General features: G+C 39.4%; 6 protein-coding genes across 8 annotated transcripts; 1 reads left to right on the top strand and 5 right to left on the bottom strand.

Annotated features, from left to right (window-relative positions):
* Nucleotides 1-24,221: 24,221 nt before the first annotated feature.
* On the bottom strand, nucleotides 24,222-41,301 carry si:ch211-266g18.9 (transforming growth factor-beta receptor-associated protein 1). The gene is made up of 12 exons (XM_036594043.1): nucleotides 41,214-41,301; nucleotides 37,567-38,263; nucleotides 35,697-35,891; nucleotides 32,452-32,606; nucleotides 31,831-31,913; nucleotides 30,901-31,245; nucleotides 29,990-30,047; nucleotides 29,753-29,893; nucleotides 27,972-28,112; nucleotides 27,650-27,806; nucleotides 25,791-26,212; nucleotides 24,222-24,868 (listed from the first exon to the last, which is right to left on the bottom strand). The coding sequence occupies exons 2-12, from the start codon at nucleotides 38,249-38,251 to the stop codon at nucleotides 24,722-24,724; spliced, it is 2,529 nt and encodes an 842-aa protein (XP_036449936.1). The 5' UTR covers nucleotides 38,252-38,263; nucleotides 41,214-41,301; the 3' UTR covers nucleotides 24,222-24,721.
* A 2,399-nt stretch (nucleotides 41,302-43,700) lies between these two features.
* On the bottom strand, nucleotides 43,701-50,921 carry fhl5 (four and a half LIM domains 5). 2 transcript variants are annotated; one of them, XM_036593212.1, is made up of 6 exons: nucleotides 50,801-50,921; nucleotides 50,397-50,568; nucleotides 49,037-49,211; nucleotides 47,346-47,515; nucleotides 45,815-46,001; nucleotides 43,701-44,174 (listed from the first exon to the last, which is right to left on the bottom strand). In XM_036593212.1, the coding sequence occupies exons 2-6, from the start codon at nucleotides 50,553-50,555 to the stop codon at nucleotides 44,023-44,025; spliced, it is 843 nt and encodes a 280-aa protein (XP_036449105.1). In that variant the 5' UTR covers nucleotides 50,556-50,568; nucleotides 50,801-50,921; the 3' UTR covers nucleotides 43,701-44,022. The 2 variants fall into 2 exon arrangements, with proteins under 2 accessions (XP_036449105.1, XP_036449104.1); XM_036593211.1 differs by having other exon boundaries at nucleotides 50,397-50,571; nucleotides 50,801-50,919.
* Nucleotides 50,922-63,189: 12,268 nt separating this feature from the next.
* fut9a (fucosyltransferase 9a) lies at nucleotides 63,190-68,021 on the bottom strand. The gene is made up of 3 exons (XM_036594023.1): nucleotides 67,697-68,021; nucleotides 65,690-65,862; nucleotides 63,190-64,800 (listed from the first exon to the last, which is right to left on the bottom strand). Exon 3 carries the CDS (start codon nucleotides 64,790-64,792, stop codon nucleotides 63,713-63,715), a length of 1,080 nt encoding a protein of 359 aa, XP_036449916.1. The 5' UTR covers nucleotides 64,793-64,800; nucleotides 65,690-65,862; nucleotides 67,697-68,021; the 3' UTR covers nucleotides 63,190-63,712.
* A 5,329-nt stretch (nucleotides 68,022-73,350) lies between these two features.
* Nucleotides 73,351-82,885, bottom strand: manea (mannosidase, endo-alpha). 2 transcript variants are annotated; one of them, XM_036593839.1, is made up of 5 exons: nucleotides 82,584-82,885; nucleotides 78,009-78,648; nucleotides 75,967-76,076; nucleotides 75,781-75,857; nucleotides 73,351-74,278 (listed from the first exon to the last, which is right to left on the bottom strand). In XM_036593839.1, the coding sequence occupies exons 2-5, from the start codon at nucleotides 78,541-78,543 to the stop codon at nucleotides 73,642-73,644; spliced, it is 1,359 nt and encodes a 452-aa protein (XP_036449732.1). In that variant the 5' UTR covers nucleotides 78,544-78,648; nucleotides 82,584-82,885; the 3' UTR covers nucleotides 73,351-73,641. The 2 variants fall into 2 exon arrangements, with proteins under 2 accessions (XP_036449732.1, XP_036449731.1); XM_036593838.1 differs by having other exon boundaries at nucleotides 73,365-74,278; nucleotides 78,009-78,651; nucleotides 82,584-82,848.
* A 5,955-nt stretch (nucleotides 82,886-88,840) lies between these two features.
* On the top strand, nucleotides 88,841-131,933 carry bach2a (BTB and CNC homology 1, basic leucine zipper transcription factor 2a). Its single transcript, XM_036593451.1, is given in 6 exon segments — nucleotides 88,841-89,117; nucleotides 114,486-114,741; nucleotides 119,905-121,071; nucleotides 121,073-121,315; nucleotides 128,846-129,052; nucleotides 130,147-131,933. Coding segments are annotated over 5 exon segments (2,253 nt in total). The 5' UTR covers nucleotides 88,841-89,117; nucleotides 114,486-114,498; the 3' UTR covers nucleotides 130,540-131,933.
* Nucleotides 131,934-135,853: 3,920 nt separating this feature from the next.
* On the bottom strand, nucleotides 135,854-137,326 carry gja10a (gap junction protein alpha 10 a). Its single transcript, XM_036593452.1, has one exon. It carries the CDS (start codon nucleotides 137,324-137,326, stop codon nucleotides 135,854-135,856), a length of 1,473 nt encoding a protein of 490 aa, XP_036449345.1.
* Nucleotides 137,327-144,179: the final 6,853 nt, after the last annotated feature.

Raw genomic sequence — 144,179 nt, 5'->3', positions numbered from 1 at the left:
TCACAACACTGAAGTCAGTTTCTTGTTCACCAGCTTCTCATTCAAAGTTTCCCGTTCCACCTTAAATGACGCAGTAGTTACATTCTGGTGAGTCAGGCGCCATTTAAGGCGGAACGGGAAAATTCAAACAAGAAGCTGGCCAATGAGAAGCGACTTCAGCTTCATGAAAAATCAAATGTTGAGAGACATTTTACAAGAAAATATTCTACTTTTGAGGAAAGTTTCCTGCCATAGATGCGAGAAAAGTGGCTATAGCTGAGCTAAAACTTAAAGCTGAGCAAAGTAAGTCTGTGTTTCCATACTAACGCCTGAGCACATACTGAGACATATTTACAGCCAAGATGGTAAAATGGTTATAAACTGTTGTGGCTCCCATGGTGGTTTGAGTTTTGCTGAATGGACAAAATGGCTCTTCTTAACATTTGGGTTGCTGACCCCTGATTTAGACCATGGTATTGTTTCACTTCAGTGTTGAACCTTATATTTGCCTGTAAACAAAGTTTGTAACTGAAATAAAAAGTGTTATATACATAAATATTTAATAGTACTATTTGGCCTCATTCACCACCATAAATGTCTTCTTAAAACCCACTTACGTAATTTTCACAAGATTCTGAGATTCACAATGTTCTTATTTGGGATTTGTTCTTAGGTAAGAACAGAATCTACACATGAACACAAAGGTGAGAACAGTTCTGCGCTTTAAGAACACGTCATGAATCTGACATAGACTTCGTCTTAGGACCTTTCTCAAGAACAAATTTAAGAAAACACTTAGGAAGATATTGATGAATGAGGCCCAATGAATGAGGCAAATAGTATGCACTGCTGGAGCAGTGGCTTCAGGAGTGCACCCTCTAGTGGATGTCTTGGTCTCAAATAAGTACTATGGTTTGGATGCTATAAGACTGGATCTGTCAGAGACATTAACATGGCTTGTATGAAAGACGGTCATGCCCTTATACATCAGACAGTTTTCCAACTAGATGTCCATTTCTTAGTGAATGAAACTGCCCATAACTGTTTAATATACCATATTGCATTTCATCTTTAAATAAAACATATTTGCACTTGCGTATCCCAAGTCAGACGTAACCGAGGCCAATTTATCCAGACAGGTCGATGAAATGTGTACTTGTGGGCTATTACTGACAGTAAAGTGGGGCAGCGCGAGGCTGCTGGAGTCTGGATGTGCAGACGGATCCTCAGCGGAAAAGTCGGAGCTAATCTGAGAGCCTGGCATATGGAGAGCTTGAAGCTGTGAGAGTTTGAGTCATCTCTGTAATTTCACTTTGTGCCAAAGCTGCACTTCGCTAACCACAGCTGAGGACCTGTTTGCCATGCCGATCCACATCGAAGACTTTTCCCTTCCTCCCCACGTAATATTTACAACGTCACTTCCGAAATTTCTCTTTTCTTCAATAGCAGAATGCCGACCAGGCGTTAAATCTCTCTCACCCTTTCTGCATTTGACTCTGCTTTATTGCATGGCTGTCCTATTATTTGCTAAGAGGTCAATCTAGGATCATAACAATGCTTGGAAGCTGCAGCTTCTGCAGTAAACAAATGGTTGATGATTTGTTCAGCTATTGTTTCCTAATGATGTCCCGATCCGACGTATGTTAATGGACCTGGGATCAGCTAAAATAAGCTGGATCCACCTCTAATCCTTTTGCACTTTATTTTCTGCACTTTATTTTCAGAATTTAATTAAGTGAAACTGTTTAAAAGAAGAAAATCAAAACGTTGAGATCCGCAGTTCCTGTGTTTCCACTTTGTATGAACCAGCTGCATTTTGTGTAAACATGGACACATAAAATGTGAGCTTGTGGCTAATATGCTTCAAGTATATTTTCTGCTACTTTCTCAAGCAACATGCTACCAAAACTGTGTGGAAAATGCAATATTTTTCACTCGCGACTGCTCAAAAAACGAAAGTATCTCAGAAACACTCTTTACCGGCCTTACCGGCTGTATCTGGGTTAGGATCAGTGTTTAACAGCATGTTCAAAACTGTGAGAAAGGTGGAGCTTCTCAGAGCAACATGAGCTCTTAACTTATATACAACATACAATGGTTATTTTACCTAAGTAGCTCTAAAAAATTCAAAGAATATCTGTTTCTATGCACTTATTAAAAATGAAGTGATCTCTGCCAGAAAGACTCAGGAGGTGAGAGTGAAGGAGGATGTATTTTTGGTCCAGGTCTTGGAGTCCTGAGGCCGTCGCTGATCCTGCCAGATAGAGATGGCAGGGGCAGAGCCTACCTCCAGACAACCAGACAGGGACCCAATGGCGGTGGTGTGGAGGAAGGAGGGGAACATCGAACTGTAGGCACCTGAAAGCAGCAGAATAGGTACATAAGTTGAGTCATTTTAAAGACAGGTGTAGGCCTGTGATTGGTCCGGAGTAATGAATTAATGAATGACGAACTTTTGCTAAAGCTTCCATTTCACTGCAGCATTTTAAAGTAACTGATCATCAATGCAGCCACTCAAACTGGATCATAATCAACATTAAATACCATATGAAATAGTCAATTGAAAAAAGGATACGTATCAGGCTAGAACAGCTTTCATTAACTTAGCTATTATTCCATTCGGGACGCAGCGGGAGACACAGCATGTCCGAAGTAAGAAATAAATGGAATTATCAAACAAATACACTGAGAATGTAGAATTAATTGCTTGTTTTGCCAACATTTCACTCGCAGTAACGTCTGTTTTGTCATAATAAAAGTCCCTTATAATTCTGTATTAATGTTTAGCAATTTAATGGAACACTATATTTTTAACACTATTTATACTACTACTAATAATAATGATAATAATAATAATAATGTATTTAAAACTCAATCTTGAACAAAACGTAACTCTTTTTCACTGCATTTTTGCAACCATCCCCCATTGGGGAAGACCCCCTGGCTAGTGGACTCCTGGTAATTTAAATTTGAGGACCCTGGTCTCAAATGTCTAATTATGAGCATTCGAAAAAAGAAAAGAAAGAAATTATTTTACTGTAATATTAATTAGCTGAATGGCATATCTTTCCCAAATTATATGGCTATATTATTGGCTATATACATTGGTGGGTATTCAACACTAAAGTACTTGGGTCAGATTGGAGGCCAAAACAACTGGGTTGGGATCATCCTACATCTCTCCCTAGTGTAAGAATTATAGATCAGGCCCTGTATGTTGATACCAGTATAAAGCTTCACTGACAAAAGTGATTAATTGCATTTACTTGATTTAAATGTGCTCATCATTTCCACACAAATAAATTACACCAACACTATTATTGTCAAAAATAAGTGAACTGTAAGACAAACCTGTGTTGATGTGATGTGCATTATTAATGTAGAAATGATCTACACATTTGAATCTGTGAGATGCTTTACTTTTTTCAGTGCACACATGAAAAACCTTCGGTTACCGTTGGTTTCAAGGGATACCTCAGCTATTTGGAGTGATGTGCTTAGAATATCAAAGAAGGCCATTCGTGGCTAAACGGAGCCGCTTTGTGGCAAATGGTGGGTAAATAGAGAAACTCAGGCCATTAACTGGGATATTCTTGCCAGTATGTTATGTTAGTAAGTTATGTTTGGTAGATATTCAACCATCGGTGGTAAATAAAACTGCAGAATTTCTCTGCCACCGCCATTCCGACTTAGAACAGACAATTGCAAACAAATCGCCTTTAAAATATTTTCTCGCTCTGTTTAATTTTCTGCACCTCAAACGTTCACCCTAAAATACAGCCTCATGCTAACAAAGGATTCCTTGTATTTATTCATTCATGAGGCCAAACCAGTGGGCCGAGCTCCAGACAACTTAAACAGCTTTAGATTCCCTTTGGCCTCATGACCACTTACAGGGCAATTCCAGCTAGAGTTAAACCCGGCTCTTGTTTAGGTTACTTCCCAAAACACGTCAGCCACACCGAAACCACAAATCAATCATGTTGCGTATTGTATACATCAGCTTTGGACTCTTCAGTTACCGTATGCTGACATGCAGCTTTATGATATAAATAAACGCTGTGGCCTCAGTGAGGCTGTTTAAATAATGAGGGAAATGAAAGGTTTGTGATGGACCTATAAATAAATGCATTAAAGGAAGTTGTCTGAATATATATAGTTATATATTTTATATTTCTTTTTAATATATTTCTTTTACTCAGGCAGCTGAAGCTATTGGCCGGTATGTGTATACATGCATATAGATAGATAGACAGACAGACAGACAGACAGACAGACAGATAGATAGATAGATAGATAGATAGATAGACAGACAGAGAGACAGACAGACAGACAGAGAGACAGATAGATAGATAGATAGATAGATAGATAGATAGATAGACAGATAGAGAGTAAGACACACAGACAGAAAGACCAGACAGATAGATAGAGAGTAAGACACACAGACAGACAGACCAGACAGATAGATAGATAGATAGATAGATAGATAGATAGATAGATAGATAGACAGACAGACAGACAGACAGATCAATATATATATATATATATATATATATATATATATATATATATATATATATATATAGATAGATAGATAGATAGACAGAAAGACAGATAGAAACAGACAGGCAGACAGGCAGGTAGGTAGGTAGATAGATAGACAGATAGACAGACAGACAGATCTATATATATATATATATATATATATATATATATATATATATATATATATATATATATATATAAAGACAGACAGAAACAGACAGACAGACAGACAGATCAATATATATATATATATATATATATATATATATATATATATATATATATATATATATATATATATATATATATAAAGACAGACAGAAACAGACAGACAGACAGACAGACAGATGTAATACAAATGGCAACCCGTTCCATTTTCCCTTGAACAACAGCAGTCCTAGAAAGCTTATCCTGCCATAAGCGCAGGGTAGAGCTTCCTGGCTTGTGTGCATTGCTTTGCAATGAGCTATTTAAAACTAAACTCAAACATTTCACCCGCTCTGTAGATCTTCATCACCGTTCTACCCCATTTATAGGCCTGCAACTGGTGGTTTGTTCCATTGAAATTAACCAAATTATATTCTTTTAATTTGGAAACCCACTGTAATCTATACGTTCACCCTCCATTATCCCTGAGGTTTCGTGACATTTCTGAAACACCCTTTTGCAAATTAAAGGCCAGAAATGTGCCGGAGCCTTAGATTATGAGCTGTGTGACGTCCGCCCAGTCTTCTACAGCTATCTTAATGTGAGATCAGTGGGCTGAGGATTAGCTTCAGCCTCTGCACTCAGTTTTAGGCAGTTTTTGCGCTGTTGCTGAAACACATTCCTAAAGGAGAATTTCATCCAGTCATGCCTAATTTGTATAAAATTCAGTGGTTCAGGTGTAAACAGAGCCATTCGGAGTTGTTTGATGTGAAATGATCTGTTCTAGAGAAACTTACAGAGTCAGAATTGTTCACAGGGGTGGTGACGGGAACGAGACATCTGCCGAGTTTAATTCAGAAAGTTTTATTATGAGCTGAGGCCTGATGCCTGAGACGTTGTTTTATGGCACAGTGGTTGGTGAAACATCGAAGGTAACACTGCTGCCCGCAGCATGGCTGGGTTTGATGGGGTTCGATTTCGCTGAACAAGCACACACACCACAAGTCCTTGGGCAAAACTCCTAACACGGCCTTCGCCCATTCCTAAAACATGATTAAGTTGTAAGTCACTCTGGATAAGTGTCCCAAATGTCATAAACAATTTTTAGAGATGGTTTTGGCTTACAACATATTTTTAAAAACGCATTCATGGCGGAGGGATGTACTGTAAGGCAAAATAGTCCCCAAAAAAACTTTGTTTTTTCAGATTTACCACTGATTCTCCATCATCAACACTACATATAAAAGTCACCGATCTCTGGCTCATATCACCACCACTGTAAAAAAAATCAGAGTCTGTAAGTTTCTGTAATGTAGGAGGCAATGAGGCTGGATGCCAGTGCGAATAACTTTTAATTTTATCAAATTTAACAGAGTCCAGAAACTGAGTAGCAGTGGTTTGTAGAACAGACAAGTACATGATGAAACAAAACAGAACAAAACTAGAAACAAAACCTATAAGAAGGCCAGTGAAAGCAGGCAACAGCAACAGGGTAACAGACAATGCAAGACAAAGGGACTGAACAAACACTGGGGTATAAATACACTGAGGGGAAACAAGGAGCACCTGGGACTAATGACAGGGTGGGGCTACAGACTACAGACAGGTGGAGCAGATGACAAGGGGGCAAGACCAGGGAGGAGACAGGCCAAAACAACAAAAAAGGTGACCCGGGGAGCGGGAACTCAAACTGCCCGGCCTGCTGCCACATCCTCGGAGACAGACGGGCCTGCTGTGATGTCATCTGCGGCAGAAGGGCCTGCAGCGACGTCCTCAGAGGCAGAGGGGCCTGCAGCGACGTCCTCAGAGGCAGAGGGACCTGCAGTGACATCCTCGGCAGCAGAAGGGCCTGTAGCAACGGCTTCGGTGGAAGGCGGGCCTGCAGCGACATCCTCAGAGGCAGGCCATTGTTTACTAGTGCACCAGAGCACTGAGCGGCACTGTGAGGACATGCACCGGCCCACTGGTGCTTTCCAGAGCACTGGACGGTGCCAGAGGTGCTGTTTAAAGAAAGTCCAGAAAGTTTTCCTCTACCGTGGGGGGATGTGCTTGACCACAACACTTTCAGTGGCGTTTCCGGTGGTGGGAAGAGGCTCCACCATGATGAGAGCACATTAGTCTAAAGAGACAGGATCTTACAGTTTCTCTACGATGAAACATTTCACATGAACTCATGACTATGTTTACATAATAACGATTTATTTATTACGATATTTTGGAAAATGGCTAGACTTTCCCTTTGAAAACAACGATTCTTAAATGGCTCCAGATTTGGTAACTTTACATTATGAGGACACTCTTTAAAAAAATCTTCACACCTTAAAAATGTTTTTTTTTAAAGAATTAACCATTAACAATTTACTTAGGGAACCAAATGTGGCAGCCTTATCTATTTATTTTGCAGAATAAAAGACTCTACACAAAATAAGATAATAATAATAAAATAATTCTCTACTCTATCACAGGGTAAACATAGAGTACATATCATAGAATCACAGACAAAAGCTCAGTCTGATGATGTCAGCTGAGTTCATAAATGAAGTGTGCTAATGAAACAAAAGTGTTCCTTTGTTTCTGCAGTGATATTTTTGAGTTTGAGTAGGAGTTTACACACTGCGACTGTTTCTATGGTTTCTGTGGTTTAATTAAACAGCGTATTAAAGATAGACCTCTCCCATTAATACAGTCTGCCATAGGCTGTGAGCACTGGAATCAAAACCAAATGTTTTATTGCTGCTTTAATCTTAAATCCACCATAAGCAATACAGTGTTCCTAAAAATGTTACTTATAGTCCAGTAAGAGTGACTGAAGAAATACAGCAAATACAAATCTTTTGTTTCTACGCTCAAAAGATGGTTCTTCTTGGGCTCTTTAGTAAAGAAAATGCTTCTATATAGAACCATGAACACTCACGGTTCTCACTTTGCATAATTAAAGGGTTCTTTACATTGTAAAATGGTTCTTCAGATTGATGGAGAACATGCTATAGATGTTTCTATATATAACCCTTTTTGAAAAGGGTTCTATATAGCACCAAAAGGATCTTTTACTGTGACAAATTCAAGCTTGTAACAATAGCAGAGCCCTTTTTGGTGCTATTTAGATCCCTTTTCGAAAAGGTTATATATAGAAACATCTACAGCACATTCTGAAGAACCCTTTCATAATGCAAAGAACCCTTTAATCATGCAAAGAGTTCTCTGAGTGTTCATTTCTATATTTAACCATATTCTTTGCTGAAGAACCCTTGAAGAACCATTCTTTAAGAGTTTAAGAGCATTGTTCCACTGCACGAAATACCAGAACTTACTGCAACTGTGCTTGTTCTATTGGCCATCTGTCTAGTACTGAAGGTTCCAGATTTTTGGTACCTGTTCAAGTTCAAGAGGGTGCTCCTCTCTGTGTTTGGTAACATTTGCAGATGAATCCAATGACAATTTACTGATTTTTTTAGTCTTCCAGGCAACAATAAACTCTGTTATTAGTCCCACAACGGGAAAATTTCACCTCTGCATTTTAACCCATCCGTGCATTGAAACACCACATACACACTAGTGAAGACACACACTAGGGGGCAGTGAGCACACTTGCCTGGAGCGGTGGGCAGCCCTATCTGCAGTGCCCAGGGAGCAGCTGGGGGTTAGATGTCTTGCTCAAGGTCACTTCAGTCATGTACTGTCAGCTCAGGGGATCAAACCAGCAACCTTCTGGATGCAAGGCTGGTTCCCTAAACTCCAGCCCATGACTGCCCACATTATCTACTTTACTATCTGCCAACACTATTAATTCGCCTATAAGAGCACCAGAATGCAAACTATGATGCTGTGTTGTCACACAATGTGACGTAGGGAGACACGAAGAGGCAGGATGCAAGTACAAGTCCTTGGTTTTGTTAAAAATCCATGACACAGTGGTATCCACGAAAGGTGACAAAACAAAGACAGAACACTCTGAACAAAATACTGAAACATAAAGAAAACCAAAGACAGACAGACATGAAGAAAACTAGACAAGAAATAAGAGAAACTAAAACAGAGCCTGAGAGAACAAAACACCAAGCAAACACAAAGCACACAAGCAGGGGTGTAAATACATGTGGAACAGACCAGAAACACCAGGGACTAATGAGAGGGTGGGGCTACAGACAACAGACAGGTGAGACAGATAACAAAAAGGCAGGACTGGGGAGGAGACAAAGACCAAACAACAACAAAAGCGCATGGAACAAGAAAACAAAGGCTGAAACAGAGAAAGATGAGGACAGAACAAGACAGGATGTTACACACAGAATGATAAAATTAGGCTAAAACAGCTTATGAATTAAGTCTGACTAGCATGCCAAGTAGCTAATTAGCCAGATTAGATGCTTTAGAGCAGCATTAGATGACCAAAAACAATTCAATCATTAATCGCTGTTATTATGGTGGTTCCAGCTTTCTCTCAAGCAGGTTTAAAAATGAGCTAGAACCAGAACTGTAAGCTCTGTTGGTTTCCCATTTGGGCAGCGTTGCCAGTTCTCACGGTGTTAGCGCGAGACTCATGATTTTGTGTCTTTTGGTTGTTGTTCAAAATAACCACATTATGCAATGTGATGCTTTCTTAGCTTTCTTTCTTGGTGGGATTTCCAGCGCAATGAGCTGTGACAGGTCAGAGAAGACAGGTCAGTTTTTGAAGAGAACCCCATGCGGTGGTGCTGCACCAGAGGGGGGCACCCAAGAGCGACACATTCCATAGAACCTAAGCCAACCCACGAGCTTTATTCCTGGGGCGAGACTGAGCCTCATCTCACTGAAATAGATCTTGAAGAACAGTGAAAATGATTTTACGCATAAACCAAGAGGGCATTTGTACAGTATGAGGACACACAGGGTCTATCTGTGCACATGCCTGTGTTACAAATAGTTCAAAATCTGTTTTTGCTCTAACTCAGCTCATGATACGCCTGCACTGTGCATTTAGTGTTCTTCATGTCTTGGTTTAGGTTTGTTTGGAGCTGCATGAGAGAAAAATAAAAAAAAAGAACCAATGGGGGTCCCCGAGGACCAGTTTGAGAACAATGGGTCTACATGCTGATGATTATGAGCTGTGGTTCAAATTAGGGGTGGGAATCACAGGACATCTAATGATATGATATGATCATGGAACGTTGCCCACGATAACGATGACATCACGATACTGCGATTCTGTGATACTCAATATATTGCAAGACAATCTTCTATGATACATCACGACATCTGTGTAACTGAAGAAAATAAAATACTCCTAAACAGTCAAATAGCAGGAATTATGTATTTATGAGTGTCAATTTCACAGAATTTGACAAACAATGTTTAACAATGTACAACAAAGCACATAGCTTAGCTTCACGCCTCTTTAACACACATACATTCCAATGTAAACTAGCCATAAACTGCGGTTAAAATATCTAGAACACAACTGTGCCTTGCTAAAATCTTTCCTAAGCGTGTAAACTTACAGAAAAATACATTTCTACAAAAAATATACGTTAATGCAAAAATACACAAAAATAAACATATTTAAAAATACACATTTAAGTGCTTAGCCAACCTGTTTTATGCAAACCTGGGAACATTTCAGAGTAGCTATGCATGTTGGTTGTATTGCCTGTGTGCTTGATTTTAACGAGACGGTTCTTCAGAGTCTCTGTCTATTTCATTTGTCCCTTCAATGCTGTAAACGCTGAAGTGGCCCAGACCTTCGACTTGAAAGTGGACAGTGCCTGTCTGATTGTTTTCCCACCCGTTGTCCGCCTTTCCTCCCCGGTGAGTTTCTTTCTCTTCACCGCAGGTTTACCCTACTCATTTCATTAGTGCCTTAGCGCCACTGTGAGGAGTCATGCTGTAGTGAATCTGATAGGTCCGTTTCGAGCGTTTTCAGTGCATGCATGTTTCAATAAATAAATCGATATTTGGCGCCAGTGTATCGATAATGTATCGCAAAAGAAAGCGATACGATATATCGGCATGCCAATATTTTATCCCACCCCTAGTTCAAATTAGTGTTTTAAGCAGTGCAGCAATGGATACACAGTAACTGTTGTGCTTGCAACAATGTCACTCCATCTACCTGAAAATCTCAATCCAGTCACCTCACCAAAGCTGGCAACTCTGGTTTTTGAACGTGCAGTGGAAAAATGCAGTAACTGTGATTATGCTAATTTATGAAGACAGAAGAGGTGAGAAAGTAGGCCCTTCATAATTGTACAAATGAATTGCCTCTAAATTGGAGCACTTATATGAAGATATTGTTGAAAAATGGATCCCAGGAGTCTAATTGTGCACTTTCACAGCTTCTCAAGCCTAAAATTTATCCAAACAGAAGTTCCCTGAAGATCAGCGTCTCCTGTGGAGAGCAGCGGCGGCGCTGAATTTATAATTACTGCATGTGTGACGTTAAGTTGGTAAGCGTTTGAGTGCAGCTCAGACAGTGCCAAGTCTGTAATCATGAACGTGAACTGCAGATAACTTTAATCCATATTTACTGCCATTGAGGTTAAAGTTGAGAGACTAGCATTAAGCAGGCGAAGAGGCTTCACATCATGATTAAATAGTTTTTCTCAACAGAAAGGGGCTGTGCTGCTAACGGTGAAACTTATCTGAGCTCAGAAGGTCTACATTTAAACACATCTGTGCGAATATGCACAGCTGTAATGTGGAATCACGCGCATATTTGTGCATTTGAAGTTTTTAAAACCCTGCACTTGTTGCTTATGAGCTATTCCGTCTTAAACTGACACTCCTCCAGGGAACCACAAAGTGCCTGTAATATAGCAGAACTAAAGACAGTTGCCACAATGCGGACTTTTGCTGGTCTCATGAGTCAGCAGCAGCGCTTGGAGTCGGTCCCAGAAGGTGGAATGAGGCGTAGTAAAGGAGGGCTAATTTAACTGGGCATGTACTCAGGTCCACAAGTTCAAGGCCCAGCTAGAGAACCGCATCTGATCTCACTCTCAGTATAGTGCACACAGATATTGCTCTCAAATGTTGCATATTTGCTGTTTATGCATTGACAAATCAGCTTGGCTCAATGCAAAATGACCAGAGAAGGACAAAAAGGTGGTCTAATCAAAGCTATAGGGGCCTAGTTCAAATCTGAGGCCTTCTGGTGGCTAAATAGCAGTGGTAGTTTACTATGGACATCAACCAGATCTTATATAGAGCTGTTAGTGCCTACAGTACAGCTCATTAAGATAATAATACTTAAGTAGCAGGTTTCTAGTTGACTTAACGTCAAGTGTAGAACTGCAGTCTGTTCCTAAATCTATATTTACCTTTTCCCTAAATACATTCGCTTGCTCGCTGAGGGGCTACGAACAGTTTGCTCAAACATCCATAATTAAAAAAGGCCCACAACCCTGCCCAGTGTTTTCATTCACCAATTAATTTTGCCCCATTTAGTATGACGAATGGCACAAAAAATAAAGCAGTGCAAGCAAAACACAAAAACATCGCACCTGTTATACAAGGAAAGTCATCCAATCTCCTTCTGCTGTAGGTTAACGATGAATTGGAAGTGCTGCACATTACAGGATAGCATGTCACCCCAATATTCACTTATAGTGCTGTGCACAAGTCACAGACCACATTCATTTATTGGTCAAAACAGCCATCATGTAAGATATAAGATAATCACCTTGCAGAAGGAAGGAGAAGGAAATAAACAGAAGGAAAGAAGGGGAAAAACTGATTAAAAAGCTACAGAGAAAATGTGGTTCCTAACAACCACCTGGAAGACCTGGTAGACACCAAAACTGCCCCCATCAGATAAACAGCACTTAAAGCTTTCATCTCTGAGAGAGAGGAGAAAATCAAGCTGCTTCAGATCTGAAAACATCCACAGGTGTTTCTGTCCATCCTTCCACTGTGAGAAGACGACTCAGCGCTGTGGGTCTGAAAGGATGTGTAGCTGTCAAGAAGAACCTCACTGAGAAAAGGAGACGGACACATCAAACAAAGAAGCTGAACAATGGACTGACCACCCCAGAGTCCAGACCCCAATACCACTGAATGTGTTTGATTACTTCAGAAAATGATCAACCAGCTTCTTAGACTGAACTTTTGAGGTGTCATTTCAGTGTAATTTTCTATTAAATACATGTTTCCTGTCACTGAAAATGAATAGGCTTCACTTCTATTTTGATTGGACACTATATAAATGAAAGGTGGTCTTTGACTTTTGCACAGTACTGTATATTTTACGCTATGTCAAAGCTCCAAATGATTAACTGACAAGCCAGCTCTGTGGTCCTTCTCCAAGACTATGTGAAGGTGATGTCATCAACTTGAGGACATAGACGGCAAGAGACCTCAAGGGCTGTAGGTTTAAAAGTGCTTGTGTATGGGACAGACTTGTGTGATGTGTAGGCTCTGTTGTATCTGGTGAGATGATGGTGTCGTTTGATGCACTTGTTTTTGTTAATGAGCTACTTTGCTTATCTGCAGTGCCTCAATTCTGATTAAATGCCTAACGCAGTTCAATGACAAGTTAAATTAATAAACAAACACATTTTTACTCACATCTTTAAACGGCAAAATGAAATGGACAAACCATAAGCAATAATTTCCGTGCACTTGAAGACCATTGACTCGAAACACACTTACAATAGACGTCAATGAGAAGGAACTGAAGCTTTGTAGTTTGGCAGTTGTACCTGATTTTACCCTGCGGTCACACTGGTAGCGACTTTTTGCCTCTTGTCGGCCAAATCACTGATTGCTCATTGCATGTGGTTGTTTCTGAACTCCAAGTGACCATTGGTTACCATGGTTTCACTGACACCAAGCACAAATCAGATGCGTTCCCGCTGAAATTAAAAATCCAGGTGAGAAATCGCTTATGTGCCTATTTTTGTTTAATCCCTGTGCCTGTGCAGTCGGTTTGTTAGGAAAACTGTATTTGGTCTTTGCAATTACTGTCTATTTGCCGCAAAAGCACCACCATTTCTAGTAGGAACAATTATCTAGGAACCAAAAACAGAGCATACTGTTTCACAGTGGGGGAAATGAAGTGCGTACTAAGCTTCTCAATGTTAAATGCCTATTGGTAATCGCCACGTCGTTTCGCTCCTCATATGCATAAACTTAAACTCCGCTCTGTCGCCAGCTCTCATTAAAAATAAATGACCTCCGGCTGCTTTGTCGCATTGCGTCGCTGCCAGTGTGAGCGAAGGGTTAGCTGTGCTGTCCGTTTTATCTCAGCATGGCCGTCTTTGTGGAGAGATGTGAATAGTTTTCACAGCAGGGGGTCCTCACGCCTCCCCTTTCACCCATCACTGCTCACTAGCAGCTCAATACAGTCACAACATTTCACACACAGAGACAACAATGTTTACAGACTACCAGGCTGAAGTGACGCTGATTCTTTTTTTGTGCTTCAATGTGACCCAGATCTGATGTTTTCAGAGCTGTGTGGAAACACAAATCTGATCCTTCAGATGTCGTAGCCTTTCATATGTGGTCCTAGATTGGATGCATGTTCGATTTGAAGCCATGCAACCTTAATCGGAACATTCAGCTATGAATTCATGTGGTATACGATGCAAAAGCAATGTGTCTGACCCTTTTTCAACTTTGTCTTCTTCTAAAAACTGTCTTGGTGACACTTTATTCTGAGTGGCCCTTTTAGATTAAAGAAACAGCCTCAGACTCAGTAACGTCAAAAAAAACATATGAGGGTTAGGATTAGGTTTATGGCCAGGGTTAGGATTAGGTTTTGGGTTGAGGTTAAGGTTAGGGTTAGGATTAGGGCCAGGGTGAGCATTAGGATTAGGTATTTGGTTTTGGGTTGAGGTTAAGGTTAGGGTTAGGATTAGGGCCAGGGTGAGGGTTAGGATTAGGTTTTTGGTTAAGGTTAAGGTTAGAATTAGGATTAGGGCCAGGGTGAGGATTAGGATTAGGTTTTGGGTTGAGGTTAATGTTAGGGTTGGGATTAGGGCCAGGGTAAGGGTTAGGTTTTGGGTTGAAGTTGGGAAGGTTAGGTTTTGCGTAATGGAAGTAACATATTCACAATAAATCTACTTAATGTTAGTAATGTATCAACAGAACATCTACAAGATGTTTACTTCAGTGTATTCAGATGCTGCACTACTACTGCTCAACTGATCTGCTGTTGATGTGTTACTGATAATCTGTTAAGAGTTTATTAATCAGCTACAAAGGACCACTCCAAATAAAGGGTTACCTTAATCTTTTTATTTTTTAAATTATCTTCATGATGAAGGCTTGTTCTGCTGATTAGTTTGTTTGTTATTAATGACACACTGGTCTTGATTCATTCACATGACATTTTTAACTTGGATGAACGCATGCTCATATTTCAGGATGCAGATTTGTCATGTTAATGACACATTTGAGTCACTTTACCTACATAAATGTGCACCATCAAGCTAGAAATATCGTATCTGGGCAAGAAATTTGATTTGTGAAATGAGGCTTGTAATGTTCAAGTTAATCTGAAAGGAGAAAAACATTTTATTGAATTTTATCACTTAAAAATATGCAAGTAGATGTACTAGAGGGCCTGCAGATCACAGGACAATGGTGAGAAAAAGTCAAATAAGTCATATTAAACATTATTTAATCTGAAGAACAGTTTTCTTCAGTGTTATAAGGGCCCATCTTACAATCATGTAGTACAAAAAAGGGTCAAACTCCTGCTGTTCATTTCCCACAGCAGTAATGAGTAAGAGGAGCAGATATTTGTTGGGTGAGTTGTGTCTGGCCCCACCACTTTTACTCCACATACTCTTGTTTGAGGCGGTGGCTGGTGTTGGGCTGCTGGGTGGGAGCCTGTGGTCTCGGCCTTTTCCCCCAAAGTCTCTCCCTGTCTCTCCCCTGGTGGCGTCTTTCCCAAACCAAAGGTAAAGAAAGCTATGGAAATGACAGTGTTGCTTATAGCAGGCGAAAAATAGATGTTTTGATCATCCTTAGGGCTATTTATTCATATGCCTATTACACTCGGCTATAGCATTAGTTTCTTTAAGGAAACTAGAAATTAAAGAAGGATTCTGTCTTTAAGGCCGCTCCCAGTACCTTACCATTATTGCTAGCCAAGGGTTGCAAATTAGGATTATGCCTGTCTCTCTGCAACCGCTAAGAACCAGAAAAAATGCGTCATAAGAGTCACACTGCAGTCATTTGTGGCTGGTTTTTCTAAAAACATCTGCAGCGCCCTTCGTCTTATAGTTCCTGTGCTAATCCTTATGGAGCTACCTGATGGTGACAGTATTTGTCATGCATTTAAGGTAACTGGCTTAAAATATGTGTGATGTGCAGTTTCTTGATTTCCATAAATGACATCTGGTAAATGCATTTATTTATTATTATTATACAATTGGAAAAACATTGCATTGCTTTATACACCTGGTTTTATGTGCAGTATCTCAGTATGGCATCTCAGTAATACTTCTTTTCACTCAACTCACTAATCCCGTGCACCACACCGTTGGCTGAATTCATCGCTGTGCTCATCCTGCACCTCACTGTGGTCGGCACACGTGTTTGTAAACAGGACTGTTTTCGTTTTGAGATGTTTTCACTTCTTTTTTGACGAAAATAAAAAAGTTTTGAAGTAAACACTCACATCTCAGCTCCTGTCTGTTTTTAAATTTGGAAAAAGCACGAGGAAAGAATGTTCTTGTTTTTCCTCCTTTCCTCTGTCTGTGGTACAGATATTTATAAAAAGGGACCCATGTCTGGTTCTCTACCATAATTTGTTGTGTAACTGTTGATTTTTGCATCCATCCTGCTTCCTCGTGTGTAAAATGACCATCTGTGCAGAGGCCTTTAAAGATCCTGGGCTGCTCTCCAGGGGACAGCAGGCTGCTCATACAGGCGAGTGTCTGACCACACGGCATTGATTCCTCATTCACGTGCCGATGAGGTCCACCTCTCAGGTCAGACTTGGCCGGTTTGATCATATTTTCTAAATCAAAGCCAGTCAGAGATCAGAGAAGAAAGGAAGGTGATGCATTTGATAAGGTGCTACACTTTTTACAAAAGATGGTTCTTCTAAAGTTCTTTAGCAAAGAAAATGGTTCTATATAGAGCCATGAACACTCAAAGAACCCTTTGCATGATTAAAGGGTTCTTTGCGTCATGAAAAGTTTTTTAAGATTGATGGAGAATGTGTTGTAGATGGTTCTATATAGAAGCATTTTAAAAAGTATTCTATATATCTATATATCAGAAGAGGTCTTGTAACTATAGATACAAAAGAACCCTTCATAAAGGTTCTAGGTAAAACTACATACAGCACATTCTCCATCAATCTGAAGAACCATTTCATGATGCAAAGAACCCTTTAATCATGCAAAGGGTTCTTCGAGTGTTCATGGTCATGAACACTCAAAGAACCAGTTGCATGTTTTAAGTGTTTTTCAGCATGATGGGGAATGTGCTGTAGATGGTTCTAAATAGAACCTTTTTGAAAAGTGTTCTATATAGCACCAAAAAGTACTCTTCTGTTATTAAGAAGTAAAGCTTGTAACAATAGAAGAACTCTTTTGGTGCTATAAGAATCATTTTCAAAAAGGTTCTCTGCAGAACCACATACAACACATTCTCAATGAATCTGAAGAACCCTTTCATGATGCAAAGAACCCTTTAATCAACCAAAGCGTTTTTTTGAGTGTTTATGTTTCTATATAGAACCATTTTCTTTACCAAAGAACCCTTGAAGAACCATCTTTTTTAAGTGTGTAGAAAGGGTTCTTTGGAGAGATGCTACAAAAGAACTACTTTTGTTTCCCCAAAGAACTTTCAATGGATGGTTCTTTAACCCCTTTAAAGAGCAGCTATGACATTTCTATATGTTTTGAAGGTCCCTCAGTTGAATTATAATTATTTTTAATAATTGTGTCTGGTGTACAGGATTATTTGATATGAAGAACAGTGCAGCTGTGCTGTTTACACCCCTCATTGCTCACTAGCAGCTCAACACAGAGTCACAACATGTTACACACACAGACAACAATGTCCGAGTTAATCTGATAGCATGGAAAATACTTTATTTCATTATATTAAATGAAAATTCTACCTACTTCTAAACATTTTGCATAATGGAGTGTTTGAGATGTAAGCAGAGTCATTCAGAGTACTTACTCAGTATTTACTACCCAAAACCACCAGTAAACCAACACATGTCTTCTGAGTCTTTCTATGAAATGTTGATGATACTAAAATAGTGGTTAATCTAAACAAACAGTTGTTAGGGCTATTTTGCCATAAAACACCCGACATGTATCTCCCTTCCATGAATGAATTTAAAAATACATATAAGTTTTTCATCCAAAACCCATAAAACAAAGCCTTAGGCATAAGCAGTGTATTAGTAGCTATTTTACTTTTCAGATGTCTGGTTCCTATCACCACTGTGAAAAATTTGAAGGAAATTTTGAAAAATTGGTGTAATTCCCCTTTAGGGATCTGGAGAAGTTGTACTGCAGCTGGCAGGAGCTTTGAAGTAGCTTTTATATAACTATGTGTTTCTTTTCTGTACTTACCCAAAAACTACTGCTGAACATTTGCCGTAGTGGCCAAACTGGCACTTTTCCAAAAATGTTTATTAATAAAAAATAATAATTTATTAATTATTAAATATTTATAGACCACTTTTCACCCTGGTGGCAGCTCAAAGTGCTTCACAGACAGGTGATAAACTTAATAATAATCGATGAAATTACTGTGACTCCAAACTAAATAAGGTATGGAAGTGTTATGGATATGAAGTAATGGTAATAGCATGGTAAAAGAAAACAATAAGCATTCTTTGGGGACTATTTTGCATCACAACACCCTGCATGTGCTTTTCAAAACTATCGTTTACCAATGTCTCAGTCATCAGGCAGTGAATACATTACCATTTCCTATAATAACTTTCTGTGAGGGAGCTTTTAGAGGTGGATGTCTGGTTCCTATCACCGCCACTGTGAACAGTTCTGACTGTAAGTTTCTCTAAAACAGAGCATTTCACGCCAAACCGCTCTGAATGACTTTGATTGCATCTCAACTATTTAATTATGCAGAAATTTTGGGGAAAAAAATGGTAAAATTCCCCTTTAATTAAAAATATGACATTTTTGCAAAAGTGATGTTTGAACCTCCACATAACGTTAAGGTCTACACCAATTAAAGAACCACAGAACTATATGTCTAAGCCAAGAACCATTTAGGAGCATTTCATTTAAAGAGTCTGGAGAGGTTTTTACTGCCGCTGGCAGAAGCTTTGATGTAGCTTGTATGTAAATTGTATGTGTCTTGTTTGGTGCGTTTGTCTTTTTTGTACCTGCTCAGAAACTGCTGTTGCAAATTAGCTGAAATGGCTAAACTGGCACATTTACAGAAATGCTTATTAATGTGCATTTTCCCTGCAAATATATACAACATAAAGTAAAGCAAGCTGAAAATGTTGATATACTGGAAGCTTCAGGAAGCAGTGAGTAGGACAAAATCTCAAAGTGTCAGTGTGAGGCCTTACAAGGCAAGGAAAACACACACAGACTAACACATACTCTCACTAAATAGTGTGCATTGGTGTTTGTGTTGTGTTTCCATGGTCTTCTGTATGAGAGTGTAAATGCTGCTGAGCTCTAACCTAATCCTGATCTTAAAGAGGAATTCGACTGATTGTTCACAATTTCTGCGTAATTAAATCATTACAATGCAAGCAAAGTCATTCAGAGTGGTTTGATTTGAAGTGGTTAATTGTAGGGAAGCTTACAGACTCTGTTACGTTACAGTGGTGCTGATAGGAACCAGGGGGTGCAACACAAAGGCCCAATCCCATTTCACCCCTTGCCCATACCACCTAGCCCTACCCCTCCGTTTTGCGTGTTCACATCTAGGGGTAGGGTGTCCCGATTCTCGTTGAGATAGAGGGGTAGGGCGAAGTGTCAGAGCTACATGGCCCTCCAAACAGGTTTTGCAGAGACTCACTCCAAACAGAGTTATGAGAAAGAAAGAAAAACAGGCAAGATGGAGCACTAGAGACCAAAAAAACCCACAAATGTGAGAATTTTCACCGTTAAAAAAATATGATAACCCCTGTATTATCTTAGTTTAATGTTGTTTCAGTGTATTATGGTCCTTTTATTCATGATAAGCATAAGAAATCACTAGTAGTATGCTGATATCTTGGTAGCTAGCTAGCTGAATTTTTCATTCCACCTTAAATGGTGAGGTGCCAGAATGTAACTGCTGCACCATTTAAGGTGGAATGGGAAAATTCGAACAAGAAGCTGGAGAATATCTGACTTCAGCTTCATATCACTGAAGAATTAGGGGTGGGCGATAATAAATAATTGTCACATCCATCTCTCGCTAAAGGCAATCAAATCAAATCAGATAGCAAATATCCTGTTGCGGCTGTATAACTGTATCACCATAACAATGGAGAGAAGTGATTATACAAACGACAGAAATGTCTCATTACATGAGGAGGACAACAAGCTAAAAGCTAAAGTTTGCAAGGTTGCTAAAGTTGGCTAAGATCTAGATAACCTACCTCAGTTTGGCTTCTTTTCTCTGTCTAAAAGGGTGAAAAACTTGATGTCCATTTTGTGTTAAATAAAGAGAAAATGGTGTTCAATGGCTGAGGTAAGAGTTACAGTAATGCTAGCTTGGTTCTATATATTAGCCCATAGCTCAGTGGCTAGGCTAGCAGTCAGGATTGGTTGACACAACGGCGATTCCAAATAGACCTCGTATATCATTCTGTAGTTGAAGTGGAAGAAAATCACTGCTATCATGCTCTGTTCTACACTATAGGCATCAGAACTGCTGCACCATTTAAGGTGGAATGGGAGATTTAGCTGACTAGCTACTGAGACATCAGCATACTGCTAGCGATTTTTATGCTTGGTATGAAGGACCATAATACATTTAAACAACAATAAAGTCAGATAATACAATGGTGACTGTAATTTTTAATGGACAAAATACCCCCCACTCTTTGAAGGCATATGATTCCCTAAATGTAACTAAAGCCCAGCAATGAGGAGCTGAACTTTACCCTCCTCTGCTGTCACTGCAGACTGGCAGGGTCACCTACAGAGCAGCGCCAGTAGCTGTTAATGAAGTAATGCTCTTTTTATTTGAGGGTCCCAATTTGTAGGGAGCATTTCAACCACTACCCCTTCTAACTCAGTTCCGAGGGGCAAGGTGACACTCAAAAACAAGGGGTAGGGGTAAAAATAAGAAATGGGATTGGGCCAATTATAGCCATTTAATTTACTATACAAAACTATACATGTCTGTTTTTGTCTTACAATGCCCTGTATGTCCCCTCCACCCTGAAAGGATTTAGAAAATATGTTTTAAGTGAAAACCTTCTCAAAACTACATACACATTTGGCATTTGGTAGATGTTTTAATCCAGAGTGACACATTACAGAAATAGTGAATGTAGCATTAGGTGTCTAGCCTAAGGACTGTTATTGGAGTGACACTGTGTGCTTTCCTAGGCAGGAAAAGCAAACTCAAGTCTGCCATACGAACCACTATATCATAAATTAATATCTCAGTGATCAGGCAACATATTCATAACCCTTTCATGCAATAACTTTAGACGTCTGGTTCCTTTCACTACCACTATGAATAATTCTGACTCCTAGAATGGAGCATTTCACATCAAACCACTCTGAATGACTTTGTTTACGTCTTAAAGACTGAATTATGTAGATGTTTGGAAAAATCACACCTTTAAGCTTAACAAGCCTCTTTCACATTTTTTAATAAATGCAGTTTTTGGGGGTGAAAAAGTATTTTTCCTCATAATGGAATGACAAAATGTTCATGTTCATCATCCTGGGGGGATTATGCCCTCAAAAAGAGCTAAATACACACATCCACACACACACACACACACAAAGACACACACACACACACACACACACACACACACACACACATATATATATGTATACTCCAAGTGGCACCTCCTCGCCTCATTTTTCAAAGCCTGTGAGAGCGGAGAAATAAAAACAGCCAAAACATCCCTTATAGTTATCATCAGCCATAACTGCAGAGCTGCGGGAGGAATAGATACGGTCCATATACGAACGGGTGTCCATCCAACTTGGCAAAACAGGCTGTGTTTTAGTTTATTTGGGCCTTCAGTATACTGCCTGTGATGTAGCATTAAATAAAAAACACCAGGGTTGGAATAAAACTGCTTGCATATATTTATATTTGTATTTATATTTATGTACACAAGGCTGTGTTGTGGAATTATTGAGCACGCTCAGTCAGTGGAAAGTTTCGGGAAGCGTGGCAGGACGGCTGCGCTTTAAAGTGCCTACAGCTCAGTCAGCTGAGGTAGCACACAGCAGCTAAGCCTGATTCAGCCAATGTGGCTTTCAGCTGCACTGCTATAAAAGACAGCAGCCTTGACAGTGGCACAGTCTGTGCATCATATATCACGGCACACGAGGGGTGTATTTTTAAAATTGATTTATTTTTCCGCGAACTACACAGTCGGCACTGAAATATTGTTCATGTAAGTTGGCTTGTCTGGTGTTACTGGTGTATAGTCTGGGTCTGCCGGGGTCTAGCCGTGGTGGGACTTCATGCAACCAAAACAGTTCTGTGGGAGCAAATGAGACGCTGAGATGTTTATGCTTCAGTTTATTCACTCACAGTCTCATAAATGTTTATGTGGAAGGACAAAAATGAATAAAAATAAGGCGCGATATGTTCTAGCTAAATACATTATGTATGACTAATAGATGGACAAAAAATTACCAGCAATGATAAAGCAGTAGTTTGGTACAAAATCTAATTTACACGGTTTCCTCCCATTCCTCCAAACATAACTGATCAGCCCAGGCATGCCTGGTGTCTGGAGTCTGCTTCTTTAGTTTTGCACTGGAGCTAAAGGCTAATGTAGCTAACACATGACAGAATCTTACGGCCACCAATGATTATTGTGTACACTAAATGCCTAAATAATCACACTTCCTCAAAAGTTTAAGGTTTAAAATGTGATGTGTCATGCTATGCAGTATTTTTCTGCAGCATTTTATCTCTCAGCTTCTTCGGTTTGACAGTTAATGATTCTATATCATATTCATGTTTTTATCCATGAATGTTCTCTCACTATAATACCCGGCATGCATAGCACAAATATGTCATACAGCCATTCATCCCAGAAGTCATGTCGTCGTTCTGTAGTCTGCATCATGCCCATATTAAGAACTCTAGAGTCTACGCTGGATTTCTCTGTGAGAAAAATGAATGCTGTTTTTAATAAATCACTATTATCACTTACTGTGATAAACAAAAATATTCCAAACCTGGACATTTTTCCTCAGAATGTCATGGATCCTCTGAATTACGAGGTCATTTAAGAGTCAAAATATAGATGTTTCTACATACTTCACAAAAATGCCCCACACAAACCAGCAAGCTTTGTCCAGTGTAGTAGTTAAGTTGCATTGGCAGTAGTAGGGTACATTTAGGCCCAACGCCATTTCTTAATTTTACTCCTACCCCTTATTTTCGAGTGTCACCTTGCCCCTTAGAACAGAGTGACAAGGGGTAATGGTTGAAATCTTCCATATGAAATGGGACCCTCGAATAAAAAGAGCATTACTTCATTAACAGCTACTAGCGCTACGCTGTAGGTGACCCTGCCAGTCTGCAGTGCAGAGGAGGGTAAAGTTCAGCTCCTCACTGCTGGGCTTTAGTTACATTTAGGGAATCATATGCCTTTAAAGGGTGGGGGGGTGTTTTCTCTGTTATAAATTATGATAACCATTGTATTTTCTTAGTTTAATGTTGTTTAAATGTATTAAGGCCCTTTTCTTCATAACAAGCATAAAAATCGCTAGCAGTATGCTGATGTCTCTGCAGCTAGCTAGCTAAATTTCCCATTCCACCTTAAATGGTGCAGCAGTTCTGACGCCTGAGAGGCCAGAATGTAACTGCAGCACCACTTAAGGTGGAATGGGAAATTTAGGTTAGCTGGCTAGCTGCTGAGACATCAGCATACTGCTAGCAATTTTTTAATGCTTGTTATGAAGAAAATACATGTTTCAGTGGAAAAATGTACACCTATAGTGTAGAACAGAGCATGATAGCAGTGATTTTCTTCCACCTTAACTACAGAATGATATACGAGGTCTATTTGGAATCACTGTGGTGTCAACAAATCCTGACTGCTAGCCTAGCCACTGAGCTATGGGCTAATATATAGAACCAAGCTAGCATTACTGTAACTCTTACCTCAATCATCAAAAACAGCCATTTTCTCCTTAACACAAAATGGACACCAAGTTTTTTACCCTTTTAGCCAGAGAAAAGAAGCCAAACTGAGGTAGGTTATCTAGATCTTAGCCAACTTTAGCAACCTTGCAAACATTAGCTTTCAGCTTGTTGTCCTCCTCATGTAATGAGACATTTCTGTTGTTGGTATAATTCATTCACTCCATACAGTTATACTTAACACACACACACACACACACACACACACACACACATATATATATATATATATATATATATATATATATATATATATATATGAAGGATATTTGCTATAGGCTTTCCTTTAAAAGCAGCCCACCTTTAAAAACATTAAAAACGGCCCACCTACCAAGAATCCACCCTAGAGCAGTTGTAGTTTTTCAAAAGTCCATGGTGCATCATCAGAAGGGGGGTTTTCTAGTCTTTAAACTGGAAAATCTCACTCCAGAGAATACTGCAGTTAATCAATGGCTAAATTGTTGTGTCCCTTTAATTAATCTCTAATAGAGTTGCGCATGTGGTTTCTTACGCTGTATAACAGACTGTTATCTACATCGACAAAAGTACATCACATAGCTAAAAACAGTAGCAGCAGGCATCCAAAAGCCTGCATTTATGTTGTTTTGAACATACACATAATAAAAGCCATTTTCCAAGAATCCATAAAAAACAGAACCACCAATCAAAACATTTCCGATTAGCCACTAATATTTAGGATCCACCTTCTTGCTTTGTCCTTTTGAGTTGTATGACTTTTGCTGGCCTTTGTTCAGCCTCTGTTAAGCGCTCAGAGGCTCTTGTCTGCAGTGTAGCAGTGAGTGTGGATGAGCTCCCCAGTAGGCCTGCGCAGAAACTCAGGCCCCATGAGCTGCCGCCGACAAGAGTGACATACACGGCTTCTGTCGAGTTTGACCTTTTCTTGTGTTGCTTCCATCTGTGAAGAAAAGCTATTATTGGTTGTTGCAGAGCGAAATCAAACATGCTGTGGAGCACTGTGATCCATATGAACAGTAAAAACGGGCCTGGTCTTCTTAAACAATCCATCTATCCTACATATTTCTTGCATTTTATTTTTTCCTCTTAAAACCAACTTTCATGTGGTTTCATGTATCAAAAATAGTCATAATTAATGTTTACATGTCCATTTTCCAACCTCTCTTTATACCTTAGGATTAAACAGGCCGTTGCTGTGCCTTTAAGATTAAGATATGCAAATGACCTCTCTTCTGATTGGCCCTGTATTGTGCCTCATTCAAAAAGCAGTCCAGGTCTTTAACTTCAACATGAATGTGCAGCTAAACTGCTGCATATATGTAAATTACATCACAAAAACAATGCAGTTCTTGATACTGTGTCGTTAAGTGTGAAATATGCAAATGACCTCCCTTCTGATTGGCCCTGTATTGTGCCTCATTCAAAAAGCAGTCCCAGCTTTAACTTAAACATGAAATAGTGGGGCTAAACTGCTGTAGGCTGAGTAGGCTCATATGTGAATTTGTGACATCACAAAAAAAAACAATGCAGTTCTTGATACTGTGTCGTTAAGACTGAAATATGCAAATTAACTCTCTTCTGATAGGCAGTCCTTTGCCATGCCCTGTTCAGAAGGCAGTCTGGGCTGAAATGTAGGCTGCTTCAACAGGATTGAGTGGAGCTAAACTGCTGTAAACCTAAATGGGTCATCATAGGTAAATGATATCACAACCATGATGAACTCAAAACAGGCTGTTAATGCAGCTTAGCTGCCAAAATGGACTGAAAAGTGAAGCACATGCTCTGAAACTGCTTATCTAGTGAATCAAACTTAAAAAAAATAAAGTATATTTTGGTTTAGGCTCATTAAAAGGGCTGCTTACCCAGGCATGTTTGTGCCTGAGGTGCTCCACTTTGGCCAGGTTCTTCTCCAGGCCTCTCATCCTCCTCTCATGCACCGTCCCTCTCAGCGACTCACACAGGAAACGCCTCACCAGCTGGAGGGACCAGGAGCTGGGCAGGACTTGCAGCACCCTGACCAGATTAAAAGTCATGGCGTTGTTGTTGAGGAGATCCACCACCGCAGTCACGCTCTGATTGGACTCCAGATAGACCTGGAGAAGGCAGAGGAAGAGCTGCTGGGTGAATTCCCGGCCTTGTCCAGCAGAGGTCCTCCTGCAGTAGTTTTCCGCAGCCTCATGGTCTTTTTCTTGGTTGACTAGAATCTGCAGGGCTGTCCTGTGCTGGCCAGCTCGCCCCAGCAGGATAGCTTTCTCCACATGGAGGGCTGATGACTTTATTTTTGCTGTGTAATTAAAAATTGGGGCAAAACATTAGTTCTTGTCTACTTGGGCTGCATACATTGGGATTTTTTTCAGCAGAGATAATATATAAATTATAGCTTAATACAGGGGTGCACAACTCCAGGTGTCCAGCACAGTTTTGAGGTTTCCCTACTCAAACACACCCATTAAACCTACCAATTAGCAGATGAGTGTAATTAGGTGTAGTTGAGCAGTTAAATCACTAACGTATGCTGGACACCAGCCCTCCAGGACTGGAGTGGTGCACCCTTGGCTTAATATGTATCAATAACAAATATAGATTATTGCTGTTGAAACACAATCTTTCTCTCCAAAAAAGAGAATTTTTATTTTTAATGTAAGTCAATATAAGGAGATTTTTTCCAACTATTTTTGGACCATTTCTATTGGTCCATTAATCATGAAGTGTTCACAGAATGTGAAAAGCAGCTGGTGTTTTCAAAATAATGTAAAAGCAAATAATGAAAAAAATGACAAAAATGAAGATTTTGTCCTGACAACAATGACACTGTGATGCTGGCAAGGAAAAGGCTGAATTAAGACGCATTTTGAAGCAGAAATGCTCTTTGTTTGAGTTGCAAGCACACACTTACAGCTTCAAAAAATTTGACATTAAAAAATTCCTGCATAATTAATTGGTTAAGATGTAAACAGAGTCATTCAGAGTGGTTTGGTGTGAAACGCTCTGTTCTGGGGAAACTTACAGAGTCAGAACTGTTCACAGTGGTGGTGATAGGAACCAGACGTCCACCTCTAAAAGCTCCCTCAGAGAAAGTTACTACATGAAATGGTTAAGAATTCACTGCCTGATGACTGAGACACTGTTTTATAATAGTTTTCAGATAAGATTTTTAAAATTACCTTCATGGTGGAGAGGTAAAGCAGAGCCTTTTAAGGTAAAACAGTGCCCAAAGGTTTACTGATGCTCTCGGATAGTATATAAAAGGCTATATTTGTGTGTCAGTGTCTGATCCCTGGTTCCTATCACCACCACTGTAAAGAAATCCGAGTTTATAAGCTTCTCTAGAACAGAGCAACTCACATCAAACCACTCTGAAGGGCTCTGTTTACATCTAGAGCTCAGGGTCAGAATATACTGCACAGAAGAATGAGTAGCTATATTACAATTTGGCAAAAACAGATGTTGACAATGTTCGTCTTACCTCAAATGTTATTAATGAGCCAAGACATGTTTGATGTCTGAATTAAATTTACTTGGAGCAGAGCAGCATGCATTCCATGCTGGTCTAAGCTGGTCTGGGCTGGTTTATACTGGTCTAGTGCTGATTCAACGTGGCCATACTGGTTGACCAGCATACCAGCATCCAAAACACAACATATGATAGGTTTTGCTGGTGACCAGGCCTGCTGTGCTATGCAGGGAAGTCTAATGTAACTAATGGACATTTTGCCGTTACCTTGTACAGCATCAGTGTTGTAGATGGAGGAGTACCACAGTAACTGCTGCAGTTTTTCTCTCATCTCTGTGTTTACATCACTGTCCTGTGTCCTCTGTGCAGTCTGGAGGATGTGAGTGATGTACATGGTGGCCAGCAGAGTGTGGTGCTTCTCTTCCTGATGAAAGAGTGATGCATCTTCAACTGTTCTGCTTTAATCCGAATGAAATAAAACTGAACTCTGTAGGAGTTAAAGATCGCCGGCCGTGTTGCTGTGTATACTGAGTGGGTTGCTTAAAGCTAGCGCTCGAGCATCCAGCTGTGAGTGAGATGATGAACTAACCTTGCTGTGCAGCTCATGGACCAAATATTCCAAATACAGAGTTGAAGCCGCTGGGTAGTTTGATAAGAATGATAGAACTTCTTCTGGTGCAAATGTGCTTTGGTCGTCTGGGTCTCTTTTGGTAAAAATCAACACCCCAACCTAAAAAAAAACCAGGAACAATGCTGTGTTAATTAATAACACACATTTTGGCCACTCAGTGGAAGTATAAGGTAAGTGTTTCTAATAAAGTGGCCAGGGAAAGTAAGTATAAGGTACGTGTTTCTAATAAAGTGGCCAGTCAGTGGCAGTACAAGATAGGTGTTTTTAATAAAGTGGCCACTGAGTTGAAGTATAAAGAAGATGTTTCTAATAAAGTGGCCAGTGAGTGGAAGAATAAAGGAGGTGTTTTGAATAAAGTGGCCAGTTAATGGAAGTACAAGGTAAGTGTTTCTAGTAAAGTGGCCAGGGAGAGTAAGTATAAGGTACGTGTTTGTAATAAAGTGGCCAGTGAGTGGAAGTATAAAGGAGGTGTTTTCTAATACAGTGGCCAGCAAAGGAGGTGTTTCTAATAAAGTGGCCAGTCAGTGGCAGTACAAGATAGGTGTTTCTAATAAAGTGGCCAGTGAGTTGAAGTATAAAGGAAGTGTTTCTAATAAAGTGGCCAGTCACTGGCAGTATAACATCTGTTCAGGCCAAATCTCCAGCTTCTCTTCGTGTGCACGCATGTCACTCAGGTATCTGGATGGTAGATTACATTGGTGATTTACGTTGTTTCTATTTACACTAAATGGCCAAAACTGTGTGGACACCTGGCCATCATACCTATAGGTGCTTGTTATACATTCAGTTCCAAAAACATAGTCATTAATATGGAGTTTCCCCCCCTTTGCGGCTATAATAGCCTCCACTCTTCTGGGAAAGCTTAGTGGCTCAGTCATGCTGGAACAGGAAAGGCTCTTCACCAAACTGCTGCCACAAAGTTGAAGCATATAATTGTCCAAAATGTCTTTGTTTGCTGTAGCATTAACATCACTCTTCACTGGAACTGAGGGGCCCAAACCCTGAAAAACAGCCCCAGCCCATTATCCCTCCTCCAGCAAACTTTACTGTTGGCACTATGCATTCCAGTAAGTATGATTCCTCAGTCAGACTGCCAGATAGTGAAGCGTGATTCATCACTCCAGAGAACATGTTTTCACTGCTCCAGAGTCCAGTGGCAGTGCTTTACGCCACTCCAGCCAACGCTTGGTATTGCGCATAGTGATCTTAGGCTTGTGTGCAACTGCTCAGCCTTGGAAACTCATTTCATGAAACCCTGTGGCTGAGCTGTTGTTTCTCATAGATGCTTCCATTTTAATAGCACTTACAGTTGGCCATTGTCCATCCTATGACAGTGCCACATTTAAAGTCAGACTGCAAGGCTATGGCTTGATTTCATACACCTGTTAGCAATGAATGTGGCTAAAACAGCTGAACTCAATAATCAAGAGGGGTGTCCAAATACTTTTGGTCATGGAAGCGAATATGAGATGAGAAACTAGCTAAAGGAATCACACATAACAAACTATGTTCCATCAAGAGATACACTGAAGTGTTAAAAATAACACATCTTTTTTTATAAAAAGAGCATAAACAGATTTATCCTTCTTATATAACACCAAGACAACTTTGTCCTCACTTCCCCTTTCTTCTCTGATTGCTCTCCTGAGAGAGGAGAGCGCATGAAAGTAAAGCTGCCGTTATAACTCTGAATGGATTTGCCCTCCGCAGCTGAACTGTGTGTGTGTTAGATCACTTTCCTTCTGGTCCCTTTGAAGAACCCAGTCTATGAATTTCATGATGATGGATTTCTGCTTGAGCTGACAGAGAGTGTTCACGATGTGTGGAAACACACCAGGCCGCAAGTCCACACACACCCCATCCACAATCCGCACCCACGTCTGGAAAAAAATGCATCGGTGTCATATAAAATTTATGATTTTATTTTGTATTTATACACATACCACTATGATTTACTAGATTATTGAAGGAGTGACCTGAATTGCATTGAAATGTTGACCCTGGCTCTGGTAGAGCAATCCCATGGTGAAAAATCTGGAATATGAACACATAAAAGAGGATTTTTTTACTCTTTTTAGTCATAACATATGCTAATTAGCTACTTTATTAGGTCCATCTATTATGTATCCACACTTGTTGGCCATTTTATCAGAAATACCTGCAATAGATGGGCACTTTGTATGTTTACAGTTATAGACTGTAGCTCATCTGTTACAGAATTCATCCTGTCCAAGTCAGTGTTTCAAGTGTCCAGTGAGTGGAAGTATAAAGAAGGTGTTTCTAATAAAATGGCAACTCAAGTAGAAGTGTAAGGTAGATGTTGTTAATAAAATGGCCAGTGAGTGGAAGTATAAGGTAGGTGTTTCTAATAAAGTGGCCAGTAAACAGAAGGATAAGGTAGGTGCTTCTTATAAAATGGCCAGTGAGTGGAAGTATAAAGTAGGTGTTTCTAACAAAGTGGCCAGTGAGTGGAAGTATAAGGTACGTGTTTCTAACAAAGTGGCCAGTGAGTGGAAGTATAAGGTAGGTGTTTCTAATAAAGTGGCCAGTGAGTGGAAGCATAAAGTAGGTGTTTCTAATAAAGTGGCCAGCGAGTGGAAGTATAAAGGAAGTGTTTTTAATAAAGTCGCCAGCCACTGGCAGTATATGGTAGGTGTTTCTAATAAAGTGGCCAATCACTGGCAGTATAAAGGAGGTGTGTTTCCAATTAAATGACCACTCAATGGTTAGGGTAGGTGTTTCCAATAAAGTGGCCAGTGAGCAGAAATATAAAGTCTAATTAAATGTCTAATTAAATGGCCACTCAGTGGAAGTATAGTGCAGGTGTTTCTAATGAAGTGGCTAGTGGGTGCGGTATGACCAGTGAGGTTTCTGCAGTCGTTCTAACCTTTTGTGATGCTCCAACTCTGGCAAGCACACATGGAGTACGCAGTCATTAGGAGACGACACAAGCTGCTCCAGGTTTTCGTCATCGCCCTGCTCTAAATACAGTTTAAGTAGTGCTGTGTCGACATCCTGAGGGCAGATTTGACCCCGGACTGTCCCGCGGGTCTCTCTTAAGAAATGGCTGAGGAAGCTCAGGTACTGTTGAAATGTTGGCCAGTCATCCCTACTTAACCTCCACAGGTCTTTGGCATTGCTTACAGCAGGACGCTGGGATTTAAAGTCTGAACTGATGACAGTCATTGCTGGGTAAACACTGATGATGTCCCTCGGGTCCAGGCCACCTTTACTAAGGAAAAATATTTAACATGTTTAATGGTGAATTCTAAATGTTGAAACCTCTTTAATGGCCCACGTTCTGTACTTTTTTTCCCCCAGGTGTCCACTTATAATATTTGTGTCATTAAGGTACCAAAAACAGCCATAATTCATTTTTTCTTGACTATTTTTCTAGCCTCTCTTTATCCCTTAGGATTAAACAGGCTGCTTTTGTTACTATGTTACTGTTACTTTAAGACTGATATACGTAAATAGGCTCTGTTCTGATTGGCTACCCTGTGTTGTACCTCATTCAGAATGCAGTTCTAGCTGAAACACTCCTTATAACTTCAATGTGAGTGGGCAGGGCTAAACTGCTGTAGGCTGAGTAATTAAATATATGTAAATACATTGTTTTTGTGACATCACAAATACAGTGACAGCTGTTGTACAGCTTAACTTCCATATGTGGACCAGGGAATTAACTGATTTTTAAACCTTATCAATGTTTACATAATACATCAGACGCTTATTAAAAAAAGCATTGAGTTTTCTATTATATGTGCCCTTTAATGTCTTATGTAAAATATTCATTTTCAGATGTCTCAGCACTTACATGAAAAGCTCTTTGGCGTCGAGAAAAGCTTCTCTGTAAAACTTTAACCACCCAGATATGCAGATAATACTCCTGTGCAGGTTCTACAAGAGAAACATTGGAAAGTTTAGGGGAAAAAAATCTAATAATAAATGAAAAAGTTCATATTTTGAACAGAAGTGAACCGCATTAATGAATAAAGCTGTATTTCTTCAGCTCATGTTGTTCACGTTGAACAACATGATTAAAAAATAGTGATGGACGACCAACCGCGAATGAATCTGCCCTGAAATCTTGAGCTGTTACTTTAATGGTGGAATTAAATCTGCGTCTGTTCCCGTATAGCTCCTGCGATGTGTTTATAAGCAGCTCAAAAACCCAGCTGCTTAACCCTGCTGATCTGATGACATCATGACCATTACAGATACCATATACTCTACATGACTATTAATGTTGCTCCTCCAGTGTTTTTAGCCTTTAGCTGCTCATCAATATTAATTAAGTGTCATCTGAAGCCCTATAGGAGGTGATAATTGTGCGAGATATGCGTTCTGGAATGCAGTGGATTATGATTTACTTACATTTCCAAAGAGGATCAGGATTAAACGCATTCCATCCGCCGCTCCGTCAACATTTTCTTACCTTGTAAGAGTCCTCAGGCAAAAGTGCTTGAACTCCGTCCAGCAGTGTCAATGCCTCATCTGCTCGCTCACATCTGAGCAGGCCTTGAATCTGATCCTGCAGGGGCGTCTGTGACAGCCAGTGAATTTCCCTCTCAGCCACTACAAGCACACTTTCTAGATAGAGGGGCAAAGAGGAGCGATCAAAGTACAAATTACACCAAAGACAATAGCTGTCCAAAGAAAAACATGTATTCCACTGTAAAAAGCTACCTAAAAAAATGACTGGTAACAAGTAAATTAACTAGTTTTATTCAACCTAAATAAACACTTTGAATGAACGATTCTTTCAATGAATCTAGTTTTTTTTAAAGATGAATAAAACTAGCTCAATTGCTTCTTACCACATTAAGTCATTTTTTTAGGTAGATCTGATGAGCCACTTTTTACAGTGTCCATTTTTTTCGATTTTTATTTTTCTGTATCATTTGAGCCCAGCAGCTGCTTTTTACATTGTGTGACAATTTTATGATAATTGGATCAACAGAAATGCTCCAAAATTGCTTGGAATAAAACCACTTTACATTAACTCACACTAAAAGTAAAGACCATTTTTGGCCTCTCCTGAAAAATTACCATTATGGAGATACTTGTTTTTCTTTGGACAGTGACAAATATATAATATAATGTCTGATACAATTCAATACAATCTAAAACATTACAGTATACACCGATCAGGTTCTACGCTCATTGTCCATTTTGTCAGCTCCACTTACTATATAGGTGCACTTTGTAGTTCTACAGTTACAGACTGTAGTCCATCTGTTTCTCTGATACTTTGTTAGCCCTCTTTTACCCTGTTCTTCAGTGGTCAGGACCCCCATGGACCCTCACAGAGCAGGTACTATTTGGGTGGTGGACCATTCTCAGCACTGCAGTAACACTGACGTGGTGGTGGTGTGATAGTGTGGGCTGTGCTGGTCTGAGTGGATCAGACACAGCAGTGCTGCTGGAGTTTTTAAACACTGTGTCCACTCACTGTCCACTCTATTAGACACTCCTACCTTGTCAGTCCACCTTGTAGATGTAAAGTCAGAGACGATAGCTCATCTGCTGCTGTACAGTTTGTGTTGGTCATCCTCTAATCCTTCAACAGTGGTCACAGGACGCTGCCCACAGGACTGGCTGGATATTTTTGGTTGGTGGACTATTCTCAGTCCAGTAGTGACACTGAGGTGTTCAAAACTCCAACAGCACTGCTGTGTCTGATCCACTCAGACCAGCACAACATACACTAACACACCACCACCACGTCAGTGTCACTGCAGTGCTGAGAATGATCCACCGCTCAAATAGTACCTGCTCTGTGAGGGTTCATGGGGATCCTGACCACTGAAGAACAGGGTAAAAGGGGGCTAACAAAGTATGCAGAGAAACAGATGGACTACTGTCTGTAACTGTAGAACTACAAAGTGCACCTATATAGTAAGTGGAGCTGACAAAATGGACAGTGAGTGGTCATAATGTTATGCCTGATCTGTGTATAATAAGCTGTCATTGTTAACAGTCTGATTGAATATATAAGAAAATTATGCCAAATAACATTATAATACAGTCACCGGCCAGTCAGTGGAGAAACCCCTTACTTGTAGCTCCACCTCACTGGTGTACAGTTAGTGACAGTAGCCTGATTGAACAAACTGACCAATGATGAATGGGGCTACAGACTGTAATTGTACACCTACATAGTGGACCAAAAAAGGTATAGTACTCTGCACAAGTCAAAACAACCATTAAGGACAATTTATTAATTTTTTGGGTCCAGATTAAAAGCAACAGAGAAAATGTTCCTCCTAACAACCACCTGGAAGACCTGATAGACACCAAAACTGCCCCATCAGATAACCAGCACTTAAAGCTTTCATCTTTGAGAGAGAGGAGAAAATCAAGCTGCTTCAGATCTGAAAACATCCACAGGTGTTTCTGTCCATCCTTCCACTGTGAGAAGACGACTCAGCGCTGTGGGTCTGAAAGGATGTGTAGCTGTTCAAGAAGAACCTCACTGAGAAAAGGAGACGGACACATCAAACAAAGAAGCTGAACAATGGACTGACCACCCAGAGTCCAGACCTCAACACCACTGAATGTGTTTGATTACTTCAGAAAATGATCAACCAGCTTCTAAGACTGAACTTTGGAGGTGTGTCTGCAGATTCTTTGAGGAACTGAAAGTGAGTCTCCTGAAAAGAATGGAAGCTGGAATAAAGGTAAAAAATGGACTCAGTAAAAACTGAAACATGATGTTTTAGTTGTTGAGGCTTTTCTGCTAAAAATGCTTTTTGATGCTGAGAAATGAATAACTTGTACTGGAAGTTAAATAAATAAAGGGTGGTGTGCAGCTCTGTAGGTATTGGGTCATTCTACATTTTTGTGTCCATAGCGTTTACACATATATTACACTTAAAAAACATGTTAGGGTTACAATTTATTTATATTTGGAAATAAAACAATACATTATTTTAGCAATTACACCTTCTTGATCCATCAATTTAGCAAAATAGTTTTTTTAATCAATCATATAGAATTCCGAGCATGTGCTCGACCTCACAGTCATGTGTAAAGGGTGAGTCCCATATTTTGAGGTAAAACACATTTTTCTGCAATTTTAACTACAATATTCTATACATGACTATGAAATATATGAATTACATTCCATAAAGAAAACAAATGCCAAATAAATATTATAAAATATATAATGAAAGTTCCCCAGGAGTCGTGTCACTGGTGTTACTGCGTAACAAAAATCTCTTATTTTGAAATAAAAGTCACACTGATGACATCACTCGACTTCCTTTTACCTGTTTTCTGAGGATCTATGAAGAAAAGCACATGGTGAGTCCACTGTGTCTTTCAGTTATCAGAGATTTTCTCATTTAGCTCATGATTTCATATGAAGCTTTTAGCTGAAGTCACTGGTGTGACCAGCTTTATTCTGAGGTAATTGTGAAAAAATAGAATACAAAAGGATGACATTACATATTTTGGTGGAAATTCCATGACTGACAACATGTGGTTTGATGCTCTGTAGCAGCCATTCTGTAAAATGTATTGTTCATTAAAAATGTCTCTGGTGTTACCTTTCTTATGTGGAACACCGATGACGATCAGTAACACCAGTGACTCCTATGGATAAATATAAAAAAGTGGACATTTCTGTAGAATGACCCTATTTCTTCCTACACAGCTGATTGTAAGTCAGAGACTGACCTGTGGTGGAGAGAAGAGCTTTGGCGCTTTGCATGGAAATCGTCTGTTTGAGCCGCTGGTCCAGCATGCTGTAGATATAAAGGGTCTGACTCTGCAGAGCCAGCACATAGGGGAAATCTACCACCGCGTCCAGAACCCCATCAGGCAACTGCACAGGAGGCCGTTCAGACACACCGTCCTTCATCACAAACATGCCTGTGCAAAAATCAGCTCTGCTCAGTTCAGCTCAACACATCTCAGCTGATTTGCTTCAGCTCAATTGAAATACATCACCCGGTCTGCTTTGTTGCTGTAAATACCCTGTATGGAGGTGTATATCACCCTTTGTGGCTGTCTTTGTATTTATTTGTATTTGTTTCTTTTGTTCTTTGTTTCGTTCTCGTGTTCTGATGTTCTTTTATGTTTGCTTCAGTTTCACCAAGACAAAGTCTCTGTTTGTAAAATTGCACTTGGCCAGTGAAGTTACTCTGACATTAGATTTTCAATGCAATTTGATTCAGTTCATATGCATTAATTTTAGGTATATTTGCTTTTTTTTTAACCCCATAAACTCTAAAGGTCTGTCTGTGGGTTCGCATTTTAATTCCTCACAGAATTACAGAGCGTACACAGTTTCATAGTAGATATTGAGTAATAATTGTTGTAACTTAATGTTTAATAGTAGTTCCAGGATAATTCCTAGTAAATATCAAATAATTTATAATATATACTGAATAATTCACAGAAGTTACTATTAATGCTGAATAATTAATAAAAGATACTGAATGATTTATAGTAATTACTAAAAAATACAATGGATTAATGAATAATTATTAGCAGATACTGAATAAATCAAAGTAGATATAAAATAACATTCAGAAATGGGTGTATAATTTATAACAGTTGCTAAAAAATCATAGTAGTCACTCCATAATTTATAGAAGGTGCTAAATAATAAATAATAGTCACTAAATAAGTAATATTGGTTACTGAACAGTTCACAGTAAATATTGATCAATTCATAGTAGATTCTGAAGAATCAATGTAAGACACTGAATAACTCAGCAGATACTAAATATTCATACTGAATAATTTATAATAGTTACTGAACAATTCACAACTGTCAATAAATATTGAATAATTCATAGTAGATATGGAATAATTCACAGAACTTAGTGTATAATTTATAAGAGTTAATAAAAAATCATAGTAGTTGCTGAATAATTCATAGAGGGATACTTAATGATAAATAATAGTCACTAAATAATTAATATTGGTTACTGAACAGTTCAAAGTAAATATTGTTCAATTCATAGTGTATACTGAGGAATTAACGGAAGATACTCAATAATTCATAGTAGATGCTGAATAATTCATACTGAATAACTTATAGTCGCTACTGAATAATTCATTGTAGATACTGAATAATTCAGAGTAGATACAGAATAATTTATAGCAAATACTGAATAATTCATAGTAGATACTAAATAATTTATAGTAGATACTGAATAATTTATAGTAGTTACCGAATAATTAATAGTAGCTACTGAATAATTCATAGTATATGCTAAATAATTCATAGTAGATGCTGAATAATTTATAGTAGTTACTGAATAATTCATAGTAGTTAAAGAATATTTTATAGTAGATGCTGAATAATTCATATTAGATACTCAATAATTCATAGTAGATACTGAATAATTCATAGTAGATACTGAATAATTCATAGTAGATGCTGAACACTTCATTTCACTGAACACTTCAAGTTATTTGAAAATAATAAAATAATAAGCCTCAAGATGCATTAATAACTGAATAATAGGCTCGATTTCAAGGGTTGACATGTTTCACTGTTTGTGGATGTGTGTTCGTGTTGGTGAATCAGCCTCACCCAGATTTCCAGGCCCGTTTAGGAGGAACTCTCCTTTCCCGCTTTCACTGACGATGATGTTTTGTTTTGCGTGGTCGTGTGGGAACAGATCGAGAGTGCTCTGAGTGAAGTAATCGTGGAGAATGTATCTGTCAGTCGTGGCCACACAAAGACAGGTCTCATACACGGCCAGAGCCACGGGGTCCTGAGGCAGAGCCACATGGCCCACACTCTCCCATCTGTCCACATACACCTTGTGAATGCTCAGCACTCTGCGTTTGGTGGAGGCTGTGAAGAGACTGACGAAAACAGGCTGAGAGTGAGCAGCAGGCTGGCTGACGTAAAACACAGAGACGTTCTGGATCTTCTTCAGGCCTGGGACGGGCTCCAGGGAGAACATGTTTAGCGTGGTGACAGAGCCGTCCCAGAGCACGAGAAGGTGGTTCAGAACTGGGACTGCCTTCAGCTGGCTGACGACCCCACCCCGGCCCATCTGCCTCCTCCCCACCTCGCGCACTCTTTCAGGCCTTTCTCCACCACTCGAGCTCAACACACTCAGATGCTGAACCGTTCCGTCCTTTAATCCGACATAAAGGTTGCTGCAGAACCACTCCACGCACTCAATGGTGGATCTGTCTTTGCCTTTGCCAGTGGGCGCCTTCTCAAAGAGCCGTGCAGAACTAAAGATGCTCAGATTTTCCTCCATGTTTGGATGACTCTGGTAAAACCACACAGTAAAAATAGACAATAAACAGAGGAAAGTCTTTAAAAAGAACACAAGGTAAAGCTTCTTGTTGTGGCAGGTGAAATCATCCTAAATCTAGTCTATATATACTGTATCCAGACGGCTCTTCTAATGAGTGAATTCAGCTCTAGAGCAGCAGCACTGGTCCCTAAGGTCACCATGCCCAATGCCAAGTGTGGGCTAGAGGCTTCCCACAGCATTGGGAATCAGTTGAATTGTGTTCTCTGGAGTGATGAAGCTCCATCCAATAGCTTTGAGGTGAGTTGGAGTGATCCAGAACTGACCATCTAACATCAGTACCTGACCTCATTAATGCTCAATCAGGTCCTCACAGCAATGTTCTAACATCTAGGGTAAAGCCTTCCCAGAATAATACTCTCTATTTCACATTTCACATTGAACTTAATTGAATTATGGAAAGTATTTCCACAGAATTAAATAGGTTTCTTTCAAAATAGGGTAATTTAGTTGATCCAGCATAATTTACTTAAATCACATTCCCAACTCAATGCATTAAAGTCCATATTGGTCCAACTTATCTTACCAGAGTTGGTTTAACAGGTAGTTTACAGTAAGTTTAGAACCACATTCAGCAATATGGAATATGATAAAGTACATTAACAAGGCTGGGCAACTGACCAAAATATTTTTCAAAAATGAAAAAAAGCATATGCATAACGGTAGTAAACTGGCACTGGGGCAGTGCCCCTCTGGTCTCTGGGGTGGGACCCTTAAGTACCTTTAGTCAGGGAACATAACTGTACCATAATCCACTGAAATGATATTCTCTAAGCTGTACTGACTCCACACACCCCGTCTCGTCTCCAGGACTTTATTTTACTGTTCTGTTTTGAAACATTTGGTTATGAAAATACAAATACAAACTTTTCACCTGGAGAAACTTATTTAAAGCTCACAACTGGACCTTAAAACCACTGTTTTACCTTTGAGACAACATTTATATTGTTTGTACCTTGATGAACGAAAAATGTACCTGAACAGAACCTTTATTTCTGACAGTGAAAGAGGAAAGACACATCTAATATGTAAATAGATGAAGCCAGGAGCCAGTAAAATCTCTGAATACAAAAAATAATATAATATAATATAATATAATATAATATAATATAATATAATATCATGTCCTCCAAACTCAAAATAGTTGAATAATGTGGGACGTGCCCTATTCTGAGTACAACAGGCGTAATTTATTTGAGTGTGCCTCTCGTGATAGATGGTGGAAGAGGCTGAAAAACCCAATTCAATCTCTTTTATTTGACTTGATTGACTTTGGTTGATTTAATGGGATGAATATGTCCTTTTAATCCTATTGTTTTAAGTACATTTTAAAAATGGGTCAATTAATACCAACCTATTTGTTTTCTTAACAAGTAGAAGAGCCAGTTCATAATTCAAATTTCATTTTTATTTTGCTTTGTAATTTTAATGATTGTTCTCTTTCATAATTATTGTTTTAACTGTGTTTTAATCACATTTCTCAATACATTCTCAATCAATACATTCAAATGTAATTTGAATCGTCTTTGTATTCCATCATTTGTAAAGCACTTTGAATGACTGCAGTGTGTGAAAGGTGCCATATAAATGAACTGGTCTTGCCTTGCCTGTGTTTTCTGAGTGCAGAAGAAACACCGGAGAAGCAGGGGTACAGACTTTTGGACATATAGCATCTCAAACATTTCTTACTGTGAGATTGTTGTAAGAAAACTCCAACCTTTAAGATGATTTCACTTGGCAGGATATCACTGTTTGCAGCGTTTTTAAAGGTGTCCCGTTTCTCACATCCAATTAGGATTGCTCTCTTTTACTCTCTGGGCCGTGAACGCGGCGTTTAATATGTTTTAATGTTAGCAGTTCCTTCCGCCAAATTATAGTTCCTTAACAAGCAGCTTGTTGCTACGTCAGAGTAACGAGCTCCGCCCACCCGCTGTACAGCTGGCAGTTCGTTCTCCAGCTCCTTATACTAAATTCCCAAACTGTCATCACCACTGAGCAGCTTTTCAGTCGGCAGCTGTGACAGAGGAACAGCTAAACAAACCCAAACCATTCGCCAAACTAAATGGGCTGTAAGATGCTTTACAGACTGGCTGGAACAAAACAACATTAATACTGATCTGGCAAAAATGGACAAAACTGAGCTAAACTTGATATTGCGGCAGTTTTATAGCTCAGTCCGACATTTCTGGCTGATTCCAGGTTGTTTAGCTGTTCTTCTGTCACAGCTGCCGACTGAAAAGCTGCTCAGTGGTGATGACAGTTTGGGAATTTAGTGTTGTCTCATCTTCAGAGTCTGACCAAATCGGCTGTCGGTCAAATGTGATCTTAAAAGTGTCCATTTTCTGTTTGTGGCAAAGTAAGAAGTAAAAACGTTCAAATGTCTTGAGCGTCTCCTACAGCTGTCAAAGTCGTTGCTTAGCAGCGTCTCAGCGGAGTGATACAGTGAAAAAAAAGTGATGTTATGGCAAAATAACAGCACAGTTAGGACGCTTCTCAACCAATCAGCTTACGTGACCAGAACTAACTGTTGTATAATTTCATTAAAAATTGTTCTCGTTATTTTATCCATATCTCTGATAGAAAGCAAACAATTAGAGCACATTTTTTGTCAAATATAATGCAATGAGTGATTCTTTACCAGGAGAAAGCATCTTAAACGCATGCAATATATAATATTTCTCAAATTAGATTACATTGAGAAGATTATTCAACCTATTTCTAGACATTATTACTTATATAAAGTGATCTTATCAAATGAGATGATCTTACTGCACTGACAGAAATGAATATTCACTAAAAATATCCACTGCGCACGTTTCAGCTTTGTGAGCGCACACATTATTTTCAACTTCAGCACAAATGATTCACTAATACTGCTGTATTTATATAGTGTGTGATTGCTCACCTCTGTAGTGCTGCGCTCGTCCTGCCACAGAAAAGAACCACTTTTCTCTCTGCGTGTATTTTGACCTCACCATGTGACTCATCCTGTGAGGAAGTTAAAGTCAGCAGTTTACTCAGTCTTGGTGTGAACAGTTACACAGTGCCATCAAACCCAGCGTGATCATGTCTGTACATTAACCACAGACAGAGTGGCATGTCACCTAAACTCATATCGCGTCTGTCGAATGTAATAACTAACAAAATGTGTGTTTGTTTTTCTTTGATTTTGCTGATTTCCCCTGAAAGTCTCTTATGAGAGGAGCACTGTGCCTCTTAACTTGCTGATGTAAGCTTTATATCACTGTGAAAGTCACATAAGCAAATTGTTTCAATCCAAGCTGTTTAAAAAGCAGTGAGTGTGCGTCAGCTTGTAAACACACTGTGCAACATTAGAATAAATATAATTAAACATATAATCAGACAAAACAATAATTTCTTGTTTTATGTCTTGTGAACTAGTTAGAAAAACAGGTATCAGATCGGTTTCTCCTTGTTTCTACACTCATTGTCCATTTGATCAGCTCCACTTACTATATAGGTGCACTTTGTAGTTCTACAGTTACAGACTGTAGTCCATCTGTTTCTCTGCATACTTTGTTAGCCCCCTTTTACCCTGTTCTTCAGTGGTCAGGACCCCCACAGGACCCCACAGAGCAGGTACTATTTGGGTGGTGGGTCATTCTCAGCACTGCAGTAACACTGGCATTGTGGTGGTGTGTTAGTGTGTGTTGTGCTGGTCTGAGTGGATCAGACACAGCAGTGCTGCTGGAGTTTTTAAACACCTCAGTGTCACTGCTGGACTGAGAATAGTCCACCAACCAAAAATATCCAGCCAACAGCATCCTGTGGGCAGCGTCCTGTGACCACTGATGAAGGACTAGAGGATGACCAACACAAACTGTGCAGCAGCAGATGAGCTATCGTCTCTGACTTTACATCTACAAGGTGGATCAACAAGGTAGGAGTGTCTAATAGAGTGGACAGTGAGTGGACACAGTGTTTAAAAACTCCAGCAGCACTGCTGTGTAATGTTTTTCTGAGCAAACAAATGTTAACTGCCCAGATAAATGGCTTTACAAATATAAATCTTTGTACAGTATACTGTGAATGAGATCAAATGAGGGGAGATGTCCACTTACACCATTTACTATACCAACCAACCATAATTCACCCAGTTTTGAAAGGAAACATTTTTTTTCTTTTATTGTGTTACCTCAAGGTAAGTACCCCACAGCGAAAAAAGCCCCCTCCATTCAGCATTATTATATATCCAAAATTATTTTTGTTATATTTTCACTATCAAGATACAATGTGACACTGACTAGCCAGATTTAGTGTTGTGTTCCAGCTAAAGCAATTATATGATTATATCGCTCATATCGTATCTCCAAAATGGTAACTTTACAGGAGAAGGAAAAAACATACTTTACTTTGAATGTAAGTCAGTGGAACCCGACTTTTTTCCAAGTCATTTTAGGCCGTTCATTTTGGTCAGTTCATTATGTTCATCAGCACACACACTGTAAAGGGCAACAGGCATTTTCAAATAATGTCAAAAACTGAAAAACGACAGAAGCGATATATTATTATAAATTACTATAACTGAGACTAGAATTAGTCAGCATTTTTAACCATCTTGCTGGAGATGAGTTAGTGTACAAGTTTTACAGCTAGACAGAGTGAAATCCACCCTTGCACTTTTGAATCAGTCGTACTTATCAATTAATTATTATTATTATTTTTTTTTTTTGCTTTGTTTCTAGTTATTCTGTGTGAAACTAATGACTGATACAAGATTACCCCACACGGTTTTTATTCAAGGGGAGAATGTTGCCCCAGTGGTGAAACAACATGCCCCGTTATGGGATGTTTTTGTGCTATAAAAACAGAATCAGCTGCACTGTAAAAAATGAGACGTCTGCTCAATTTAATGATATAGTAACTGATTACATGGCTTTTCTTGATTCAACTTGAGTTCACACAACTGAGTCAAAAATTCTCCCAGCTACTGTTTGTAGGTCTGCATCTCAGTTAGACAAACAAAACTGAATTTGCATTTTTTTACTCAAAGTCTCCACTAGCTGGCGCTCCTTCTATCACACAGTCCCATCTGGCATATTTTCCTCTTGGCATTGCTGGTATTCAAACTCACAACCTCCTGATGTTGGGATGAATTATTAGACAGTTGCACCACATGAGACGATGCCTTGCTTTAAAGTTAAAACAACAAACATTTTCTCCAGTTTTTTAAACATTTGTACACACAAAATGTGAGCTGCTTCATGTGGGGCCGTGGACTAAGCCATCACTCCAACAGGAGGTTGTGAGTTTGAGCCCCAGCGATGCCATAGCCATCCGTAAGTGTGTACACAAGAGGAAAAACGTCTAGCATGCTCTCTATGACTCGAACATACAGCAAAAAATGACATATGGACACTGACAAGAAAAGTCCAACCACAATTAACGTTTTTATTTTGCAGATTAAGTCTTTCTGAGTACATTTACAGTAGTTTTTATTAAGATACACCAGTGGTAGATTATTCAAAAGCAGCCTTCTAAACTAATTTAAGCGTTTAATATTTGAGCCACACAAAAAACATAGCGATAGTTAGCTGTACTAGAAGCTAGAGGACGATTTATTCTAATCCAGTCAACGTTGGTTCCTGTAGTTTAAGCTGAAATGTCACCAGTGTATGTGGACAAGTGTAACTCTGTGAACAGGCTGTAGATTAAGGCCTGCAGAGGAGATTCTCTGGACTCTTCAGCTGGGTTTATTTCTCACGGCCGCAGTCGGTGCACAGGATGTCATCGCGCTGGGTGAGGAAGCCGCGGCCCACCAGAGAGACGGAGCACTGCATGCAGGTGAAACACTCGCTGTGCCACTGACGCTCCTCAAACGACACATACTTCGCTCCAGCCAGACCTGAAACACACTCACTGTCAATGCAGTGTACACTCTTAAAAATGATGGTTCTTCAAAAGTTCTTTAGTAAAGAATGTAGTTCTATATAGAACCACGAACACTCAAAGAATCCTTTGCGTGATTAAAGGGTTCTTCAGATTGATGGAGAATGTGCTGTATATGATTCTATACAGAATCTTTTTGTAAAGGGTTCTATGTAGCACCAAAAGTGTTCGATTGTTACGAAGACAAGCTTGTTACAATAGCAGAACCCTTTTGGGTGCCATACAGAACCCTTTTCAAAAAGGTTCTATATAGAACCATCTACAGCACATTCTTCATCAATCTGAGAAATTCCTTCATGATGCAAAGAACCCTTTAGTCATGCAAAAGGTTCTTTGAGTGTTTGTGGTTCTATATAGAACAATTTCTTTACTAAAGAACCCTTGAAGAACTATCAGTTTTAAGTCTGTACTTAAAAAGCCACTCTCTGAATTCACAACCTCCAAAACTAAAGCTCTAAATCTTTGCCTCATAACAAATACTGTAATATATTTTTAATATATTACTTTTTGAGGGAACTGTAGAGGTGTAGTAAAAACTACTTTAAATACTTAAGTACTTTTAAATACAAGTACTTTTGTACTTTAAGTAGAAATATATATAGAGCAATTTTACCTTGAGTAATATTTTTCCATGTTTATCGCTGTAAGGTCACACATTTACACCTGGAGCTTTATATATAATTGAATGTCTTTTTCAGAGATTTGTAGATTGGAGGAGGAAGACTGGTCTGGAGGTTTGTTAACTGAGGATATTTTTTTTTAATGTCCTCAATATAATCTTTTCATCATGAACTTTTAGAGTAGCAATAGACATCCTCTTAATTTTGTATATCCATCTACAGGCTGAGGAGTAAAGGGATATAAAACTGCATTATGTGTGATATTTTATATTAACTTACAACAACAGCCTTTAGCTAATACTGATGTGATTGTTTTAAATTCTGAGGAGAAACATGAAAAAAAAAATATAAAGAGCTGTCAGTAACGTAATGTTTACTTCTTTAGCTTGTTCATGCTCTCATTATGAGTTTTTTTCTTAATTTCCTAAAAATTCATACTAAATAGTTAGCCCATCAGCTAGCTAACGTTAGCCTATCTCTTTTTGTCACGCAACAAGCAACTAGTTAGCTAACAAGCAACCAGGAAAGACTCGATAGCCAGCGATATTGACCTTAAATTGACACAAACTGATAAGCATCTTCTCTGTGTAACGTACTGTACTGTTACTTACTGTTTCACTGGTATATAAAATATTTTTAATGAAGCTGACAGTTTATTTGAGTGAAAAATGTTTATTTTAGTTAAAATCCAGTCACATCCTTAGTGGGTGCTGCCAACTTTGCACAGCAAGTAGCAGCAGAGCCCCTCCCCCAGGTCAGAGAGGACTGGCTTACAACTTACGAGGTGTGATGTGATTGGCCTTTTCCATAATGTTAAACAGCAGAGGATTGTGTCTCCTTCAGTGTTATGTAAGACAATCACTGGTAGCACAGCTAACCAGGCAGCGCTGGGTTGGAGCAGCGCCTCTCCCGGTTAAAGCCCCCTGAAAATGGCCTAATAATTGGCCAGGAGATGCCCCTGGTGCTGAACACTCACTGGTGATGGGTTTTGTGCAGCCCACACATTTCTTGGCGTACAGGTTGCTGAAGCAGTCCAGGCAGTAGGGGTAGTTCTCTCTGGAGGTGAAGCGCTGACCGGCCAGCTGTCTCTTACAGCCAATGCAAGTGAAACACTCACGGTGCCAGGGCTTATCTTGGTAAGTGACCCCACCAGTGGTGATGGCCTTCAGAAAACAAGCAGCGGTGGATTAGAATCCTATTGTACTCAATCGTTTTCCCAGTGTTAGACCTACAACAATGCATCGATTACACTTAAGATTGACATTTAATAGTAATTATACACCGATCAGGCATAACATTATGACCACCTCCTTGTTTCTACGCTCATTGTCCATTTGATCAGCTCCACTTACTATATAGGTGCACTTTGTAGTTCTACAGTTACAGACTGTAGTCCATCTGTTTCTCTGATACTTTGTTAGCCCCCTTTTACCCTGTTCTTCAGTGGTCAGGACCCCCCATGGACCCTCACAGAGCAGGTACTATTTGGGTGGTGGATCATTCTCAGCACTTCAGTAACACTGACGTGGTGGTGTGTTAGTGTGTGTTGTGCTGGTACAAGTGGATCAGACACAGCCGTGCTGCTGGAGTTTTTAAACACTGTGTCCACTCACTGTCCACTCTATTAGACACTCCTACCTTGTTGATCCACCTTGTAGATGTAAAGTCAGAGACGATAGCTCATCTGCTGCTGCACAGTTTGTGTTGGTCATCCTCTAGTCCTTCATCAGTGGTCACAGAACGCTGCCCACAGGACGCTGTTGGCTGGATATTTTTGGTTCTCAGTCCAGCAGTGACACTGAGGTGTTTAAAAACTCCAGCAGCACTGCAGTGCTGAGAATGATCCACTACCCAAATAGTACCTGCTCTGTGAGGGTCCATAGGGGTCCTGACCACTGCAGAACAGGGTAAAAGGAGGCTAACAAAGTATCAGAGAAACAGATGGACTACAGTCTGTAACTGTAGAACTACAAAGTGCACCTATATAGTAAGTGGAGCTGATAAAATGGACAATGAGCGTAGAAACAAGGAGGTGGTCATAATGTTATGCCTGATCAGTGGATTACATACAGTAAAAATAATCACTACCTCTGACAAGAATAAAACAGTTCCATTAGCTAATGATAGCGTTTTAATAGCTGCTTGTTCTGCTTGTTTTATTGATTTTGCTGTGGACGTTAACAGAACACAGACTAGAGGAAATAAGGGGCGGAGTTTAGAGTGGATGCAGTATTGTTAACAGCTCAATCTAGAACCAAAGGGTTAGCAGGTTGTCCCCAGGCGTGTATTCTCATTACGAGATCAGACCCACAAGACACAAAAAACAGCATAAAGTGAAAAGAACGTGTCTGTTAAATGAAAGTAAAAAGGTTAAAGGGAAAGAATTACAATGGAAAGAAAATAACGACGAGTATAAATTACTCTTTCATACGTTTACAAAATAAACAGATGCAATGAGAGCATAGTGTTCTCGGTCTGGTAATGTGTGTGTAAAGTGCATGGCTCACTTTTTTGCAGGCGCAGCACTGGTAGGCGAACTGCTTCTCGAAACAGGGGACGCAGTAGTAGCTGTTTTCTTTGGGGATGAAGGACTTGGTTCCTATTGGCTGCTGGCAGCGCTGACACAGAAAACACGTCTCATGCCAGCTGTTCCCCTTGTACTCCATTTTTCTGGAGCCTAACACAAACACAGACGGACAGAGGAACAGAGAGGACTGGACGCTCTTTAGGGTCAACAGTGGTGCAGCTCTCTCTAATGGGCTGATTTATGCTTCCTAAAATAAAGTATAAGGAAGCATTAATATAAAGAACGCAGTTACACTATTGTTTAAAAGTTTGAAATCACTTGCTATTTTAGTCATATTTGTTATTTTATATATAATAATAACTCATTCAGTGTGGATTTAAATGTTACGAACTATTCTGTGAATAAAGGAGTGAATAAATCATAAATGATTAATATATACTCTAATTACCTGCTTACAATTATTCTTTGTCATTATGTTTATCATTGTGGACACATTTTAAAGTTGATTCATTTTTACTTACAGCTTCCTAGAGGCCCTACTAATTATATGAAGCCTGAAATTGTGCATATTACAATCAATTTATACATTTGTCTGCAACCAAATTGGTTTATATTAACATTAAAACATTAACTAACATGAAAACATTCATTCTCAAATTTTATGCTTGTATACTTTATGCTTAATATGACTAATTTCCACTGAAAATCTCTCTTGAAAGTAAAAGTTACTGTTTTGTTTTTGTTTATACATACTAAAAATCACTATGAGTTCACTAGCATTAGTGCTGTCCACACACTGGACACCGTTTTCAGCAGTGGTCCAGCTCTCTAATGGGCTGAGCTTGTCAACCTGTTAGTTTTAGCTGAAAAATAGAGAATTAAGGTGACTAAAAAACAAAACCTCTATGATTATGTTTCTGTATGCTGTTGTAATTTTTACAGATGAAAGCAAAAGTTAGATTTTCTAAGTATAAATAAGTTACAACAACACACTTCTGCAGATTTTAACACATTCTTGTATTTCCACAGCGACATCATCTGCAAATTCTGAAGCAATCAGACAGACTTCTCCAGATTTCTCCAGATTGATTCACCGTTTGTTCATCATAAGTGCTTTTTGATTGTTTACATTATGGAATTCATTCTTAATATAATCTCCCTCTTGGTGGCTGTAGTGGAGCACCATTCAGAAGCAGATGAACAGCTGACAGTGAGAGCTGGCCAGGCCAAAGTGCGGCCTCCACACAGGGGGGTTGGTTTAACATGCTGTTACAACTCAGACTATCAAAGTAAACACTCACAACATGCTCATGTAAATAAAATATACATCATATATTTTTATAGTTACTGTTTATTTACTGAATTTTAAATTGATGGAAAAAAAGGCCTGTGCAAACATTATGGCATATTTTATATTTAATGTTTTTCAATCTGTTTAGCTCAGCAAATGAACAGAAAGTGTGCACTACATTTTACAATAACGTGTCATATTTAAGTGTATTCTCTGTACCAGCACTGAGTAAACTGTGTTATCACATGCCAACCCCACATGCCCTGGAGGGATGAAAATAGGAGTTTAAAAGATTGATGACGGTGTTACACCAGCAGCAGTGCATCATCACAAAGTTAAATTTACTGTTTGGGTCAGTGTAGAGGAGCAGCATGTCCTACCTGGCATGACGGTCTTCTTGCAGGTGGTGCATTTTGAGGAGTACTCGTGGGAATAGCACTCTGTGCACAGCAGCAGCTCATCTTTAGCAGCAAACGCTTTCTCCACTAAGGAGCGGCTGCATTTGGCACACTTGAAGCAGTTCTCATGCCAGTGACGGTCCTTGTAGGACAGATCCTTCAATTTACAGACAGAAGATCAATTAGGAGCAGCAAATATGCTTTATTCTTATGATAAACCTGGAAACTCAAACTTCAATTCTTCACTCTCATAATTACTGAACATACACATTAGTTTCATAGCAGATACTGAATCATTTGTACCAGATACCAAATAATTTATAGTAGATAGAGAATAATTTATAGTATATACTGAATAATTAATAGTAGATAGAGAATAATTTATAGCAGATACTGAATAATTTATAGTAAATACTGAATAATTAATAATAGATACTGAATAATTTATAGTATATACTGAATAATTAATAGTAGATACTGAATAATTCATAGTAAATACTGAGTAATTTGTAGTAGATGCTGAATAATTCATAGTACATACTAAATAATTAATAGTAGATACTGAATAATTCATAGTAAATACTGAATAATTTATAGTAGATGCTGAATAATTTATACCAGATACCGAATAATTCATTGTAGATACTGAATAATTTATAGCAGATACTGTATAATTTATAGCAGACACTGAATAATTTATAGCAGATACTGAATAATTCATAGTAGATACTGAATAATTTATAGCAGATACTGAATAATTCATAGTAGATACTGAAAAATTTATAGTAGATGCTGAATAATTTATACCAAATACCGAATAATTCATTGTAGATACTGAGCAATGTATAGTAATTTCTAAATAATTCATAGTAAATATTATATAATTACTAGCAATTTCTGAATAATTCACAATAGTTACTGAACAATTCATAGTAGGTAATGAATAACCCATAGCATTAAAGAATCACTGTTATATTAATTTAATGCATACCTTAAAACATAAGGTGCAAACCTGAATTTAGTTTGAACATCATTTCAACATTAACAAAATGTATTACAACCACACACTAACTGGTACAAACAAATCAAGTGAAAAGCAACATTATGTTGATGTAAAATATTTCATTAATGTGTCAAATATGTTTACATTTGAGTAAATACAGCACTTTTTCAGTGTTAGTTAGTGATCAATAACTGACTAATAGATCAACAGTTTAACATGCAGTTGCTTTTTAAAGCGTCAGTTTAGTGAAGATGGCTTTGTTAATGAGTGAACTTTGTGACTGTGATTAAAACTCCAACCTGAGCTGATCTGCGGGAGCAGTGATAGTGTTTTTCTGACCTTGCTGTTGCAGCCAATTGGCGTAGAGCACTCCTCACAGCAGTTGGCGAAGAGGTTCTCGTAACACTTGGTGCAGTACTGTGTGTCTTCTTTTAAGATGTATTTCTTTCCGAGCAGAGAGTCTTTGCAGTAATGGCAGTCGAATCGTTCGGTGGACATGGCTGTTTATGACCTGCTGGTGAAGAGCAATCAACAGGACCATTAAAGTGCTACTGCTTCACTATAGCTCAGCAAATGGACAAGAGTGCTCCTGCAAAAAGCAGCTGCCCTGTGAAACGACTGTTTGCCCGCTGTTTAAGGGTCTTTAAAGCACAATGTAAAGCTTGTTCAGGACATGCAGTACCACACAGAACATCCTTACTGTGTTATCTTTACAATCCTACAGGACGGTGGTAAAACTGTACCTTCAGTGCAGCTCGGAGGTGCTCTGAGTGGACGCTTGCAGGGTGGTGGTCCGCTGTAGGGTGGGACAGCCAGGGATTAAAGGGATGCATTGAAAAGACCATCTATAAATACCATGGCTCTTATTAGCTGAAATCCCCAGGGAGAATGACCACGCTGCACATATCTACACCTTTTATGGGAGTTCACCCACTTCGCACTTCTTATGGTTTGTGATGTTATAACTATTGACGGGAAGCATAAAACATTTCTGATAGAAACAAATAAGCTTGCATTACAAGGAAAATTTCAAGGAAAACCTGAATTTTCCTCACTTTTTTGAAATAAAAGTGTTTAAAGTAGCATGTAAACCCTGTTAAAGAACACAGACAGACAGACAGCTGCTTGTACACTGTTAGAAATAAAGGTTCTGTACAGGTGTGTTTTCCATTCATCAAGGTACAAACAGTGTAAATGTTCCCTCAAAGGTACAACAGTGGTTTTAAGGTCTGATTGTGAACCTTAAATAAGTTTTTCCAGGTGAAAAGTTCATATTTGTACCTTTTCATAACTGAATGTTTTAAAACAGAACAGTAAAATAAAAGCCTGGAGACGAGACGGGGTGTGTGGAGTCAGTACAGCTTAGAGAATATCATTTTAGTGGATTATGGTTCAGTTATGTTCCCTGACTAAAGGTACTGAGATGGACCCTTGAGGGAACCACCCCACTGACAAGGGGGGCACTGCCCCAGTGCCAGTTTCACACCCTTTTTTCTGAGAGTGAACAGACCGTACAGAATACAGTAGTGTGCAAACGTTTGGGTGCCCAAACATGTTCTTTTTATTTTCTTAGTAAAAAATAAGTTAACACATCCGCTAACACAATTACTGTTTATTTGATGTTATGTTTTTCTCCAATTTGTTAAGTTATGCACTAAAATGTGCAGAACAAATGTCATATGTAAGTTAGTTCACTGTTGCAGACGCTTTAGCTTGTATTGAACCAGCAAAACACTTAATCAAGGGTGTTCAAACCTTTGCATACAACTGAACATTGAAAAGCAGCAATTAAAATAAAAATAACATTTTTATTTTAGCTTTTTGTTATTCTAATTGTTATTATTATTATTTAGTTTTATTTGTTTTATTTTAGATATTTTTCTGGACTACTTTTTTATCAATCCCATTTCATAATTTTTTCTTTTTTATTTATGAATTTTTCACATAATTTGTTTGGAATTTTATATTATTTTAAAGTTCATTCACACAGTCAATTAAATGTCATTCCACACAGTCAGCACAGTCTATGTATGGAAACTAAGCTGCAAAAACAGCCCAGTTTTTTGAGATCTTGAGATTTTGAAATCATGTGGAAAAAATGTAGGACACTGTAAAAATATTAATATATAAGCCACTTCATTGAACAGTAAACCAATAATTTTGACATCCTTCATGTATTCATATTTGGAAGCTTGGGGCTTATTGTAAAATGGCCATTAGGTACAAGTTATTAATGTTTTAGTATCAGAAAAAAATTACACAGAACCCCGAAACACTATATAATATCTAATTTAATCAGTTTTTAATTTTATCCACTCTTTACTTTTGTGCACCTACTGCCAATTTAACTCTTCCATCCTTCCAATCTTAAACTCAACCAGTTACAATCCAACTAAAGCTCTCACTGACATTCTGTTCCCCTTCAAAGAGACACTGACATTCACACAAACAGCTACTCAAACCCACCTCAGCTGCCTCACACATTTCTCTCTAATGAGCATCTAAACTGAGTTTCCAAAACTGTAGTTCAAAAACTGATTAATGCTCAGGGCCCACCAGCCTGAGATTTTAAAGGGTTAAAAACTACAGAGAAAATGTTCCTCCTAACAACCACCTGGAAGACCTGGTACACACCAAAACTGCCCCCATCAGATAAACAGCACTTAAAGCTTTCATCTTTGAGAGAGAGGAGAAAATCAAGCTGCTCCAGATCTGAAAACATCCACAGGTGTTTCTGTCCATCCTTCCACTGTGAGAAGACGACTCAGCGCTATGGGTCTGAAAGGATGTGTAGCTGTCAAGAAGAACCTCACTGAGAAAAGGAGACGGACACATCAAACAAAGAAGCTGACCAATGGACTGACCACCCCAGAGTCCAGACCTCAACATCACTGAATGTGTTTGATTACTTCAGAAAATGATCAACCAGCTTCTAAGACTGAACTTTGGAGGTGTGTCTGCAGATTCTTTGAGGAACTGAAAGTGAGTCTCATGAAAAGAATGGAGGCTGTAATAAAGATAAAGAGAGGACATAGTAAGTACAAAATAGAGAGTGGATACTATTAATTGTAGCTCTTTTCTGAAGCTGAAGACTCCAGTAAAGGATAAATAAAAGAAATAAATCAATAACTGCACACTGACTCACGACAGCACTGTTTATCAAAAACAAGATTTTTTTTTATTTCTCCTGTAAAGCTACCGTTGATGACTATGGGGTTTTGTTATAACAATGACAATCTCTAAGCTCCATTCTTTTCCTCTCGACATTTTAATCGTAGAAACCAAGTTAGAAGTCCAAAGTCATGCAGATGTCACAGTTGTCATGGAACATAGTGTCAATATTTTGGCGTGTGATCATATTAGCTGGTCAGTTACCACTCTATTTGCCTTGAATATCTGACATTTTCATTGCACCGTGTCCTCAGACACTTGATGCCTGGTGGTGTATGTTTGCGAGAGCCTGTAGGCAGTTGCTGAAGGCTTAGTGTGAGCTAGTGCCAAAGGCTCGCTGGTTGCCAAGTGTCTTAGTAACCACTGACATTGCCTTGGCTTGGCTGAGCATCAGCTGAAAGGAGCTGCGAACTGATTCCCCACAGCCAGACTTCCTGGAGAGAGGCTTTCTCTGGGTTTATCCTGCCATGGCTGAACAAACATGACATTCCATCACGAGAAAACCTTCCCTGCTAACACAAAGTTTGTTAGACGGCATTGAGACGCTGAGCTAATTGTTGATTGCTGGGTCGTGTTGTGAGCCTTCAGTCTGTGCTTTTGTTCTCGAGTAAGGTGCGAGACAAAACCAGCTCATTTAAAAGTGAATCTTTGAGCACGCAGTCGTATCATTTTTCAGCCAGATACACAGGCAAAAATAGCTCAGTAGCAGCCGCACTTCAGCAGCTTAATCTATCATGCCTACACTCAGTTTCCCAGCTAAAGCAGGTCGGAATACAGGCTGCTTCAGTAATGCTTAGTATGCCTTTCTGCATCCTTATCGTTTCCAAGCATTCGTTTCTTTTCATCCTAACACGCGTACCAAATGTCAACATGACCTGCTGTGTTTATAAGTGGACATGCATTCTGATCCATCACCACAGGGCTTTCAGCTCAGACCAATCACACAGTCTCTGGCCGATTAATCTGGCCGGTTGGTTTATGGCTCCTCCCACAACAAACAAACAAACAATCTGAGTTGCTAGGCATCGCTGATATGATCTTATGGCTTATGCTGCTGTTATTGAATGTATCTTTGTGTGTGAGTGTGTTTTTGTTTTTATATATTGTTAGGAAATAATGTCCTAGAAAGGTACGTAAACTAAAATCAGAGGTGCCCTACAGGGTTACAAAGAGCAGAATGGTCCTGATAACTCAAACTGAAAGAGTAAAACCATTTCTTTTTGGTTCCGGAGGTAAAGATTAGGATCTCACATGTAAGATTAGGGTATCATTACATATAGGTACTTATATATATATATATATATATATATATATATATATATAATATATATACACAGGGTTGGGATGTAACAGAATACAAGCATGGGGAAAATGTATTCAGAATACAGTAAATAAATATCTGTATTCAGTCCAAATTACATTTTATAAATGCAGTATTTAGAATACAGATACCTTTTACATTTTAGGAGAACGCTTTTAGAATACTTTAGAATACTGGAATAATACTAGAATAACACCAACAAAATACTTCAATCTTTAAAAGAAATACAAAAGAAAGGTTTGTTTATTAACTTTATTTAGAATCAGTGCATGGCATGTAGCAAATATGCTTATTAGTCAAATACTAAAGATGACCTCAATTAACGGCTTCTTTACAAACACTGAGGTTCCTTCTAAAGCCTGAGTAGAATGATAAATCAATGTGATGATCAGTTATTAATCTCAGTGTTACTGAGCTCTGCTAAAGCCTGAGTAGACTGATAAATCAATGTGATAATCAGTTATTAATCTCAGTGTTACTGAGCTCTGTTAAAGCCTGAGTAGACTGATAAATCAATGTGATGATCAGTTATTAATCTCAGTGTTACTGAGCTCTGCTAAAGTCTGAGTAGACTGATAAATCAATTTGATCAGTTATTAATCTCAATGTTACTGAGCTCTGTTAAAGCCTGAGTAGACTGATAAATCAATGTGATGATCAGTTATTAATCTCAGTGTTACTGAGCTCTGCTAAAGCACATGAGAGAAAAAAAGTAGTTGAGAATTTTTGGAACTTAATTTAAATGATAAGCAAATTTTTCATTCAAGTAATTACATGAAGAAAACTTCCAACCAGTAACAGCGAGAAACAATGTGAATTGAATTAATAAAAAACAAAAATTTTCCTATCTGCCTTACCAAGATGTATTCTAAATGTATTCTTAACACGTTACTTCTTCATGTACTGTGATAGAATACATTACTGAACACATTTAGGACATTTAGGACAGTGTATTCAGTATTCAGCATCACTACTTTTTCAAAGTATTTTGCCCCACCCTGTGTATATAGAAACATACACATATAATACAGTGCATATTATTATTACATAGCTGCGTACATATCATCACTGTCGCAACAAAGCCTTGTCTTTTTGTCTTGCATAATTTGCATATTCCAGTTGCCCTTTTTATGACAGACACATCAAACAAAGAAGCTGGTCTGTTAACCAGAATTTTGTAATTTTGGATAATTTCTGTTGGTCCAAAATTATCCAAAATTACAAAATTCTGGTCACATTAACTTTGATTAAAAGTTAAGAATGTTTTTCCTTCTCCTGCAAAGTTGCTGTTCTGGAGATACGAGGTTTTATTCTTACAGTGATGATATGTATGATACTTACACATATATAATACATACAGGACATATAATTGTTACATATACATATGTGGGACATATTATTATATTATTAAGTGACCCTTCTTAGTCCCACAACAGGGAAATCACATCTGCATTTAACCCATACATGCAGTGAAACACCACATGCACATTAGTGAATGCACACACACTAGGGGCAGTGAGCACACTTGCACATCGGTGGGCAGCCCTATCCACGGCACCCGGGGAGCCATTGGGGGTTAGGTGCACAGGGCTGGTTACAATATTACATATTGTCACTGTCTGAACGAAATCTCAATTTTGTTGTTTTTCATTTTTTGGACATAATTAGAAAATACAAGCTGCTCAGTACATTGTGAGCCATTTCATGATGAATGGAAGAGTATAAATGGTCCAAGGTTGCTTGAAAGAAAGTCTTGTTTCATTGATTTCCATTCAAAGTTTTTTCCTGTTTTCTCCTGCAAAGTTAACATTTTTGAGATTCCGGATTTTATCGCAACAGCAACGATATATATATATATGATCCGAGAAATATACAACAAGACATATCCCACAACCTGCCGCTGTATAAAAACAAGCATGAAAGTGGATATGTTTGTGTCTGTATCAAAACAGAGAGAGAGAGAAAGAGAGATGGAGAGACAGAATCTCTTCTGACTGGCCCAAAAATATCAGTGATCCCAGACAGGTAGTTTTAGCTGTTGACTGAAATGCAAAGCAACATCTTGCTGATTCCGACTGTTTTCTGGAAGCTTGAGATTTAGAGAGAGACATTTTATGCTGTTGCGCTTTTTAGCTAATCTTATCAGCGTCTAAAGAGCAGCTCTGCTTCTTGGAGTCTTATCTGGAAGCCATTACCTCTGAGGGAGAGGTGTCAGTGGCTGTTGTGCTTGGATAAAGAAATCTGATGAATTAACCCCTTTGTGATGACAGCTGAGAGAAGGCAAACGCTTCAAACGCTTCAGCCTCCTCTCTCTGAATAACAGAGCGATGTTTCACAGGCCAGACAGCTGCTTAACCTGGTGCTGACAGCATAAGTGGACCCGTTGGCTGGCCATCACCGTAATGACTGACCTCACACAATTCGGTCAATCGGGGCCCGGTGATATCCTGCCTGGAACAGGATATGGCTCAGGAGAGAAGGAGACAAGGAGGCACAGTCGAAAACCGTATGATACTGCAGAACTGTACACCCCTTCAGAGACCGTCCGGAGCGTTGGTGTCACCCAGGCCCCCTCAGAGATGGCCATACAGCGTGTGAGACGGAGCAACATGGCTTGCAGGAGAATCTAATTCAGCGCGCCACAGTTAACTAATGCTCCCTGCCATTCTTCAACAATAATACGGCTTTTCTCAGAACCCCTGATGGCCCCCAGAAGTCCAGAAATGAAAAGATGTTTGGTTTCACACTGAACTGAAGAGTTTTTCTTCAGTGAGTCTGGGACAGAGATAATTCCCCAACTGAAATGTGCAGAAAAAAAACAAAGATGAATGCATATTTTATTTATGTGCATTGCCTTTCATCATGCAGCGAATTCTAAATGCCAGACTGGCTTTCCCGGACGCTGAAAAGGATTTATAAACAGTAGAGAATCCATGAGGACCTTAATCTGCATCCAGAAAACAGGGCCTAAAAATAATATAGCACAACAATGCATTTGTAATCCCTGACATTTATGTACATGAACATACAGAGTAATCAAGCCTTTATTATTATATCTACTCATGCATATTTGTTTTTATATCTTGTCAGCAGGATTTGGGGTCATACATATGCCCTATATACAAACACAGTACTGTGCAAAAGTCTGAGACCATCATTCATTTATTGAAGTTCCAGTCAAACAGCCTTTAGGTCCAAGTTACTCATGTTGTAGGAAAAAAAAACAAAAAAAAAACAGAAAAAAAACATATAACATAAAATGACACTGTATGATATTTAGCGTGTCCACTCTTTACCTTTATTACAGCTTCCGTTCTTTTCAGGAGACTCTCTGCAGACACGCCTCCAAAGTTCAGTCTTAGAATTTGGTTGATCATTTTCTGAAGTAATCAAACACATTCAGTGATGTTGAGGTCTGGACTCTGGGGTGGTCAGTCCATTGTTCAGCTTCTATTTTTGATGTGTCCGTCTCCTTTTCTCAGTGAGGTTCTTCTTGACAGCTACACATCCTTTCAGACCCACAGCGCTGAGTCGTCTTCTCACAGTGGAAGGATGGACAGAAACACCTGTGGATGTTTTCAGATCTGAAGCAGCTTGATTTTCTCCTCTCTCTCAAAGATGAAAGCTTTAAGCGCTGTTTATCTGATGGGGGCAGTTTTGGTGTCTACCACGTCTTCCAGGTGGTTGTTAGAAGTCTCATTTTCCCTGTAGCTTTTAATCCTTTATAATCCCAGGCTTATTACATACTAACACTTATTATTCAGTAACTACAGTCTTGGTGGCCTACCAGATCTTCCAGGTGGTTGTTAGGAGTCCCATACGCATTTCCTTGGTAGCTTTTAATCAGTTTTTGAGCTCGTTGTAGAAAATCCATTTTGTTCAGTTATTTTCCTTTGACTTTCTCCTTCCTGATGCAATTTTTGGATTTCCTTCTATCTGATCTCCTCACAAATATCTCCTGAAAAATGAATAGCTCAAGTTAGCCTGTTATTCTCTTTTTTTAGTTAGTCAAGTCACATAGTGAGGACACAAGCCCACCCACACAATACAGTGCTGTGCTACAAGTAATGATGTGATGTAACTTTGGGATCTTGACCAGTAGATTCAGTCCAAACTTGCTTTCCTCTAAGCAGCTGTCGGCAGTGATGTGACAGAGGCCTCCGAGTAGGCTGGATAAACTCAGCGGGTTCAGGAGGATAATTTCAAAATGCCAGAGTATCACTAGCCAGCCAGGTCACCAACAACAGCTGGAGGATTTGATGGTTAGCATGGCAATATTGTCCCCTTGGTGTCATCAATCAACTTACAGTGCATGTGGTGGGCTATTTATACCGGCTGAAAAGGCACACGGCTCGTTGCAGGGCTGTAACTGTGGTGAAGGCTGGAAGCTGCTGGATGTGTACTGCCTATTATTTCTTGCACTTAAAGCCCTTAGACCTATTTTGGAGGTGTCTAAACCTTACTAGTCACCTCTATGTCATGAAGGTATAATAGATTACAGACTGTGCTAGCTTGACTCAACATGGATAGGCTAAAGACGGCTAATGTATCTAATGTAAGCAACGCATGGACAGAGAAGTGTTGAAAACATTGCAATCCCCAAGACTGTACTTCCACTCTCTGGCTACTTTATTAGAAACATCTACCTTATAGCTCCACTATATACGTTTACAGTTACCGACCGTAGTCCATCTGTTGCTGCAGTTTAACACCCCATTCATCACTGGTCAGTTTCTGACAACATGACCACTGTTGTCCAAACAGTATTTGGGTGGTGGTCCATTCTCAGCACAGCACTGACATGGTAGTGTGTGTGGTGCATCAGACACGGCGGTGTTGATGGGGTTTTTACACACATCAGTGTCACTGCTGGGTTGGGAGCAGACCATCATCCAATACGATCCACCCAAGAATGGCCCTGAGGTCACAAACTGACCACTGATGAAAGGCTAGAAGATGGATAATACAAAAAAGGGACTTTAACAGTGCATCAGCAAGGTGGGGCTACAAGGTAGAGGTTTCCAATATGGCGGCCAGTTGGTAAATATGAAAGGGCCCATATCTTGGAAAATGTACTTTTTTAATAAAAAATTGAGGTGGTATGTGGATACTGTTAAAGTGTCAAAACATACCATTCACTCATCAGCCCATAGAGTACATGATAAGCTCCAAAAACAGCCCACTATTTGTCACAAAAAACTAATTTACATATATCCACCTATTCTGCCTACAGCAGTTTAGCCCCTCCCATTTACACTGAAGTTAGCCTGGGGTTTCAGCCATATGATTTTTCTGTTGTAGCTGCCATATTTGGAAGCGAATTTCTGGTTTCGCTGCTCCGCACAAACATAACGTTATATAACGCTAAAATTACTCTCCTTACTTTGTAAGAGAAAAAATGTTTCCTCAACAACGTCGATAAAATAGGCTGCGGTCCTTATACAGCCCCCCCCCAACCCCTGAACTCCTGGTCTCACTTAAAACTGGTGGAAAGCTACCAAATTTGTTTTTCTGACATTTTTATTTATCTCATACTCAGCCCTCAAAGCATTTAAAAGCACAGAAGCCCACCGGCTCTTCACGTCAGGGTGGGTAAAGGATCCCATGGTGTTGCATAAAGAGGAGAAAAAAACTCTTTGGCGACATCAGCTAATTAACACAGATGTGAACAATGCTAGCCTTTAGATAACTTTACTAATGCTAACAGCCGAGAGATGAACAGTCGTCCCCCTAACGGAGCTGCAGACGGCCGGTATAACTTTACTCTCTGTTTCTGGAGATTTAAATGAGAGAAACATAAACGTTAAATATAAGACTGAATGTCGTGGGTCAGAAAACAACGTCGTGTTTCGACAGACGTGATTTTGTAAGTTTGCTAGTGCAGTTAGCACTAAACTATACAGTGCAGGGGCTCCAAGCCTGAAGTGAAAACACTGAATTAAAGATCTTGTCATTCTTGGCTTCTGTCACATCTTGCAGGTGAATCATTCACAAAGCACACTGCGGTAGTGGAGTCACTCCCTGATTCCGTCCTCAAAACGGTGGTGACTACACAGTGTGATGTCACGTGAAACGCGAGAATATGAAGAGTGCATAAGTCTGGACAGCTTTTTTGTATGAAGCATTCAATCAGGCTTAAAGGCACAATGACAAAAACAGAATGTTTAATTCTAAAGAATAAAGGGAAGGTTGAAAATGGTCATGCAAAACGAACCACAGTGCATAAACCTGTGCAAATGTCCCAAATGGACCTCAGGAAACAAGATAAAATACAAGAAAGTGTAGAATATGGGCCCTTTAATGAACAAGAACAACTATGTTAAGTAGTAAATAAGCAAATAAGCTCTTCTTTTATCCAAGGCAGCCATCATCAGAAGTCCTTGTTTTTGTTTGTTTGTTTGTTTGACGTGTTAACACTTATTCACACCACACAGCATTACACCAGTGCAATTTAATTTAGTCACTTTATTTTCATGACACTAACAGACATCTACAGTAAATCATTTGGCAAACAATGTTTTGGCAGAGTATTTTGCAACGATCAGCTCAAAAGACGTTCCAGTCCGTTTGCACGTGGGGAATGTAGGTCATTTCCGACGGGAGTCCATAATGCATAGAGAAAATACTCCGTGTCACCGGCCTACATGTACGATCCAGCGGGGGCACTGAGTCAGAAACACATACCACTAACGCAGTCGAAATGCAAAGACTGTTTGTTAAAGGGAACGAAGAGTTCACAGCGAAAGTTTGTGCAAAGAGAGAGAGAGAGAGATAGAGAAATACAGAGAGAGGCGAGAGAGAAAGAGAGAGAGACAGCGATAAAGAGATAGAGAACAATGATACAGTACAAATGTGTTCCATGAAGCTGCTTCACAAAAGAAACGTGTACATATACAACAACAAAACCATAAATAAAAGCTTCTTCACTTGTTTTTCTTCACACTTTGAGTCAAGTCGCTTCCGAGACTTATTCGCTAAGAGAGCAGCCACTGTTGCAGTGAATCACACAATCCAGGATAGGTGTAAATGCCAACTCTCAGATGAATTTCCTCTGGAAGGCATCAGTCTGATAGTGTCAAAAGGATTAGCACTAATCCTCAAACTATCCACATTTTCCTTGGGAACATTGCCTTTGCCGGAGGAGAATGGCCTCTCCATTGCACGGTCCGCTTTGTCTTCCACACTAGACCTCCGTTTTGCGTCCTCTGAGATGGGCCCCTCGCTGAAGGCCTACTTTATTCATCACGTTTCAGTGCATTCACTTCGTCCTCACAGTATCCAACAGCTATAGGTCAGAAATCCTCAAACAGCTATTTACAGTACGTACAGAGTGATCACAGCTGATTCTGCATGAACAAACACTGAAGATTCATCAGAAAAAATTGTATCTTGTACAGTCAGTGTGAAACAACACCGCTTTTGTGTTTCTCAAAAAAACAAAAAAAAAAGGTCCAGTTTGTGTTGAATTCACATTTGATCACAAGAGCAATACAGAATATTGTGGACTGTAACCTACAGCACTTTTAAACCAGCATCACCTTCGGTGAAAAGTCACTCAAGAATGCGAAAATGCTGAACAAAATGGTGTGTACATGATTCAAATGTGGTTGCTTACGAATAAAATATGTTACATCAGCATAATTGTTGTCTTTTTCATTTGAATCATATAAACTGAAGCACCATTTTTTTCAGTTAAAGAAAAAAAAAGTAAACACAGGCATGTTCTCAGTGATGAAACAGAGACAGCTGAACCCCATAATGCATTCGGCTCAGAGCGTAACTCATTCGCAGACAGAGAAAATACATGTCCAAAAAAAGTAGGCTCTTACAGCTCCGCTGACCTGGGGGCGGCTTTCCGAATCACATCTAATGAGCACTATTGGTGAGCAAAAATCACTTTCGTCTGAATAACACTCACTCTCTCCGCTAGTTAAGGAGTAAAAAGCATGCCATTTGGCATGTGCTTTGCTTTTCATAATACAAAGCAAGATACTATTCCTCTGTAAATTCTCCACACAGCTTTCCACTGATTCCATTTATCATGCTATCAGTCCAAAAAATAGTCTTTCATTATCTCTTCTGGGAAGGAAACCTTTGGCACCGAATACTACTACACGGGACTAGTCTCCCCCCATTGACTTAGATATATGTGCAAAACAGTATCTACAATGAATCTAAACCTACACGAAAGGGAAAAATCCTGCACTCTTCCCCAAAAACACAGTGAAAACATGGACTGATCATGCACTTGGCCAAACCCATATGGTAGCATTTGCTGAAAGATTATCTGTATGCGTGTGAATGCTGCAGTCCCACACGCTGCCATATGTATACTGGACTTGTGCTCTCAATTCAACATTTTACCATCTGTTAGACAAAGGATAATAATGCAACATTTAAAAATTTCAAAAGATGAAATTTACAGTACCGTGATGCATTCCCAGGCTGTGTAAGATGATGCACTGAGTGTTACTGCCGTACGGACGCAGTAAAACACTCTCAGTGGCAATGAAAACTTGTGGTCGGTTAAAAAGTAATGACAGTGTTGCACTACGTATCACTGCAGCAATGCTTCGGGTCAGTCAATCGTGAGCCGTTCACAGGGCTGTGCAAGTAAGTAACATGGAAAATAAAAAAAAACGAAAGGCAGATTTGTCCAAAATTAATAGACACAATACAGCAGATGGACTATACACAGTTCTGTAAACACTGCATAGATGACCGACAAGTACTAACATCTACACAACATAAGAACGAAATAAATAATACACAAATATTTCATAGTCAACAATTACATCATTATTTTCTCTGTTGCAGTGTAGTCACTCCCAATAACAGACACAGCATGTGCACGTGGAATGCCGTTTTGTATCACATTTGACATTTCTAATGAAACCGTATGTTAAATAAGAAGGCAGTAAGAAAAAAACACAGTAGCAAATGTTGTCACATAATAAAATATGTTCTTTGCATTCAAATTAATAAATATGGAGGATGGTGTAAACTAAGACTACCAAAATAAGTTAACATTTACATTTTACAAAAATAAAACCAGGCAATTTATGTGGCTTACGGCAGACCCTCCAGAGTTAAATCGAGCTCTCGGTGCCGACCATTCATTCAGCTGAACGCCAGATATCTGTGGACGATATCTGCATGTGGATTAACCCCAATACCATTTGTCAAGATTATTAAATGCTTTGTACTCATTGTGTCGTCTGATGTAATCGCAAGCAAGGCATGTGTGCTCGGCCCAGAAATAGGCTTTCTTGACCTTGAAGTGTTTGCGCCAGTCAAAGTACCTCAGGTAGAGCTCCTCGTTCTTGTCCAGAAACAGGAGATACTCGGCCAGCTCTTTCGGGGAGGAGAAGTCATCCACGTGGATGATGGCGTCGCCCTCCACGAAATTCTCATAGTTCTCCCTCGGTGGGCCCAGGACGATGGGCACCGTGCCGACAGAGAGTGGGTTGTAGAGTTTCTCTGTGATGTAGTCTTTGTGAATCGAGTTCTCAAACGCCAGATAGAACTTACAGCTGGCGATAGTGGGGAAGTAGTCCTGGTCAGATATGTACTCACCGAAAGCTTGACCGTACGCATGAATCTCAATGTGTTTGTACAGTTCGTTGTAGTACTTCACTCTAACGTGATCTGGGTTCCAATTGCTCACGATCCAGCAGATCAACTTATTCTTGCTCGGGGGCACAAAGTGTTCCTCTCTTCGGGCCGCGACGATCGCTCCGTAAGGCACTTCGATATCAGCATCCTGCCGATAATTCAGAGTCAGATTGAACAAGTTTTCAATCCCGGGTAACTGAGACGAGTGTGACGGTGACTCGAGGTTCATCCAAATCCATTTCTGAAGTGGGGGCCGATAAGCCGGTGGCATGTTGGACAGGTCGGTGCTGATGTCCCTGTGATGGATAACGACGGCATCGGACTTGTTGTAAAGGTTCCGGTCGGCGGTAATGAAGCAGCCGTCGATGTTGAACAGCGCGCTGCAGACATTCAGGTCGTACGTTTCTCCAAACGGCCAAAGCCAAACAAGCACCGTGGTCTGGTCCTGTTCGCTTCTGTTGGACAGCAGGCTCTTCACTCGGGCAGTGGAGGTTTCTGATTCAACAGGCCCCGACAACCAGCTAGTGGACGGTTTGAGGTACATCAAAAACAAAGTCACAAAACAGCCCAGTAAGAAGGTACCAAGCAGAAGGGGTCGTAGGATTCTGTGGGTTTGTGCAGATGGCATACTCTGGCCTTTAAAAGAATTACACCAAAGAAGAAAGAGCATTACTAGAAATTACTATGAGGAGTAACAAGGTGAAAAGGGATGCAGTCTATATAAAATGCGTGTTCAAACATGCACACACATTTAGCCGAATCGCTGGATGACATGGTGGGTAGTAAATACATTTCGCTGCTGTTGGAAGGAAACCTCGTATCTCCATTTTTGTCATTTTTCAGTTATTGACATAATTTGAAAGTGTCTGTTGTCCTTTACATTATATGTAAATTTCATGATGAATGGACCGAAAGAAATGACCCAAAATGACTTGGAAAAAAGTCTGGTTCCACTGACTTACATTAAAAATAAAGCATGTTTTTTCCTTCTCCTGTAAAGTTAAAGGTTAGAGGTTTTCTTCCGACAACAGCGATTTAATCAAGCAAAATTTGATGCGTTTGTATGTCTCTGAGCATTTTCAAATGACACTTTTACTATATTTGTTAGAAAAAGAAATCTACTTTTCATGTTACATTTTACCTTCACATTACAGTTACATTTTTTCATTCAAATTTAGTTCTTAATTTTTTTGTGAGTTTTATTTCATTCTGTCATGGTGGTGAGAGCATTTGCATTGCTTTGCAACTTGTCACAATGCTGACTTTTGAGGTTTGTCATTTTATTTTAGACCAAAAATGCATTAAAAAACAAGAGCTGTGCTTAAAAAACCCTGGTTTCTATACTGATAGTTGGTGGATGTACTAAGAAGTTCCACTGCAACTCTGTATGACTCTCAGCACCTCATACATTTGTACTGTTATTCATGTTATGTTTTTGTCAAGAAACTTCTACTTTTTCTTGGGATGCTATTTCACCAAAGTAACAATACTTTTACTCTACACACCTCCGATCCTAAATTTTTACCTGGTAGGTGTGCTGTTGCAGGTAGGGAAATGATGTTGCGAAGCAGGTGCTACGTTTCAGATTCTCTGCCCTTTTTAATGGTAGAAGAGCAGAATGTAGCTACAAAGAGCTGCACAGACTCGAATCTCCAGGTGGTCCAGTCTCGGAAAGGCGGGTTTTCTCAGTGCGGGTCCCTTCAGGAAAGATGAAACAATAATTATCTCATTTCTTCTTGGTCCACATCGCAATACAAACCACAGCATAACCTGAATAGAATGCATTATGTTTCCCTGAAAAGAGAATGAAACAATAAATTAGTCCACTTATAAAATTGTCCTAGATAATAATGGAAGAGATTTCAAATTATGCTCTTGAGTGAGTCTTTTTTGTGCAGTGCATGGGAATACTGCCATCTTCAGGAGAGGATTACGACGAGCCCTACTGCAGGACTTGCAGAGATGCATATTGCATGAAGACGTACCCAAACAACAACACACAAGACCACGGAGAATAAGACGCTGCTCATTTTTCCCTCCATCCTGTCGCAGTTCTGCGTTGCGTACAGTCAGGAATATCCTCAAAGTTCAATAGTACGCAGCAAAGGTCAGCAACTAAAGCTGCTGCCAGTGGCGTGTTGTATCTTTCTAATGTAGCAGTTTCCGCCTTTTCATTTCCTGCACTGGTATCTGCAGCCGAGATCACCGATGTATCACTTTAGTGGCTTTTATCTGGCATAAATGCATGCGTTGACAAAATGTGACAGCTGTTTAAAAGGCTTATCAATGCAGTTCACTCCAAATCCCCTTAATCTGTGGCACAAAATCACTGCATTTTGCTTATGGCTGTACATAACAGAGACATAGAGGCTTCATACGTCTCATCAGACCAAAAAATGGTTTTAGTCTGTCACTGAAATGTGCTAAACGCAGCATTAGATGCAAGCATCATCTGATCCAGGGCAATTTCCTTTGGAAAAATAACGATGTGGGCTTATATAAAAGTCTGCTACTTCTACACTTCTTTTCAGTTCAGATGGCTTACAGGTCACAATATTAGGACTACGAGTCGCTGTGCGCGATGCATGCGGTGCTATGAAGACATTAGAGAGAAGACAGCAGCAGTATGTTGGCGTTTGACTGCTTTAAAAAGCACAGCCATTTCATTTAGAATATATTGTGATGTATTTAGGGCATGCAGGGTGGTAGTAGGCTGGAGAGACTCACGTGTTTAGGAGGAGGGTGAGAAAGAAAGGCAAGAAAAGGAGACCATGGATGCAAAATCCCATGCAGTTCATTATAATTTGCATTTTTCATCACACCATGAGGCCAAACTGACATAATGCCTACAGTCCTGCTTTGCTGTGAGGGCACAGTTTTACCCAAGGTGAGCATTCATTTTCAGAGCTGGCACTGAAGGTCATTTTATTCACTTGCTGTCGCTCAGACTGGATAAATAATAAGAATAATAAGATAACTTGGCATTTTTTGAGCCAAATCGTATCATATGCTTCCTAAAAGGTCTTAAGTGTGAGTCTCTACTCGTCTGTTCACGTTTTTCACCCTCATTTACGACTGGAAAATCTCAGAAATGTGCAGAAATTAGCTGCACGCTGTGAGTGAGCCAGGCTTTCTGTCAGCACCGAATCACAGCCACGTTACAAGCTGGATTTTCTCCCTTTTCTTGTTCGAATTTTCCCGTTCCACCTTAAATGGTGCGGCAGTTAACGTTCTATTCTGGCGCCTCGGTTTACATTCGCCAGCATCATGTTCGAATTTACCGTTCCACCTTAAATGGTGCAGCAGTTACATCCCGAGGCACCAGAATGTAACGTTAACTGCTGCACCATTTAAGGTGGAACGGGAACATTCGAAAGAGACGCTGGTGAATGTAACTGCTGCACCGTTTAAGGTGGAACGGGAAAATTAAGCCAACTTCAGCCTCGTCCTTTCGCACGGGTCTCACCAGGTAGGTTAGCAACCCCCAGCTTTAAAAAAGGGAGGGGAAGAAAAGAGGAACCAGTTCACTCACCATTCCTTTATATGAGGGAAATTAGCATCATGCTATCGCTTTTCGCCTTCATCGTAGATTCCCGCCATCACACATCTGGAAAAATCCTCAGTGGCGGTTATGACCGTTGGGCTAATATCTGACACAGCTAGCCTGGTCTCGGCGATACTCTAACCCATGTCGGGTTCTTCAGCTCGATATAACCACGTCCCCCAGCCGACAGCGATAAATCCCACAAATATCGGCGTTATCGGGTCATAATCTAAATAAAAATACGTCGACAGTGGACGTTACACGATTTGGAATCACTGCCTGCCCACACTGCCAGTTACCTTTCTGTTTACCGTTATCGTTATCATTTCTTTCCCTACCCGTATTCCGCCACGTCCCGCCTCTCCTACGCTGCGATTGGCTACCGCCATCGCGCCTCCCGCGCTACGATTGGCTGGTGAATTCATACTAGCAATCTGTCCGCCAATCGTAGCGGGGGTTTTCCGAAATACGGGTGGGATAAAAAAAAACAGAACGCCAACCTTCCAATGCGGCTCTGTGAAGCGTGCACTCCAATGAAGCAGTGCAACCCTGGGAATAATATTTGATGCATGGCTAGATTCGGATGAATGTACCTAAATGCGACGAGCTGACCGACATACAAACGCGCACGATGATAAATATTAAGCTGTGTAGGCTAAATTATGTACATTTTTTAAGCCACATTTTTTTAAACAGCATATTCCGGTCCTCTTTCCGTCTGCTGGAAAGGGAGAAAAGCAAGCACATTATGATAATGTCCACTCTGCCAATGGATCTTTTATTACCCACGACCTTTGATTAAAATATTGCATTTGAATTAATTAAGCACTATTTGTTCATTGGCCTTTGTCACAGGAAATCTGGTGGTCTACAGGGCATTAAATGACACATTTTGAAGCAAGAAAAACAGATTTATGATTGTAATTCTGATTTTAATACATTTACAGGGACGATGGTTTTATTCTTTCATTCAGATTCTGATATATATATAATACTTTGATAATATGAAAGTATTCAGTAATGTATTCCATTACAATACATAATAAGTAATATATTTAGAATACCTTTACAATAAATCTTGGAAAGGTACAATGAAAATCTTTTTTTTTTTTAATTTATCTTGTTTCTTGCTGTTATTTGTTGTTTTCTTCATGTAATTATTCTGTTTCTTGGAATATGTTTGGTGAAAAATGTTATTATCATTTTAATTAATTTCTGAAAATGCAAACTGAAAGGCTTTTTTTCCTCTTACTGCCTCCTTCAGTCCACTGCTGCTCCCACAATCACTCAGGCAGGAGTCCAGTCCAGATGCTTAACTTCTCATTCACAAACACTGACACTACTGAGATCATTAGTTTGACCAACTCAGCAATGCTGAGATTAATAACTGATCATCACATTGATTTATCAGTCTACTCAGGCTTTAGCAGAGCTCAGTAACACTGAGATTAATAACTGATCACATTGATTTATCAGTCTACTCAGGCTTTAGCAGAGCTCAGTAACACTGATACTAATAACTGATCACATTGATTTATCAGTCTACTCAGGCTTTAGCAGAGCTCAGTAACACTGAGATTAATAACTGATCACATTGATTTATCAGTCTACTCAGGCTTTAGCAGAGCTCAGTAACACTGAGATTAATAACTGATTATCACATTGATTTATCAGTCTACTCAGGCTTTAGCAGAGCTCAGTGACACTGAGATTAATAACTAATCACATTGATTTATCAGTCTACTCAGGCTTTAGCAGAGCTCAGTGACACTGAGATTAATAACTGATCACATTGATTTATCAGTCTACTCAGGCTTTAGCAGAGCTCAGTAACACTGAGATTAATAACCGATCACATTGATTTATCAGTCTACTCAGGCTTTAGCAGAGCTCAGTGACACTGAGATTAATAACTGATCACATTGATTTATCAGTCTACTCAGGCTTTAGCAGAGCTCAGTAACACTGAGATAAATAACTGATTATCACATTGATTTATCAGTCTACTCAGGCTTTAGCAGAGCTCAGTAACACTGAGATTAATAACTGATCACATTGATTTATCAGTCTACTCAGGCTTTAGCAGAGCTCAGTAAAGCTGAGATTAATAACTGATTATCACATTGATTTATCAGTCTACTCAGACTTTAGCAGAGCTCAGTGACACTGAGATTAATAACCGATCACATTGATTTATCAGTCTACTCAGGCTTTAGCAGAGCTCAGTGACACTGAGATTAATAACTGATCACATTGATTTATCAGTCTACTCAGACTTTAGCAGAGCTCAGTGACACTGAGATTAATAACCGATCACATTGATTTATCAGTCTACTCAGGCTTTAGCAGAGCTCAGTAACACTGAGATTAATAACCGATCACATTGATTTATCAGTCTACTCAGGCTTTAGCAGAGCTCAGTAACACTGAGATTAATAACCGATCACATTGATTTATCAGTCTACTCAGGCTTTAGCAGAGCTCAGTAACACTGAGATTAATAACCGATCACATTGATTTATCAGTCTACTCAGGCTTTAGCAGAGCTCAGTAACACTGAGATTAATAACTGATCACATTGATTTATCAGTCTACTCAGGCTTTAGCAGAGCTCAGTAACACTGAGATTAATAACTGATCACATTGATTTATCAGTCTACTCAGGCTTTAGCAGAGCTCAGTAACACTGAGATTAATAACTGATCACATTGATTTATCAGTCTACTCAGGCTTTAGCAGAGCTCAGTAACACTGAGATTAATAACTGATCACATTGATTTATCAGTCTGCTCAGGCTTTAGCAGAGCTCAGTAACACTGAGATTAATAACTGATTGTCACATTGATTTATCAGTCTATAGACAGAGACAGGTAAGTAGAGAAATATTAATGATTCAAAGTGGAAGTTTAGAACCACAAATATGCTACTAGAAGTCAAAACGTGTCTATATTTAAACTTAGTTAAGTATGTAAAGGTATAAGTAAACATTTAAACACATAATATTGTCAATATGTCTTCTTTGTTTGGTCGTGTGATGCAGCAAACGAGAAGTACTGACTCGGCCTCAAATTTCATTTTAGTGTGATGTAAATTTGACCAGATGTTTTAAATGAATAAATAAATAAATAAATAGAACTGATTGGCCATAAGGTAAAAGAGAAGAATTTGAGATGTCACAAGTACATTAAAGGCCTAAATGAGAACAGAAAGAGTAAAAAGTATTTTTTTTTACTCTTGGAAACATAATTGAATAAAAGCATTTTTTTAAAATAACCCTTAATAATATTAACCAAGTACAATTACTCTTTGATTTTGCTGTCTCAGTGACCTCCTCTATATACAGCCAGTAGAGTGACACAGTGTTGTCCAACAGTGCTAATATTTCCGTCCAGTAAAGAACAGAATGCATGCTATCTTAAAACTCACCTGGATTAATCTCTTTACTGCTCCACAGTGGTCTGAGTGTTAGTGACTTGTTTCCATACATCACTGCTTCCCTCCTTCATACCTCTCAGGCAGGAGAACACAGGTACGGCCAGAATACTCGATATAAAGCTAACAAGCAAATTTTCATTCTATACTGAAAGTTTTTAGCAAATATCAAACACTCATTAATAATTCATACGATAACCTGAGGATGTCCTTAAAACACTTTTATGCATGCATAGAAAATCAGGTTCAGTCTGAAAGTGGATGCACCCTAAAAATGTTTTTTACAAGAGTTCTTTAATAAAGGCAATGGTTATATATTGTGGATATCGAGGAATCGTGAACACTCAAAGAACCATTTGAATGCACACCTGGTTCTTTGCATCATTAAACATCTCTTCTTTATGCTGGAAAAGCTGTTATTTCACTGCTGTCGGAAGAAAACCTCATATCTCCATTTTTGTTGTTTTTTGTTTTTGACATAATTTGAAAATGCCTGTTACCCTTTACATTATGTGTAAACTTCATGATGAATGGACCAAAATAAACGGCCCAAAATGACTTGGAAAAAAGTCTGGTTCCATTGACTTCCATTAAAAGTAAAGTAGGTTTTTTCCTTCTCCTGTAAAGTCACCATTTTGGACATACATGGTTCTCTTCCAAAAGCAGCGATATGTTCTATAAACAGCCTTTTTAAAATGGCTCTCTCTAGGACTAACAAGGGTTCCACTATTATTACAAGTTGTTCATATTGTGGTACTATACAGAACCCGTATTGCTAAGCGTGTATGTTCTATGTAAACGTAAACAAAGTAATTTTTCTATATCCATATCTTACTTCAGGAACTCACCGGAGTTTTTAAAACCTCTGAAAAACTCTTTTTGGAAGCCCATTAACACAGACACACTGTACTCTGTAAAAGGCACCTCAGCATATTGTTCACAATGAATGCAGTAAAAAAGTAAAAAGAATTTCTTGTTTTTCTAAAAAGTAGCTGATATCTTGTAAACTAATTATAAGAACAAAGATTGGTTCCTGATGTCTCCTCAATGCACTCAGCCATCATATCGCTGCTGTCGCAACAAAACCTTGTATCTCCATTTTTGTCGTTTTTTCAGTTTTTAACATAATTTGAAAATACCTGTTGCCCTTTATATTGTGTGTAAATTTCATGATGAACTGACCAAAAGAAATGACCCAAAATTGCTTGTAAAAAAATCTGGTTCCATTGACGTATGTTTTTTCCTTCTCCTGTAAAGTTACCATTTTGGAGATACAAGGTTTTGTTCCGACAGCAGCGATACATATTTGTTGAATTCTATCAGCAGCACACCTGATTTAACATAATGAAGAACTGATTAGTCAAACCAGGTACTGGATGATAACTACAAATAATGCTTGTAGGAGGTGTGGAAATGGTTAAACGAAAACAATGACAATCAAAATAGTCAATAGTTTTTGTACTATTTTTTGTAGTACAAAGTGCCTCAAGTGCCTAACACCTTTGCACGGTACTGTGTATGTATATATACAGTATGTGTATTTGTATATCAAATCAAACCCATTAAAACTGCGTTTTGTCGCATTTTCCAAAAGAAAATAAGTTAACACATCCTCTACAGAGAACACACTTAAATATGCATTTTTCTGCAATTTTATTGCACCACTTCTTTTTCTTTTTTTGCTCTATTTAACATATTGTAAAAATATAAAATGTGCCAATACTTTTGCACAGGCTACATTTCATGTTTCGTTTTTTTCCAATATGTTCAATTCAGCAAATAAACAATAATTGTGCATGTTCACACACACACACACACATATATATGCACATATATTTAGAGTGATTCAAAAAGATTCATCCGACTTCAAAATGATTTATTTCATTGTAAATCATTACAGATCAATGCAGTAAACTGTAAATGGTTTAAATGAGCATAAAGTTTATTATGTAATTTTATAAGTGCTCAGTATGAACCTCCTCCAGCTGTACGGACAACATCAACGCCATCGTCACATTCATCCCATACTGGATTGAGCATGTCGGGTGTCGCTGCACTCACGGCTTTCAGTGCAATTTCGGAGATCATCCAGTGTTGTGGAACCAACGTCGAACGCTCTGAGCTGTTGGAGCTTCACTGCCCACGAAAATCACGCTGCACAATTATGACGGATTCACTCTTATTGAAGTGGAGAACGCAGAACGCTTTCTGCTCTGGGGTCTCATCTCCTCTCAGACTAAAGGGAGCCATCTTCTGGTGACAGTCAGAAACTCTATGACCCCCTCTTACAATCGGTATGTGATTGGTTCCTGTTGGCGCCTCACGGTTGTAAAAATATGGCGCTTTGAAATCAGATTAATCTTGTTGAGCTTTACTGATCAGGTTCTTATGACTATGTTGCAGTGATCAACACAGCAGCATGTATCAATCTTACATTCTCTGACCATGTAAGAAGTTTTTGTTTATTTATTACAGCTGTTAACATAATTTATACAGTCACTCTATAAATCCTCTCCCTCCTGATCCTCTCTGAATTTCATTGCCCACCTGCGTGTGATCTCTAAATATACAGAAGGTTTGTGGGGCAGGTAGTCCAGGTAAGCAGTCTGGCCTCCTGTTTTAGGGATGGCAGTCTCAATCTGAGTGCCCTCATGCCATTCATTAAACGAAGTAACAGAGATGATCTGTGGCCTCGTCGCTAAGGCTGCATTTAGAGAAGTCTCGTAATACTTCCCATTGATGCGGTTCCGCGTGTTCTGGAAGTTCCAAGGCCGGATGCTAGTGTCAATGTAGCCTGGACCTACGCTAGGTATGAATATCAAGTTGTTGCCTTTACAGAAGTCCCTAATGGACTTCCAGTTACGGTGAGAGGAGCCGTAGGAGAAGCCGTTGGTCGCAAAGTAGGTGTAGATGCCATCAAAGCCGGCATCCAGTATTTCCCTCTTGTGCTTCTCCTCCACGAGCAGAGCGACGAAGATGCCATCATATGGCGTGTTTCTGATGCTACTCTTGCCAGTGGTCTTCAGCATCTGTGCCCAGATATCTGCACTTTGCAGATATGAGTCGTAAATGTAGAACAACGGAAGGAGCTTCCCAGTGCTGGATTTGTATCTGAAAAAAGCAGGATGGCCTCCATACCTATGTGGAAAAAACACAAATAATACTTCACTGAAAGACACTGACGCAGCAAATTAAGGTTGACCTGTGAAGAAGATTATGTGTGTACATTCACAGTTTCTCTACAGTCATGGCCTACTTAAGCTTAAATTACACTAAACTTACTAAACTCCACTTACTCCAAAAATACATATACTAATGTCAAGTCTACCATAGAAACCAAAAATACACAAAAGTTAGCATTTTAACAATAATACTTTTTTTTTAGTCAAAAAACATATTTTTGCTGGTTTCCGAATTTTCAAAAATGATTCTGTTTTTTTTCTGTTAAATATCTGCTTCTCAAGCAAGATATGCACAAATGACCTCTCATAGGCCTCCACAGGTCATATAACTGCATGCATGAATAATTATTTTAAAGGTGAATTCCACCTATTTTTCAACATCTCTGCATAATTCAATCATTACATTGTAAACAATTTAACATAAAGTTGTTCAGAGTGGTTTGGTGTGAAACGCTCTGTTCTAGAGAAACTTAGAGTCAGAAGTCTTCACTGTAGTGGTGATAGGAACCAGACGTCCACCTCTAAAAGCTCCCTCACAGAATGTTATTACATGAAATGGTTATGAATATGATTCTCAATAGTTTTGAGAAGGTTTTACTCTAAAACATACATCTTAAAAGTGTTCATGGTGGAGGGGTCCATGCAGGGCATTGTAAGGAAAACAGTTCCCAAAGAAAACTTTTTTTTTTTCAGATTCATCACTATTTTACTATCATCAACATTACATATAAAACTCAGAAGAGATGTGTAGGTTCACTGGTGGTTTACATAAACTGGCTATATTTGTGTTGTAGTCATGGCGACCCCTGGTTCCTATCAACACCACTGTAAAGAAATCTGAGTCTCCACAATCAACCATTTCACACCAAACCACTCTGAATGACTCTGTTTACATGTCAGTGACTGAATTATGCAGAAACTGTTACAACATCACGACCCCTGGTTCCCACTGTAAAGATTTTTTTAAGAATCAGTTTGATAACAAGTATTAGTTTGAGATCTAGCATTAGTATTAGCTTTAGTTACCCATGTTTCTCCACCTATGTGGAAAGCAATTATGTAAATAATATAAATTAACATTAACACGAGCACAGTGCAGTAAAACAGTCCCAGGTGAGTTATTAAGTTGCATACATTCTGTTATTTATCATTTTTTACAATGAGATGGATACAGCAGCTTCTTTATCGCCATGTGGGTATCTTATGGGAGGGAAATTTTGTATCATATTAGACTTTCGAAGGATGTATTTCACACAAAAAAGCCAAATAATTATGAATTTTGAGGAAATGTAATAGACTGTCCCTTTAAGAGTGAAGGAAAGATGCTATAGACCTTATTCAACTGCATTTAAGTTACAAATAAAGACGTAAAGTAATGAAGCAAGTGTATTTCAGTCTAATTGTGTTGCGGGTGCAGGCCTACAAAGCAAGTGTATGATTATGCACCACAATACTTACTTCTCCACAATATATTTGATATTTTCAAGCATACTGGTGTCGTCTCGACCTTTGTATGGTTCAATATGAAAAGCCACCTGTACAGCAGGATCAGATCAAAGTCATTAAAGAGTTGTGAAGCATCTCTTCTCACAGGAGTTAAATGAAAGTGTACAACAGTGCCTCCTTCCATCTCAACACTCATACCTTCACTTTGTACTTATCAGCGACTTCCAGAATCAAAGGCACAATGTCATCGGTCGATTCGCCATTATCGTCCTTCATGCCGGGCGGATACCAAGACACTGCGAGAACACCTGGACATGCAGAAGGGGGTATCATATTACAGCAAACATAGACACAAAAGCATACATACAAATTACAAAACAGGAATTAGATACAGGGCAATGTTTACATAATGTATTTACACTGAGGTGCCAGTTTATTACTGTACCTACACTTACTGGCCATTATATCAGAAACGCCTACCATACAGATGCATTTTGTTTGTATACAATTACTCAGCTGTTGTTACTGTTGGCCATGTTAGATACAGGAACTGGATACTAGGAATGTTTTGACACATTTGAACGATAATGTAAATTTAGACGAACGATTATTGTCTGCAGAATTATCACGATCCAAATTCAGTTACAAAATATCAAATCAAAAAGATCTTTAAAAAAAACATTGAAAAAAATGTAAATATTGTCAGACTACAGACAAAAATGTGTTTTTAACATTAACTGATCTACTGAAAATCTTTAATGAAAATCACATACTAAATAATACACAAAAGTAGAAGTGTCATGCATGCTAAGCACCCTACCCCCACCCGCCCCGCCCCGCTGGAGACACTTGAGACTGCTAGATGTACTCTGTTTCAGCAAACAGGTGACTTTCTAAGCCAAGCCCACATGCTTTACATATTAAAAATAAAACAGGTGTTATCTGTCGTTATAGCAGATGTGCCGTGGAATTCAGCTGCATTCCTATGTAGAGAGAAGTTTATGATGGTTTCAGGCGTTTTACTTTATGTACACAAAATGACCAATTTAACCCTTTTGGCTCAGGTGGCATTAAAAAATATTTGGCTGAAAACCAGAATACTGAGAAACCGGCATGTTAGCCCATCTTCTGGACAAGCTCGTCCATTTTACTCTCAACTGGCTGCTGTTTTGTGTGTCGTTTTGAATATTCTCCATTGTTCTATGCCAGACTGAAAATCTAAGTTGTAATCTTTCCAGGTGGTGTTAAAGGTATTTACGAATGTAGTTAATCAGTTGGTGATGTTCTGATAAGGAAGCGTATATGTGTGTATAAATGAGTATTTTCTATATGGAGTTGTGAATCAAATATAGACAGATTTTATCCTAAAACAGGCAGCCACAAATAAAAAAAAACTACAGTAAACAAAAAACAACAAAATAAAAAGGACTGACTTGGCACTGCATCTGAAACCATTTCTTGTTAAGTTGGTGAATGAACTTTGAATGTTGGCATTCGCTGCTGTCAGAACAAAACCTCGTACGTCGTAGAAGCAGGAAACATCATATTATGAATTTTGTGTTCCACTACTGGATGATCTCACTTTATTAAAGAGTCCAGATAGTTTTTGGTGCCACTGTATATGGTAGGTGTTTCTGATAAAATGGCCGATAAGTGTGGTTACAAGGCAGAAGTAGTTAAAGGGCCCATATCCTAATTTTTTTTTGTATTTTTTTTTTCCCCCCTGAAATATATCTGCAATGTTCATGTGGGTTTATGCACCAAAAACCATTTAAAACAGTCATTTTATTACATTCATTTTTACATGACCATTTTCCTACCATGCCATATCCATTAGATTTAAACAGGCTGTTTTATTACTGTGCCTTTAAGACTGATATACGTAAATGAGCTCTGTTATGATTGTCTGCCCTGTATTGTGCCTGATTCAAAAAGAAATCTGAGCTGATACACTCCTTTGAATTTGAACGCGAGTGGACGGAGCTAAACTGCTGACGCTGAATAGGTGGATATATGTAAATACCTTGTGACATCACAAAAATAGTGCATTTGAAATGGACTGTTTTTTGTAGCTTATATATTTTATATATGGTCTGGCGAGTGAATGGTACATTTTAAAAGTTTAGCAGTGTTTACATACTTCATTAAACTCTTTTTATTTCAAAAAACCCAGTTTTCCTCAATAAGTGCCCTTTAATAAACTGTTAGAACAGCGTAAACATAAGCATTTGACGTCTTACCTATAGCTGCTGTTCGCAGCTGCTGCATATGAGCCTCTACAACAGAGGGGTCCCTAGAGCTGTATGCACCCAGTGCTGGGTAGAAGTTGGCTCCAATGTCATCTGGAGGCTGGTGTCTTCCTTTCGGGTAGCCTTCGGCCACTTTAGGGTCCCAGTGTGGCAGGAGAGGGTGATTCCAGTGAATGTACCTGCCATCAAACTGAGGGTTTCCATACCACGTGTAATAGAAAGCGTGTATGTTGTAGTTCGGGGGAGGGAAATCTCGAGCGCCACTGACGATGCTCAGTTCCTTTTCCTCTGGAGCTTTCTGGGTCATAGCGTTTGGTGCGACTGCTGCTCTGGTGAGAATCTCCACATCACTATTTTCCTGAATATGGTTTTCTCCCTGTCCTTGGTGAGCAAAGACTCCAAATCCAAAGGCGTCCACTGAGCTGTTGGCGTCTGGGGTCAGGGTTTTCAGAATGACAGTTATTACGAAGATGAGAAGGGCCAGCGCAGTTACGGTGACGCAGTATTTCCGCCTAAACCGCGCCATTCTTCTGGAAACTGGTCCATTCCAGAGTGAGCAGCTCCGAGATTCGCCTCGTGCTTATTCTGCCTGTGTTGTGTTGAAGTCGTTTCTGTATCATGTTGTTCTTTTCTACTGTCAAAACAAGAGAATACATTGAAGTTAGTCCATTGTATATATAGTCGTATGCAAAAGTTTGGAGAAATTACATGCTTTGTTGATTTTTTGTGAAAAGTGAAAATAAGTTAAGTTACTTAAATGACGCATTTAACCCATCCGTGCAGTGAAACACCACATACACACTAGTGAACACACACACTAGGGGGCAGTGGGCACACTTGCCCGGAGTGGTGGGCAGCCCTATCCACGGCGCCCAGGGAGCAGTTGGGGGTTAGGTGTCTTGCTCAAGGGCACTTCAGTCACGTACTGTTGGCTCAGGGGATTGAACCGGCGACCTTCCGGTCACAAGGCTGGTTCCCTGACCACCAGCCCACGACTGCCCCTAGAACTAACCTCTCAGCCACCTCGTCGACACAAGTTAACACACCCTCTACAGAGAACACACTCCTGCACATTTTAATGCACAATTATTGTTTTGTTTAGTGAACATTTTGGGGAAAAATACAACATAAAAGTTATGTTACGTTTTATTTTTGTCCAATATGTTAAACTCAGCAAATAAACAGAAATCGTGCACTAAAATTTGCAGAAAGACGTTCCTTGCAGACGATGTTTTAACTTGTGTAATTTTTGACCGAGGGCGTTCAAACTTTTGCAAATAACTGTACGTTGTTATGCATTATGCATCTGTAACTATTAGAGATGTATCAATACAACGTATCACAGCATGTTAGCTTGTGCCTGGTGTGTTAGATTGTACCTAATGATCAATTGTTATCAATAACTGTGATCAGTGATTTACTCGTCTTTTCTTGTTCCTTATCTGCAACTAGTAAATACAAGCCTGAAGTGGCCAAATTGGCTATCCTGCTTCCTACACTCCTAAAAAAGATGGTTCTTCAAGAGTTCTTTAGTAAAGAAAATGGTTCTATATCGACCCATGAACACTCAAAGAACTCTTTGCATGATTAAAGGGTTCTTTGTATTGTGAAATGGTTCTTCAGACTCATGGAGAATGTGCTGTAGATGGTTCTATGGAGCACCAAAAAGGGTTCTGCTATTGTTATGATGCAAGCCTTAAAACAGTAGAAGAACCCTTTTTGGTGCTATACAGAACCGTTTTTAAAATGGTTCTATATACAACCATTTTGCATCAATCTGAAGAACCATTTCACCATGCAAAGAACCATTAAAGCATGAAATGATTCTATATAAGTCATGGTTCTAAATAGAACTATCGCCTTTAGTAAAGAACCCTTTAAGAACCATTTTTAAGAGTGTAGCTATGACTTAGTAGCTACACTGCAAAAAATGGTATCTTGTCAAGAAAAATGATCTTAAAAATAGTCAATAAATCTAATATTCCTCAGGCTGAGATTGTTGAAAGCTTAATTTAAGATTATTTACGTCATTTCAAGACATATTTTACTTGTTTTAAGCAATATTTTAGGTAAGATTATCTCACTATAGTGGCAGATAATGTTGCTTGTTTTAAGAAATGTGCTTGAAACCAGGAAAATTATCTGCCAGTATAGTGAGATAATTTTACCTAATAAAATGACCTAAAACAAGTAAATAATGTGTAGAAATAAGCTAAATAATCTTATAATAAATGCACAACCATCTCAAAATGGAAAATATTAGACATATCGACTAGATTTAAGATCATTACACTTGACAAGACACCATTTTCTGCAGTGTAGCTAACACTGGCTGTGGAAACCACGTCACAGAGGTTGCAGGGCTTAAAAAGATGCTTAAAATATCAGACACAGCTCCAAAAGTCAGTATGTACATTTACACAGTCGACCTAAGATTAAATAATACTTTTCTCAGATTTTTCTTTTTACCCTGCTTCATAGTCACTCTGCATCTGTAAAACAGCTCATCACCAAACCAATATTCATCATTTGAGAAACCATTTTTAATATAAAACAATATTTTTAGAGGGTTACGGAATTTATATAAAACAGATTCACGTTTACTTTTTATATCATTAACGTTATACTACATTTAAAAAATATGTATTTTATTTTAAAAAATCATTTGTCACAGAGATTTTGGTCACTGGTGTTATCAGGACTCTTATATTACATTTTAACACAGTATTTTCAGCTCTATTAAACTGCTTCTTTGGGTCGAGGCTCATCAGAGAGGAAGCATCTCAAGGCGTGAGAAGGCGAGTCACACTTGCCCACTATATTTCATTAATTTATTAATAATTTTCTTTATAAGGCAGCTCATAACGTCTATATGTCACTGGTGTTATGTGCTTTAATGGCTGGGTAATTTAAATGTTGTTAAAGTAATGACAAATATAATTTTGAAAACACTTGTTTTTGTTCTTGTCCTCTTTTCTGGATACTCGCCTGAACTGTGTGTCAATCTGTAATGACACAAAATGACAAATACTTGTGCAAAAGTTGCTAAATAAGTAAAGATTTTATTTACTGGTTAAACAGAACTTGGCTGGTTGTGTCTGTGGAATCCCGTTATTCCACAAATTGCACAGTTTATCTTGCCTGCGCTTATCATTAACTTGATGACCCACTTCTCTGCGGCAGCCAGATAAATCTGAAGTAGGCCCACATACGTTACACATGCCAGTATCAGATATTACCACAGCTTATAGAAAACTGTGGGATAGCTGAACGGCTCATAATACTCTGACCAACTTACAGACTCAAATATGGGGGCCATGGAGGCCTACAGACCTCAAGCTGCAGTGCAGGATCAACATATAGTCTAGTTAAAGTCTAGTTACTATATAATAGCATATAATGTGGATTAGAGAGAGGACTGGCTAAAATGAAGACTAGAAATTAAAGAGGAACTCCACCAATTTTTCTAAATTTCTGTCAGTCTTTGAGATGTAAACAGAGTCATTCAGAGTGGTTTAGTGTGAAATGGTTGATTGTAGAGACTCAGATGTCTTTACAGTGGTGGTGATAGGAACCAGGGGTCGCCATGACTACAACACAAATATAGATATATATTTTATTTACTATCCAGAACCACCAGTGAACCAACACGAGTCTTCTCAGTTTTATATGGGATGTTGACGAAGGTAAAATAGTGGAAATGTTTTTTTGGGGGACTACTTTGTCTAACAACATCCTGCATGTACCCCTCCGCCATGAACAGATTAAACATTAATGGATTAAAAGACATTTTAAGCTAAAACCTTATTACAAAACTACACTCTTAAAAAAGGTGGTTCTTTAAGGGTTTATTAGTAAAGAAAATGGCTCTATATATAACCATGAACACTCAAAGAACCCTTTGCATGATTAAAAGGTTCTTTGCATCGTGAACTGGTTCCTCAGATTGGTGGAGAATGCGCTGTATATGGTTCTATATAGAACCTTTTTGAAAAAGGTTCTACATAGCACCAAAAAGAGTTCTTCTATTGTTATGATATCAAGCTTGTTACAGCAGAAGAACTCTTTACAACATATTCTCCACCAATCTAAAGAGCCATTTCACAATGCAAAGAACCCTTTCATCATGCCTTGAGTGTTCTTGGTTCTACATAGAAACATTTTCTTCACTAATGAACCCTAAAAGAACCGTATTTTTTAGAGTGCATCATAAAACGGTGTCTCGGACAGCGGGCAGTGTATTTATAATCATTTCATGTAGTAACTTTCTGTGAGGGAGCTTTTAGAGGTGGACGTCTGGTTCCTATCACCACCACTGTGAACAGTTCTGACTCTGTAAGTTTCTCTAGAACTGAGCGTTTCACACCAAACCACTCTGAACGACTCTGTTTACATCTTAACCATTTAATTATGGAGAATATTTGAAAGATATGTAAGATATTGCCTGGAGTATATCGACCATATGGCATGAACATTACAGTAAATCAGGATAATCATCCATACGTTGAGAAAACAATACTTCCATTCATTGACTAAGCAAGAAATAATAACTAATAATAAGTCTACCTTTGGTGAGAGGAATGAAAAGGTGATCAGCATTGCCAGCACCGTTATTTTGTGGATCAGTAATACTAGATCAATCACACTAACGTTCACCTCCAAAAACAGTACCAGGAAGTGTCAGCGAACCGCACAGTGTTCCTGGTTTCTGAAGAGGCGTTCAAGCGTTTACATGCTTCTCGCTGATCTTCACATCATCCCTCCACCACAGCTCTTCCCGTGTATGATATGTAGATCGTTTGAGTCTGTTGGAAATGCACCGTGTTTACTCCCAGCTGAACAAACGGGAGCCGCCACACTGCTGTCTGCTGGCCGGGAAGGCCATTGTTGTTTTTTTCCCCACCCGTTTTCTGACAAGTTCCGCCCTTCTGTGCTGGGATTGGCTGGTAGGTCCTCGTCTCCTGCGATTTGATTGGACAGATCTTCGAGCCCACAAGCAAGCCACCAATCGGCGTCCAAAGTCAGCGTAGGAGGGCGGAGCTTCTTGTAAATACGGGCGGGAAAAATAAAATAACTTTAGATGACTTTAGAACGTTTGGCGCGGCACGTGACTGTTAGCGGGGCGCTGCGCTGCTGGGAAATGTAGTTTAGGAATATCTTTTAATTATAGGGCGCATTTGTCAAGCCGTTCATTTCTTTCCTGCTTGATTTTTATTTCTTTCGCCTTTCTTTCTTTATTTCTTTTCTTTCTGCCCTGTCCTTTATTTATTTTTCTTTCTCTCTCTTTTCTTTCTTTTTTTTAAGCATTGTTTGCTAAAATGTCCTGGCTGTATTTTTGTTTTGACGACACATCCTAATCAGACGAAAGAACGGATGCATTGTTTTGTTTAACCACATAATGTTACTGCATGAATTCGCACTCTTTTTGAAAATTAAGGCACGTCACTTAAAAGTTGAAGTTCTCAGGTTCTGCCACTGAGAGGCGCTGTTAGTCCTTATTATGCTTCAAATCATACGAATCCATAGCAAACGCTTAAAGGGGTCATTACTATTTCAAAGTAAGTGGGTTATACTACCAGTTAAGTTATTATTGTTTGACTTTTATTAATTCTGACTGTATATTGTCAGGTTAAAGTGGTAGCAGCTATATTTATTATAGACAGATACTAGTCACCCACTACCCGTGTGTGAATCTTATAGTATTAACCCTGTTTTTATAATGTCCATCATTATACATTCCACATTCAACGTGATTTATAGAACATATCTGTGCAGCTCATAAAGGAAATGGTTCTGTTTAGAGCCATGAGTTCTATTTCATGCTAAATGGTTCTTTGCATGGTGAAACCGTTCTTCAGATTGCTGGAGAATGTGTTGTATATGGTTCTTTTTGAACGTCATTCCATATAGCACCAAAAAGGGTTCTGTTGTTGTTTCAAGCTTGACACTGTTATGGTAACAGAACCCCTATATATATATATATATATATATATATATATATATATGGGTGTGTGTGTGTGTGTGTGTGTGTTGAAATGATGTACAAAATTAAGTATATATATATATATACATACATGTTGTTGCTGTCCAAAGAAAACTATGTGTCTCCATTTTTGTCAGTTTTTAATTTTGTACATCATTTCAACACACTAGCTGTCTTATGTTGTGTGAAAATTTCATGATGAATGAACCAATAGAAACGCACTAAAATCACTTGGAATAAAACCTTTTTACATTAACTTACATTGAAAAGTAAGAGTGTTTTTGCCCTCTCCTGTGAAGTTACTATTTTGGAGTATATTTATATACACACAACACATTCTCTATCAAACCATGCAAAGAACCATTCAACCATGAAATGGTCCTTGGAACCATGGAACCATGGAACCATTGCCTTTGCTAAAGAACCCTTGAAGGACCAGAATGCATTAGTGTGCCTAAACTAGACGTTTAAAATGAAATGGAGTCCAGTATGGATTTTCCCGTCTTTCACACTGTGATGTCTCCAGCGGTTACAGTGACTGGGGCGCCGGCCAGCCTGCAGAGTCTCTGTGTGCGGCCCTGGCGACATTTGAATGGTGGTCAAACTGAACTAAAGCTGAGTTTGTGTGCGTTCATAAACCTTAAACAGTCATAATTCATTTTTACACAACCATTTTACGACCTCTCTTCATCCACAGGCTGTTTCGGTTACTGTGTCTTTAACACTGATACAATCGTACAAAGTATCTGGTCAAATGACATGTTTTGTTGATTTTCTGAGTGAATATAAGTTAACACACCCTCTACAGAGAACACACTTAACCCTTGTGTGGTGTTGATGTGTTTGTTACTCAGTGGTCTGGTTGACCCACTGCATTATTGGTCTTTTAAACCAATACAGCCACAACAATTTATGTAAAAATACCAGATGTTTAAAATGTCACAAGTGTCCAGCGTCGGGTTCTCCTCTAGCAGCTGTAGCCAGTCAGCAGCAAACACATACACACACAGACACACACACACACACACACACACACACTAACAGCAGGCCATGTAGGAGGAGAACAGAGTGAAGGACACAGCACCTCCACACTTTTACTCCCCACTGGTTCACCCAACACCACATGTGTAATATGAATGTGTGGGGGGAGTGAAGACACTGAAAATGGGTTATTTTATATGTTCTTCACAGAAAATGAAGGCCAAGGAATCTGAGGTTGAAATAATAATAATAAAACACATTATTTTTTCTTTTGGCAAACATTGAAAGTGGGTCCATACCTTTTGCACAGGCCACATTTTATGCGTTATATTTGTCCCCCAATATGTTAAGTTCAGCAAATAAATGGTAATTTTGTATTAAAATGTGCAGAAGTGTGTCTCTGTAGAAGATGTGTTCACTTATTTGTACACAAATATATGTAAAACATGTCATCTGATCAGGGGTGCATAAACATTACAGTTAAAAAATTAGTTTTCCATGATACAGTCCCTTTAAAACACCCACATAAAGGTTCTATACCAATTAAATGTTCTTTCTAGAACCATATGTCTCAGCCAAAACCATTAATAACATATACTTTGAGAAAGAATGTCCATGTTTCTCTGTATGACACAAGGAAGCAAAGAGAACCTTCAGCTGTCACACTTTATCACGAAATTTTGTCAGGAAACAGTTCTGCTGCTCCACAGTGATCCACCTCTTTAACGACTTTCAGTCTGCTTCCCATCAGTCGTGAAAGAGGCATGAAGGTGTTAATAAGGTGAATCATTAAATAATATCTCAAAGATACTTTACAGGAGAGAACAAAAACGTTCTTACCTTTCTCTGTAAGTTCATTTCAAAAGATTTTTTTGAACAGCAATCGTTTATTGATATTTAAAAGAAATCTATACCAAAACAGTACGGTATTTGAGCTCTGTATTGAATTGAGTGTTCTGAGAGAACAGTAAAGTTTTATCTGTCTCACTGTCCACTTTATTAGAAACAACTTACTTTTACCTGTTCAGTCAGGTAAAGTGTGTTCAGTTCAAGTTTGAACTGACTTTACAAACTTAAATATGTAATTTTCTGCTAATTCTAGCACACAATTTCATTTATTTGCTGGGTTTAACATTTTGGAAAAAATAAACCATTAAATATAAAATGCACCATTACTTTCACACGGGGTACATTTTATGTTTTTGCCAATATTAAACATTATAAATGAAAAGTAATTGTGCAGTATATAGATAGATAGATAGATAGATAGATAGATAGATAGATAGATAGATACATAAACAAATCAATAAATTGATAGATAGATACATACATACATACATACATACATACACACATAAACAAATCAATAGATAGATAGATAGATAGATAGATAGATAGATAGATAGATAGATAGATAGATAGATAGATACTTTATTGAAATTTAGCAGTAATCATGATTTTCACTTACAAAATCAACAACAACATGGACATTGACCAAGAGTGCGCAAACTTTCTCACACAACTGTATGTATTTATGCCAATCTAATCTTCACTTCAAATTAATGGCCTTGATCAATTTACATCTTAACATTCTTTAAAAAAAGGGGTTCTTTAAGCAATGCCATAGAAGAACCGCTTTAGGTCTCTAAAGAACCGTGTTTGTAAATGAGATGGGTGAGTTTGAAGGTGTAAAGAACCTTCACATAATGTCAAGGTTCTTCATTCATCCAAGAGCCGTTATAGTATGCAGAGGTTGTATAAACTTTGTGTAATGATTCCACTTCTTTATGATAAGCTACAGCGAAATCACAGTGAAACAGAAACACCTACGGTGTAAAACAGAAAAAATAAACAATAATATTTAATATGTGCAAATGATATACAGTAATTTTAGCGCAGTAAACTGAATGTGGGAGCTTTTTGCCCCTTGCTTTGGGGGAACTTCTTGCATTTTAAAGAGTCTGCAACATGGAAAACTGATTTCTCCTCACTTTTTTAAATGAGAGATTGATGTGTGTGTAAACATTGTTAAAGATTCACACCATTCACTCTTCAGTCTACACAGTCCATACATGGACACTGTGTTTTGAATTTACTGTAATGTATTTGTGATGTCACAAAAACCCTCGCATTTACATCCGTCCAACTATTCAGCATACAGCAGTTCAGCCCCACCCACTCACACTGAAGTCATAAGGAGTGTTTCAGCCTGGACTGCTTTGTGAACGAGACTCCATACATGGTAGCCAATCAGAGCAAAGTCTTATATACATATATCCATCTTAAAGGCATGGTAGCCTGTTTAATTCTGAGGCATTAAGAGTTTGGAAAGCGGTCACTTATCAATAATAAAGTATGAATATTATTGGTACATAAATCCACACACGTTATAAGAGCTCAGGTAAAAATAAATAAACAAATAAATAAATTAATAAAGCAGGCTATTGGCCCTTTAATCTCTCTTAAAAACCAATAAATGATTTTCTTTCTGGCTGCGCTGTTGGTAACGTGTAATCTTACTTTCCTTTTCCAGTCAATAATGAGTCGTAGAAAATAATTCTAGAAAGTCTTTACACCAGCAGGCCTTTATTTCACCCTGGATTCCTCTGATATGGGTCTCCACAGCTACTGTATGTGCCAGTGGATGTGATATTGAGACATTCTCCCTCTGCAGATTTTAAGGTTTTCATAATTCATTTTCTGCTGTAAAGAGGACTTTGATGTCAGTGCCACTCGGAGAATCAGTCATGGTTATTTTTAAACCTTACGCTGAGATTACGGCCTGCTCAGCAGAGATGCGTGAGCAGCCTGTGACAACCTGATAATTCATAATTTCTTGCCAACTCCTTTGGGCTAAAAGCGCTATATTACAGATTAAGTGCTGTCTGAGAAAGGCTGCCTTTTGTGTGTGTGTGTGTATATATATGTGTACATATATATATATATATATATATATACACATAAATAAATATATATGTACACACATAAATATTAAAATAACAATTTCAAAAACAGCAATATGCAAGCATGTACACATTGCAAGAGCTGAGTAACTGACTAAATAATCAAGCAAGTCATCAAGCATTGGGAACACTCCTCCTAATTATTGAGTTCAGGTGTTTCAGCCACACTCGCTGCTAACAGGTGAATCAAATCAAGCACATAGCCTTCCAGTCCTGACAGACAGACACTGGCAGTAGAGGGTCGCACTGATGAGCTCAGTGACTTTAAACATGGCACTGTCATAGGATGCCACCTCTGAGTACCTCAGAGTAGGCCGCCGAGTGCTGAAGCACACAGTGCCTAGCCTCTGTTGAATCACTCACAAAAAAGCTCCAAATTGTCTCTGGAAGCAACATCAGCAAAATAACTGAGCATCAGGAGGTTCATGAAATTCACGACATGGGATCCACGGTCAAGCAGCTGCAAAGCTTGTAACAGTTGAAGAACCCTTTTGGGTGCCATATAGAACCCCATCTCTATAAAGAACCATCTACAGCACATTCTACATCCGTCTGAAAAATCCTTTCATAATGCAAAGAACCCCTTAATCATGCAAAGGGTTTTTTGAGTGTTCATGGTTCTTTATAGAGCCCTTTTCTTTACTAATGAACCCCTTAAAGAACCATCTCTCTCTTAAAGAACAAAGAACCATCTTTTTAAAGAGTATATATATATATATATATATATATATATATATACTACTTTTTTGCATATTAATCTGAAATAATTAAATAATTACAATCATTTGGGCTCTTGAAAAAATATATATAAAAAGCTGAATGCACACCCCCCACCCCCCACCCCTTGCATGGCAGTGGTGACGTCACCCCCGAGTGTCAACACTGTTAGCGGTGTGAAGACGCTGCTGCGCTAAAAGCCGCAGAGAAGAGCTCAGCTTTACGGCCACAACTCCTCACAGAGGGAGACGCACAGCTGCTTCTCACCGCTGTAGCAGGACGAAGGCTTCACATACAGCCACACGCGCTCTCCAGGCTGTGCGACCCGCAGAAAGAGAGATAAAGAGACAAATACAAAGAGAAAGAGAGCGCGCGAGAGAGAGAGCGATAGGGGGACCATGTGAAAGGCGTCTGGCGGAGCCTCATCCGTGTGAGTGGGAAGAAGAGAAAGTTTGGGTGAGTCTCAGCTTTGTGCTCGTAATGCTCTTAGTACCGTACAGGAGCAGCTCCACACCTGTTCAAACTGTTTATAAACCTCTTAATACTGTAAATTAATAAGACGTGCGAAGGAAATAAGACTCATATCAGCTCATCTTCATAGTACTTACATACACCACTTACACTGAGCTTCAGCTTCAGCCTCAGCAGAGCTGTGGAGGCTCGCTGTCACCACTCACAAGCAAGTAGAAGGTCATATTGGTCATGTTGGTGGGACCATCGGTCATACACCCATATAGCCGCTAATTACAACGTGAATGTTGCTTAGAATTGCTAGACTTGTGGATTTTGCTTAATTTTGATATTTTCGTGGATCTGTACTTTGCCTGTGTTGGCTTGTTTTGCTTGGAAATGCTTCTTCATTTGAGAAGCGCTTCATGGGGAAGTTCTGCCCACTCGTCTGTTGGGTGGACTCTGGTATGGATATGTTGTTGGATATTTTCACAGTGCTATCATGCCACAAAGGAGAATTCCATCGATTTTACAAAATTTCTGTGTATTGAAGTTGTAAGATGTATGCAAAGCAATTTAGAGCCCATTCTAGAGTCAGAATTGTTCACAGTGGTGGTGATAGGAACCAGACGTCTGAAGCGTTTAATGCCTCTAAAAGCTACACAACAAAAAGTTATGACACTTTTTTTAATCCCTTCATAGTGAAGAGGTATGTGAAGCGCATTGTAGGGAATAGTTCTTATTTTAAGATTTCCACTCTTTTACCATCGTTAACATTCCATATGAACACTCAATAGACACGTGTGGGTTCACTGGTGGTTTTGGATAGTAAATAAAATGTCTATATTTGTGTTGTAGTCATGGCGACGCCTGGTTCCTATCACCACCACTGTAAAGAAATCTGAGTCTCTACAATCAACCATTTCACACCAAACCACTCTGAATGACTCTGTTTACATCTCAGTGATTGAATTATGCTGGATTTTTTTTTTTAAATGTGTGGAATTCCTCTTTAATAGATTAATCAAATAATGTGCTCCCCAAATTATATCAAATTTGAACTCTGAAAGGGGAATTCCACCAATTTTTCAAAATTTCTGCATAATTCAGTTGATGCATACAGAATAATTGAGAATGGTTTAATATAAAATGGTTCATTGTAGAAAAAGGCAGTGTATTCATACATGTTTATATATTTCATGTAATGTATAACGTGAGGTATATTTCTTCTATATATAAGGTGTATTTATATCTCTAGAGCCAAGCATTTCAGACCACACCACTTTGAACGACTCTTAACCTGTAGATTTTAGAGAAAGTTTGTAATTCCCCTTTAAGTAAGAGGAACAGCAGTGACTCTGAGCAGAGGCTCAGTTATAAACCCTTGTTGTCAGCTTGCAAAAGTCAAGTGGTTTAGAGCTCTGCACCGGAGAGCATTCATTCAGAGCAATCAGAATCAGGCTTTATTTGTCTGTAGCTCACAGTTCACTTGGTGCAATCACAGAAACATCCATAATGTAATATTTCATGGCGTTTGACGTCATTGAACCTATACTGGAAAACAGACAAACATGATCTTGTATCGCTGCATAAATCTAGATGCAATTTTCCTGATTCATCAGAGGTTGGGTGGGTGTGATAAAGTTAACCGGTGAGGGTGGAGGTGTTTGTGGTTTGCCTCCTGTGAGATGTGCACAGGTGGTTTTTTTGTATTGTCAACTGCAGGGGTGTAACGTGTTTCCTGTGCTGGGCAAAAACATTTGCAGGCTGAAAATATAATCAAGCTTTAATGTAACGATTTAAATAGATACAGATGTACTTCGGCAGTCCCTCTTCTCAGTGAACGGGCACACATAGTGCTGGGTGATAATGAAGACGTTCAGTATTGTGGTAGATATTTAATTTAATAATAGTTAGATTCTATTTAATTTTAACATTAATAAAGTTAATAAGTCCATGCTTTCTGAGTGCTGCTACTTTATGCTAAAGGAATGTCATACAAACCTGATCAGCTTGTTTTTGTTCTGTTTACTCCTCCTATTGCTTTTAAGAGAAACTTATTCGGTTTATTTTCTACCAGTGTGGCAACAGGGACAGCACTATCAAGGCTATAATTGATTCTGTGAAAAGTATCTATATTGTCCTTTGACTAGGGATGTCACAATTACTCAATTGCAATTGAGTAATCAGTTATTTGATTTAAAAAGTTTAAATTTACATTCTCAATGAATTTGTGTAATGACTGGTTTGTAGTGTTACTGTTGAACAGTAGTGTAAATGAGAAAAACTAATGTCTGAGCGAATGAAAGTGGAGTGACTGGTGTTGGAGTGACAGAAAGCCAAAATCAAACCTGTTTTGGCTAAGCTAGTGAGAGGGCTAGGGGGCTAACGCAAACACTAGAGGGCGCTCCCAAGAGAGTCCAAAATGAATGGGTTAAGATGGGGTTTATAAATGCTTAAACATTTTTAATATAAAAGAATGTATTCATATCCTGAATAGAGAACTGCATAAAGCATTTCAACACTGCTGTTACATTTTTAAGAGCTTTTAAACTCGACTTATAGGAGTTTAAAACAGCGCCTCATATATGTTCATGACATCGGTGAGCGCGAACAGCCAATGAGCTGCTCCGCTCGCCAACCAATCAGCACTCAGTAGCAGTAATGTTAGCGTCCTGCTGTCCAAAAGGAAACATGCAGGTGAGTTGTCTTTGCTTTTTTAGTGAAATCCATCCTTCTACTGTCTGAAATTAAGGGAAAGTTCTGGGCGAGTGATTAGAAACTATTTTAGCTTTTCATTTTTAGCCATTTAGCCCCATTTATTGAAGACTCGCTCGTGGGCGCCCTCTGGCATTTTGCAGTCCTGTTTTTGATGTAACAGGGGAAATAGGAAGTGGCCAGGCTCCTCATTAACCTGCTCTGTTGGAGCTCTTAGCCGCCGCTGACCCTTCATGCTTAGTAGTTCTAAGACTTTTTCCCATCTCTGATTTTTCCAGTCTTTCTCTCAGCACCCTATTGGTGAGCTTCCACACCACCAATCAGTGACCCCTCTAGAATATAAATAGGTGGAATGTGTTTGTTTTCTTATCCACACATGGAATAAAAATTGATATCATGATTTTGAAATAGCAGCTGTTTTTAGAAACTGTGGTGAACCATATAATTGCTATATTACCCAACCCTCTTGCATAGCATGTTATTGTTCAGTTAAGCCCATTTTTTATTGTTTAGCATTTAAAAAAGAAGAAGAGGAAGAAAAAAATGATTTGTTGTCAAAGCAGTCAATGGATTACTTGATTCCTCAAATAACTACCATTGCCAGCCCTTTATGTAATCCTAATACGGATATACTGCTGATATAGATGATTCATAGCCCAGGACTGTGTACACAAGACTCTTCTGTGTGTTTGACAGGTTCTGTTAGGTTTTGAGGCTTTGACATATCTGAGCTCCGCACTGAGTCACTTCACTTTGGCGCTACTACTTAAAAACATAAACACATTCCTGATGCAGTCCTCATGACTTTCCACATGAATGCATGACCCACTCTTTTAATAGGGCAGCAAGATATGGACAAATTACTGTGCTGTGACTTGCAATATATAAAAGTCAACCCAAAATTCACCATTTTTATCTTTCTAGTTAATCTTCCTGCACATATTAAGTATGATTTATCATACTACACCATTTAAACGACTAAATTCTTGTTTTCTTGTAATCTTTCAATAAAATGTAATACCTCATGTCTAGAACTATGTTACTATGCAGGTGGGGAAGAATAATATCAACCAATAGTATCGTGTTTCACCTCGCCCTTCCACATATAGAAGCCCATTCCTCAAGGTAGAGGACTGTTTTTCACTTTAGTGTGTCAAAATATTGATGTAATATCATGAAGTAAATGCATATTTTCTCAACATGTTGACTTAATGTCTCAAAATAGTGACTTATTTTCTCAAAATACTGATGCAGTTTCTTGAAATAATTACTTATTTTCTGAATATTGACTTAATATTAATAAAAAAGACAAATTTTCTCAAAATATTGACTTATTTTTTCAAGATTTTGAGAGAGATACCATGTTTCCGTTGAAATAAAATTTATTTCAAGATACTAGTACTAGTTACGATATACTAAGTCATTATTTTAACATATGTTTTGAGAAAATATTGCAGTATTTTTATTTTTGTAAGCCAATATTTAGAAAAATAAGTCATTATTATGACATAATGTCATTATTTTGACATATTTAGTCAGTATTTTGAAACACTAAGGCACTATTTCTTGATACTTACTCAAAATTGTGACAGACTGCAGCCAGAAAGAGAGAAGGAGAAAAAATCGTAGGTGATGTTTCAGTAAGTCATGATTTTCCATTCATGTTAACTTTAGAAACACATTAGTGAACACTTGGCAAGCGGTAGTTTTAACTAAAATGATTTGTGCTAAAGCCTGTGTTTATATTAGCTCCCACAGATACTCATGTGGGTCATCTGTGATTGGTTAAAATTCTTGGCGCCCATTAAAAAAAAATTGTAATCGGTTTAGGGCTCATTTGCATATTACGCTCTGTATGCAATATCATTGTTGCAAAGGCGAGTATTAAACTTAACAAGCGATCTATTGTGCTGCTCCTTCCTGTAATATTCAGTTTAGTGTTATTGGACCACGAGCTCATGTTCTGATGAACTGTTCTGTCATTTGGTCAGTGTTTTAAATGTGCTTTAAACAGAATGTATTACTTTCTTTTTTTTATTTTTCTGTCAAAAAATATTTTCATTGAAAAGATTGGATGGAAAGGATTCTTGCACTGTACAGTAAGCCTGGTGCAGCTTTGGATGATTGACAGGACCTAATACTCTCCATATGTATAGCAGAGTCGTGCATATGTGAATACACCTGTTAGTATTTTAGGGCTTTTGTCGGCATCTGTCACTGATCACAGGTGGTGGAACAGACATTGTTTGGCATCTACAGCCTGACAGTGACAACTGACCTTAACTGAAAAGCTTCTTTCTTTGGGTGAATGCTTCGGTTGTATTTTGCTAAGCAGCAAATGCCCAGTGAAGTTCAGTGAGCTCATTGGGCCTGAGGTTAAAGGAATAGTTCAGTTTTAGACAGTTTCTCTTTATCCTAGATGTAGTCGATCAGCCAGGACATGTTTGGTATCTGAAGCTTCTTTCTTTAGTTTTGCCCTGGAGCTACAAGGCTAATGTGGCTAACAAGTGCTGGAAGTTTAGTGATGCACCGAAATGAGAATTCTTGGCTAAAACTAAAACCAAAAAAACAACAATAAATAAAAATAGTTTGCACACCTTAGCAACCACCTGGGATACAGTAGTCATAGCCTAGCCACACCTTAGCAACCACCTGGCATACAGTAGTCATAGGCTAGCCACACCTTAGCAACCACCTGGGATACAGTAGTCATAGCCTAGCCACACCTTAGCAACCACCTGGGATACAGTAGTCATAGTCTAGCCACACCTTAGCAACCACCTGGGATACAGTAGTCATAGCCTAGCCACACCTTAGCAACCACCTGGGATACAGTAGTCATAGCCTAGCCACACCTTAGCAACCACCTGGGATACAGTAGTCATAGGCTAGCCACACTTTAGCAACCACCTGGGGTACAGTAGTCATAGGCTAGCCACACCTTAGCAACCACCTGGGATACAGTAGTCATAGCCTAGCCTCACCTTAGCAACCACCTGGGAAGACAATAATTATGTTATTTTGACGGTCAGAAAGAATTGTTACGGTTTCAACAAGACTGATGCCATTTATTGTTGCAAAGCAAGAAATTTGAGCTTTTAAGTAAAAAAAGTGATTAGGTCTAATCGCAATGCAGATGAAGGCTGTGCAATAGTATAGGCAGAGTACTAGCATTGTGGTTATATTTCTACATATTGCAATATATCAATATATTAAATGCATATGCATTATTTTGACCAAAATAATTTATTTCTTTTGGGTTATATGAATACCTTGACACATCAAATCATCCATAGAAACTTACACCGATCAGGCATAACATAATGACCACCTCCTTGTTTCTACGCTCATTGTCCATTTTATCAGCTCCACTTACTGTATAGGTGCACTTTGTAGTTCTGCAATTACAGACTGTAGTCCATCTGTTTCTGTGTGTTGCGCTGGTCTGAGTGGATCAGTTTTTAAACACTTCAGTGTCACTACTGGACTGAGAATAGTCCACCAACCAAAAATATCCAGCCAACAGCGTCCTGTGACCACTGATGAAGGACTAGAGGATGACCAACACAAACTGTGCAGCAGCAGATGAGCTATCGTCTCTGACTTTACATCTACAAGGTGGACTGACAAGGTAGGAGTGTCTAATAGAGTGGACAGTGAGTGGACACAGTGTTTAAAAACTCCAGCAGCACTGCTGTGTCTGATCTGAACACACACTAACACACCACCACCACATCAGTGTTACTGCAGTGCTGAGAATGATCCCCCACCCAAATAGTACCTGCTCTGTGAGGGTCCATGGGGGTCCTGACCACTGAAGAACAGGATAAAAGGGGGCTAACAAAGCATGCAGAGAAACAGATGGACTACAGTCTGTAACTGTAGAACTACAAAGTGCACCTATATAGTAAGTGGAGCTGATAAAATGGACAATGAGTGTAGAAACAAGGAGGTGGTCATAATGTTGTGCTTGATCGGTGTATCTGTGACTGTGATTGGTCAGGATGCTCACAACACAGTAAAAACACTGTGATTGGTAAAATATAACAGTATTGCAAAAGACAGTGTTACAGTAATGTTTAACAAATGATATGTTGTGCAGCCACATTTTGCAGATTTGCAAAAAGCAGCAGGTTCAATTCAGCGTCCCCTCGTCTGCCTTTTAGATTCACTCTTGCTAGAAGGCAGGCCTCATAAAGATAAGGTGTAAATCTCAATGCCACATGTAGACGTCTTTGCTTGCTTCTTATCGTGTGAATCTGTGCTCACACAGCAGGCGTCACCACTCGGAGTCTGAATCTTTCAGCCAGAGGTGGTAAATGTCGGTACAGCTGAAACGCAGACATGGGGTTACATATTTTGTTCACTTATCGTATGAGCAATCTTCAGATGTGTGCGGTTTCCTGGCTATTGTTTCAAGTCATTTATTACTTTCTGGTGCTCTAGTTATTGATTTCGGTTTCGTTCTTTGATTTCAAATGTTATTGAACCTCTGTTCTCTCCTGTGTCGCCTCCCCTCCCCAGCATTTTTCAAGCTAATGTTAATATGCTGCGTCAGTATCGACCAAAACATGACTGGTGTTCAAATTTTGCTTACTTAGTTCAGAACTGGAGCTAAAAAGGCTAACGTCACAACTAACGTTAACAAACGCTATTTCAGTAATCACCAAATCTTTTCTGTAAATACGTCCCATAAACATCTCTGAACCCACCTAAACTGCGTCCAGGTCTTCATTAAGGGCAGACAGACTTGTCAGTGTGGTTTAGGACACAGTATGACTTACTTTGAGCTATAAACTTGAACTAAGCTTCACTGTGTGGTAGAACACTGCAGACTGAGAACTAGATGCACTTCAGGCTTTCTGTTGTTTCTATTTTCAAATTTGTCTCTTCAGTTAGAAAATTCAAGATTAACACTTGCGAAACAACCAAAATCAAGAATGTACACTGTAACATCTGTATGCCGGCCTGACATGCATGCATGTGACAATTGCAGCATCACACCTGCTGTCTACACTCTTAAAAAAGGTGGTTCTTCAAGGGTTCTTTAGTAAAGAAAATGGTTCTATATAGAACCATGAACTATTAAAAGAATGCTTTGCATGATTATAGATATGCATCATGATGCATCTTTGCATCATGAAAGGTTCTTCACATTAATGGAGAAGGTGCTTTAGATGGTTCTATATAAAACCTTTTTGAAAAGGGTTCTATATAGCACCAGAAAGGGTTCTTCAATTATTGCAAGCTTGACATAGTAAAAATAGAAGAACCGTTTTTGTTGCTATATAGAACCCTTTTTAAAAAAAGTTCTATATAGAACCATATACAGCAGATTCAGTCTGAAGAAACCTTTCACGATGTAAAGGGCCCTTTATTATTGCAAAGGATTCTTTGTGTTTATGGTTCTATATAGAACCATTTTTTGAATGTTTATGGTTCTATATAGAACCATTTGTTTCATCTTTTTAACAGTGTAGAATGGCTTCCTCTACACTGTACAGTGTTCAGCTACATGGTGAAGTTTTCTTCAATTATATAGTTTACAGTAAGTCGTACTGTGTTCTAAATAACATAAACAAGTCTGCGTGCCCTGAATGATGTAGTTTGAGTGTGCTCTGAGTAGGTTTGGAGAGGTATTTGCAGAAAAGGTTCGGGTGACTATTGACTTTTAGGATGTGTTTTGACTGGAAAGGATGTATTTATGGAAAAGATTTGGGTGACTATTGACATCTAGTGTTTGTTAGTAAGTTTGGGTCCAGTGCTAAACTAAAGAAGCAAGATTTGGACACCAAACTGTGTCCTAAACCACACTAAGAAGTCTGTGCAGCCTTACTGAAGACATGGATACAGTTTGAATGAGTTAAGCGAAGATCTGGGGACGTATTTATGGAAAGATTTGGGTGACTATTGACTTCTTGTGTGTTAGCTCCAGCGCTAAACTATGGATAGAAAAATTGGACACCAAACATGTCACAGCTGATTGACTACATCTGGGGTAAGAGGAAAATTGTGTATATTAGATTTTACCCCCGAACCAGGCATAACATTATGACCACCTCCTTGTTTCTACGCTCATTGTCCATTTTATCAGCTCCACTTACTATATAGGTGCACTTTGTAGTTCTACAGTTACAGACTGTAGTCCATCTGTTTCTCTGATACTTTGTTAGCCCCCTTTTACCCTGTTCTTCAGAGGTCAGGACCCCCATGGACCCTCACAGAGCAGGTACTATTTGGGTGGAGGGTCATTCTCAGCACTGCAGTAACATCGATGTGGTGGTGGTGTGTTAGTGTGTGTTGTGCTGGTCTGAGTGGATCAGACACAGCAGTGCTGCTGGAGTTTTTAAACACTCACTGTCCACTCTATTAGACACTCCCACCTTGTCAGTCCACCTTGTAGATGTAAAGTCAGAGACGATAGCTCATCTGCTGCTGCGCAGTTTGTGTTGGTCATCCTCTAGTCCTTCATCAGTGGTCACAGGACGCTGCCCACAGGACGCTGTTGGCTGGATGTTTTTGGTTCTCAGTCCAGCAGTGACGCTGAGGTGTTTAAAAACTCCAGCAGCACTGCTGTGTCTGATCCACTGAAGAACAGGGTAAAAGGGGGCTAACAAAGTATCAGAGAAACAGATGGACTACAGTCTGTAACTGTAGAACTACAAAGTGAACCTATATAGTAAGTGGAGCTGATAAAATGGACAATGAGCGTAGACACAAGGATGTGGTCATAATGTTATGCATGATCGCTGTATATGATATTAGCTTTTGTTTTCTGTTTTTTACTAAGTACAGAGAAATTAGATAAGTGGGTGAATAAAAGTGTGAGTATTGATTTCCCCTTTGCCGAGAAGCTCCAGGCAGGACATGAGGGACAGTCATTCAGCCTGAACGTACTTGTGCATGTACCGTAGCTGTCACTTATTAACTGCATGGACCCGTTGAACCCAGGCTGGACTGATTCACTTCCTCCAAAGCAGTCTGAAAGTTGTCAGCTGAGGAGAAATACGCCGTAGACCTGGAGGAAACATGGCAGGAGTAAAGAAAACAGCAACAAACAGAGCTTATAGGATTATGGAGACGTTTCCTCAGGGCTATTTGGCAGTGGGTCTTCCCGAATGTCTTTCAGCTATGAGATGCATCCATTTGATCTTCTTGTTGTAGCCCACAGCTTATTAAAACAGCAGTATAACATTACTGTAATAGTGAACAGATGTCGAGGATGTAGGGTTAGATGTGATTTGGCAGCGTTAGCATTGTTATATGCTAATTAAATCTTCTGAGTCTTGCTCTTATGATCCTTATTAATGTGCGGTACAGTCATATGCGAAAATTTGAGCGCCTCTGGTCAAATGACATGTTTTGTTGATTTTCTGAATGAAAATTCAAAATGAGAACACACTTCTAATTGCTGTTTGTTTGCTGAATTGAACACATTGGGATAAAACATAAAATGTGGCCTGTGCAAAAATGATGACACATTTTAGATGTAATCTTTTTTAAAGGCTCTGTGATTTGCAGGAAAACGTCCTATTTGAGTGTGTCACTTGTAAAGGATGTACTAACTTACTAGAAAATCAAAAAGTTGAACACCCCTGGTCTGATTACATGTTTTGTTTATTTTTTACATGAAAATAAGTTAACACATCTTTTACAGAGGACACAATTAATTATGGCATTTTTCTGCCTATTTTAGTTCACAATTTCTATTTATTTGCTCAGGATATTGGATATTTGCTCAACATATTGGAAAAAATAAAGCATAAAATGTGAGATGAGCTATAACTTTTGAACAGGCCACATTTTACCTTTTATTTTTAGGTTAAATTTGGTAAATAAACAGTAATTGTGCTTTAAAATGTGCAGAAGTGTGTCTCTGTAGAGGATGTGCTCACTTATTTTCACTTCAACACAGCATGTCATTTGGTCAGGGGTGTTAAAACTTTTGCATATGACTGTATATCCAGAGCGACTTACAGTAGTATGCGAGGGCTCTATGATATTGACCAAAAAAAGCACATAAATAGAAATTGTGCTCTTTAATTAGCTGGAAAAATGGCCCTGTGTAAGTGTGTACGGATGTGCTAACTGACTAGAAAACCAACAAAACATATAATCTGATCACGGCTATTCACACCTCTGTGTGAGTGTAATTTAGGCTTTCGTTGAGTAAGAAGTTACAGTCTGGCACAAGTCACAACTGCCGTTACACACCAACCACAAAAAGCGAATGCTGCGAAACCCACAAGAAATCCCTGGACAAATTCCAGCGTAAATGCATCGCAAGCTTCGCTGTTCTTCCGCTGTCACTGAGTGCAGATCAGACGCTCAACGTACTCCTGCAAATCTCATCTGTTACCTGCAGCCTTCACCTTGACTGACACATAAAGGAAGTGTGGTTGACTCTTCTCCGTTTTTGAAGTAGGTCATCAGCTGAGTTGGGTAAAACATGACACTCCACCATCTCAGCAGCCAAACCTCAGAATGCAAGACAGCCGAGTGCACGATGGGCACCAAGGGCATGGAACAGCGTCCAGGACTGAGATAAAGCAGCCTGGGGCAAGTCTGTGCTCTTCTGTTTACATTTAAAATACATTTGTTTGTGAACGTTTATGCAAAATCTACCAAATATATTCTCGAATACCTCGCCAGGTGTATTCAGCAGTCACTTAACGTATGTACGTTTGTAAAATGGGATCCAGAAGTCTGAGACTGCTAGAGAAAATGCTTCTATTTTGAACTCCTTTCTTATTTAATACAACATTTTTCATCCCAAAATGATATTATTAGCTTAACATTTTGAGTAAAAAGTAGAATCTGTGAAATTTTACAATGAATTTCAGAATGTCATAGTATTTGGGGACAATAGATGTCCCTCTTTTGCTTTAATGATAAACAAGTTTATAGGAAGCCTCTGATGAGTAGATAAAATCCACCCAAGACTCTGCTGAACATGAGCTTCAGTGAAAAATAAGACACAAAAACAAATTGGATCTTTTCATACAAAGGCAGTGTTACAAATTTGCTTACATTTTTAAAGTGAACTAGAAATAATGCAGGATCTTCAGTATTTCTTCTACATTTTACTTTTAAATTTATAAAACATTTTGCTTATTTCCAGGTTTAAGTGAAAAAATTTTTTTTCTAATTTTCAGTGGAGTCTTAGTCTTTTGGACCTCACTGTATACAGTTGTAATACCAAAAGTTTGAACACCCCGGTCAAATTATGTGTTTTGTTTGTTTTTTACAGTAAAATACGTTCTCTACAGATAACAAAATTAATTCTGACATTTTTCTGCATATTTTAGTGCACAATCTCTATTTATTTGCTCAACATAATTGGAAATTTGCCCAACATATTGGAAAAAATTAAAGCATAAAATGTAATATGTTCTATAACTTTTGCACAGGCCACATTTTGCATTTTATTTTTGTGTTAAATATGGCAAATAAACAGCAGTTGTGGAATAAATGTGCAGAAGCGTGTTCCCTGAAGAGGATGAGTTATTTTCCTGTAGAAAATCAATGTAATTTGGCCAGGGGCGTTCAAACCTTTGTATACGACTGTATATCCAGAGTGACTTACAGTACCAGGCAAAAGGGCTGCATGATATTGACAAAAAAAGTGTTCTAATTATTTTGCTACGTAATGCAGCTGTGATATACATTGCAAAATATTTAACCTCTTCAACTCCTTGAGACCGCCGGTGGTTCCAAAAGGCCCTTCGTCATATTCTTCATAACTTTCATATTTCATAAGCTACATTTAAAAGGTGGGGGTCGTATGAGAGCTGTAACTGTCTTCTTTCCAGTCAATTAGATGGGTGATGTCATTTTAAACCCTTATAATAAAAGAAGCTGAGCTCACTATTTTTTGTTTCTACTGAAAGTCGACCCATTTTTCCACAAATCTGGGCTATAAACTATAAACAGATGGTGTCTCTTCAGTGATCTGCTCTGTAAAAATTACTTTAATAAAATAATACAAAGAGCGTCTAAGATTTCTGGCTTTCAGCAGTAAATTGTAAGCATATAGCAATATGTGTATGATCATAAAACACATGTTCTGTTAATTTGAGGGGAACTTTTACAAAAAAATAAATAAAAATGTACATTTATTTCATGCAGTTACTGAATAATTTGCCTTACGATTTGGTCATGTGAATTCAGATGGAAAAACCAAAGTATACCCTGGAGAATAAGGCATTTAGGGATTAATAATGTAACACTGATCTGCACTATTTTGACCAAATTATTTGCTTTTTGGATTAGACGAACATGTTGATTCATCAAAACACCAACAGAAACTATGAGCAGGAATCTCACAGTACATTGTGATTGGTTAGAAGCCCATTTGCTTATTACAGCCTTCTATGGCACCAGTATTGCAAAGGCCAATATTACTGCGATGAATAACAAACAGTATATTGTGCAGCCTTACTAGGCAGATGTAATGTTAGTTGTCTTGCCCAAGGATTCTTATTGGTATAGCAGCAGTGCTCTGTCTGGATGGACAATCTTCTCTGTGAATCCAGCTGGGCAGAGTTTGAAGAACATCTGCCAGGTGCTGATTTTTGTCTGAAAACATCTGCCTCAGATTGATCTTAGTGTCGTTTGAAACAGACAGACTCACTTTTTTCCGCTTTTATCACCAAACTGACATCAGAGAGGACAGCTTGAAGCACAGAGACAATCCAGTCATTTGAACTCGCTGGAATTTCCTTACCCCTCCTGTGTTTTCTCCACCTTCATTTATGCTTTGCCATGACCTACTAAATGTGAGTGCTGCTGGGTCCATCCCAGGTGAGAGAGGAAGCGGCTTCCCTGAGGCGAGAAGTGATGTCAGTTGCTTTGCTGAAACAAGAGCGGAGTGCATGACAGCTCCGAAAATGGAGTGACGAAAAACAAAAAGGTCATTCCTGGCAGACTGAAATACCTCCCATTACTTTGGGGAAGATGTTTTGAACCTGGGAGCGTGTGCTGGTTTAGCGGCTGTTTGATTCGTCCTAAAGGTCATCACAGTATAATGCGCAGTAAGGTCAAGTCTGCCTCAGTCCTTTTACTCCATTACATCTACAGAAGGGCATGAAATTATGCACTTTTGTAAGATGTACAACATGGAAAGTAACAATAAAAGGAGTTGCGACGCACATATTTCTAATCATTTGTGTAGCATTTTAGACAAATAACAGGACATGGGTTGCCATATAGGTGCACTTTGCAAACATTCAATTAAAAACTGTAGCCCTTCTGATGATGTACAGTTTTCTTAATCCTTTAAAGAGCCCATACTGTGGACAAATAATATAAAATATTATGTTTATTATAATTATCAATTTTATAAAAAAATATATTATTAAATAATAAATATATTATATTTAAATAATATATTTAAATATATTGTTTAAATAATAATTTTCAATAATTTCCTATGCAATTTTTCAGTCCCTGTTTTTTGTGTTGGCTTGGCTACATTGTAAACGAGGCTCTCCCTTTCCATCTCCCCTTGATTGATCGATTGATTATTGATTGAAATAATTTCATGCTGTTTGAGTTTGAAGTGATATGCAAACATTGTTAAAGTCAAGAACAGTTCAGAACAGCCTGTTTTGAATGTGTTGTTTCTGTGATGTCACAAAAACCAACTCATATATCCACCTCGTGTATCTAGCCTACAGCAGTTTAGCCCTGCCCATTCATTTTTGAAGTTTTAAGCTGTTTGAGTGAGGGCAGCCAATCAGAACAGAGCTCATTTAACATATGTCAGTCTTAAAGGCACAGTAACACAAACACAGCCTGTTTAATTGCTAGCTAGCTTTTGAAAAACTGTCATGGGAAAATGGGAAAATGGGAATTAGGACCATATTTGGTGCATAAAATCTCACAACTGTTATAAGTGGACATCAAGTGAGAAAATATAATACGAGAGAATGCAAGATATGGGCCCTTTAATGAAGGCTTAGCCCCGCCCACACTAGGCACAGCCATGTTGTGTCAAATATCACTGAAAATGTTCCATAGAATATAAAAATATTATTGGAATATGTTAATTTTTTTTCTACTAATGAAAATATTCACACAAATGCTGCATGTTGACTGAGACCTCGCTGAGTAATGCAGTTCTGAGTCTGATTCTGGATATCGTTTTCCTCAAAATGGGTGTTATGAAAAGGAAAAAAAATGTATCACGGTGTCTCTGCAGGTTTAAATTTCCAGTGATTCATGACAGCTCACGGTGACTCAAACTGACCACACATGTTGGCCGGGCTTCAGCTGAGTAGTAGTCACTGACCTCTCTCAGACTCTTACATCTTCTCTATTGCCATCTGTTAATAGCAGAGTAGCAAAGCCAAGTAATGCTGAGGCTTGCGTTTAATGAAATGTGATAGCCTGACTCCCCCGCTGCGCTGCCAATATCTCTCGCACTATATGTTCCCTTGAGGCTGAACATGAGTGCTTCCCTTCCCTGCCGAAGGGATCGGCCAATCCTGGCCTTGTCCTCATGCTGATACTCACTCAGTGTGCTCAGTTTTAGTGTTCAGTTGTCATGTACTCACAGAGCGAGAGGCTCTCATGCAGTCCTGGACAGCATTTTTACATCCTACGGCTCGTAGCATTTTAAACGGCCTTTTTAGTTTTATCTTATGAAGTGCCGCTGATGTTCCGTCCTGTTTATCACTACCCGTGATAGTATTCTAGGGAATGTCCATTAACTGCAGTCAGCACATTACTGAGGGGTTTTTAAATAGCCTACGCTGTGTTTCTGTCACATGGCTGCTGTTGACCTTGTGAAAAGCTGTTCTGAGTCACTCTGCTCTCTGGGATCTCATTCAACTGCTGTTTCTCCAGCCAGGGGCCCAAAATACTCTGGCATGCAGACCACGCAGCCCACCTCACCTCAGCCCACGGCCTCAGGAATACCCCGAGTCTCAGCCAGTGGGCCGCTGGCAGACCGTCACGGGTGCTGTTTGTTTGAGCATGATCTTACTGTTTAAAGTTCATGACTGAGGGACAGACTTTTATTTTTAAATGTATTAATTGAATATATTTCCTGTTGACATTCTAGATGACCCCTGAAAGAATAATGGTCTAGTATATCTATAGTATATACCAACACATAGAGGTGTAAAAATGTGTGTTGCAGCACATCAGTGGGGAGGTGTCGATTCAACTGCATCAGTTTTATGCACTCTTTTTTTGGCTTTTATTTATTTATTTCAGTTACATTTATGTATGTAAAAATCTTTTTTCGAATAATAGCAAAATAAATTACAGTACAGTCATTTAAGTGACCTTGGCTTAGAGAAAGCTTCATGCGTGAGTGTGTGTGTGTATATATATATAAAAACACATGTATATATGTGTATATATATAATTAATTATTATAAAACATGCAGTTGGTCAGTGATATGTAAGTACTGATGATATCCACGATATGCTCAAAGAGCATATTGTTGATCACAATAATAAAGTTTATCACGATAACAATAAAATTTCATCATATTGCCCACCTCCAGTTGTACACGGTGCAATTATATGCACTATAACACACGTGAACAGTCATATTCTCCTAACTGACCTCGGCTAATTTAAAACTCGTGGAGGTGAGGTATATCTCTGCGCGCTCACTAAAACCTTGTGGGAAATGTCCTGAGGTGAAGTAAACGATATGTAACGCAGCTGCTTTGAGGAGATCCATTTGCGCCGACCCCATTGAGTCCGCCCCGCGCAGACCTGACAGTGATGCTGAAGTGGCGTTGGCCTGGTGAAAGAGAGCTGCTTAACCTTATTTTAGCACAAAGCCTCATTGTTAACGCCTAATGATGTCATTGTAGAGTTTCCTGCTGCACTCATTTCGCTGGAAACTCCCCGGTGAAGAGGCTTTATCTTAGCGGTAGTTGTTATCTGGGGTTATGAGGTTGTCTCTCTGAACCTGCAGCTCTGACAGCATCAGGCTCGCAGGGCTGGAGGAGGATGCCCCACCGCTGCAGTTCACACAGAGAGCATAGTGTTACAACAGGCAGACATTCTTCTAATGCATAGTTTGTGTTGGCCATTCTCTAGCCCTTCATCAACGGTCAGTTTCTGATCACAGAGGCACTCCTGGCTGGATGTTTTTGGGTGACCATTGATGAAGGGCTGGAAGACAGCTAAGGCAAACAGTGCATTAACAGATGGGCTACAGTCTTTTACACCAACCAAGGGACCGAGACTGCATCAATACTGATACCGTATTAGCAGCTAGAGCTGTGTTAAATATCAGTATGATGGTATATCATGGATAGGCTTGTGGCGATACATGCACGGTGACTGCTGTACTGATATTTATAAACATGCTTTTACATGATGCTTGTATGTGAAACTGATGCTGCATTCAAGGGTCAGGCTGTAACAGAAAATGAGAGTGGGCTCTCTGCTCCGGCCCTGCTGCCAGACCAAACACCAGACACCATTTAAATTAGCAAACTGCAGGTTTATTTAGACTTTGGTAGAAGTATGCAAGCTTGCAAGTGGCTAAACTGAATGGAAGTAATGACCTCGGGGACGAGCATGTGTCAAAATAATGAACAAACACAACTAATGATTTCAAATCTAACTAAACTAAATCAAAAGAAACATAAAGACACATGGCTACCCTAACTCCCTACCTTAAACAGGAGAAAAAGGTACCCAAAACAAAGTGACACATGTATGTATGTATGTATGTATGTATGTATGTATGTATGTGTATGTAGGTATGTGTGTATGTAGGTATGTATGTATGTATATATGTGTATGTATATATATACATATATTATATATATATATATATATATATATATATATATATATATATATATATATATATATATATATATATATTGCTTTGACCGAAGTAAAATATTTAAAAAGTGGAATTGTATAAATATCTAGATTTGCATGCACATATCAATTAGTTAGCTTGTTAAAATCTACCCCTAAAGATGGTCAGATGTGTTAATGTCCACATTAGTCAGGAAATATATCAGCAAGTAGAACTGGAGTTCTGTTTAAAAGAAGCTGCTTTTATTGTTGGATGCAATAGTTTTTAGAGGTGGGAATCAAGGCCACATTATCCTATATACTATTATACGATATTATCAAAACACTGTTTAAGTTGCAGTAGGATATTATTGCGATTTTCAACATTTTGTGATATGCTGAGCAACACAGACCAACACTGTCATAAAAAAACTTTACTTTAAACTTATATAATAAAATATTGATACTTTGCGTCCATGTATTGGTACAATATTGCCACACAAAATATCGCGATAATATGCTGTGTCGATTTTTTTTATTCCCCACCCCTCATAGTATCTGTGTGAGCATGTGCACACTTTCTGATCACAAAGCATTTATTATTGATTTATTCCATTAGAGTGTCAATAAAGGAACAATTGAACTATATTCCTATTTATTTGTTTGCTTCTGTAAAGTGAAATAAATAAAAAGCTACAAATTGTTTGTTTGATCATGTTCTATGACATATCAAAATAAATGCAGCAACAGCATTGAGAAATAATGCTATTAAATCATTATTTTAGGGATTTCTATGGAACTAGAATTAGTTAGAGTTAGTTATGTGCTTAACAGATTGAAATGTGGGCCTAATGTTTTTTTTCTAATGAAGACTCCAGAGGTCGAAACTTTGCAGTTGTATCTAAATAAATAAGGGAGATTTGAGATATATTCAATATGGGAAATATGGGGACGTCCACTTTTATTCACATACAGGCCTTTGCATTATAAGTTTCACAGGTTTCTAATAAAGTGGCCAGGTTGTAGAATATCAGTGAAAGGCAGCAGATTCAAACACAAGTCCTCTGACTGCTAGACCAAAGAACGAGTGGTGCCCCAGGAGTGTCTCAGTATCCTGCATATTTTCTAACGCTGCCCAAATCCAACTGCCAGGACTTTCTGAGCAGCGCTACTGTGATTGAGTAAAAAGGTTAGAAAAGGCTTCAGTCAGCATGTTTACTCTGCATCTCTCTGTTCAAGAGAAAGAAAAAGAGCGTTCTCCTCCCACTGCAGAGAAAAACTCCTACCACAGGTTCCTGAAAGATCCTCTGAGCAGCTCTGAGAAACGCACAGAAGACTTAATGAGGTCAGTTAAGTGCTGAATTAGGGCATGACTCGCCGTGGATGTAACTGCTGTATCGGCCCTCGAGTGAGGAGCATTGTTTGTGGTTTTCTGAGAAATATTTCTCAGAAATCTCAGAAGAAACAAATGCCTGGCTTTGTTTTTTGTGAACACTTGTGTACCATTTATCCCTGCGTGTTGCCAGAAAGATACAGAATCGGCCTCAAGCTTTAGTCTGTAGTCTCTAGTTTAAAGACTTGCTTTAATTAATTAGCGTTTGCATATATTAACATAGTTCTGATGATGGTTCGGAAAGATTCTGTAACAAATCGAGCCTAAAATATCACAGAATGTAGTTCAAAATAACTTGAAACCAAGTCTATAAAAATGGAAAAGAATGAAAAACTGTTTCTTTGTAACATATGAAAGAAGTACGTCCAGGACTGGATTTTGATCATGGATTAAAACCTCTTACATGCATGTAAAGAGAAAAAAAATTGAAGTTATTACATCAAATATACAAACGTTACTCACTGACGCCCTCTAAAGGCATCATTAACAACCATCAAATAAACAAACGCCGCTCAGCGCCGCCCTCTAAAGGCGTCATTAACGAACATCAAATATACAAACGTCGCTCAGCGCCGCCCTCTAAAGGCGTCATTAACGAACATCAAATATACAAACGCCGCTCAGCGCCGCCCTCTAAAGGCAACATTAACGAACATCAAATATACAAACGTCGCTCAGCGCCGCCCTCTAAAGGCGTCATTAACGAACATCAAATATACAAACGTCGCTCAGCGCCGCCCTCTAAAGGCATCATTAACGAACATCAAATATACAAACGTCGCTCAGCGCCGCCCTCTAAAGGCGTCATTAATGAACATCAAATAAACAAACGCCGCTCAGCGCCGCCCTCTAAAGGCGTCATTAACAAACATCAAATAACCAAACGTCGCTCAGCGCCGCCCTCTAAAGGCGTCATTACCGAACATCAAACAAACGAAAGTCGCTCAGCGCCGCCCTCTAAAGGCGTCATTAACGAACATCAAATAACCAAACGTCGCTCAGCGCCGCCCTCTAAAGGCGTCATTACCGAACATCAAACAAACGAAAGTCGCTCAGCACCGCCCTCTAAAGGCATCATTACCGAACATCAAACAAACGAAAGTCGCTCAGCACCGCCCTCTAAAGGCATCATTACCGAACATCAAACAAACGAAAGTCGCTCAGCACCGCCCTCTAAAGGCATCATTACCGAACATCAAACAAACGAAAGTCGCTCAGCACCGCCCTCTAAAGGCATCATTACCGAACATCAAACAAACGAAAGTCGCTCAGCACCGCCCTCTAAAGGCATCATTACCGAACATCAAACAAACGAAAGTCGCTCAGCGCCGCCCTCTAAAGGCGTCATTAACAAACATCAAATACACAAAAGTCGCTCAGCGCCGCCCTCTAAACGCGTCATTAACAAACATCAAATACACAAAAGTCGCTCAGTGCCGCCCTCTAAAGGCGTCATTAACAAACATCAAATAAACATCACTCACTGACGCCTCTAAAGGTGTAATGGCACCAGAAATTATTGACTCATGATGTGTTTCAATAACTGCATTTCTGCTCTGTATTAACTTGTATTTGCCTCAACATGATGGATAAAAATACACCTAATTCAGACTCTGCACATGCAATTTTCAAAACTAACAGCTTTGGAAAAGAATTGCAGGCAATTCTGAAATAATTGTGACAGACCTTTGAATGTTGGTTTGGGACCCATAAAAGAAATAGTGGTATTGTTCCATCTGTTGTTTTGTCCTGATCTTACTGAGCTACACTAAAACGATGTGGTTGTTCTTCTGGATCATGTTCGTTCCTGTGACATTCTCTCATTCTTCAGGGAAATTATCCCCTCCCGATGGAGGACCATTAATGGTACTGTTTCTGCATGTAGGTCATGTGGAGAATCTGGGCCAGACTGCGAGGCAAGTCACCACAGAACACAAGTTGAAAAAGTCTAATTACACTGTATAGCTATTGTCTCCTGAGCAACAGCAAGACGCCTGCCATAAAAACAGTGACTGAATATTGATTGTACTCGGTCGCGTATTAGTTTGTACTCTGACACATTCACGGCCCACAAATCTCTCGCTGAGAAACGATGATACTCGTGGCCATCTGACGCGATTTCGCATGGCACCCAGGCTGATGAAACAACCTGCAATTCCTTGAACGGTTATTTTCACGTGATTGATATGTTCCACTTTGAACGTTAGCCATGTGTCTGAAGGCTCTGATGTGGAAGTGATGGCTTATTACAGAGGGAATTACGTCTGCTCTGAGACAGTTGAAGAATATATTCGATGTGGTGCTTCATGAGAAATGAAATAACGATACACAACATGGTTTTGTGTGCGGGGAGAGCAGGCCCCGGAGGCTGAATGCTGTGTGTTGTCTGTGGGTGTTAGAGAGTCATCACTACTCAACACTTCTGATGCATGTGGAGGTTTTGCTCCAAGCTATTCCCAGCTGCGCTAGCTAGTTTGGAATAATTAGAACGTCCCCCTGAGCACTATTCTCTCTCAACCCTTCAATCCTTCTGCTTTTTTTATGCATCAATAAAAACCAAGTGAGTAATCGTAGAACTCTCAGCCACACTGTGGGCTGGATTAAGAAATCGTGCGAAAAACGTCATATCAAAAAACATGACAGCATGTCTGCGGCTTTTCATCTGTTATCGTTTCATAAACTGATTAGGCAGCTCTTTTACTCCGCTCATTGTGAGAGGTGTAGATTAGCAGAATGTAGCTTCATGGCCTTCAGTCTTTGATAAGACTTTTCATTTGGCTATACTGCAACACTAGTGCAATAAGCGCAGCCTTTCAGAGCTGATTAAACTGAAGGTATGGTGAAAAATCTAATTTAGACAATTTTCCACCCTTATTCTAAATGTGGTGGACCAGCCAGGACATGTTTGGTGTTCAAAATTTGCTTCTATAAAATGAAAGTACAAAAATATGTACACAAAGATGGCTGCTGCTGGTTTTAGCTATGTGATATACACCGATCAGGCATAACATTCTACGCTCATTGTCCATTTTATCAGCTCCACTTACTATATAGGTGCACTTTGTAGTTCTACAGTTACAGACTGTAGTCCATCTGTTCCTCTGCATACTTTGTTAGCCCCCTTTTACCCTGTTCTTCAGTGGTCAGGACCCCCATGGACCCCCACAGAGCAGGTACTATTTGGGTGATGGATCATTCTCAGCACTGCAGTAACACTGACGTGGTGGTGGTGTGATAGTGTGAGTTGTGCTGGTACGAGTGGATCAGACACAGCAGTGCTGCTGGAGTTCTTAAACACTGTGTCCTCTCACTGTCCACTCTGTTAGATACTCCTACCTTGTCAGTCCACCTTGTAGATGTAAAGTCAGAGATGATAGCTCATCTGCTGCTGCACAGTTTGTGTTGGTCATCCTCTAGTTCTTCATTAGTGGTCACAGGACGCTGCCCACAGGACGCTGTTGGCTGGATATTTTTGGTTGGTGGACTATTCTCAGTCCAGCAGTGACACTGAGGTGTTTAAAACTCCAGCAGCACTGCTGTGTCATAACGTTATGGCTCATCGGTGTATTTTTCTCCTTGTTTATAGATAACACAGGATATCAGAAACCACATAAACAAGTGTATGAGAGATTACTGAACAACTGTGTGATTAAAAGCAAGGCATGCACTTAGCACAATGCTAATTGCTGAGGTATAAGTTTCCATTATTTATTTGTAAGGCCGAACGATTTGAAGACAATATCGAATCAAAATTTTTCTGAGCAGTGTTATGATTGTGATTGAGGTCAAAATTGTGATGGTTATTATTAGGCCTGTTTTTTTTGGCTAAGAAGACCAGAACAACCACATTTTTTGGCTCGAGGCCTGAACGCTGGGCGTACTGCTAGATGTGCTAGATGTACAGTTAGATGTGGTTTTGCTGTCATGCACACAGGGTGTTTGGTTTCTTTTGATTGGTCTAACTCATCAACGGGCAGTTCACGCTCCATATTGTCAAGTTACAAGTAATTAGGTAAAAGTTCCCCACTTAAAACTTAAGACAGCATTGTTGATATTCTAGGGCAGGGGTGTCAAACTCAACCAGTTAAAGGGGCATATTAAAAAATCTCATCAAATCTGAGGGCCAGAGGAAAAAATGTTTTTATTTCATGTTTAATTAATGTTGTGCTGTAACCCAAACTGGCCATTGTTTATTCAAAATACGCCATAACATCAGCAGTAAAATATAGGCACTTGTAGTAGACCTTGAAATATTATTATATGAATACTTGAATTATTCTAAATTTAAATGTCCCCAGGAGTGTTTTAAGCCTACCTATTTGCTTGAACTGGAAACCTGGCGTCCTTTCTTCACTGCAAGTTCATTAATTCTTGGGCTCAGTTTCTGAGCTGCTGAGCTGAGCTGAATTGTTTATGTTGGTTGAACTGCAGCTGAAATGCATTTTGGTGATAAGACTGGTGTGGAGTTGCATAGAATTGTGTAGAACTGAGGTGTAACTGCTGTCCCATAGACTACTGTTGGTGTGGGAAAGTCAGAGCACATCACATTGCAGTGCATGCTGGGGACTGTAGTGCAGCGCATTGCGAAACAGGCTAATATTAATAGAAAATGAAAATGCTTTGGCGGGCCAGATAGGATTGAGTGGTGGGCCTTGTGTTTGACGTGGGATCTGGGGTATAATTTCAGCTGTTGTGATTTGAAATTTGTGCTCTTACAAACTGCATTTTCGCTACATCTCTCAGCCCAACTTGTTAGTAGGAACGGACTGAATTGGCTGATTCTGATTGACTATTGGACGTGGCCATTTTTTCAGCTTTTTTTTTAACCCATGGCTCGCACAAGTGCATTTCCAGTACTTTCTAATAGCCAAAGTCACTAGTAACGTTATTGGTTCTTTACCACGACAAACTGGCATTTTAAATCAATTAATGAGAACTTAGTGACTATTTTAAATAACATGAAATCAGATAAAGTGCAACATCCATAATTATGTGACGATTTAACTCATCTGACTCGCCTTATTTACCTCATAACATTACAATAATATATTGGCTAAAATCGAAATAATAATGAATTGCTGATCATGTGTTTGGAGCACAAATCTACTGATTCCGTTCTTGGCCAGTTCTGATCGTGCATCCCTGCTTTGTTAGCTATAATTAGAAATGGCATGAAATCTCCTGTTCTCTTCTCATAGATATTGAAACCTTGAGTAGTGGCTGATACCAAGCAGATATTTCTTTTTTTTTTCATTTTAATTGAAGCCCTTCACTGAGGATAATGATCTTAAAGTTGTCTATGATGCTGAAACTGCTTAATTGATCTATTAACCACACAGCTAAAAGCATCACATCACACAGAGTGAATGATATCAGAATAGATCTGTTACAAGATTCAATCACATTCATTCTTTTATTCACTCCCGTATCACACCCAGCATTTTCTGCTGATATCGGCCCGATACAGATACCCGTCAATACTGATACACCATCTCTAATTCTCTAGTTACGTTAGCCTTATGTAGTTCCAGTGTAAAACTAAGAGGGTAAACCTCAGACACCAAACGTGTGTCGACTAATTGACTGCATTGACATAAGGATGAAGACTGTATGGATGCAGCGAAATGGGAATTTTGGGCAGACGCTTATATACAATGTTTTCAAGTACAAATCTTTTGATTCCAAAATTTAAACTTTTATAAATTGTGGAAATTGGAACTACATGTTCATGAATTGGCATTACATAATATTAATTTATATAGGGTTACAATGCTGTAAAATCAATCAAATATAGATATTATTGTGCAGTGACAGTAAAAAGGTTCTGCTTACCTGGAGTACAATAAATACACACTTAACGATGGTTCCTCAAGGGTTCTTCACTAAAAAGTGATATTTGATAATGTACGCTCTTAAAAATCATGGTTCTTTAAAAGGTTCTTTAGTAAAGAAAATGGTTCTGTATAGAACCATGACCACTCAAAGAACCTTTGCATGATTAAAGGGTTCTTTGCATCGTGAATCGTTCTTCAGATTGAAGATTGCAGAGTGCTGTTGATGATTCTATACAGAATCTTTTTGAAAAGGGTTCTGTACAGCACCAAAAAGGGGTCTGCTACGATGTCAAGTCTGTAACAGTAGAAGAACCCTTTTGGGTGCTGTATAGAACCATATGCAGCACATTCTCCATCCGCTTCACCCTGCATAGAACCATTTAATCATGCAAAGTGTTCTTCAGTGTTCATGGTTCTATATAGAACCATTTTCTTTACTAAAGAACCATTTGAGGAACCATCATTTTTAAGAGCGTACATCATCAAATTATCAGTTTGAAATGTGTTAAATCTGAGTATCTGTTCTATACTGATCTTTTTCTAAGCACCTTTCTGACGATAACAGTATAGTGTCAGTATTGTCGTGCATCCGTAGACAAAGTCCTGGGTTTGAATCCTGTGTCTCACTGTGCTTGTTTGCTCCTCCAGGCTCCAGAGCGGGATGTCTATGGCCGAGAAGCCTGAAGGCCCCGTGTACGTGTACGAGTCGACAGTGCACTGTGCCAACATCCTCCTGTGCCTGAACGAGCAGCGGAAGCAGGACGTCCTGTGCGATGTGAGCGTGCGGGTGGAGGGTAGGGAGGTCCGGGCCCACAGGGCCGTCCTGGCCGCCTGCAGCCGCTACTTCTCCCTGCTGCTCCGAGGCCCGAAAGAGCACGAGCCGGTCATCTGCCTGCCGCCTAAGGTGAGCGCTCTCATTAGGGCTGCAGTGGGTGGTCAGCAAAGCTGGTCGACAACATCAACTCTCGTAACCCAAAGTTTAATTGTCAATTACTTTGCGCTCTGTAATGTTCATATGATCCACGTCGCCATTCTGACAGATTGCAATACACTACAGAATGTATAGGGGGTGACATGGCTTTGGTTGTTTGAGCTGCAACGGGGTGAAGTGAGAAGAAAGCACAGAATGTATAAGGGTTCAATTAGTCGATAAATCAAATAATAGTGGAAAGACTAGAATAGTGCATTTCCTGAAGAAAATGCAGAGTGATTGCACAGTTGCTAAGCTGTTGCTAGGCAGTTGCTATGATGATACGGATTGTTTACTGGGTGGTTTTTAGGGAGTTGCCAAGTGGTGGCTATGTGTTGTTGAAAATGAATGGGAGTCTATGGGAGGAATAAGGGATGAAAAAATGACACATAGAGGAGTGCAGGTCAGTATGGCTGTGCAGTAGAGTTTGAGGACCTGCCCGGAGTGAGTTCATGCAGTTTGGTGTCTATCGGCAAAGAAATAATTGGGCTTGTGTGGGGACAAAAATGAATGGGGAAAAAATGAGAATGAGGAAAAAAATCACGAACAGATGAGTGCGGCTCAGAACAGTATTGAATTCATGCACGGGGGCCTGTCCTGAGATAGTATATGCGAAATGATGTCTTTTGGTCGAAGAGAGGTCCAGTAGATGGACGTTGAATTTTTTATCCTACTCATTTCTATGGGAAAAAAAATTAGAATTTAACAAAGGTTGTATGAAAACCATGCGTCGGATCAAAAAGCTGTATACCAGCACACCATTCCCAGTCAAACTGAACATTCCGGAGTTGGAACAGACAAAAATAAAAGTATATAAAATAATAGTAAGAAGGATACAGGGGGCAGTCATGGGCTGGAGGTTAGGGAACCAGCCTTGTGACCGGAAGGTCGCCGGTTCGATTCCCTCAGCTGACAGTACGTGACTGAAGTGCCCTTGAGCAAGGCACCTAACCCCTAAATGCTCCCCAGGCGCCGTGAATAGGGCTGCCCACCGCTCCGGGCAAGTGTGCTCACTGCCCCCTAGTGTGTGTGTGTTCACTAGTGTGTATGTGGTGTTTCACTGCACGGGTGGGTTAAATACAGAGGTCTAATTCCGATGTGTTCAGACACAGTTGGCTAAGAGGTTCGTTTCATTCATTCGTTCATTCATTCATCAGACAACTATATCGTTAGTGTTTATGGGTACTCTTCGGTTAACAGCTCAAGGTGCCAGTATCTGAATACTAAAATCACTATTCAGGTACTATTCCATTACAAGAAAGCAGAAAAAATATGCAGACCAACAGTTCAATTAAAGGTCGATTGTCAGCGTTTAACAGGACTGTAAAATGTGACAGTTTAGCTTGTGTTTGTGATGAACTGTATTATACTTTGCTGCTGTGTATAAATGCCTTAACATGAATGCCTCGCCAAGGTTGCTTTGTTCAATGTTAAGGTCCAGAAAGATTGTAAATACTGTATATTTGTTACAAACTAACATTTTGTCACATCGTCCACTGAGGAGAAAGACAGTGAGCCTCGTTCACCAACCGTTCTTAAGAAATTTCTTCTTAAAACCCACTTATGCAGTTTTCACAAAGACTGACATTCACCAGTTTTCTTATTTGGGATTTGTTCTTAGGTAAGAACAGAATCTACACACACTCAAGAGCACAAAGGTGAGAACAGTTCTGTGGTTTAAGGACACATCACGAGTCTGATGTAGTCTTTTTCTCAGGACCTTTCTCAAGAACAAACTTTGGAAGATTTTGGTGAATGAGGCGCATTGAGTCTTCGTCAGCATCCAGTTTTGTACCAGTTGGCTGGTAACTCATTAGCTCATCTGAAGAAGCAGCCTAATGATTTCCTTTGGCTACTTTTGAATAGTAGAACATCACTGCTGTCGGAGGAAAACCTCGTATCTCCATTTTTGTCGTTTTTCAGTTTTTGACATAATTTGAAAATGCCTGTTGCTCTTTACATTGTGTGTAAATTTAATTGAGAATGGACCAAAAGAAACTGCGTAAAATGACTTGGGGAAAAAAGTCTGGTTCCATAGACTTACATTAAAAGTAAAGTAGGTTTTTTCCTTCTCCTGTAAAGTTACCATTTTGGACACACAATTTTTCTGACAACAGCGACATGTTTTCAGATGCTCTTCACTTGGCTACTTCTAGTTGGTAAAAAAAGGCGTATTAATGTCATTAGGGACCTTTACAGTGCCGTACTCACCGAGAGCTGATTCACTACGAAACTAGTGAGCAAGTTTTATTCTGTTCAGCAAGCAGCGCACACTGCGCCGAACGAACTAAAACCACAGCATAGTTTTGCTTTGAGACATTGTTTCCTTTGAGATTTACTGTCAGCTTTACTGTATTTGTAAAAGGCAACTCGTTAAACACTAGAGAAAAACAAAAGAGGATATTTGTGCAAATCTGTGAAATGGGCCAATGTTTAGAGGTTTGTTTTCCACGGCTTGTCTTGGCTGAGTTCCTGAAGACGTTTCGCGATGAAAGCAGCGGGATCCATCATTTATTCATACTCACTTGTCAGAGTAGCAGTGGTGTAGATGCCTCTCACTTTCAACAACCCAGGCCATTTAGACACATATTAGCGCGTAACGTCCCAGATATGTCAAAAGTCCTCGTTTTGCATCAGCCGTTACATTAATTTCTATTATTCTTTGAACGCCGACGTGTTAAAAGAGACGTGATCTCTAATGACTGAAAAGTGGGCTGTGTTTCTCTTTCTCTCCCGCAGTAGTCAGAACCGAATCCCCCCGTCTTTGTAGTGTGGATCTCTTTTCTCTCTGCTTCTGTCTGTGTGTGTTTCCTTGCCTGCCGCCCTCATTAGGATCACTGGTTATAACATTAAAGGAGTCTCGTATGGCGCTGGGCTTCCATAAAGGCACGCTTCTGCAGGCAGCAGCTGCTGATGCAAGCTGAAAATAGATCCAGAGGATGTTCAACACTACCACCACCCCCCCCCCAACAACCTGCCTCCCCTCCCCACCCCCCTCCCAGCCGCTCTTCCATTTATTAGCAACTCTGGGAGGGCTGCCTAGCCTTATTTTAAGCAAAATGACTTTCCCTTACGAAGACGGCGCTCCGGATGTGGCCGCGCTGCCCCTGGCATCCGCAGATGTCCGTGTGAGCGCGAGGATGTTGTGAAAAGAGAATTCTGCTGGGCTCGTCTGGCTCCCAGTTATGTTTTCTCTCTTTATCTCACACTCTCTCACCCTCACTCTCACAGCTGCTTAGTGAGCCTTTCTCAGTGTCTTGATTTGCTGAACAGATGTGCTTACAGATGTGTGTAATTCATCCCTGTTTGAGTACCCCATGAACGCTCGAAACTGCTGATGCAATGTCAACATGCTGGATGTAAATACTTCCAGTGTTTTTCCTTCATCTGAAGCGTCGGCCTCTATTAGGCCAGATGTCTGTGGGCATTGTGGGTTTACTGTCATGTTTAAGACATTTGTTTGTCAGTAAACGGCTCTGCAGTCACATGTTATTTTACATGAGGCCTTCACACTTCACCAAATGTCTGCGTACAGCCCCGTTTCTCAGCTTGTATTTGTGGATTTGCATTTGTCAAAGTGTCTGTAAATGCTCAAATGAGCCTGTATTGAATAAACATCTACAGTGTAAACACTTTGTTCTCAGAATTACTCAACAAGTGTTAATTTTAAGAGCAGCGCCAGTGAAATTACAGGAAAATGGTACATAATCTATTAGGATTGTTGACTGATCACTAGCTAAAAAAAAGTTGGCAAAAAAGTGTTAGGATTAAATCTTATACTGTAACATCTGCATAAACTAGGGGCTTAGAACCGTTTAAAACCAAATTTAATAAAAAAAAATAATGTCAGATTATTTAGTGTCTAGCTAATGATATTTAGCTACCTATATAGCTAATTGTTATTTCTACCCTTCTACTGGTAACGTTAGTGGTTAGTGTCACATTTTTAGACATTATTTGTCTTGGATGTGGGTCATTCTCCATTTGGAGGGGAAACCACGTCACAGAGGTTGCAGGGCTTAAAAAGATGTTTAAAATATCAGGCACTGCTCCAAAAGTCAGTATGTACATTTACACAGTTGACCTAATATATTAAATAATACTTTCCCTTATGATTCTCTGATTTTTCTTTTTCATCCTGTTTCATAGTTGCTCTGAATATGTGAAACAGCTCGTCACAAAACCAGACACAGAGTTTCCAATATGCAGATACACCGATCAGGCATAACATTATGACCACCTCCTTGTTTCTGCACTCATTGTCCATTTTATCAGCTCCACTTACTATATAGGTGCACTTTGTAGTTCTACAGTTACAGACTGTAGTCCATCTGTTTCTCTGCATACTTTGTTAGCCCCCTTTTACCCTGTTCTTCAGTGGTCAGGACCCCCATGGACCCTCACAGAACAGGAGTTTTTAAACACCTCAATGTCACTGCTGGACTAAGAATAGTCCACCAACCAAAATATCCAGCCAGCAGCGTCCTGTGGGCAGCGTCCTGTGACCACTGATGAAGGACTAGAGGATGACCAACACAAACTGTGCAGCAGCAGATGAGCTGTCGTCTCTGACTTTACATCTACAAGGTGGACTGACAAGGTAGGAGAGTCTAATAGAGTGGACAGTGAGTGGACACAGTGTTTAAAAACTCCAGCAGCACTGCTGTGTCTGATCCACTCAGACCAGCGCAACACACACTAACACACCACTACCACGTCAGTGTTACTGCAGTGCTGAGAATGACCCACCACCCAAATAGTACCTGCTCTGTGAGGGTCCATGGGGGTCCTGACCACTGAAGAACAGGGTAAAAGGGGGCTAACAAAGTATGCAGAGAAACAGATGGACTACAGTCTGTAACTGTAGAACTACAAAGTGCACCTATATAGTAAGTGGAGCTGATAAAATGGACAATGAGCGCAGAAACAAGGAGGTGGTCATAATGTTATGCCTGATCTGTGTAAATACAGCACAGGTCTGTGTTATGGTTGTTAGGGCAGCAGGGAGAAGTTTGCTGTTTTTTCTTTTTAGCCAGTGGTTTAGTTGTAAGAAAGGCGTCTTTGGTGACCTCTTTTGTGTTTTTATGTCTCCTGTAGATCACAATGAGAGGGTTTGCGCCGCTCTTGCAGTTTGCCTACACCGCCAAGCTGCTTCTCAGCCGGGAGAACATCCACGATGTGATGTGCTGCGCTGAGTTCCTGGGCGTCCACAACCTGGAGGACTCCTGCTTCCTCTTTCTGAAGGCGCAGATGAGCAGTGAGGGTGAGGAACGACCAAAATCACCACAAACACCAGCTCACGAGGAGGAGAGGGGGCAGAGCAGATCTCTGAATGTCCCTTTGTCCCGCACAAAGCATAGTTCCACATCCCTCAGCAATTCTGTCGACCAGGAGAGATTACTGTCCACCAACAGCCTGCATCGGTCAGATGTGCATGAAACCCCTGAAGTCCCCTGTTATCCCAAATACAGGAAGCACCAGCAGGCCTACGCCAAGCACAATGCCACACGCACTTCGTCACACAGCAGTACCTCAAGCCTAGCCGGCTCGCTTCAAGACACCATCACCAGTGATGCCCAGGGCCTGGATATGTCCAGAGTGAAAGCAGAACCAGGCACAGGAGAAGAAAGACTGGCTTTCGACTTCTCTGAAGCAGAGCAGTGTGATGCAGACAGGATGGAGATGGACACTGACATTGACTTTAGTGACCAGCTTCTCAGTTCTACGCCTGCCGAAGTGCCAGGCAGTCGGACGTCACCCCTGTGCCTGCGCTCCCTGGTCAAAAACAGCCTTATCCCTCCACTCTGCAGTTTTTCGGCAGACCCTTCCTCGCTCAGAGGCAACCAGCAGTTTTCCAGCGCACTTTTTCCTGCTCAGAACCACCGTCTAGCTCAGGGTGACTTTAAAAAGGACTATCAGGCTTTTATTGGAGGGCTTGCAGTGACCTCTTCGAAGCAGTCCTGTGGATTCCCAGCTTTGAAGTCCCTCTCCTGTGAAAGAATCTATAAGCAGGACCTGGAGCACGAGATGGATCGCAGGAGCGTCATTTTCTCACAGCCCTCACATTCCAACCCAGACGAGTCGTCTCTGGAGCCAGATGCACCAAAAGGCCTCTGGACAGGCTCTAGTCGTTCCTTGCCCTGCTCTCAGACGCTCTCTCCTACTTCCGGACCTTCAGAACCCTCGCTGCCAACCCGGCGAAGGCCAAAGAGGAGCTGCCCGGTGCCCATCAGAGTGTGTCCCCGCTCTGCACGCATCGAGACTTTTCCCCAGGACATCCAGCTCGTGCTCTTCCTACTCGTATGCGGAGGATGGCAGCGTGAGCTCCCCGTCCAGCCTGCCACAGTTCGAGCTGTCCTCATCCTCACCCTGCTCCGGCCTGGCTCTAGACGGGAGACCCAAGGTGAAGTGCGAGAAATTGTATGACTCAAACTCAAGCGACGAGTCCGGCTCTTTCTCAGAGGGAGACAGCGAATCGTGCCACACCAAAGAGCCACTTAGACTTGAGGTCGGTAATCTCACCATTTTTCTCTTTCTTTTACTCGTTTGGTGGTTGGAAAGTGTTGCAAAGCTTTCCTAATTACGGTCCTGAAGATGTACTGCTCTGCAGACTTTGTTTCCAGTATTCAGATACTGCTGAAGACCTCGATTAGTTATGTTAGATTAAGGTTGGAACCTAACTCTCCAGAACCCGAGAAAGGTGCTAGAGTGGAAAACATCCTTACCCCACACTTGGCCAATGAAAGATTTGTTCCTCTATCCCTTCAGCAAAAGCACTGCTATACCAGTAAAGCCCAAAGCATCCTTACTCTCCAACAAGCACAAACATTGGGTTGGTGTGTTATACCTGTTTGTGATTGTTGGGACTCACTAGAACAGGGGTGCCTTAACTTTGTGTCTTAGAAGAAATAGTGTTTGTGGTGGGCTGAGGACCAAAAAGACAACAATAAACAAATAAAGAGATTAGGTTTCAAATCAAAACTCTCATATACAAAGGTAATGTATTTCAATATATCTTCCATATATGTTAGGTTTGTCATATATATCCATATTTAACCTATACATTATACAAATATTATTATTATTATTATTATTATTATTATTTAAATATACTATGTAAAAAAAGACACTTACATATTCAGCATTTATATATTTCAGTATACTGACATATATATATATATATATATATATATATGTGTGCGTGTGTGTGCGTGTGTGTGTGTGTGTGTGTGTGTGTGTGTAAATATATGTAAATATGAAAGAAATGGCACTGTTAAAGATATTCAGCACATATTTTAAAATATCACACACATTGCACATATTTTTTTACTAAGATGTTTAAAAGAATTCTATTTTAAAATAAAAATAAGAATTTAATAAGTTTTATATTGTATAAACATTTTTTTCTGGCCAACTTTAGCCCACAGGCCGCACTCGGAGCAGCCCTGTTTTTAGGCCCAATCCTGTGTCTTATTTTTACCCCTACTCCTTGTTTTCGTGTGTCACTTTGCCCCTTGTGGCTGATTTACAAAGGGTAGGGGTTGAAATCGTCCCTACGAAATGGGATTGTTTAAACTTTGCTTTCAGACTTTTAACTGTTCTTTGACGCTGCAGCCTCGTTTTCATTCGGCCATTTCTTTCGAAATCTCTTCAAACACAGATGGATTTGGATACGTCTCTTCTGTCTTTTGTACAGAAATATCAGCCTAAATGTTTATGAGGTCTCAGCAGCTCGAAATTATTTGGATTTTTTTTTTTTATTGTTGTATTTTTTATTATTATTACTTTCTATTATAAAGCTGGATTGACGTAAAAGTCTCATGAATTCCGATCTCGCTGTTCAGACTGAGTCACATTGCTGCATATCGGATACGTATCAGATTTCAGTACCACTTATAAAAGTGTCCCAAATGGGAATTGAAAATGTCAGATTCCGTGTGTTTATCTGTTCACACTGACACACAGACACACATCTGTGTCACATATGAAGAAAAAGATCAGATTTGGGTCACTTTTACCTGCTGTGTGAACAAAGCCTAAATGAGCTGTTGTGAATGAGGGGCAGTTTGATTGGGGGTAGAACGTTCTGCAGTCTCCAAACAATCATACAAGGGTTTGGCACACCAACCCAACATGTAGGTTTGTTGGGCTTGTTGCAGTTTGTTAGGTGGGTGTGCTGTGGCTCTGGAGGTCCATGCTCAGGATTCTTTACGCTACATTGCCTGCGTTTATAAGTCACTCTGGTTAAGAGCATCTGCTGAATACATGAATGTAAATGTGAAGTCTTCAGTGCAGGAATCTGACGGTGACCCCAGCTCATACGTTCCTAGCTGTGGCCGTACGAGCTCAGCTTGTGAGAAACGCTATAATTTGTCAGAAGTACTAAACCAGAGTTCACATTGTGTTATAATTAGACTAGCGTAGCGCTTTTTCACTTGTTTCCATCATTGACTGACTGCAGTTATGAAACATACACTCGAGGCCTGAGCTGTGGGATCCTGGAGTAGTCCTGAGCGTTGCCATGGTGATGGCACTGAGCCGTTCTCATCTCTCTCTCTCTCTCTCTCTCTCTCTCTCTCTCTCTCTCTCTCTCTCTCTCTCTCTCTCTCTCTGAAAGTCATCATTCAGCAGAAAGCTCACTCTTGCTCACTCTTGCTTTATGAGTGATCACCAGTGTTGGGCGATTGGCTGTTTTATTACCTCTGTTCGTTTCTAAAGCCCTAATTGCAAGAAATACTGTACTGTGCAAATGTCTTGAGAAAGTCTGAGAAAATTTTCCAGTAAAAAATGTAACTATTTCATAAGCTATACTAAAAAAATTTTATTAGAATAAATGCAAATGACATTAATACACACAGTAGTAATGTATGTCAATGTGTCTGTGTAACCATTTCCAAATCTTTCCTTTAGGAAACCCTGTATTTAGTTATCATCCAGTACCTAGTTTATCTATTAAATCCTTTGTGAAATTAAATCAGGTGCTCCTGAAGGAATTGAACTAATTGATGCGATGGCTGGAGAACCAAACTTGAGCTCTTCTAGTTCACATCCATTTTTTTGAACAATACATTCTTGTTCATTCGTATTTAATCTGATGCTGTATGGTGTTTTTGCCGCTTGTCAAGTCAAGTCAAAGTTTATTTATATGCCGCTTTTCACAACAGGTGTTGTCACAAAGCAGCTTTACAGAAAAATCCGGGTCTGAGCCCCCATGAGCGTCGCCAGTGGCGACAGTGGCAAGGAAAAACTCGCTAAGAGCAGGAGGAAGAAACACTGAGAGGAGCCAAGACTCAGAAGGGGAACCCATCCTCCTCTGGTCAACACCGGATGGCAAACAGCTTTAGTATAAAATATTAGACTACAAAACGGGGAAAAAACAAGTGGAGCAGGGGTTAATTAGATAGTTTGAGTTCATGCAGCAGCATCATCATCAGGAGGGTCAGTTCATGCAGATGAGGTTTGCACAGCATTGTACAGCGTGAAGCTCAGTGGTGGTCAAAACGGACCAGAAGGCTGAAACGGGCAGTGGGCCCGCTTACTGCTAAAGTAAATGGTTTTGAACAAGACTTTTAAAACAAGGCTTTTGCACAGTACTGTAGTCACTGATGCAGATTGCGGGAGGGGGGTGATGAGTGTAATTGTAGGCACACTTTTTTGTTTAGTTTTTTGTTCAAATTGCTGTAGTGTAAGCCATAGCCTCATGATGTTGGATCCCCCCCCCACTTGTCAGCCCGAATTTGGACCCCTCACTGCAGTTGAAGGATTTTTGAATGTTCCATATTATCCATATCCAGCTGGTAGCAGTTACCTTATGCATAGAGTAAAGCATAGAGTAGTGGGGTAAATCTCTGACCTTATAATGATTTGAATGGATTACAATTTGTCAAATTATTTTGGTATTTTAAATACACAGGGCGGCACGGTGGCGCAGTGGGTAGCGCTGTCGCCTCACAGCAAGAATGGCCTGGGTTCGATTCCCGGCCGGGTGACCGGGGTCATTTCTGTGTGGAGTTTGCCTGTTCTCCCCATGTCTGCGTGGGTTTCCTCCGGGTACTCCGGTTTCCTCCCACAGTCCAAAAACATGCAGTCAGGCCAATTGGACATGCTGAATTTCCCCTAGGTGTGAGTGTGTTTGTGGCTGTGTATGTCTGTCTGTCTGCCCTGCGATGGACTGGCGACCTGTCCAGGGTGTATCCTGCCTTCCGCCCAATGACAGCTGGGATAGGCTCCAGCACCCCACCGTGACCCAGAAGGATAAGCGGTTTAGATGATGTATGTATGTATGTAAATACACAGAATATGCAAAGAGACTGAATGAGCTACTTTTTAGGGTAGTGGAATATAGACAATTAAAAACAATACACCAGTTTTTTGGGGGGATTTTTCTTTTGAAAACGTAGCTTGTGAAATATGATTAAAACAAAGTGTGTACTTTTTATTAAGTATTATTTTAGTTGATTAGAATCGATTTAAAATTGATTTAAAGCGACACTGTGCAAGTTTGGCGGATTTGGTGACCTCTCTGGTGTAAATGTGTAATTCCACGCAATGTGAATAAGAACATCTTCTAACCTCGGACCCCTTCCCCGAGCGAATGAATCTGATGATTGCAAGAGAATTCAAAGAGAGCTCAGTCAAAACATGGTGAAGGACGTGTCTTGTGAGACGTGACTGAATTATCCGCTGTTGTTATTATATCTTCATCAGTGTAATGTTGATTTTACTTTCGAGATGGACCTTCTTTTTGAGCCTCGTGTGTGATATTAGCATGTGAAGACGTATTAATACATACAACCTGGTCTGAAAAACTCAACCCACTGCCTCTGACTTTTAAATGATAATTTCATTGTTTCGTAGTGCAGCTTTAATCGTCACCTTTAGATTTATGCACCTTTGCATTTTCACTCTTCTGCTGTGGGGCACGCCCATCAAATACTCAAGAACTGGTTATTTCACTACTGTTTTATTTATCCCTCCACAGGGTCCAGGTCAGTTTAGCTCTGGGTGCTTATATTGTCAGTGGAATTGCATTAGACTCGTTTTGCTCTTCTCACTTCCACGCAGGGATGACATTCATCTTACTGCGTCTCTCTCGCTTCCCGCTGTCTGTCAGGCCCACAAAGCTGTTCTCCCTGCTGGAGGTGTTAGGCCGTCTAGCTGGCAGCTGCAGGTCCCCAGACGCAGAACTGGGCCAGACGCTGGCGGGCTCCCGGCTCACGATGTGGGCCGCTTCACCTCACTGCCTAACAGATGAGCCCTACTTTCCGGCGCTGGACCCCCTCTTAGAGAAATGACCTGACTGCTGTTCAGAGAGAGCGCAAAAAATGGGATGTTGGACGCCGCTGGAAGCCCCAATCTGTCGTTGTAGCCTTATTACAGGGCTCTCTGTGGCGGAGCAGCTAAATATAGAGCTCCGTCTTACACGGAACGAGCGCTGGTGCAAGGTCAGGAGTGAGAGAGTGAGAGAGAGAGAGAGACACAGACTGAAAGAGACAGAGCTGTCCTCTCAGCTTACCACAGTGGACCTTAATGCTCTCATTCAGTAGAGCTTTACGCCAGGTCTCGTTCAGGGCTGAACGATATTGTGATGTTTTAGGTTCGTGGCCATATGCATTAGCATGGGTTAATTTACATATACAGTCATATGCAAAAGTTTAGGCACCACCTTATTTTTGTTGGTTTTCTATGTAAAAATAAGGTAAGGCAGCCTCTGCAGCGAACACACTTCAACAGATTTTATATTCACAATTACTGTTCATTGACTGAATTCATCATATTGGAACAAAAATAATAAAATATATTCTGTGCAAATGATATGGCACATATTATATTTTATGCTATTACCTTAAACTCAGGAAATAAAATAAAAACTGTGCATCAAAATTTGCAGGGAAGTTCCATATTTAAATGTGTTCAGTGAAACAGTGTCATTTGACTGGGGGTGTTCAAACTTTTGCATACGAATGTTTTAATAATATGTTATGATTAATATCACTTTTATTAGAGAAATAAAATGTTTTTCCCTCATACAGCTGAAATTCTTTTCAAAAACTCCTCACAGTTACAAATGACTGCAGCATTTTGGAATAAAACTCTTAAATTGCAATATACATAGCTTATTAATGCAGATTAATAAATATTTGAAAAACAAAGAAAGATTCTGAGAACTATTCAAAGTTTGCACTGATTATTACTCTAGCAATAGATGAGATGTGCTTGGAGGAGGAATTAAGGCAGTAGTTTGTGGACAAAATGCTATATTGACTATAACATTCACTAAACACAGTGAATCCTTGAATGGTTTAAACAGATTATATTAGAGTATTTTATATATACTAATATAATCTGTTTAAACCATTCACGGGTTAATTATATGAGTATAAACTCTTCTCTTCGAGTTGTGGAACCTGTATGTGCGTAAGAGCAGTGCGTCTAATGTGAGCATTAAACAAAGAACCCTAAGTGGGGCAGGTTTGCAATCAAATGTTCTCCATTATTATCAAGACTGTGCGAATCAAAAGCTTTGTTACTGTAAAGCAATAGAAGTCAGACTGTAGCACCATCTAGTGGTCAACCATGATAAAATCATATCCATTAACTTTGAAGTAGTTCGATTTCTTTTAAAATTAATATTAGTTAATGTTATATGTTTGTATGTGTTATGGTAGATGTTGATCGTTCTTTTTAACCCCTGAAAAGGAAAATTCCACCAAATTTCCAAAATGTATGCATAATTCAGTCAGTACGATGTAAACAAAGACTCGTGTCCTGAGCTTTTATTTGGAATGATGATGATGGTAAAATAATGGTCAATCTGAAAAAAGCCCTTACTAAATTAAATGGATTCAGATACATTTTGTGCCAAAACCTTATCACAAAACTATCATAAAACAATGTGTCCGACATCAGGCAGCCGATTCATAGCCATGCTTGTGTAATAACTTTCTGCCATGAATGTATTTAAAAAAAAATTACATTTCAAACCAAAATCTTCTAAAAACTATTGTAAAACAACCAGGCAGAAGCAACACATTCATAGACATATCATGTAATAAAGTGAGGGAGCTTTTAGAGGCATTAAACTCTTCAGACGTCTGGTTCCTATCGCCACCACTGTGAACAATTCTGACTAAGTTTATCTGGAATGGTGTGTTTTGCATCAAACTATTCTGTCTAGCTTTGTTTACATATATAGAAATTTAGAAAAATTGGAATTCCTCTTTAAACTCTGAGGGTCTGTATGAGGGTCTACACTTCAGTTCCTCGTTCTTACAGAAAATACAGTTCCATAGCAGTTATTGAGTAATAAATCTTAATATTAATGATAATTGAATAATAAGCTTGAAGTGTACTGGGTTAATCACAAATTCGGCAAGTTTGACATTGTATGAAGTGTTTAGCTGTATAAAGTGTGTGCTACTCTGTTCTTGCTAATATTAATGTTCTTTTATATGGCTGTATGGCTGGGCAGTGTGAATATATTTATTATTGTCCTGATAAATTACATTGCATTATGTCACAAAATGCTTTTCTGAGCCTATTGAGGATATTGACAGTGCTTACACACTTACCAACTACATGTTTGATTACAAAGATAGCATAATTAGTCCAGTTTAATTGGATTTAGTAAAGCACAGTGTGCAAAATGTTGAGTACGAATCACTGGATTCACATTTTTTGATAGTATCTTTAAATGTGGCACCACATTGTCTGACCAGACTTCAGAAAAAATAAATATTGTGACGTAAGTAATTCATTTTTATGCAAGGACCAGTGCTGCCCCATGCAGACTGTGATCAGCGTGTGCCCAGCGTTAAAGTTAAAAAAAAATTTAGTATGTTTAAATGTAGATGCTTCTTTACCGTCACTCCAGTATATTTTTGTCTCCGCATTTCCTCTTTTAACTGAGCAAGTACTAATACTTTCCCTTTCAGTGTTCCTGTACTTTTCCCACTCCGGTCATGATGGTTTTACCCAAACGTTTCATGTGTATGATGTCCTGTAAAGCATGTAATGAGATGGAGCTGCATTCTTGCAGGTGAAGCTGCCTTTTCCAGTTGATCAGATCACAGAACTTCCACGGAACGACTTCCAGCTGCTGATCAAGATGCACAAACTGACGTCAGAACAGCTGGAGTTTGTTCATGACCTGAGACGAAAGAGTAAGAACCGGATCGCCGCCCAGCGCTGCCGCAAGAGGAAACTGGACTGCATCAAAAACCTGGAGTGTGAGATCCACAAACTGGTGGGTGGTTCTTTCACCACTGATCATGTTCTATGAGTTCATAAGTTCCGTACGGTTCTGTGAGCTTCAGAGTCTTTACTGTGTTTAAAACTGTGCTCATATGTGTTTGTTTTGATTTAAGTTCACAAAAGCTCCATGTTTCACTTTTCAAAACTGAAATGGCAAAAATTATTTCCTTTTCCCTGAGGTTGAGGTTTGGGTCCGGATTAGAAAATTCTTGTTCTATCCAAAACACTTACATGTATGTTTACAAATGGGCTATATTATTATTATTACAACACACACTAACACACCACCACCACATCAGTGTTAATGCAGTACTGAGAATGATCCACCACCCAAATAGTACCTGCTCTGTGAGCGTCCATGGGGGTCCTGACCACTGAAGAACAGGGTAAAAGGGGGCTAACGAAGTATGCAGAGAAACAGATGGACTACAGTCTGTAACTGTAGAACTACAAAGTGCACCTATATAGTAAGTGGAGCTGATAAAATGGACAATGAGCACAGAAACAAGGAGGTGGTCATAATGTCATGCCTGATTGGTGTGTGTGTGTGTGTGTGTATATATATATATATATATATGTATGTAGGACACCGTAGTTTTAGATATAGATACTTATACATACATATAAAACATATTGGATGCAATATTATTACATATAGATACTTTACATATCACTGTTGTTGTAAGAAAACCTCGTATCTCCAAAATGGTAACTTTACAGGAGAAGGAAAAAAACATACTCTACTTTTAATGTAAGTCAATGGAACCAGACATTTTTCCAAGTCATTCTGGGCCGTTTCTTTGGGTCCATTCATCATAAAATTTACACACAATGTAAAGAGCAACAGGCATTTTTAATTTATGTCAAAAACTGAAAAACGGCAAAAATGGAGATACAAGGCTTTCTTCCGACAGCAGCGATATACATATAATATATATTGGATGCAGTACTATTACGCATAGATACTTACATATGTTTAATACGTAAGAGTTATTATCACAGCAGTAGTATAATTATTATTAATATCATACTACTATAGGTACTTTTATATTACTAGTATTTTTATACTTGTTTCTCTTGGAGCAGGTGTGTGAGAAGCAGAAGCTGCTGACTGAGAGGAACCAGCTGAAGGTGTGTATGGGGGAACTGTGGGAGAACTTCTCCTTCTTGTCTCAGGAGGTGTGCAGAGAGGAGAAATTGAGTCCAGAGCAGAACTGCCTTTTATTTGACCAGCGTCCAGGCCGAGGCTCATCTAGCCCCATCCATATAGACCTCACGGTGTCGTCCAGCCCCAGCAGCATAGACCTCACCCTGCCGTCCCACCACAGCCTGCCCCCTTCACCGAGCCCCACCGAGAGCCAGCATCCGGACGAAAATCTCACCCACGAGGCCACAGCTGGACACCAGAGCCCCCATAAAAACCCCCCTCCAGATCAGCAGCCCCACAGTGACTGTAGCTTTTTGCCAGGAAATGACTGACAAGTGCACAACAGACGAATAACCGCAGGAAAGAAAGGTTTTGTTCTCTAAAAAATGTTTTGTTTTTGCTAATGTTTGGGTGTTTTTTACAGCATTAGGGAGTGCACTGTTCTGTAGTTGTCCACTGTGTTGTGGTGATGTGGTTCTTAAGGTATCTTATTATGACAAGATATCTAAAAACACCTTTTTTTCACTTTATTTTTCCCTGTTTCAGCAGAGGTTTCTTCTGTCTTCAGCTCTCAGATTAATCTCAGGAATCTCTATGAATGTTTTTTGATCTTTTAAGGATGGACTTCAAGTGCAAGCACGGTTTTGATATTTTTGGGGGGGGAGTTTTCTGTACTTTCGCTGCACAAACTCATTTATTTTTCCACAAAGCATTCCCTGTGTGCGGTATGAGGAAGAGACGAAGGCAAAAGGAATGAGAAAGAGCGGGAAGAAAGGAGAGAATAATGAGGAAAGAGGGTTGCGTAGTCAAGCAGATGATCCGCTTCTATGAAAGTGGTTCAGTCGCAGCGTAGGGAGCCCTCGAAACAATTAGCATCAGGTCGACAGAGGCGGAGTAGAAGCTCTTTCGCTTTTGATCATTTCTAATATCTATTCTCATTTCTTGCATTACTGGTTGGTCTGATTAAAGCTCTTCTGTGTTTTTTAGTCCAGAGTTTTAGCTCCTGAGCCAGGATGAGCCACATTACATCAGTTTATTTTCATTTATTTGACCTCCTTTTTAATCTTGCAGACCTCGTCCACACTCGCAGATGCAGTAGGTCTTGATTATTGAGTGCTGCTACAGAATAGAAAGCAATTTCTCTGACATCCACAAATGAGCTGCTTCAGGGACACAGAAAGCAAAGACATCTCCATTGAAACAGTGCTGATACTGTAGATTTTGGCAGCTCTCACCTACACAAAGAACTCCACTGTTCTGTATGTTCTCAGGGGTTGATTCAAAATCTACCTGTAGGGTCACGTAATCACAGAAAGGAGAGAAATCTTACCACACATGCTCTGCGTCGTGAAATTACCCACTGTTGCTTACTTTAACACTTCGCCTTCAGTCTGCCGTGACATTGATAAGCATTAATCTGGTGAAATGTTGCTGCTCCGTCACGCAAAGTGAAGCAGAATTTAATTTCAGCCCCTGGAATTAAAATACGACCATGGCAAGTTGCTGTTATGGAGTTAGTTTGGCACATTTGTGCTGTCTATCACAGTTTATTACATTTTCTTTCATTTATCAAAGCTGCCCTGCCGTTCAAAAGTTTGGAATCACTGTTTTACATAATAAAAGACCTAATTAGAATTGAAAAAGCTGTTGAGCTTTTTAAAATTAATATCCAAAATGCCTCATTATCAAAAAGCTGACGCTGATCGAATCGCTATACATGGCAATTGTGGAAAGAAATCATAATATATAGATAATTTCAGTTTATTTTTTAGTAATGTAGCTATTTGTTCCCATCTTATTGTTCTCAAAATACATTAAAGGGTCCATAGCATGGAAAAAAATGCTCACATTTTGGAAAATTTGATGCTGTACATGAAAAATGTTAAAGTTTCAGAATGTACCGTTCACTCCATACAGCTCATAAACCGAAACTAACCTGCAAAAAAAAGCCTGTTTTTAATTCGTCATGTTTTTGTGATGTCACAAAAAAGTCACATTTACCTCTGCAGCCTCCAGCAGTCACACTGAAGTTGCAAGGTTTGTTTCAGCCAGGACTTCTTTTTTGGACAAAGCTTATTCACATATGGTTATGTGCAAAAGTTTGTGCACCCCTGGTCAAATGACTTGTTGTTGGTTTTTTCTAAGTGTAAATAAGTGAACACGTCCTCTACAGAGACGCACTTCTGCACATTTTAATGCACAATTACTGTTTATTTGCTGAATTTAACATAAAATACAGGCCCGTGCAAAGGTTATGGTACATTTCATATTTTATGTTGTTCCAATATGATAAATTAAGCAAATAAATAGAAACTGTGCACTAAATTTGCATAACAATGCCATATTTAAGTTTGTTCCCTGTAAAGGATGCATTGACTTATGTCATTGGATGGGGGTGTTATAACTTAAGCATAAGTTTAGCATAGAGAGGTTGGGAAATAGTTGTGTAAAAATGAATATTTTTGTATTTTGTATTTATGTTTTTAGTACATGAAGCCACACAAACATAATAAATGGACATCGGGGGAAAATTAAATAGACAGGAAAATGTAGGATATAAGCCCTTTAAATTGTGAATAAACCGTCAGTTTACATTTTGGGGTCTAACATTTAAATTTTATACCAAGTTATTATTGAATGATATTGAAGTGGTTCCAAACTTCTGAATGGTAATGTAGATAAAGGCTTGAATTTTACTCTTGTTGCACAAAAACTGACAATTTAATTGACTCTATCTCAGTTATTTGGGACTTTTATGAAGAGAACGATTGCAGTATTTTGAGTCTCATGCGTTTGAGTTTAGTATAACTGGTATGGTGGTATATTTGGCTACTAAAAACATCCCAGAATAACCTTGACTGTCCTTTTGAATGTTGACAAATGTAAATGCAATTGGGCTTTTCTTCAATAGACTGTTGAACATCTTTGGATTTGCCTTAGAAATCTCTTGTGCCAAGGTTATGATATGAACTGAGCTTGTAAAGCGGGATATTCTTTGAGTTTACATACAGTGGACAGAGTACAGCCTCAATACAGACAAATCTATATACCTCTCACATACGGTCGAGACCTGTGTGGTTTACAGCGTTTTCAGCAGATATTTTGCAGCTTCTTTTTCAGTTTTTGTATAAGTTTGTAAATACCTTGTTATTTATAGCTATTTTGTGGGGTTCTTCCAAATATCAGTCAGTTCTCTGCTCTTGATTATTAATTGAATGTTTAAAGTCGTGATCTCAGTGTTTGGATACTCATTGTTTTGCAGTTTGTTTATGGTGGAATGTTTTTTTTAGAAATTAAATAAAATCGTATAGTGAATAATGTGATTGTAAAGCGTATGTGTGGTTACGATTTTGCATAATTAGAAAATCCACAGTTGTGTAGTGGTGGGCAATATGATGACATGATATCATTGCATCAGAACATGATAACATGATAAATTACATCACTTTTCTAAATATATATTTGGTATCATCAGTACTTCTAGAACACCAAACAGCTTCCTGCATGATAAAAAGACCAAATTTTAGATCAGTTCTAGAGATCCGTAAACAACAACAACCCGTATAACTTTATAAACTACATAGTAACAAGTAGATGATTGGATGGCAGCCCATCACACTGTTATTTTATTCATTCGTTTTTACCAGTTTTATTTTTTCCTCCTGTTTCTCTTCAATCTCATGATCCATGGGTCAATGACATGATTTGCATTTTTCAAGTCCATTAATTTCCAACCTCCTTTATGTGAAATCTTTTTGAAGGGCATCAAAATAAAATTAATTTTAGGCATTTATGCCTCCCAGAGTCTAAAATTGTGGTGTGACCGTCCATCCATGCATGCAGATTAGGTACTCTATTAAAAAAGGTTGTCATATCAAATTCTAAATAAAATAGTTTGGCATAATTTTATGTTTGAAAATTTGAAAATCACAACATGTTGCACAATAGGGTAGCTTTAAAAGTAATTAACTTCTGATTTCCTCAAATGTCACTCAGCACAACTGAAAACAAAGGACTTTTATTCTGACATGCTTGTATGAAAAAGTGGGCAGGGTATTGAATCATAAAGAAGACCCTAAGTGATGTTAATGGTGCAGAGCCAGTGTTAGTAGCAAATTCACAATTTTCTTTTTTTAAGTCATTGGTTAGACTGGTTCAGTTCACAAAGTCAGATGCGCGACCCTAGAAAAAACATGAAAATATGTTATTATTATAATAATATTTGTATTTTAAACAGAAAGATTTGTATAACCTTTAAGGACAAAGGTTTATAATTCTGTCAAAGTACAAAGACTAGTTTTTACATGTTTTTAGTAGCAGTAACTAACTTAAAAAAAGAAATAAATTATATATATATATATATATATATATACATACTATATTTTTTTAAGTTAGTTTTTGACACAATTTGAAAGAACCTTTGCCCTTTACAATGTTTGTAAATTTCATGAAGAATGGGTCAAAAGAAATGACCCAAAATTACTTGTAAAAAATTCTGCTTCCATTAACTTACGTTAAACGTAAAGTATGTTTTTTCCTTCTTCTGTAAAGTTACCATTTTGGAGATACTAGGTTTTGTTCCAACAATAGCGATATTTTCTTGGTAGTAAAATTAAATAAAATAAAAAATGATTTAGAACATTATAAAAGCTGTGAAACACTTATTGCCATCTCTTACAGATTCAAAAAAAGTTTTTAATTTTTATTTTTGATCATTTTTTATTAAGAAGTGTTTAAAATTAGCATTTCGAAATGCTGTTTGTCATTGACCCACTTGTTGTTTTTTTTTTTTTTACAAAAATCTTCAAGTATTATACTTTTACATTTTTGTCATATTGCCCACCCTGACAGTCCAAGGTAACAATGACAAATGGAAAAACGTGGAAATCAAAACAAAATTTATTTTGTTCATAATGGCACAAAATGTACAGTGCATCACATTTAATGGGTGTCAGCTAAGAGCCCCCATTGCTCCCCCCGACACTCTCTGGTCTGAGGCCTTCCTGATGTGCAGTTTTCTTCTGTCTTCAGCAGTCGGCAATGGTGAAAGTTGTTCACTTTGTGATTTTACAGGTATTTTAAGGTGCTTAACATAAAAAAAGAAAATGTATACAACAGCACTCCATATACCTCATCCTTGCAGGAGATTCTCCTGTGTTAGAACCACTGCTTTCGCAGCCATGCAGTGGAGAGTCACGCTAAACGTTGTTGATAACTCCGTCCGTTTAGTTCTGCTCATGCGTGGCCTCTTACATTCCTGTGGTCTTCTCCTCTCTTCCTTGCTCTCACTTCTTCATGATGGAAGAGATATCCAAGAATACGCTCTGAAAGACAAAAGAAGACCCGCTTCAGTTCACAGATGAAACGTGCAACCAAACCAATGAAGAGGCCTAAGTTGACTATGCACTGTAGACCTCGTTATACATCATACTTCTACTAAGGATCTCGACTGGCTCGTTGTACAACAGCTTAGAAACATAGTGCCAACTTTATGTTAACTTTTTTGGAAGCATTCCTCTGTAATAGCGTTGATAAAAATGAATTATTATGCTTGCAAATGATCAATGAATGGTTTTCTAAAACTAGTCTAGTCTAACAGTTGTTACTCACAGAGAACTGAATTACAACAGCTGAGGACACAAGCCTCTAAATGACCAAATCAGTAGTCATGTGTCTTTTGGCTCTACTTGCCATTGACATCCTCCGTCCCCCTGGTGGTGGGTTCATAGGAAGGTCAGTGAGGGAGCCCAGCTCGGACTCAGAGCTTCTTGTGGGAGTACAAGACGGGCTGTCCGACATGCTGTCCGAGGGCATTCGAGCCATGAAACTGGCCTTCCTGGGGTTGGGGTACAGTAATTCACTGTCCGTGGAGTCCTTGCCATCATCCACAAGATCTGGCACATGGCTTGGCCTGTGCAGGGCGTTGCGCAAGCAGGCCGGTATCTCCGCATGACTGGGCCTTTGGGTGAGAAGACCCTCGTGACTTTGTTGACATGAGTTTGAAGGTCTGCTGTCCCCACATGAACCGCTGCTGCTTTCTGGACGTTGGTCATCGGCATCCTCCTCAACAACGTGCGGCTCCATCGGAAGTCGAAAGCGCAGGTCATGGATCATCCCTTGACTGGGCTGACGCGTTTGCCTAGGCTGCTGTGTTATGCAAGACACAGGGAGGGTGGTGTCAGCAAAGCTGTTGTGCCTTTGCCCATCGGCACAGGGATTCAGACACGTGTTGGCTAAGTACAATGGCGGAAGGTCCGTGTGCCCAGTCGGGATGAATGTTTTCAACTGTGCGGATTTGTGTGGCGAAGAATCCGCCACTACACAGAGCGACTGGACGGTTGGTGCAAGCTTTGGCTTACACAGACTGTCTTCCTCTGTGTACTGCAGGCCAGACAGGGTCTGCTTGATTTTCCTCACCCCTAAGTGGGATATCTCCAAAAGGTTGAGGAACAGAGAGACCCCCGCAATGACAAGCATGAAAACCATGAAGATGGTCTTCTCCGTGGGCCTGGAGACATAACAGTCCACGCTGTTTGGGCAAGGCACCCTCTCGCACTTGTACAAAGGATCCAGTCCAATGCCGTATAAGATATACTGCCCCACTATGAAGCCCACCTCCAGCACTGATCTGGTAAGGATATGAATGATATATGTGCGCAGTAAGGAGCCCCTCAAAGGAGCCTTCTTCACTTTCTTCTGCTCCTCCAGCTTCCGCAGTTCTCTCTCCAGCCGCTTGTGCTCCTCCAGCAAGGGTTCGGTCTCTCCTAGCTCCGCCCTCAGCTGGATTTTTCTCTGGTGCCTCTCCTTCTCGAGGGTCCTCAGCCGGTACAGGGCATGCCCCATGTACACCAGCGAGGGAGAGGACACGAAGATGATCTGTAGCACCCAGAAGCGGATGAGGGAAATCGGGAACGCCTGGTCGTAGCAGACGTTCTTGCATCCTGGCTGCTCCGTGTTGCAGATGAACTGGTCCTGCTCGTCCACCCACACGTCCTCGGCTGCCACGCCGAGGACCAGCATCCGGAAGATGAAGAGGATGGTCAGCCAGATCTTTCCCACGATAGTGGAGTGAATGTGGACCTCCTCTAGAATGCTGCCCAGCAGGTTCCAGTCGCCCATTTTTCACTGCCACATGTCCGTGCTACGTCAAAACAAAGGTGTTTATTTATCATGAGAAAGCAAGTTACATTTGGTGTCTACCTTCAAAAATAGTTGAGAAATGTTGGCCACCCTCTTCCCAACAACATTGCAAACCTGTCCTCTCACTATTCACAAAAAAGCATATCTTTTGGCGCAAAGTTAAGGGTGCATGTTACAAAGCGGGATTTTTTATTTAAGTCCAAAATTCCTGCTGGACAGTCTTTATGTTTGGCAGTAATCCTGCTTTGTGAGGAGCAGAAAACAGAAAGGATGCATGCAAACCTTTGCATCAAAACAAACAGCATCAACTTACATATCAGCAGGAAGTGATCTTTGCTTTCCTCTGTTGAACGATGCACATGTTCTCTGCAAGGAACAAACTCATTTCGTCATTTTACAGCCATGGAGTCGTGGTAAAGGTCCCGGTATAAAAACACGGCTTCTCTCTCCGCATAACGATGGCTACAGTGAATGTTCCCCACAGTTGTTGCATGCAGAGTTCACAGGATGTGGGAATTGATCTGAAACTGCCTGGACAATGCCCCATGGCACATCTTATCAAGCAGTTGCCGAAAAGAGCAACTAACCACCCCCACCGTCCCCACCACTGCCACCACCACACATACATGTGAAGTCAGCCTGGGATGCCAACCGACCGAGTGCCCCTTTCACTATCAATGCGGCATAATAAAAGATTCTGTAGTCGTTCACCTACGGCTCCTTCTGGCATCCTGTCTCAAGCAATGTGCTGCCTCAAATGTAGAAAAAAAACCTATATCAAACTTATATAAGCATACATATCCATCATATTTGATTAATCTAATGTGTAATCCATAAAGCCAGACGAGCTGGTCAATGAGTCATGTCCGATTTCATAGTTAACTGAATTGCACATCTCTCCCTGTCTGTCAAATAGGGATATCACTCCTGTCCAAAACAATGATCCCTAACTCCCACCCGCAGCGCGCCGTGGAAAAGCACAGGGCTCAGAAATGCGATCTGCCTTTATTTCATCACTTTCCCCCTGCTGATTCCTTGTTTGTGTGTGGGCCTTGCCATCTTGTTTACATTTGCGGCCTGTCAATGTCAAATGAAAGACTTTGCACCAGATTGCATCAGGCCATCTGAACCCAATCCATCAATGCCATAAAGATTTGTCTAATGCGACAAGGTTTTGAAGCAAACTTTTGCACGAACGTCGTTCATTTCTTCATGTCACATCCAAACGGAGCCGCTTTAGGACAAAAAAGTGAGCGTTTTTGTTGCGTTAAAAGGGTACAAGAGCATCGAATCAGGCCGGCACATGCACGTGAGTGTGTTATCCTGATGTGTCCTGTGCTGGGCCTTTGAGCGCTGTACGGCAGCTCACACTACACGCTCATAAAATGACCAGCCATGCCTCGGGCTTTTAATTAGCTTTCCATCAACCTCTGACAGAGTCAATGGCGGATTGATTTGATTTTCCCTTGCAGAAGCTTGAATAGCAAATGCCAGAAGTCACATCGGGGACGCTCTATTACATAATGGGTTCATACCGTACCTACTGATCTATCTGTCTCTGCTCTACGGCTGTTCACTGGATCTAATTGCTTTGATTGAAAGCAAAATCAGCTGCGAGGGCCTCTTTATTTATATAATAACACTACAGGCCCCGTGAGCTTTTACGCTGCAGCTGGATATGTAAACAAACTTAGTCTGGGTGATTTATACAGTGGATGTGCTGCAAAGAAAGGCTCAGAATTCCAACTTGGAACACATTTTGCCCACCAATATCTCTCGGGAACCATTATGATCATGCTTGAAAAACTAGATTTTCCCTAATTACAGAAACAATTTCCCCCCAAAGCATGTTTTTTGAGGTGGCAGTCATACATTTTAAGTCATTCTGTCAGTGTTTACTGCAGTACTGTTTCCCATAAGTCACTCAGCTGATGTTATGTAAGGTTAGAAATGATGCATTGCCCATATTTTGGCTTGTATGCTGGATGGCAGTTCCAGGGCAGCGCTCTCCTCCCCTGCCCCCTCTCTGATGATAGATTATTTCACGCTGATCCATGCCGATCAGTGCTGGCTCGTGCAGGCCTCATCTGCCTGTTTGCAGATAATGAGATTCCCCTCACCCGCGGATATTTACAGAAAAAGATTTTAGGGTGTGAACGGCACTATGTAACGTTATCTTAAGATGCATGTTACACTCGTGTGCAAAAGTTTAGGCACCCCTGCTCGAATTGCAATGCTTTTGTTGATTGTCTAAGTGTAAATAAGTTAACACATGCTCTACAGAGAACAAATGTCTGCACATTTTAATGCACAATTACTGTTTATTTGCTGAATTTAACATATAAAATATAAAAAAATGCGGCATGTGCAAAAAATATAGCACATTTTATATTTTATTCTATTTTTCCGGTATGTTAAACTCAAATAAACAATAAACAGAAGTTGAGCACTAATATTTGCAGAGAAATGCCATATCTCTGTAAATGATGTGTAACTTATTTTCACAATACCTGCATTTCTGACTTTCAGTAATATGGTATTCTTACATTTTAAGGACAAGCAGAAGAGATTTCTCCATGTTATTTTGCAAACTAATTTCATTTTTCCATAATAAGAGCACTCAAATGGAAATGTGGAAGTGAAGTAAAGAGTGAAAATGTGTTTTGTTAAATAAATACAGAAGTAAAAACCCAATTTGTACCAGTTTTATATTTGGGTTTTAAAATCAGGTCAAGTATTATTATAATAGTTTCTCTTTTCAACTTACAACACCTCCTAAATATCTGCTGCAAATGACAGCAAAATATAGATTTAAGCTGCAGTGAAGAGCAGGGTCAAGTGAAATGGATGAATATCTGATATGTACTGTAACACTTAATAAAATACTACTACCAGTGTACAACAAATAATAAGAAATATACATTTTTCTGTGTAGTTGATTTATTAGTTAGTTGTCAATATATAAATAAATACATATGAATAGATAAATGAATAAGTACAAATAAACAAATAAATATACATCGATCAGGCATAACATTATGACCACCTCCTTGTTTCTACGCTCATTGTCCATTTTATCAGCTCCACTTACTATATAGGTGCACTTTGTAGTTCTACAGTTACAGACTGTAGTCCATCTGTTTCTCTGCATACTTTGTTAGCCCCCTTTTATCCTGTTCTTCAGTGGTCAGGACCCCCATGGACCCCCACAGAGCAGGTACTATTTGGGTGGTGGATCAATCTCAGCACTGCAGTAACACTGATGTGGTGGAGGTGTGTTAGTGTGTGTTGTGCTGGTCTGAGTGGATCAGACACAGCAGTACTGCTGGAGTTTTTAAACACTGTCCACTCTATTAGACACTCCTACCTTGTCAGTCCACCTTGTAGATGTAAAGTCAGAGACGATAGCTCATCTGCTGCTGCACAGTTTGTGTTGGTCATCCTCTAGTCCTTCATCAGTGGTCACAGGACGCTGCCCACAGGACGCTGCTGGCTGGATATTTTTGGTTGGTGGACTATTCTCAGTCCAGCAGTGACACTGAGGTGTTTAAAAACTCCAGCAGCACTGCTGGGTCTGATCCACTCGTACCAGCACAACACACACTAACACACCACCACCACATCAGTGTTACTGCAGTGCTGAGAATGATCCACTACCCAAATAGTACCTGCTCTGTGAGGGTCCATGGGGGTCCTGGCCACTGAAGAACAGGGTAAAAGAGGGCTAACAAAGTATGCAGAGAAACAGATGGACTACAGTCTGTAACTGTAGAACTACAAAGTGCACCTATATAGTAAGTGGAGCTGATAAAATGGACAATGAGCGTAGAAACAAGGAGGTGGTCATAATGTTATGCCTGATCGGTGTAAACACATTAAACATTTCACAACACAGTGGGTGAAACAATGAGACATTGAAGTACAGGGTTATTCCGTTGTTATTCAGGGTTAATTTACTGCTTTGTCACTGATTAACAAATTCAGTCTTTTGAATTAAAGAGGATTTTCTTCTTGCAGTGTGGAGTGATGAGTGAGTTGGAACAGAGTCTGACTGATTTGAATACACTATAGTTTATACAGCACCACGTCCCTTAATATCACTGTAACCCTCACAACATGTTGGCATAATAACTCATAACTGGGACACATCTTGCATTAAGCGCAGTAATAATAGTTCAGCAAATAATCAGATGTATCAGCTGTCGAGAGCGGACTGTGTACGTTTACAGGCATGTACAGAGCTGGAAGCATGTTAAAGTGCTCTGATAGGCTTTGATTATCTGTGAAAAGAAAGTAAGAATGTTAACACTGTTTACAATAACAAGCCCATATAAGTGGCAACTTAAACATTATCTAACAGCTTATAAAGAGAGTTAATAATATAAATAATATAACATATAATTTTTTACTCTGCTCTTTATTTTGTTGCAGTAACACAAACTTACTCTTTGTGATGACTAAAAAAATACAAAAGTAAACAAAAAATCATGATTCCCAGCTCATCCGTCTTGTTTCCAACCAAAAGCTTGAAAACACGCAGTCTTATAAAAACATTTGAACAAAAATTCCACATCCTTTACAGAGAATAACCTTTAATATGGCATTTTTCTGTAAATTTTAGTGCACAATTTCTGTTTATTTGCTGAGTTGAACGTATACACTCTCAGAAATAAAGATAGTAAACTGTCACTGGGGCAGTTCCTCTCATCACTGGGATGGGACCCTCAAGGGTTCATCTCAGTACCTTTAGTCAGGGAACATAACTGAACCATAATCCACTGAAATGATATGTTCTAAGCTGTACTGACTCCACACATCCCCGTCTCGTCTCCAGGCTTTTATTTTACTGTTCTGTTTTAAAACATTCGGTTATGAAAAGGTACAAATACGAACTTTTCACCTGGAAAAACTTATTTAAGGTTCACAATCAGACCTTAAAACCACTGTTGGAGCTTTGAGGGAACATTTACATGGTTTGTACCTTGATGAATGAAAAATGTGCCTGCGCAGTACCTTTATTTCTAACAGTGCAGGGAAAAAAATAAAATACATAAAATGTGCCATAACTTTTGCACAGGCCATATTTTAAGTTTTATTTTTGCAATATGTTAAATTCAGCAAATAAACAGTAATTGTGTGTTAAAATGTGCAGAAGTGTGTTCTCTGTAGAGGATGTGTTCACTTATTTCAACATGGACACGGAATCTGACCAAGAGCGCCAAAACTTTTGCATACAACTGTCTCGAGTTGTAAAACAGGAAGCAGCATTCAAGCCTGAGAAAATGGATGCACTGGTCTTTTTAATAAACAATGGCCTGGAGCTTAATCGCAATTAAAATTGCGGGTGCAATGCTGGTCAGAAAACTTGCAGTTAGATGCCCAAATCATTGAGCCGTATGTCTTGCAGCCTCAGAAATCACACAAGCGGGTTGATTAGATATTACAAGGTTTGAGTGAGTAAACCTTGTAAGTGATTAATGATTTAGGCATGCAGTTAGCACAATGCTAATACTAATATACAGTCCTATGCAAAGGTTTGGGCACCCCTAGTCAAATTATATGTTTTGTTGATTTTCTAAGTGTAAATAAGTGAACACATCCTCTACAGAGACACACTACTGCAGTGTTAATGCACAATATGGCCTTTGCAAGTGTGTATATACACACACACACACACACACACATATATATATATACACACACACAAACACACACACACACATGTGCACTAGAAAAATGCCATATTTAAATGTGTCCCCTGTAGAGGATGTGTTAACTTATTTACACTTAGAAAATCAACAGAACATGTCATTTGACGACCCAATGGAAAGAAATATTCTAAATGAGATCTCCTCTTGATCTCCTAGACGTGGTCCAGTTTTCTCACTTTGATCTAAATGTTGTCACACATGTGGTTTAACTCTTTGGTGTCTGACTCGTCTCAGTTGAGCAATATTTCCATAAGAAAAGTGTGAGATCTCATCGTTGTCTTATACAGCTCTGTTCTATATTACAGAACTCTCTCAGCAGTCTGTCGGTGCAGAAGGAGAACTCACGCTTTTCTCCTTGATCACCAGAACCTCTCACAGTGAAATGCTGATGTTAGTTTTCCCATTTCTCCTGAGGAGGTTTAGGAGAAACAATTCAGAAATCAGTGATTGTTTACTATTATACAACAGTTACTTCCGGCCACGCAAGCTGATTGGTTGAGAAGCGTTCTAACTGTGTTGTTATTTCGCCATAACATCACGTTTTTTTTCACAAACACTGTATCAGTCCACTAAGACGCCTAAGACGAGGAGACACTCAAGCCATTTGAACGTTTTTACTTCTTACTTTGCCACAAACAGAAAATGGCCGATTTGGTCCGATTTTGTCATCACCACTGAGCAGCTTTTCAGTCGGCAGCTGTGACAGAAGAACAGCTAAACTACCTGGAATCAGCCAGAAATGAACCCAATACCATTCACCAAACTTGTAGGGCGGAGTTCGTTACTCTGACGTAGCAACAACCTTGTTAAGGAACTATAACTTGTTGAAGGAACTGCGAACATTAAAACATATTAAACGCCGCGTTCACGGCCCAGTTTTTAATGTATTACTTTATTTATTTAACTGTTGTATAAAAGCAATAGAACACTCGAGGAGTGTGTTATTGCGAATAATGTCATGGCTGTGAGGATCTACGGCGACCAAATCACAGCCATGATGTTATTTCGCGATAACACTCCCTCTCGGGTTCTACTGCTGAAATATAACATTGAGATCTGCTTTATTTCTCTGAGACAGTCTTTAGAGAGATTTTTTCTGGGTAGGGGTGCCCAGACTTTTA

Source organism: Colossoma macropomum, unplaced genomic scaffold (genome assembly GCF_904425465.1).
Source record: "Colossoma macropomum unplaced genomic scaffold, Colossoma_macropomum, whole genome shotgun sequence".
Classification (NCBI taxonomy): Eukaryota; Metazoa; Chordata; class Actinopteri; order Characiformes; family Serrasalmidae; genus Colossoma; species Colossoma macropomum.
This window is presented reverse-complemented; position numbering and strand designations above follow the sequence as displayed.

Coding starts and splice junctions, on each gene's coding strand:
- si:ch211-266g18.9 (XM_036594043.1), bottom strand. CDS start 38,251: ATGGAGGAAAATCTGAGCATCTTTAGTTCTGCACGGCTCTTTGAGAAG. Junction 31,914..32,451: donor TGCCTGAGGACTCTTACAAG/GTAAGAAAATGT, acceptor TTTCTCTTGTAG/AACCTGCACAGGAGTATTAT. Junction 27,807..27,971: donor TCCATGAGCTGCACAGCAAG/GTTAGTTCATCA, acceptor CTCTTTCATCAG/GAAGAGAAGCACCACACTCT.
- fut9a (XM_036594023.1), bottom strand. CDS start 64,792: ATGCCATCTGCACAAACCCACAGAATCCTACGACCCCTTCTGCTTGGT.
- manea (XM_036593839.1), bottom strand. CDS start 78,543: ATGGCGCGGTTTAGGCGGAAATACTGCGTCACCGTAACTGCGCTGGCC. Junction 76,077..78,008: donor GCTGCGAACAGCAGCTATAG/GTAAGACGTCAA, acceptor CTGCATGTCCAG/GTGTTCTCGCAGTGTCTTGG. Junction 74,279..75,780: donor ATCAAATATATTGTGGAGAA/GTAAGTATTGTG, acceptor TTTTCCACATAG/GTATGGAGGCCATCCTGCTT.
- fhl5 (XM_036593212.1), bottom strand. CDS start 50,555: ATGTCCACCGAACGATTCGACTGCCATTACTGCAAAGACTCTCTGCTC. Junction 49,212..50,396: donor CAATTGGCTGCAACAGCAAG/GTCAGAAAAACA, acceptor TGTAAATTGAAG/GATCTGTCCTACAAGGACCG. Junction 46,002..47,345: donor AGTGCTGCGCCTGCAAAAAA/GTGAGCCATGCA, acceptor TGTTTTCTGAAG/GCCATCACCACTGGTGGGGT.
- gja10a (XM_036593452.1), bottom strand. CDS start 137,326: ATGGGCGACTGGAACCTGCTGGGCAGCATTCTAGAGGAGGTCCACATT.